This window comes from Nematostella vectensis, chromosome 2 (assembly GCF_932526225.1).
Source record: "Nematostella vectensis chromosome 2, jaNemVect1.1, whole genome shotgun sequence".
In the NCBI taxonomy this organism is placed as follows: Eukaryota; Metazoa; Cnidaria; class Anthozoa; order Actiniaria; family Edwardsiidae; genus Nematostella; species Nematostella vectensis.
In genome coordinates, this window is record NC_064035.1 from 11,425,312 (window position 1) to 11,530,761 (window position 105,450).

Consider the following 105,450-nt stretch of genomic DNA (forward strand, 5'->3'; position numbering starts at 1 on the left):
GTTAATCACACCAGTTCAACCTTGTGTTGATTTTTACATCCTAATATAGTATTGGACGTTTTCCAATGTTATACATGCACGCCCTTTCCAACCTTAACAAATACTGGCTAAGCGCCTGGCGCAAGATTACTTATATCATAAGTAACATGTTCACTGTGAGAAGGGACTGTTTCTTATTGTGCTTCATCTTAGGAGCCATGGAAGCGGTGCCAGGTTCTGTAAAATCTGTAAGTCGTCAATCCGTTGATAGTATCCCCATCAGTTGGGCTCCGGTTCCCTCGACTCCCCAGGGACCGATCCTCGGATATAATGTGCGATATCAACTGATATCCCTCGGTGAAGAACCGGTCAAGGACCAGCCGATTCACGAGATCAACGTCACTGGCACCTTTCTGAACCTCACAAACCTCGAGGCATTTGGGAGTTATCGAATAAGTGTGGCTGCTATGAACAAGAAAGGGATTGGTCCAGAGATATACTTCAATGCTGGTCAGTAGGAAACGATAAAGCGCCTTTATCTTCCTTCATATACTGAATATTTCATCCTTTATAATCTGTGCCTTCATACAATCACTTTCCCTACAACATCCTTTCTTGTTTTCTTCCTTGTTTCCGTCTTTCCTTTTCTCTTCTTTCATGATTATCTTCCTCTCCAACTCCCCTCTTTTCTTCCTTATATTATTTCAATTCTATCAAATTAAAAAGAACTAATTATGTTGAATGTATTTATTTATACTATTCATTTTTTACTCACAACTTTTGATAAGGATAATTTTTACAGCCTAGTTTCTCATTCCTTATTCCATCTGCTATGAGTAAAAGAAAATTATGAATTGAACAACGATATGGAAGAAAAGCATATTTTATGGTTTACCTAAGTCATGAGCGCTAACCTCAATTCTTTAGATCAACAATACTCTCTCGGGTTAAGACCATCACTTCCAAAATTCACAATGATAAATTTTTAAATCATCTGCATAACAGCATTGAAATAGCTTGCAAAACGCCTGTTTCCTCGCACCGCCGCTAAAATCTACACCAATCCGCGTACAGGACTTTCGATCAGTTTGACAGCAAAGCTTGAAATATTTCAAATCACTTCTCAAACATTACAGAGACTCATCAGCCGTGTATTTTCAATAGGACAATACGAGGATTCGAGAAGGATCACATATAAGACAGTAAAACGAGTTGTCCAAACCAGACACACACACATAAAGATGAATACAAGACAAGGTTTTCACATGATGTGAAAATGTAATTTCTGTACTTTTATGATCCTCACAAAGTGACGGGTCTTTTCTTGTTGTTATTCAAGTTGCCCCTATACTCTTTTTAGAGACCTGCCGCTGCAGAAAACGTCTGACCACTAACTGGCGCGCGTACGTCCCATACACCGACAAATCCGGGCTGAACGGCGAACCCGAAGGTATCATTGCCTCCGTCATCCGCGAGATGTCTGTCTCTTGCTGTGAAACCTGCAACACGCACGGTCCGTCCTATGTCGACTTCAACTCCTCTTGGGACTACACGGGTCCTGCCGAGGTCGACAACGAGACAGCCCTCATAGATCGAATCAGCGAGCACGTTGATCTCACCTTCCCGGTCTACGGGACACGTGACAAGACTGTCTACAAGCCTGGCTTTGGTTTTCGCGCACTTGTGGAGTCACCGGGGATTGCGTATGTCGTTCGTGTTGACCATAATATTCCTCCGTACAAGTTAATCGTGGATTCCCTGATTAACACATTGCCGTTCCTGGCCATGACCCTGCTGATGGCATACATCGCTGGATTTGTTATTTGGATAATGGTAAGACCATCTGGGTGCATGACGCGTTTGAACTTTCAAGCGCTTTCAAGATTTCAATGATGATAGTGGTGATGTTATGATTGATTGCTCTTATTTAGGACCGTCGCCAAAACATGGACGAGTTTCCGCTGTCTTTTATCAAGGGCACATATGAGGGGTGCTGGTGGGCGTTCATCACCATGACGACGCTTGGGTTAGTTGTCTGTATTTTAATTTGATCGCGTCACGAGCCGAATCGAAGCATTTCCTTCCATTTTGGCATTAAAGGGATACAAACAAACCTAATTTATTTAGATTGATCTCTCAGTCCAGTAAAACTTTTAGACCCAAATTAAGCCAAGTGTGTAGATGATAAACGCTTGAAAAAGTGAAATGTAGATGGTGACCGAGTATAACGCAGAAGATATTATGTGGAGGCGTGGTCATCTCTTTCGTACAGTTCACGCATTTGATGATGCGATTCAATCTTTTTGTTTCTTTTTTCTAGATTTTTATTATCACCAACGCTTTATTTCTCGAGAGATTTTCTTATTTGTTGATGTACTTGCAGATACGGTGACCGCGTTCCCAGGTCTCGCCTCGCCAAGGCGTGCACTATCGTTTGGATGTTAATGGGTATTGTTGTGTTCGGTATCCTTTCCGGTTGTCTGCAATCAGCAGTCGCATCGATCACTATGAAGATCAACTCACAACTATATGGTATAAAGGTCAGTAAGCCCCGTACCAAACCGATATCAGCCAGCGTTGCTGGCACAGCTACGCTAGGTTAACAACAATGGAAATCGTGTCATACTTCAAGGCTAGTTCATGATCGCATACGATCACAGCTAATTTGACCTTGCCATCGCAACCGATCGCTAATGTGGTTCCATATGATAGCACTACGATCACAGGGTGGGTTTACTTATAATCGTACACGATCGTGTGCAATGCAAGTACGATCATATTGAAACCAGCCCTTATAGCACCATCCCAAAATGGTGTGCAGCAGTGCTGGCGCAAATGGCTGATGCTTTAGGCAACATCGCAATTCCGCGCGCTCAATTATTTGAGTGGCCAAAATTGAATCGAGGAACGTGACATCCTACTCAGAAACTTCATGTTCCAGAGTCTTAACCACGCTATATTTTTTTATTTCTTGGTTCTTCGGTCCTCAAATGCTGCATCGTCTTTATCATACACACCCTGCATGCTTACAGTGGATTATTCTCCGCTAGGTGCTGGCCATTCATAACTCACCTGAATACCGACTCGGGATTCGACTGAATTCACAAGTTAATACAGGTATGCAACACTTTAATGCCATCGTCTTCTCGCTACTAGAGAACCCCTTATTCTTTTCTTTCTTGACGTAGAAGTTTTAACCAAGTTTAAACCAAGCTCCCTTTTGCTCTCTTTGAGACCGGCGTTGACCACGTATCATTAGAAGAAAAGAATGTTTAACGCGTTGACCACGTATCATAAGAAGAAAAGAATGTTTAACGCATTCCTAACAATGATTGCTTTAAAAGAATCGCGCCACTAAGCCACCTGTCATTTTCATTTTAAATCCAGCGAAGAATACATAGTCCTACAAAGCATACGTTTTTATCGGCTCACTAAAGTGAGAGGTTATTTTTACAAATTTTGTTAATAAATTATCACACTTCCATTGAATGGTTTGTTTTCTTGCAAACAGATCGTTGTATTTTTAGATACAATAACTTTTGAATGGTTGATTGATACCACACTCCAAAGGGATCTTTTGATATAGCAAATGTGGAAAGGAGTTTGAAGGAATTTAAGAGGTTGGATAATTTTTTTTCTCTTCTCCACTGTCACCTTCACCGATGTAGTTTTGTTTTATATATAAATGCTGTTTATAATTTTTGACAGCGGCCTAAAAAGGAGCGGCAGGCTTCGGGTTTAATATTTGTGCGTATTTTTATCTTTCCTCTCCAACTTTTGAAAAAATTAAAATCGACTGATTCGTGCTAGTTCATAGCCCCTCACCCAATCCCCCTTCGTAAGGTTACAGGAGGGCTGCCATGCCTCCCCCGTGAGCAAAAAGGTAGTGGTTTACCCCTTAATCCGTAGCTTGGCCAAGTTTTGACCTCGTCCCTTATTGTTCTTCCCAGACGTCCAACCAAAGAACTTCGAAGAATTATTCAACGCACTCATGGCTCAGAAAGACAACGGCGCGCTAATTGACGCATATGCTATTGGCAGCCAAAAGAAATTGTTCCAAAACCCAGAGTTGACAATTGTTAGGATTCTGGACTTGAAGATAGCCTATGGCATTGTTTTGGGCGGGACGTCTGTAAGAATGAAAAAGTGCTTTTACGAATACATCCACAAGCACAACGAGCGGATCTTTGCACGCATTCGGAAATATGTGAAAATTGTGGAAGAGGTAAGTGATACGCACATCGTCATCATTATTCATCTCGTAACCATAATACCAACAACAGGATAGCTAACTTGATCCCCCAAAAATCCCCCTAAATCCCCCATGATATCATACAACTAGCCCCATCATCATCACTGTCATAATAATTTTCATCAACATCATAATCATGTTATAAATGGGGCATTGTCGTTGTTGTCGTCATTCCAACACCATCACAAACATATTTGTCATCATACAAAAATAAGAGAAAAATGTTTTTCTTCTTTTATGTCATTATGTCCATGTCGTTATGTCTGGCTTAACATACGAACATAAGAGTTCGCGCGCCTATGCGTTATGTCTCTTAGTGTGCACCAGGCATTAGGTGCAAATAAACTACTTATTGTCATAAACAGGAAAAAAAACCCATCCCTCTCCCCTCCCCCTGCGAGACTAAAACAAAAATTCTCCGGGGGCTTATACGGTAGTACACTCGAGTAGTGCCGTTGAATATGCTCTGTGGCCCTCCCCGCCCGTACACCCCAGAGAACGAGAACCCTTGGGTAACCAGCCAATTAGTAAGGGTTAAACCTCTGTTTCCTCTTGGCGGCCAATTAGTAAGGGTTAAACCTCTGCTTCCTCTTTGCGGCTAATTAGTAAGGGTTACACCTCTGTTTCCTCTAGGCGGCCAATTAGTAAGGGTTAAACCTCTGTTTCCTCTTGGCGGCCAATTAGTAAGGGTTAAACCTCTGCTTTCTCTAGGCGGCCAATTAGTAAGGGTTAAACCTCTGTTTCCTCTTGGCGGCCAATTAGTAAGGGTTAAACCTCTGCTTTCTCTAGGCGGCCAATTAGTAAGGGTTAAACCTCTGTTTCCTCTAGGCGGCCAATTAGTATAAGGGTAAAACCTCTGTTTCCTCTTGGCGGCCAATTAGTAAGGGTTAAACCTCTGCTTCCTCTAGGCGGCCAATTAGTAAGGGTTAAACCTCTGTTTCCTCTAGGCGGCCAATTAGTATAAGGGTAAAACCTCTGTTTCCTCTTGGCGGCCAATTAGTAAGGGTTAAACCTCTGCTTCCTCTAGGCGGCCAATTAGTAAGGGTTAAACCTCTGTTTCCTCTAGGCGGCCAATTAGTAAGGGTTAAACCTCTGCTCCCTCTAGGCGGCCAATTAGTAAGGGTTAAACCTCTGTTTCCTCTAGGCGGCCAATTAGTATAAGGGTAAAACCTGTGTTTCCTCTAGGTGGCCAATTAGTAAGGGTTAAACCTCTGCTTCCTCTAGGCGGACAATTAGTAAGGGTTAAACCTCTGCTTCCTCTAGGCGGCCAATTAGTAAGGGTTAAACCTCTGTTTCCTCTAGGCGGCCAATTAGTAAGGGTTAAACTTCTGTTTCCTCTAGGCGGCCAATTAGTAAGGGTTAAACCTCTGCTTCCTCTAGGCGGCCAATTCGTAAGGGTTAAACCTCTGTTTCCTCTAGGCGGCCAAGTAGTACGGGTTAACCTTTCCTCTAGGCGGCCAATTAGTAAGGGTTAACCTCTGTTTCCTCTAGGCGGCCAATTAGTAAGGGTTAAACCTCTGCTTCCTCTAGGCGGCCAAGTAGTAAGGGTTAACCTCTGTTTCCTCTTGGCGGCCAATTAGTAAGGGTTAAACCTCTGCTTCCTCTAGGCGGCCAATTCGTAAGGGTTAAACCTCTGTTTCCTCTTGGCGGCCAATTTGTAACGGTTAAACCTCTGTTTCCTCTAGGTGGCCAATTAGTAAGGGTTAAACCTCTGTTTCCTCTTGGCGGGCAATTTGTAAGGGTTAAACCTCTGTTTCCTCTAGGCGGCCAATTAGTAAGGGTTAAACCTCTGCTTCCTCTAGGCGGCCAATTAGTAAGGGTTAAACCTCTGTTTCTTCTGGGCGGCCAACTAGTAAGGGTTAAACTTCTGCTTTTTCTAGGCGGCCAATTAGTAAGGGTTAAACCTCTGTTTCCTCTAGGCGGCCAATTAGTAAGGGTTAAACCTCTGTTTCCTCTAGGCGGCCAACTAGTAAGGGTTAAACCTCTGTTTACTCTTGGCGGCCAATTAGTAAGGGTTACACCTCTGTTTCCTCTAGGCGGCCAATTAGTATAAGGGTTAAACCTCTGTTTCTTCTAGGCGGCCAATTAGTTGGGTTAAACCTCTGCTTCCTCTTGGCGGCCAATTAGTAAGGGTTAAACCTCTGCTCCCTCTAGGCGGCCAATTAGTAAGGGTTAAACCTCTGTTTCCTCTAGGCGGCCAATTAGTATAAGGGTTAAACCTCTGTTTCCTCTAGGCGGCCAATTAGTAAGGGTTAACCCTCTGTTTCCTCTAGGCGGCCAATTAGTAAGGGTTAAACCTCTGCTCCCTCTAGGCGGCCAATTAGTAAGGGTTTAACCTCTGTTTCCTCTAGGCGGCCAATTAGTAAGGGTTAAACTTCTGTTTCCTCTAGGCGGCCAATTAGTATAAGGGTTAAACCTCTGTTTCCTCTTGGCGGCCAATTAGTAAGGGTTAAACCTCTGCTTCCTCTAGGCGGTCAATTAGTAAGGGTTAAACCTCTGTTTCCTCTAGGTGGCCAATAAGTAAAGTTTAAACCTCTGTTTCCTCTAGGTGGCCAATTAGTAAGGGTTAAACCTCTGTTTCCTCTAGGCGGCCAATTAGTAAGGGTTAAACCTCTGCTTCCTCTAGGCGGCCAATTAGTAAGGGTTAAACCTCTGCTCCCTCTAGGTGGCCAATTAGTAAGGGTTAAACCTCTGTTTCCTCTAGGCGGCCAATTAGTAAGGGTTAAACCTCTGCTTCCTCTAGGCGGCCAAGTAGTAAGGGTTAACCTCTGTTTCCTCTTGGCGGCCAATTCGTAAGGGTTAAACCTCTGTTTCCTCTTGGCGGCCAATTTGTAAGGGTTAAACCTCTGTTTCCTCTAGGTGGCCAATTAGTAAGGGTTAAACCTCTGTTTCCTCTTGGCGGGCAATTTGTAAGGGTTAAACCTCTGTTTCCTCTAGGCGGCCAATTAGTAAGGGTTAAACCTCTGCTTCCTCTAGGCGGCCAATCAGTAAGGGTTAAACCTCTGCTCCCTCTAGGCGGCAAATTAACAATGGTTACACCTCTGTTTCCTCTAGGCGGCCAATTAGTATAAGGGTTAAACCTCTGTTTCCTCTAGGCGGCCAATTAGTAAGTATTAAACCTCTGTTTCCTCTAGGCGGCCAATTAGTAAGGGTTAACCTCTGTTTCCTCTTGGCGGCCAATTAGTAAGGGTTAACCTCTCTTTCCTCTTGGCGGCCAATTAGTAAGGGTTAAACCTCTGTTTCCTCTTGGCGGGCAATTTGTAAGGGTTAAACCTCTGTTTCCTCTAGGCGGCCAATTAGTAAGGATTAAACCTCTGTTTCCTCTAGGCGGCCAATTAGTATAAGGGTTAAACCTCTGTTTCCTCCTGGCTGCCAATTAGTAAGGGTTAATCCTCTGCTTCCTCTAGGCGGCCAAGTAGTAAGGGTTAACCTCTGTTTCCTCTTGGCGGCCAATTAGTAAGGGTTAAACCTCTGCTTCCTCTAGGCAGCCAATTCGTAAGGGTTAAACCTCTGTTTCCTCTAGGCGGCCAATTAGTATAAGGGTAAAACCTCTGTTTCCTCTTGGCGGCCAATTAGTAAGGGTTAAACCTCTGCTTCCTCTAGGCGGCCAATTAGTAAGGGTTAAACCTCTGTTTCCTCTAGGCGGCCAATTAGTATAAGGGTTAAACCTCTGTTTCCTCTAGGCGGCCAATTAGTAAGGGTTAAACCTCTGTTTCCTCTAGGCGGCCAATTAGTAAGGGTTAAACCTCTGCTCCCTCTAGGCAGCCAATTAGTAAGGGTTAAACCTCTGTTTCCTCTAGGCGGCCAATTAGTAAGGGTTAAACTTCTGTTTCCTCTAGGCGGCCAATTAGTATAAGGGTTAAACCTCTGTTTCCTCTTGGCAGCCAATTAGTAAGGGTTAAACCTCTGCTTCCTCTAGGCGGTCAATTAGTAGGGGTTAAACCTCTGTTTCCTCTAGGTGGCCAATAAGTAAGGTTTAAACCTCTGTTTCCTCTAGGTGGCCAATTAGTAAGGGTTAAACCTCTGTTTCCTCTAGGCGGCCAATTAGTAAGAGTTAAACCTCTGCTTCCTCTAGGCGGCCAATTAGTAAGGGTTAAACCTCTGCTCCCTCTAGGTGGCCAATTAGTAAGGGTTAAACCTCTGTTTCCTCTAGGCGGCCAATTAGTAAGGGTTAAACCTCTGCTTCCTCTAGGCGGCCAAGTAGTAAGGGTTAACCTCTGTTTCCTCTTGGCGGCCAATTAGTAAGGGTTAAACCTCTGCTTCCTCTAGGCGGCCAATTCGTAAGGGTTAAACCTCTGTTTCCTCTTGGCGGCCAATTTGTAAGGGTTAAACCTCTGTTTCCTCTAGGTGGCCAATTAGTAAGGGTTAAACCTCTGTTTCCTCTTGGCGGGCAATTTGTAAGGGTTAAACCTCTGTTTCCTCTAGGCGGCCAATTAGTAAGGGTTAAACCTCTGCTTCCTCTAGGCGGCCAATTAGTAAGGGTTAAACCTCTGCTCCCTCTAGGCGGCAAATTAACAATGGTTACACCTCTGTTTCCTCTAGGCGGCCAATTAGTAAGGGTTAAACCTCTGTTTCCTCTAGGCGGCCAATTAGTAAGGGTTAAACCTCTGTTTCCTCTAGGCGGCCAAGTAGTAAGGGTTAACCTTTCCTCTAGGCGGCCAATTAGTAAGGGTTAATCTATGTTTCCTCTAGGCGGCCAATTAGTAAGGGTTAAACCTCTGCTTCCTCTAGGCGGCCAAGTAGTAAGGGTTAAACCTCTGTTTCCTCTAGGTGGCCAATTAGTAAGGGTTAAACCTCTGTTTCCTCTAGGCGGCCAATTAGTAAGGGTTAACCTCTGTTTCCTCTTGGCGGCCAATTAGTAAGGGTTAAACCTCTGTTTCCTCTTGGCGGCCAATTAGTAAGGGTTAAACCTCTGTTTCCTCTTGGCGGGCAATTTGTAAGGGTTAAACCTCTGTTTCCTCTAGGCGGCCAATTAGTAAGGATTAAACCTCTGTTTCCTCTAGGCGGCCAATTAGTAAGGGTTAACCTCTGTTTCCTCTTGGCGGCCAATTAGTAAGGGTTAACCTCTCTTTCCTCTTGGCGGCCAATTAGTAAGGGTTAAACCTCTGTTTCCTCTTGGCGGGCAATTTGTAAGGGTTAAACCTCTGTTTCCTCTAGGCGGCCAATTAGTAAGGATTAAACCTCTGTTTCCTCTAGGCGGCCAATTAGTATAAGGGTTAAACCTCTGTTTCCTCCTGGCTGCCAATTAGTAAGGGTTAATCCTCTGCTTCCTCTAGGCGGCCAAGTAGTAAGGGTTAACCTCTGTTTCCTCTTGGCGGCCAATTAGTAAGGGTTAAACCTCTGCTTCCTCTAGGCAGCCAATTCGTAAGGGTTAAACCTCTGTTTCCTCTAGGCGGCCAATTAGTATAAGGGTAAAACCTCTGTTTCCTCTTGGCGGCCAATTAGTAAGGGTTAAACCTCTGCTTCCTCTAGGCGGCCAATTAGTAAGGGTTAAACCTCTGTTTCCTTTAGGCGGCCAATTAGTATAAGGGTAAAACCTCTGTTTCCTCTTGGCGGCCAATTAGTAAGGGTTAAACCTCTGCTTCCTCTAGGTGGCCAATTAGTAAGGGTTAAACCTCTGCTTCCTCTAGGTGGCCAATTAGTAAGGGTTAAACCTCTGTTTCCTCTAGGTGGCCAATTAGTAAGGGTTAAACCTCTGTTTCCTCTAGGCGGCCAATTAGTAAGGGTTAAACCTCTGCTTCCTCTAGGTGGCCAATTAGTTAGGTTAAACCTCTGTTTCCTTTTGGCGGCCAAGTAGTAAGAGTTAAACCTCTGCTCCCTCTAGGTGGCCAATTAGTAAGGGTTAAACCTCTGCTTCCTCTAGGCGGCCAATTAGTAAGGGTTAAACCTCTGCTTCCTCTAGGTGGCCAATTAGTTAGGTTAAACCTCTGTTTCCTCTAGGTGGCAAATTAGTAAGGGTTAAACCTCTGTTTCCTTTAGGTGGCCAATTAGTAAGGGTTAAACCTCTGCTTCCTCTAGGCGACCAATTTGTAAGGGTTAAACCTCTGTTTCCTCTAGGTGGCCAATTAGTAAATGTTAAACCTCTGTTTCCTCTATGCGGCCAATTAGTAAGGGTTAACCTCTGTTTCCTCTAGGCGGCCAATTAGTAAGGGTTAAACCTCTGCTTCCTCTAGGCGGCCAAGTAGTAAGGGTTAAACCTCTGTTTCCTCTAGGTGGCCAATTAGTAAGGGTTAAACCTCTGTTTCCTCTAGGCGGCCAATTAGTAAGGGTTAAACCTCTGTTTCCTCTAGGTGGCCAATTAGTAAATGTTAAACCTCTGTTTCCTCTATGCGGCCAATTAGTAAGGGTTAACCTCTGTTTCCTCTAGGCGGCCAATTAGTAAGGGTTAAACCTCTGCTTCCTCTAGGCGGCCAATTAGTAAGGGTTAAACCTCTGTTTCCTCTAGATGGCCAATTAGTAAGGGTTAAACCTCTGTTTCCTCTAGGCGGCCAATTAGTAAGGGTGAAACCTCTGCTTCCTCAAGGCGGCCAATTAGTAAGGGTTAACCTCTGCTTCCTCTTGGCGGTCAATTAGTAATGGTTACACCTCTGTTTCCTCTAGGCGGCCAATTAGTACAGGGTTAAACCTCTGCTCCCTCTAGGCGGCCAATTAGTAAGGGTTAAACCTCTGTTTCCTCTAGGCGGCCAATTAGTAAGGGTTAAACCTCTGTTCCCTCTTGGCGGCCAATTAGTAATGGTTACACCTCTGTTTCCTCTAGGCGGCCAATTAGTATAGAGTTAAACCTCTGCTCCCTCTAGGCAGCCAATTAGTAAGGGTTAAACCTCTGTTTCCTCTAGGCGGCCAATTAGTAAGGGTTAAACCTCTGCTCCCTCTAGGCGGCCAATTAACAATGGTTACACCTCTGTTTCCTCTAGGCGGCCAATTAGTAAGGGTTAAACCTCTGTTTCCTCTAGGCGGCCAATTAGTAAGGGTTAAACCTCTGTTTCCTCTAGGCGGCCAAGTAGTAAGGGTTAACCTTTCCTCTAGGCGGCCAATTAGTAAGGGTTAACCTATGTTTCCTCTAGGCGGCCAATTAGTAAGGGTTAAACCTCTGTTTCCTCTAGGTGGCCAATTAGTAAAGGTTAAACCTCTGTTTCCTCTTGGCGGCCAAGTAGTAAGAGTTAAACCTCTGCTCCCTCTAGGCGGCCAATTAGTAATGGTTACACCTCTGTTTCCTCTAGGCGGCCAATTAGTAAGGGTTAAACCTCTGTTTCCTCTAGGCGGCCAATTAGTAAGGGTTAAACCTCTGTTTCCTCTAGGCGGCCAAGTAGTAAGGGTTAACCTTTCCTCTAGGCGGCCAATTAGTAAGGGTTAACCTCTGTTTCCTCTAGGCGGCCAATTAGTAAGGGTTAAACCTCTGCTTCCTCTAGGCGGCCAAGTAGTAAGGGTTAAACCTCTGTTTCCTCTAGGTGGCCAATTAGTAAGGGTTAAACCTCTGTTTCCTCTAGGCGGCCAATTAGTAAGGGTTAAACCTCTGCTTCCTCTAGGCGGCCAATTAGTAAGGGTTAAACCTCTGTTTCTTCTAGGTGGCCAATTAGTAAGGGTTAAACCTCTGTTTCCTCTAGGCGGCCAATTAGTAAGGGTTAAACCTCTGCTTCCTCTAGGCGGCCAATTAGTAAGGGTTAACCTCTGCTTCCTCTTGGCGGCCAATTAGTAATGGTTACACCTCTGTTTCCTCTAGGCGGCCAATTAGTACAGAGTTAAACCTCTGCTCCCTCTAGGCGGCCAATTAGTAAGGGTTAAACCTCTGTTTCCTCTTGGCGGCCAATTAGTAATGGTTACACCTCTGTTTCCTCTAGGCGGCCAATTAGTATAGAGTTAAACCTCTGCTCCCTCTAGGCGGCCAATTAGTAAGGGTTAAACCTCTGTTTCCTCTAGGCGGCCAATTAGTAAGGGTTAAACCTCTGCTCCCTCTAGGCGGCCAATTAACAATGGTTACACCTCTGTTTCCTCTAGGCGGCCAATTAGTAAGGGTTAAACCTCTGTTTCCTCTAGGCGGCCAAGTAGTAAGGGTTAACCTTTCCTCTAGGCGGCCAATTAGTAAGGGTTAACCTATGTTTCCTCTAGGCGGCCAATTAGTAAAGGGTTAAACCTCTGCTTCCTCTAGGCGGCCAAGTAGTAAGGGTTAAACCTCTGTTTCCTCTAGGTGGCCAATTAGTAAGGGTTAAACCTCTGTTTCCTCTAGGCGGCCAATTAGTAAGGGTTAACCTCTGTTTCCTCTTGGCGGCCAATTAGTAAGGGTTAAACCTCTGTTTCCTCTTGGCGGCCAATTAGTAAGGGTTAAACCTCTGTTTCCTCTTGGCGGGCAATTTGTAAGGGTTAAACCTCTGTTTCCTCTAGGCGGCCAATTAGTAAGGATTAAACCTCTGTTTCCTCTAGGCGGCCAATTAGTAAGGGTTAACCTCTGTTTCCTCTTGGCGGCCAATTAGTAAGGGTTAACCTCTCTTTCCTCTTGGCGGCCAATTAGTAAGGGTTAAACCTCTGTTTCCTCTTGGCGGGCAATTTGTAAGGGTTAAACCTCTGTTTCCTCTAGGCGGCCAATTAGTAAGGATTAAACCTCTGTTTCCTCTAGGCGGCCAATTAGTATAAGGGTTAAACCTCTGTTTCCTCCTGGCTGCCAATTAGTAAAGGTTAATCCTCTGCTTACTCTAGGCGGCCAAGTAGTAAGGGTTAACCTCTGTTTCCTCTTGGCGGCCAATTAGTAAGGGTTAAACCTCTGCTTCCTCTAGGCAGCCAATTCGTAAGGGTTAAACCTCTGTTTCCTCTAGGCGGCCAATTAGTATAAGGGTAAAACCTCTGTTTCCTCTTGGCGGCCAATTAGTAAGGGTTAAACCTCTGCTTCCTCTAGGCGGCCAATTAGTAAGGGTTAAACCTCTGTTTCCTCTAGGCGGCCAATTAGTATAAGGGTAAAACCTCTGTTTCCTCTTGGCGGCCAATTAGTAAGGGTTAAACCTCTGCTTCCTCTAGGCGGCCAATTAGTAAGGGTTAAACCTCTGTTTCCTCTAGGCGGCCAATTAGTAAGGGTTAAACCTCTGCTCCCTCTAGGCGGCCAATTAGTAAGGGTTAAACCTCTGTTTCCTCTAGGCGGCCAATTAGTAAGGGTTAAACCTCTGTTTCCTCTAGGCGGCCAATTAGTAAGGGTTAAACTTCTGTTTCCTCTAGGCGGCCAATTAGTAAGGGTTAAACCTCTGCTTCCTCTAGGCGGCCAATTCGTAAGGGTTAAACCTCTGTTTCCTCTAGGCGGCCAAGTAGTAAGGGTTAACCTTTCCTCTAGGCGGCCAATTAGTAAGGGTTAACCTCTGTTTCCTCTAGGCGGCCAATTAGTAAGGGTTAAACCTCTGCTTCCTCTAGGCGGCCAAGTAGTAAGGGTTAACCTCTGTTTCCTCTTGGCGGCCAATTAGTAAGGGTTAAACCTCTGCTTCCTCTAGGCGGCCAATTCGTAAGGGTTAAACCTCTGTTTCCTCTTGGCGGCCAATTTGTAACGGTTAAACCTCTGTTTCCTCTAGGTGGCCAATTAGTAAGGGTTAAACCTCTGTTTCCTCTTGGCGGGCAATTTGTAAGGGTTAAACCTCTGTTTCCTCTAGGCGGCCAATTAGTAAGGGTTAAACCTCTGCTTCCTCTAGGCGGCCAATTAGTAAGGGTTAAACCTCTGTTTCTTCTGGGCGGCCAACTAGTAAGGGTTAAACTTCTGCTTTTTCTAGGCGGCCAATTAGTAAGGGTTAAACCTCTGTTTCCTCTAGGCGGCCAATTAGTAAGGGTTAAACCTCTGTTTCCTCTAGGCGGCCAACTAGTAAGGGTTAAACCTCTGTTTACTCTTGGCGGCCAATTAGTAAGGGTTACACCTCTGTTTCCTCTAGGCGGCCAATTAGTATAAGGGTTAAACCTCTGTTTCTTCTAGGCGGCCAATTAGTTGGGTTAAACCTCTGCTTCCTCTTGGCGGCCAATTAGTAAGGGTTAAACCTCTGCTCCCTCTAGGCGGCCAATTAGTAAGGGTTAAACCTCTGTTTCCTCTAGGCGGCCAATTAGTATAAGGGTTAAACCTCTGTTTCCTCTAGGCGGCCAATTAGTAAGGGTTAAACCTCTGTTTCCTCTAGGCGGCCAATTAGTAAGGGTTAAACCTCTGCTCCCTCTAGGCGGCCAATTAGTAAGGGTTTAACCTCTGTTTCCTCTAGGCGGCCAATTAGTAAGGGTTAAACTTCTGTTTCCTCTAGGCGGCCAATTAGTATAAGGGTTAAACCTCTGTTTCCTCTTGGCGGCCAATTAGTAAGGGTTAAACCTCTGCTTCCTCTAGGCGGTCAATTAGTAAGGGTTAAACCTCTGTTTCCTCTAGGTGGCCAATAAGTAAAGTTTAAACCTCTGTTTCCTCTAGGTGGCCAATTAGTAAGGGTTAAACCTCTGTTTCCTCTAGGCGGCCAATTAGTAAGGGTTAAACCTCTGCTTCCTCTAGGCGGCCAATTAGTAAGGGTTAAACCTCTGCTCCCTCTAGGTGGCCAATTAGTAAGGGTTAAACCTCTGTTTCCTCTAGGCGGCCAATTAGTAAGGGTTAAACCTCTGCTTCCTCTAGGCGGCCAAGTAGTAAGGGTTAACCTCTGTTTCCTCTTGGCGGCCAATTCGTAAGGGTTAAACCTCTGTTTCCTCTTGGCGGCCAATTTGTAAGGGTTAAACCTCTGTTTCCTCTAGGTGGCCAATTAGTAAGGGTTAAACCTCTGTTTCCTCTTGGCGGGCAATTTGTAAGGGTTAAACCTCTGTTTCCTCTAGGCGGCCAATTAGTAAGGGTTAAACCTCTGCTTCCTCTAGGCGGCCAATCAGTAAGGGTTAAACCTCTGCTCCCTCTAGGCGGCAAATTAACAATGGTTACACCTCTGTTTCCTCTAGGCGGCCAATTAGTATAAGGGTTAAACCTCTGTTTCCTCTAGGCGGCCAATTAGTAAGTATTAAACCTCTGTTTCCTCTAGGCGGCCAATTAGTAAGGGTTAACCTCTGTTTCCTCTTGGCGGCCAATTAGTAAGGGTTAACCTCTCTTTCCTCTTGGCGGCCAATTAGTAAGGGTTAAACCTCTGTTTCCTCTTGGCGGGCAATTTGTAAGGGTTAAACCTCTGTTTCCTCTAGGCGGCCAATTAGTAAGGATTAAACCTCTGTTTCCTCTAGGCGGCCAATTAGTATAAGGGTTAAACCTCTGTTTCCTCCTGGCTGCCAATTAGTAAGGGTTAATCCTCTGCTTCCTCTAGGCGGCCAAGTAGTAAGGGTTAACCTCTGTTTCCTCTTGGCGGCCAATTAGTAAGGGTTAAACCTCTGCTTCCTCTAGGCAGCCAATTCGTAAGGGTTAAACCTCTGTTTCCTCTAGGCGGCCAATTAGTATAAGGGTAAAACCTCTGTTTCCTCTTGGCGGCCAATTAGTAAGGGTTAAACCTCTGCTTCCTCTAGGCGGCCAATTAGTAAGGGTTAAACCTCTGTTTCCTCTAGGCGGCCAATTAGTATAAGGGTTAAACCTCTGTTTCCTCTAGGCGGCCAATTAGTAAGGGTTAAACCTCTGTTTCCTCTAGGCGGCCAATTAGTAAGGGTTAAACCTCTGCTCCCTCTAGGCGGCCAATTAGTAAGGGTTAAACCTCTGTTTCCTCTAGGCGGCCAATTAGTAAGGGTTAAACTTCTGTTTCCTCTAGGCGGCCAATTAGTATAAGGGTTAAACCTCTGTTTCCTCTTGGCGGCCAATTAGTAAGGGTTAAACCTCTGCTTCCTCTAGGCGGTCAATTAGTAAGGGTTAAACCTCTGTTTCCTCTAGGTGGCCAATAAGTAAAGTTTAAACCTCTGTTTCCTCTAGGTGGCCAATTAGTAAGGGTTAAACCTCTGTTTCCTCTAGGCGGCCAATTAGTAAGAGTTAAACCTCTGCTTCCTCTAGGCGGCCAATTAGTAAGGGTTAAACCTCTGCTCCCTCTAGGTGGCCAATTAGTAAGGGTTAAACCTCTGTTTCCTCTAGGCGGCCAATTAGTAAGGGTTAAACCTCTGCTTCCTCTAGGCGGCCAAGTAGTAAGGGTTAACCTCTGTTTCCTCTTGGCGGCCAATTAGTAAGGGTTAAACCTCTGCTTCCTCTAGGCGGCCAATTCGTAAGGGTTAAACCTCTGTTTCCTCTTGGCGGCCAATTTGTAAGGGTTAAACCTCTGTTTCCTCTAGGTGGCCAATTAGTAAGGGTTAAACCTCTGATTCCTCTTGGCGGGCAATTTGTAAGGGTTAAACCTCTGTTTCCTCTAGGCGGCCAATTAGTAAGGGTTAAACCTCTGCTTCCTCTAGGCGGCCAATTAGTAAGGGTTAAACCTCTGCTCCCTCTAGGCGGCAAATTAACAATGGTTACACCTCTGTTTCCTCTAGGCGGCCAATTAGTAAGGGTTAAACCTCTGTTTGCTCTAGGCGGCCAATTAGTAAGGGTTAAACCTCTGTTTCCTCTAGGCGGCCAAGTAGTAAGGGTTAACCTTTCCTCTAGGCGGCCAATTAGTAAGGGTTAATCTATGTTTCCTCTAGGCGGCCAATTAGTAAGGGTTAAACCTCTGCTTCCTCTAGGCGGCCAAGTAGTAAGGGTTAAACCTCTATTTCCTCTAGGTGGCCAATTAGTAAGGGTTAAACCTCTGTTTCCTCTAGGCGGCCAATTAGTAAGGGTTAACCTCTGTTTCCTCTTGGCGGCCAATTAGTAAGGGTTAAACCTCTGTTTCCTCTTGGCGGCCAATTAGTAAGGGTTAAACCTCTGTTTCCTCTTGGCGGGCAATTTGTAAGGGTTAAACCTCTGTTTCCTCTAGGCGGCCAATTAGTAAGGATTAAACCTCTGTTTCCTCTAGGCGGCCAATTAGTAAGGGTTAACCTCTGTTTCCTCTTGGCGGCCAATTAGTAAGGGTTAACCTCTCTTTCCTCTTGGCGGCCAATTAGTAAGGGTTAAACCTCTGTTTCCTCTTGGCGGGCAATTTGTAAGGGTTAAACCTCTGTTTCCTCTAGGCGGCCAATTAGTAAGGATTAAACCTCTGTTTCCTCTAGGCGGCCAATTAGTATAAGGGTTAAACCTCTGTTTCCTCCTGGCTGCCAATTAGTAAGGGTTAATCCTCTGCTTCCTCTAGGCGGCCAAGTAGTAAGGGTTAACCTCTGTTTCCTCTTGGCGGCCAATTAGTAAGGGTTAAACCTCTGTTTCTTCTAGGCAGCCAATTCGTAAGGGTTAAACCTCTGTTTCCTCTAGGCGGCCAATTAGTATAAGGGTAAAACCTCTGTTTCCTCTTGGCGGCCAATTAGTAAGGGTTAAACCTCTGCTTCCTCTAGGCGGCCAATTAGTAAGGGTTAAACCTCTGTTTCCTTTAGGCGGCCAATTAGTATAAGGGTAAAACCTCTGTTTCCTCTTGGCGGCCAATTAGTAAGGGTTAAACCTCTGCTTCCTCTAGGCGGCCAATTAGTAAGGGTTAAACCTCTGTTTCCTCTAGGCGGCCAATTAGTAAGGGTTAAACCTCTGCTCCCTCTAGGCGGCCAATTAGTAAGGGTTAAACCTCTGTTTCCTCTAGGCGGCCAATTAGTATAAGGGTAAAACCTGTGTTTCCTCTAGGTGGCCAATTAGTAAGGGTTAAACCTCTGCTTCCTCTAGGCGGACAATTAGTAAGGGTTAAACCTCTGCTTCCTCTAGGCGGCCAATTAGTAAGGGTTAAACCTCTGTTTCCTCTAGGCGGCCAATTAGTAAGGGTTAAACCTCTGTTTCCTCTAGGCGGCCAATTAGTAAGGGTTAAACCTCTGCTTCCTCTAGGCGGCCAATTCGTAAGGGTTAAACCTCTGTTTCCTCTAGGCGGCCAAGTAGTCAGGGTTAACCTTTCCTCTAGGCGGCCAATTAGTAAGGGTTAACCTCTGTTTCCTCTAGGCGGCCAATTAGTAAGGGTTAAACCTCTGCTTCCTCTAGGCGGCCAAGTAGTAAGGGTTAACCTCTGTTTCCTCTTGGCGGCCAATTAGTAAGGGTTAAACCTCTGCTTCCTCTAGGCGGCCAATTCGTAAGGGTTAAACCTCTGTTTCCTCTTGGCGGCCAATTTGTAAGGGTTAAACCTCTGTTTCCTCTAGGTGGCAAATTAGTAAGGGTTAAACCTCTGTTTCCTCTTGGCGGGCAATTTGTAAGGGTTAAACCTCTGTTTCCTCTAGGCGGCCAATTAGTAAGGGTTAAACCTCTGCTTCCTCTAGGCGGCCAATTAGTAAGGGTTTAACCTCTGTTTCTTCTGGGCGGCCAACTAGTAAGGGTTAAACTTCTGCTTTTTCTAGGCGGCCAATTAGTAAGGGTTAAACCTCTGTTTCCTCTAGGCGGCCAATTAGTAAGGGTTAAACCTCTGTTTCCTCTAGGCAGCCAACTAGTAAGGGTTAAACCTCTGTTTACTCTTGGCGGCCAATTAGTAAGGGTTACACCTCTGTTTCCTCTAGGCGGCCAATTAGTATAAGGGTTAAACCTCTGTTTCTTCTAGGCGGCCAATTAGTTGGGTTAAACCTCTGCTTCCTCTTGGCGGCCAATTAGTAAGGGTTAAACCTCTGCTCCCTCTAGGCGGCCAATTAGTAAGGGTTAAACCTCTGTTTCCTCTAGGCGGCTAATTAGTATAAGGGTTAAACCTCTGTTTCCTCTAGGCGGCCAATTAGTAAGGGTTAAACCTCTGTTTCCTCTAGGCGGCCAATTAGTAAGGGTTAAACCTCTGCTCCCTCTAGGCGGCCAATTAGTAAGGGTTAAACCTCTGTTTCCTCTAGGCGGCCAATTAGTAAGGGTTAAACTTCTGTTTCCTCTAGGCGGCCAATTAGTATAAGGGTTAAACCTCTGTTTCCTCTTGGCGGCCAATTAGTAAGGGTTAAACCTCTGCTTCCTCTAGGCGGTCAATTAGTAAGGGTTAAACCTCTGCTTCCTCTAGGCGGCCAATTAGTAAGGGTTAAACCTCTGCTCCCTCTAGGTGGCCAATTAGTAAGGGTTAAACCTCTGTTTCCTCTAGGCGGCCAATTAGTAAGGGTTAAACCTCTGCTTCCTCTAGGCGGCCAAGTAGTAAGGGTTAACCTCTGTTTCCTCTTGGCGGCCAATTAGTAAGGGTTAAACCTCTGCTTCCTCTAGGCGGCCAATTCGTAAGGGTTAAACCTCTGTTTCCTCTAGGCGGCCAATTAGTAAGGGTTAAACCTCTGCTCCCTCTAGGCGGCCAATTAGTAAGGGTTAAACCTCTGTTTCCTCTTGGCGGGCAATTTGTAAGGGTTAAACCTCTGTTTCCTCTAGGCGGCCAATTAGTATAAGGGTTAAACCTCTGTTTCCTCTTGGCGGCCAATTAGTAAGGGTTAAACCTCTGTTTCTTCTAGGCGGCCAACTAGTAAGGGTTAAACTTCTGCTTTTTCTAGGCGGCCAATTAGTAAGGGTTAAACCTCTGTTTCCTCTAGGCGGCCAATTAGTAAGGGTTAAACCTCTGTTTCCTCTAGGCGGCCAACTAGTAAGGGTTAAACCTCTGTTTCCTCTTGGCGGCCAATTAGTAAGGGTTACACCTCTGTTTCCTCTAGGCGGCCAATTAGTATAAGGGTTAAACCTCTGTTTCTTCTAGGCGGCCAATTAGTTGGGTTCAACCTCTGCTTCCTCTTGGCGGCCAATTAGTAAGGGTTAAACCTCTGCTTCCTCTAGGCGGCCAATTAGTAAGGGTTAAACCTCTGTTTCCTCTAGGCGGCCAATTAGTATAAGGGTTAAACCTCTGTTTCCTCTAGGCGGCCAATTAGTAAGGGTTAAACCTCTGTTTCCTCTAGGCGGCCAATTAGTAAGGGTTAAACCTCTGCTCCCTCTAGGCGGCCAATTAGTAAGGGTTAAACCTCTGTTTCCTCTAGGCGGCCAATTAGTAAGGGTTAAACTTCTGTTTCCTCTAGGCGGCCAATTAGTATAAGGGTTAAACCTCTGTTTCCTCTTGGCGGCCAATTAGTAAGGGTTAAACCTCTGCTTCCTCTAGGCGGCCAATTAGTATAAGGGTTAAACCTCTGCTCCCTCTAGGTGGCCAATTAGTAAGGGTTAAACCTCTGTTTCCTCTAGGTGGCCAATTAGTAAGGGTTAAACCTCTGTTTCCTCTAGGTGGCCAATTAGTAAATGTTAAACCTTTGTTTCCTCTAGGTGGCCAATTAGTAAGAGTTAAACCTCTGTTTCCTCTAGGCGGCCAATTAGTAAGGGTTAAACCTCTGCTTCCTCTCTAGGCGGCCAATTAGTATAAGGGTTAAACCTCTGCTCCCTCTAGGTGGCCAATTAGTAAGGGTTAAACCTCTGTTTCCTCTAGGTGGCCAATTAGTAAGGGTTAAACCTCTGTTTCCTCTAGGTGGCCAATTAGTAAGGGTTAAACCCCTGTTTCCTCTAGGTGGCCAATTAGTAAGGGTTAAACCTCTGCTCCCTCTAGGCGGCCAATTAGTAAGGGTTAAACCTCTGCTTCCTCTAGGCGGCCAAGTAGTAAGTGTTAAACCTCTGCTTCCCCTAGGTGGCCAATTAGTTAGGTTAAACCTCTGTTTCCTCTTGGCGGCCAAGTAGTAAGAGTTAAACCTCTGCTCCCTCTAGGCGGCCAATTAGTAATGGTTACACCTCTGTTTCTTCTAGGCGGCCAATTAGTAAGGGTTAAACCTCTGTTTCCTCTAGGCGGCCAATTAGTAAGGGTTAAACCTCTGTTTCCTCTAGGCGGCCAAGTAGTAAGGGTTAACCTTTCCTCTAGGCGGCCAATTAGTAAGGGTTAACCTCTGTTTCCTCTAGGCGGCCAATTAGTAAGGGTTAAACCTCTGCTTCCTCTAGGCGGCCAAGTAGTAAGGGTTAACCTCTGTTTCCTCTTGGCGGCCAATTAGTAAGGGTTAAACCTCTGCTTCCTCTAGGCGGCCAATTCGTAAGGGTTAAACCTCTGTTTCCTCTTGGCGGCCAATTTGTAAGGGTTAAACCTCTGTTTCCTTTAGGTGGCCAATTAGTAAGGGTTAAACCTCTGTTTCCTCTTGGCGGGCAATTTGTAAGGGTTAAACCTCTGTTTCCTCTAGGCGGCCAATTAGTAAGGGTTAAACCTGTGCTTCCTCTAGGCGGCCAATTAGTAAGTGTTAAACCTCTGTTTCTTCTAGGCGGCCAACTAGTAAGGGTTAAACTTCTGCTTTTTCTAGGCGGCCAATTAGTAAGGGTTAAACCTCTGTTTCCTCTAGGCGGCCAATTAGTAAGGGTTAAACCTCTGTTTCCTCTAGGCGGCCAACTAGTAAGGGTTAAACCTCTGTTTCCTCTTGGCGGCCAATTAGTAAGGGTTACACCTCTGTTTCCTCTAGGCGGCCAATTAGTATAAGGGTTAAACCTCTGTTTCTTCTAGGCGGCCAATTAGTTGGGTTAAACCTCTGCTTCCTCTTGGCGGCCAATTAGTAAGGGTTAAACCTCTGCTCCCTCTAGGCGGCCAATTAGTAAGGGTTAAACCTCTGTTTCCTCTAGGCGGCCAATTAGTATAAGGGTTAAACCTCTGTTTCCTCTAGGCGGCCAATTAGTAAGGGTTAAACCTCTGTTTCCTCTAGGCGGCCAATTAGTAAGGGTTAAACCTCTGCTCCCTCTAGGCGGCCAATTAGTAAGGGTTAAACCTCTGTTTCCTCTAGGCGGCCAATTAGTAAGGGTTAAACTTCTGTTTCCTCTAGGCGGCCAATTAGTATAAGGGTTAAACCTCTGTTTCCTCTTGGCGGCCAATTAGTAAGGGTTAAACCTCTGCTTCATCTAGGCGGTCAATTAGTAAGGGTTAAACCTCTGTTTCCTCTAGGTGGCCAATTAGTAAAGGTTAAACCTCTGTTTCCTCTAGGTGGCCAATTAGTAAGAGTTAAACCTCTGTTTCCTCTAGGCGGCCAATTAGTAAGGGTTAAACCTCTGCTTCCTCTAGGCGGCCAATTAGTAAGGGTTTAACCTCTGCTCCCTCTAGGTGGCCAATTAGTAAGGGTTAAACCTCTGTTTCCTCTAGGCGGCCAATTAGTAAGGGTTAAACCTCTGCTTCCTCTAGGCGGCCAAGTAGTAAGGGTTAACCTCTGTTTCCTCTTGGCGGCCAATTAGTAAGGGTTAAACCTCTGCTTCCTCTAGGCGGCCAATTCGTAAGGGTTAAACCTCTGTTTCCTCTTGGCGGCCAATTTGTAAGGGTTAAACCTCTGTTTCCTCTAGGTGGCCAATTAGTTAGGGTTAAACCTCTGTTTCCTCTTGGCGGGCAATTTGTAAGGGTTAAACCTCTGTTTCCTCTAGGCGGCCAATTAGTAAGGGTTAAACCTCTGCTTCCTCTAGGCGGCCAATTAGTAAGGGTTAAACCTCTGTTTCTTCTAGGCGGCCAACTAGTAAGGGTTAAACCTCTGTTTCCTCTTGGCGGCCAATTAGTAAGGGTTACACCTCTGTTTCCTCTAGGCGGCCAATTAGTATAAGGGTTAAACCTCTGTTTCTTTTAGGCGGCCAATTAGTTGGGTTAAACCTCTGCTTCCTCTTGGCGGCCAATTAGTAAGGGTTAAACCTCTGCTCACTCTAGGCGGCCAATTAGTAAGGGTTAAACCTCTGTTTCGTCTAGGCGGCCAATTAGTATAAGGGTTCAACCTCTGTTTCCTCTAAGCGGCCAATTAGTAAGGGTTAAACCTCTGTTTCCTCTAGGCGGCCAATTAGTAAGGGTTAAACCTCTGCTTTTTCTAGGCGGCCAATTAGTAAGGGTTAAACCTCTGTTTCCTCTAGGCGGCCAATTAGTAAGGGTTAAACTTCTGTTTCCTCTAGGCGGCCAATTAGTAAGGGTTAAACCTCTGTTTCCTCTAGGTGGCCAATTAGTAAGGGTTAAACCTCTGTTTCCTCTAGGTGGCCAATTAGTAAGGGTTAAACCTCTGTTTCCTCTAGGTGGCCAATTAGTAAGGGTTAAACCTCTGCTCCCTCTAGGCGGCCAATTAGTAAGGGTTAAACCTCTGCTTCCTCTAGGCGGCCAAGTAGTAAGTGTTAAACCTCTGCTTCCTCTAGGTGGCCAATTAGTTAGGTTAAACCTCTGTTTCCTTTTGGCGGCCAAGTAGTAAGAGTTAAACCTCTGCTCCCTCTAGGTGGCCAATTAGTAAGGGTTAAACCTCTGCTTCCTCTAGGCGGCCAATTAGTAAGGGTTAAACCTCTGCTTCCTCTAGGTGGCCAATTAGTTAGGTTAAACCTCTGTTTCCTCTAGGTGGCCAATTAGTAAGGGTTAAACCTCTGTTTCCTCTAGGTGGCCAATTAGTAAGGGTTAAACCTCTGTTTCCTCTAGGCGGCCAATTAGTAATGGTTACACCTCTGTTTCCTCTAGGCGGCCAATTAGTAAGGGTTAAACCTCTGTTTCCTCTTGGCGGCCAATTAGTAAGGGTTAAACCTCTGTTTCCTCTAGGCGGCCAAGTAGTAAGGGTTAACCTTTCCTCTAGGCGGCCAATTAGTAAGGGTTAACCTCTGTTTCCTCTAGGCGGCCAATTAGTAAGGGTTAAACCTCTGCTTCCTCTAGGCGGCCAAGTAGTAAGGGTTAAACCTCTGTTTCCTCTAGGTGGCCAATTAGTAAGGGTTAAACCTCTGTTTCCTCTAGGCGGCCAATTAGTAAGGGTTAAACCTCTGCTTCCTCTAGGCGGCCAATTAGTAAGGGTTAAACCTCTGTTTCCTCTAGGTGGCCAATTAGTAAGGGTTAAACCTCTGTTTCCTCTAGGCGGCCAATTAGTAAGGGTTAAACCTCTGCTTCCTCTAGGCGGCCAATTAGTAAGGGTTAACCTCTGCTTCCTCTTGGCGGTCAATTAGTAATGGTTACACCTCTGTTTCCTCTAGGCGGCCAATTAGTACAGAGTTAAACCTCTGCTCCCTCTAGGCGGCCAATTAGTAAGGGTTAAACCTCTGTTTCCTCTAGGCGGCCAATTAGTAAGGGTTAAACCTCTGTTCCCTCTTGGCGGCCAATTAGTAATGGTTACACCTCTGTTTCCTCTAGGCGGCCAATTAGTATAGAGTTAAACCTCTGCTCCCTCTAGGCAGCCAATTAGTAAGGGTTAAACCTCTGTTTCCTCTAGGCGGCCAATTAGTAAGGGTTAAACCTCTGCTCCCTTTAGGCGGCTAATTAACAATGGTTACACCTCTGTTTCCTCTAGGCGGCCAATTAGTAAGGGTTAAACCTCTGTTTCCTCTAGGCGGCCAATTAGTAAGGGTTTAACCTCTGTTTCCTCTAGGCGGCCAAGTAGTAAGGGTTAACCTTTCCTCTAGGCGGCCAATTAGTAAGGGTTAACCTATGTTTCCTCTAGGCGGCCAATTAGTAAGGGTTAAACCTCTGTTTCCTCTAGGTGGCCAATTAGTAAGGGTTAAACCTCTGCTCCCTCTAGGCGGCCAATTAGTAAGGGTTAAACCCTTGCTTCCTCTAGGCGGCCAAGTAGTAAGTGTTAAACCTCTGCTTCCTCTAGGTGGCCAATTAGTTAGGTTAAACCTCTGTTTCCTCTTGGCGGCCAAGTAGTAAGAGTTAAACCTCTGCTCCCTCTAGGCGGCCAATTAGTAATGGTTACACCTCTGTTTCCTCTAGGCGGCCAATTAGTAAGGGTTAAACCTCTGTTTCCTCTAGGCGGCCAATTAGTAAGGGTTAAACCTCTGTTTCCTCTAGGCGGCCAAGTAGTAAGGGTTAACCTTTCCTCTAGGCGGCCAATTAGTAAGGGTTAACCTCTGTTTCCTCTAGGCGGCCAATTAGTAAGGGTTAAACCTCTGCTTCCTCTAAGCGGCCAAGTAGTAAGGGTTAAACCTCTGTTTCCTCTAGGTGGCCAATTAGTAAGGGTTAAACCTCTGTTTCCTCTAGGCGGCCAATTAGTAAGGGTTAAACCTCTGCTTCCTCTAGGCGGCCAATTAGTAAGGGTTAAACCTCTGTTTCCTCTAGGTGGCCAATTAGTAAGGGTTAAACCTCTGTTTCCTCTAGGCGGCCAATTAGTAAGGGTTAAACCTCTGCTTCCTCTAGGCGGCCAATTAGTAAGGGTTAACCTCTGCTTCCTCTTGGCGGCCAATTAGTAATGGTTACACCTCTGTTTCCTCTAGGCGGCCAATTAGTACAGAGTTAAACCTCTGCTCCCTCTAGGCGGCCAATTAGTAAGGGTTAAACCTCTGTTTCCTCTAGGCGGCCAATTAGTAAGGGTTAAACCTCTGTTTCCTCTTGGCGGCCAATTAGTAATGGTTACACCTCTGTTTCCTCTAGGCGGCCAATTAGTATAGAGTTAAACCTCTGCTCCCTCTAGGCGGCCAATTAGTAAGGGTTAAACCTCTGTTTCCTCTAGGCGGCCAATTAGTAAGGGTTAAACCTCTGCTCCCTCTAGGCGGCCAATTAACAATGGTTACACCTCTGTTTCCTCTAGGCGGCCAATTAGTAAGGGTTAAACCTCTGTTTCCTCTAGGCGGCCAATTAGTAAGGGTTAAACCTCTGTTTCCTCTAGGCGGCCAAGTAGTAAGGGTTAACCTTTCCTCTAGGCGGCCAATTAGTAAGGGTTAACCTATGTTTCCTCTAGGCGGCCAATTAGTAAGGGTTAAACCTCTGCTTCCTCTAGGCGGCCAATTAGTAAGGGTTAAACCTCTGTTTCCTCTAGGTGGCCAATTAGTAAGGGTTAAACCTCTGTTTCCTCTAGGCGGCCAATTAGTAAGGGTTAACCTCTGTTTCCTCTTGGCGGCCAATTAGTAAGGGTTAACCTCTGTTTCCTCTTGGCGGCCAATTAGTAAGGGTTAAACCTCTGTTTCCTCTTGGCGGGCAATTTGTAAGTGTTAAACCTCTGTTTCCTCTAGGCGGCCAATTAGTAAGGATTAAACCTCTGTTTCCTCTAGGCGGCCAATTAGTAAGGGTTAACCTCTGTTTCCTCTTGGCGGCCAATTAGTAAGGGTTAACCTCTCTTTCCTCTTGGCGGCCAATTAGTAAGGGTTAAACCTCTGTTTCCTCTTGGCGGGCAATTTGTAAGGGTTAAACCTCTGTTTCCTCTAGGCGGCCAATTAGTAAGGATTAAACCTCTGTTTCCTCTAGGCGGCCAATTAGTATAAGGGTTAAACCTCTGTTTCCTCCTGGCTGCCAATTAGTAAGGGTTAATCCTCTGCTTCCTCTAGGCGGCCAAGTAGTAAGGGTTAACCTCTGTTTCCTCTTGGCGGCCAATTAGTAAGGGTTAAACCTCTGCTTCCTCTAGGCAGCCAATTCGTAAGGGTTAAACCTCTGTTTCCTCTTGGCGGCCAATTTGTAAGGGTTAAACCTCTGTTTCCTCTAGGTGGCCAATTAGTAAGGGTTAAACCTCTGTTTCCTCTTGGCGGGCAATTTGTAAGGGTTAAACCTCTGTTTCCTGTAGGCGGCCAATTAGTAAGGGTTAATCCTCTGCTTCCTCTAGGCGGCCAATTAGTAAGGGTTAAACCTCTGTTTCCTCTAGGCGGCATATTAGTAAGGGTTAAACCTCTGTTTCCTCTTGGCGGGCAACTTGTAAGGGTTAAACCTCTGTTTTCTCTAGGCGGCCAATTAGTAAGGGTTAATCCTCTGCTTCCTCTAGGCGGCCAATTAGTAAGGGTTAAACCTCTGTTTCCTCTAGGTGGCCAATTAGTAAGGGTTAAACCTCTGTTTCCTCTTGGCGGGCAATTTGTAAGGGTTAAACCTCTGCTTCCTCTAGGCGGCCAATTAGTAAGGGTTAAACCTCTGTTCCCTCTAGGCGGCCAATTAGTAAGGGTTTAACCTCTGTTTCCACTAGGCGGCCAATTTGTAAGGGTTAAACCTCTGTTTCCTCTTGGCGTCCAATTAGTAATGGTTAAACCTCTGTTTCCTCTTGGCGGCCAATTAGTAAGGGTTAAACCTCTGCTTCCTCTAGGCGGCCAATTAGTAAGGGTTAAACCTCTGTTTCCTCTAGGCGGCCAATGAGTAAGGGTTTAACCTCTGTTTCCTCTAGGCGGCCAATGAGTAAGGGTTAAACCTCTGTTTCCCGTAGGCGGGTAACCTCCCTGACTCTGTGGAGTACTCGACGGGGATGTTCGATGCCGGGACGGAAATGTTCCGCTGGACGCTGTACACGCTCCTGGGTGTTCTCTTCGTCCTGCTTCTTATCGGGATCACTTGGGAACGAGTTTGGCACATTCCCCGACGAAAAGCCATTAAGGGTTAGAGTGAATAATATATCACAAGCACACATTAAACTACAATCTTTTTTTAAAGCTGCTTGATTTGTTATTTAATGAGACACTGATATGCGGTCAAATTCAATCAAACACTTTGACAACTAGACAGAAATTATCCCGCATTTGGCACTAATGGAACACTATGCACTAAATTACTATACGCAAGATATTTTTTACACAGTAGTGAACGAAGTTTGGTCGATTAACAGGCGGAGGCTTTATTGATGGCCTAGACAATGAGACCGTGTTTTCCTTGCTGTGCGAATCTCTTTTTATAGTTATACCGCCTATGATCGTTGTTTAGTTATACCCATGATCGTTGTTTAGTAATACCCATGATCACGCGCGCCACAGAATTTCCAATATTCAAAAACCAAAACATTTCAGAATAACCCGAATGAGAGCCGGCTTGTAGGCTAGTAACGACACAAAGATTCTCCCTGCGTGCACTCTAATTTGAAATGCGTGGTGTAAACAGAACACAAAAAGGTCCAAGGCACATGAAGGGGTAGCGATGGGTAAATACGAGACTTGCCGAGGCGCCGAGACCCATGCTTAGGCCCAAGCTTTTATTTCGAGCTTGTTTTCGGATAACTTGCTCGAGGTACAAAAGTTGACAAAAGAATATGTAGAGTTAAAATACATTCTTGCTACACAACGAAAAACCCGTAGTAGGATAACAACATAAAACAGATCGCGTTTAAAAATCAGAGACTCCGAGACCGTGTTAAAAAAGCGTGGCTCTGAGACCCCTAAAACTTTTCAAAAACAAGACTTCGAGATTTGTGTAAAAAACGCCGAGATTCCGAGACTTTGTGAAATTTTGCGAGACTTTCGACATTTCGAGGTACCCATTGCTACCCCTAGATGGCGTCGATGCCTTCCCTTGTCTTCTTCTACAGCAGCGTCAGGAATAACAAGCATTCACAACTAAACATTAACTAAATTTAATAAGGGAGTTCTAAAAACGCAATACCGTATTATATAGAAATTACACAGGCATTTCTTATGATAGCGGATATACGCTACACATTTTTTCATTGCAGAGTCCGTTGAAGCCCAAGAATGCACGCGCGCAGCTTCCGAAGCCTTGAAGAAGGAAATAGAGTTGCTGCTTGAGCGAATGAGGGCAGTGAGAACGCGACTTTGCAAGAAGCATGCTAACCAGACGGTGGCTTTTCTGAAGAAGCATAAAAACAAGTTGTTATCTTTGAGAATGCCGGAGAGGCAAGCACGTATTGAAAACAAGTTTTCAGCATTAGATAAGGCCCACATGAAACCGAAAATCGGAGACTTTGTGTTCTAAGCACGGCCAAGTTAACACATTGAGCACATAATGTAAATTATGGGTCTTGTATGACTATTCACAATGCACTGCGTTTTTATCTTTGTACTAGGATGTATCGTTCAGATTCTTTGACATTACTCGGAGTCTTAGTAAAACAAGATCTTGCGAGCAAGATTAAGGCGGGCTGTTGTCCGAACATAGACTAGTGAAGACAGCAAATGTCTGACTTATTACTCTAATCACCAACTGTCGTGACGTGTAATTAAAAACAAGACGATTGGAAGGCGTTTAGCGGGGTGAAGTCTGTAAAAGATGGAGTGTTTAGAACCTTATAAATAATTTCCAAGATAAACAAATGCATCTAGGGTTTGTGAATTCCAGTAACAACAGAAAAGCAAATGGAACAAAAAGAAATAGCACAGCAGCATCTTACAATACAAAAAATGTTTTCTAACCTCTAGATTTGAGCCCTTGTTATCATTTGATTGATGATTGGAAACTCCATGTCCATGCATTGATTGGTTAATATAATTAGTATAATTGGCAGATGCTTCAATTTGGATTACACCCTTTAGCTAAAAATGTAGTTTGAATTATTATAGAGAGCTCTGACATAGTTTATAAAATCATTTAATGATGATATCTCTAACAATACACAAGATCCTAGAGAACTGGCCATACGGAACAAATCTCTGGAATGAGAATCAAATGTTTTAAATCTTCCATCGGCAGTGCAATAAATAGCCACAGTATTTGAACCAACAGTCAAAATGAAAGACCTGTATTTTTCTCTAATAATTTTTGTAAAACATTATGCACTAGTCAATTGAAACCCCTACCCCATGGTCCTGGGGAAGGGTGGGGGGTTAGACTTTGACCCTGTACAAAACCGAGAAAAGCCCCCACCCCCTCGGGACAAAACAGCAGTTAAATGCCCCTACTCCTTGGATGCAAACTATAGGCAACTACCCGACAACAAGTCATCTGAAATAAGCTTTTTTTATCTTTCAAAGCCAGCACACTTCAGCGAGTACATTTGTACCAATTACTATGAAGATAACAGTTACATAAAAAGATGGAAAAATAAATCAACTTCATCTGGCTTTTTTTTAAATATTCGTTTTTGCACATGTCGCCGTGCAGCATGCCACATGCTGATACATGGAATTGCTTGCTACAGAAGAAAAAGAGTCTCAAGCCAGAAATTAACATGATATTTGTGACACTATTCACGTGTCCCAAACCCCCACGGTGGGGATAAGTCTTAGAGTAGAAAACTGTCAATTCCCCCACCCCCTCGGGACAGATTCTCGTTCAGAAGTGCTCTAAACCCCCACCTTAACCCCACACTTGTTATAACATCCACATGGGCTTCATCGACTTCCATTTTACTTTATTATTCTTACTCTGCCTCTGTTTATATGAAAGTACCTTACTTTGAAATATGCTGACCAGACGTCGTGTCTCACAAATCTTTTGTGATAGAATGAATATTTCTTCGTAATGAAATCGAGATGACTTTGGTAAATTTTCCACGATACTTTTTCGAACAAGTCTTCTTATGTATCTGCTAAAGCACGTGCAGGCTGTTTCTTTGGAATCCTACTTGGTTCTCTGCTTCGTCTGCGAGAGCGATGGTTACCAAACAAAACAAAATTTGCGTACCGAGATCTAGTTCCATGATCGTGAATTAAAGACAACTGTGCAGCTTTTGCTAATATATCACAGTCATTTGATGCATCCAAGAAAGCTGGAAAGTAGCGATAAAACAAAAACACCCAAACTGAAATACACGCTCGATAGATAATGGCGGATCTAGAAAGTTGGAAGCGTATGACGCACGTGGCTTCGGGCTCTGCCATATAAGGATATTGTTGCGCAATTTTTCAATTTTGTGGCGGAGGAAAAAACGGAGAAAACGTAAATCTCAAGTCGGCCTACCACAGGTAGCCCGACTAATTAGGATAAATTGTGGCAGAAGTTAAATTTGAGCGACAAATCTTAAACAATATTAAAATAATCCTAAAATGGTTTTTTTGGTAATATTGAAAATTCTCGGAAAAACGCGTTTTTCGTCTTCAACAAGGGACGAGACATCGTATTTTTAATAGACAAGGCACACCAAATAAACATTTAAAACTGTAGGAAAGATCTTATTTTTTTTTTATTTCAGTGCCTTATATTTGTCCCCTGTTACAGAAACATCCTTGATTAAGACATCAAGTAACCGAAAGCAAAGCCCTTAGTGAGACAACTAATCAACACCTCATTTGAAGCAAACGTTCGAATCGTAAGATGAAACTGCACGAAAGGTCTAATTACATTATTATAGATTAAGTGCCTTATTTTGGTGCCTGTAACATGGACATCTTAAATAAAAAGACATCAAAGTAACTGAAAGCAAAGCCCTTAGTGCGACAACTAATCAACACCTCATTTGAAGCAAACGTTAATCAAACCGTAAGATAAAACTGCACGAAAGGTCTTGTTGTATTATTTTAGATTTAGTGCCTTATTTTCGTGCCTGTTACATGGACAGACATCTTAAATGAAAAAAACAACAAAGTAACCGAGAGCAAAGCCCTTAGTGCGACAACTAATCAACACCTCATTTGAAGCAAACGTTAATCAAACCGAAGGATGAAATTGCACGAAAGGTCTAATTGTATTTTTTTTAGATTAGCGCCTTGTTTTAGTAAATGTTACATCAACATCTTTAATGGAAAGAAATCAAAGTACCGAAAGCAAAGCCGATGGTGCGACAAAACCCTATTTGGAGTATAACAAGTTGATAAACCGTTAGATAGAAAGGTTCGTTTCTTTTGGCATCGGGATGGTAGTATGGGACTTTAGTGATCAAGAAACCTCAGCACCGTTGACAAAGCCTTCTATCCAACTTCGACTTCAGTAGTGTGAACTGGGATAAAATTACAGGCGCGTACACAGGGGAGGGGGGTTGTTGTATGTTATGGAGATCATTTCTCATTGAAAGATCGTCGAATACTATCTTCTTCCTATATCAATCCTCGGCTGCCCACTCCCCCTACAGCATCTCCTGTGCACGCGCATGCGTACATAACACATCATGAAACCATGCTTTCCTATGACCGTGCATCCCCTTACAACAAAACCTGTGCACGCGCATGCGTACTTTCATGAAACCATGCTTTCCTACGACTGTGCATCCTTCTACAACAAAACCTGTGCACGCGCATGCGTACTCATCATGAAACCATGCTTTCCTACGACTGTGCATCCCCTTACAACAAAACCTGTGCACGCGCATGCGTACTCATCATGAAACCATGCTTTCCTACGACTGTGCATCCCCTTACAACAAAACCTGTGCACGCGCATGCGTACTCATGAAACCATTCCTTCCTACGACTGTGCATCCCTCTACAACAAAACCTGTGCACGCGCATGCGTACTCATCATGAAACCATGCTTTCCTACGACTGTGCATCCCCTTACAACAAAACCTGTGCACGCGCATGCGTACTCATGAAACCATGCTTTCCTACGACTGTGCATCCCTCTACAACAAAACCTGTGCACGCGCATGCGTACTCATCATGAAACCATGCTTTCTTACGACTGTGCATCCCTCTACAACAAAACCTGTGCACGCGCATGCGTACTCATGAAACCATGCTTTCCTACGACTGTGCATCCCCTTACAACAAAACCTGTGCACGCGCATGCGTACTCATCATGAAACCATGCTTTCTTACGACTGTGCATCCCTCTACAACAAAACCTGTGCACGCGCATGCGTACTCATCATGAAACCATGCTTTCTTACGACTGTGCATCCCTCTACAACAAAACCTGTGCACGCGCATGCGTACTCATGAAACCATGCTTTCCTACGACTGTGCATCCCCTTACAACAAAACCTGTGCACGCGCATGCGTACTCATCATGAAAGTAGCTTGAGCCCTCTGAAACCCTGAGTTTGGTTACATTGCATATTCTATTAACCAAAATGTAGACCATGCACCTATTTCACAAATGTGGACTTTAAAAGCACACTAGCATACACACATTGGCACCTGTCGGGCCAAGACGGGACGCTAGCACAGTCTATTACCCGTGCAGTTCGGCAACCATGGACAGCTGTTTCGTCCTTGTTAGGACTCATCAGCATCGCATAGCCGGTTTGCCTCAGTTAAACTTCATCGGCAAAAAAACTGCAGGGCGACTTCGACTCGAACGAAGTCGCCCTGCATATTTCACAAAGTAGTGATCGTAAACCAGAAAAATAAATACAATTCTTCAGGGCCCTGAATAAGTCTTATTGAAGACGAACATTTTGGGAATTCAAATACAAGTTTTTGGTGCATTGATGGCTTTTAATGTATTACTAGCGGAGCCAGCGCGGCCGCAGGCCGCACGCGGAGCTCCATAGGTATAGAAATTGGTCATAAACTAGGCGACTCAAAATTTGTGGTCAATGACGTCATGCCACACGCTGTCAGCTTACTTAAGTGGTCACTTACGTGACCAGCTCATGCAACCAGGCCAGCTAATTGATTGATCACTCTTGGAAAGCCGGGGGGGGGGGGACTAAGCCTATTCTGACTTTCAACATCAAACGATCAACGGAACACAAGCTGACAGGGAAGAATTGACGAAAAAAGTGTTTAATAGAGAAAATGCAACTAATTATCCAGTCAAATGGACGTATGAAAATAAGAATTTGAAGGATACATCTGTCTACTGCTTTGTTCTTACAAGCTTTGAATATCGGCTCGACTTCTTCACCTGGTGCGGTGGTTGAAAACTTTATAGTTTAAGGAAAAGGCTACAAAACCAGCAGCATTTATCAGGGAATTGTCGAGGCTCTGCACTACTATTCTCATTATGATGTCACAGAACAAAAATCAAAATAGAAAAGCTTTATTTATGATAGCTAAAATACGGAATTGTTCTCCTAAACGAACGAACACCACAAAGCATCCGGACGAAAATTTCAATTCAAAATAGTGTGAATAGAATATATGAATCAAAACGTAACTCCTGTCATATTCCTTTTAAGTATAATTATTCTTGTTTGCAAATATTTCTGATAATAATCCTCAAACAAAACGATTTTCGTCGTTTTACAACTTCTCTGATTTTCCCGGTGTCAATATTCAATCATCTTGCTTCCACTGTGTTTTTAATTGGCTGAGAGATCAATTTCTTGAACGCTTATTGGATGCTAATTAGGCGCGCACTAAAACGGCTTCCCAGTTCTTAATTAATTGAGAATTTGTTTGCTATTTATTGAAAAAACAAAAAGCATTTCGCTATCATCCTTGCAAAGTCTTTCTCTTTTCTTTATCTCCTGTCTATGCTGTTTTTGTCCCAAATTTTATGAAATACACAAAAACATCAAAATGTCTCTCTTTCTTTCTCATACAAAGCCAATATTGATCTGTTGTCTGTTTCTGTTTGGTAAGGATACTAATCTAATCATTTGTTTTCCTCTATGTTTGTTCTCATGTTTTAAGAAAATTAGAAAATTGAAATAATAACGAACGATTTTTTTCTGATTCAGGTGAACTGTTAATACCCAAAAGCCATGATGTGAGACTGTATGAAGACATGGATAATGAGAAGCATATTTAACGAAATATTTAGCTTTCCTTTCTTCCCTTTAAAATATGTTTTTCCTTTTCAATCAATCTGCATTCTTCCCCTGGGAAAAATATGTTTGGTTGATATTGCCCTACATTTCTGAACCTACATTTTTGCGTCCTCGCCATATCTGTTATTGGGTAAAATTGCTGTTTACCATTCCAATTTACCCATAGAGACTCCCATAAAAACAGAAACAATGTATTTCGCTAAGCATTTTGAACACTCCCTAAGGAAAAGCAGTTAGCATAATTTCTTACCCTTAAAATAGGACAAACAACCCCATCTGACTATTTTAGGAGGAGCCCCCCCCCCCCCCCCCCCTCCTTAATGGATGCTGTCAAATGTGATTTTTCTTTTCTTATCTATGCTAACTTTGTCTGGGGTTTTAACTGGGAGGTTAACATTTAAGAATGATATAACTGTGCTGTTAGACTGAAGTAGGAAAAGGATAGTGAATTGAAATATTTGTATTCACAAAGATTAATAGTTGCATCTTTCAGCAATTTGGAACCTGTACCTGTACTGTGTTTTAAAAATGGCTGAAAATTTGACATAGATATTTTTGGGTGCAAAATGTTGGGCTCTCTTGCCGCAAACATCTGGTGAAGTCTCTTGATCTTCTAAGCTGTACTCAACAAAAGAACTGAGTAATGCTGTACATGACAAGGCATATATACAAGGCATTACGGTGGGAGAAATAGCTGAGATAAAATAAAATCCAGCTTGGACCGTGCATTTTAAACAAGTTACATGTATTTAAAAAGTGGGGGGAGGAGGGGGATTAAGCATACAGCACTTTAGTCTTTTTAAAGCATATAGACTGAGGTGAATGTTATTATTATGGATCTCTTTTTTATTCTCAAAAGAAATCCTAGTCTAGAAGCTCTATTCTTCAGGGGGTCATACCCCTAAGATTCCCAATATGAAAATAGGGTAATAAAGCTGGCTCCGCTTTTAGGCAGTGCCTAAATCTATATATTATGATTGATCGATATTGTCTATTGTATGATTGATCCGTAGACTCCTGCATTCGAGACAAGTACAATTAGGCCCTGAGTACCTCTCTTTGCGCTGATACCGTTAACTGAGAAACGCGTTTGTCAGGGATTTTTAAATTGACCAGGTCACGATTGAGTCGTCGCGACCAGTACACCAGTTCCCTATTCGTGTCTCTGCACTAATCTATTTGTTTTGTCAGAGCCTTATCTAGTAGCCAAGGTGTTAATTGACAACAAGCACTATCTGTCAAATTGTGGCCTTTGTTAGCAAGGTCGAATTCCTTCTACATGCGTACGTAGTCAAGTAAAGCGTGAATATATTGCTCTAAATAATTTTATGCGTTTGGAAGCAAAGCCCAATATACAAATACATTTATTAAATGAGAGGTAGATTTCCTCTCTTTTCCTAGATTAATTTGTGAAAGCGATTGCACGCATTGCGTAATTTGACCTTTTGTAGCAGATAGAGTCTCATGTTCACAGCTCCGCTTAGCAGCAGAGCACGTTAAAGCATCCAAACGACGAAAATGCTGTTGGACTTGTTCTGAATAAACTGTAATGCCTAAATACTGTTTCAACTCGAATTAAAAGGTAACATGTAAGTACCCCCCCCCCCCCGATTTGAATAAGGAACTGAGCGAATAAGGAAACAGGCGAATAAGGAACCAGAATCACACTGCTTCCCTTTATGCATATGATACTTTTTCACAAAAAGATATCTTGAATATCCCAGCTCAACGTTTTCATACAACATCTTAAAACTCCCATCTCTTCAATTTTCATAGAAAACTAAAGACAGCTTTTTGTGGGAGCCTAGTTCAATAAGTACCTAAAGGTTTTTCTCTACAGCTTTTCCTAAGAAAAAGGTCAAAAGGCAATTCAACCTCTGGCTCATTAGCCCCTAAAAAAAGACTTCACATATTATTTTTTTTGTTCAACTTTCTATTTTAAAGGTTACTTGGAATTATTTTTAATTTTAGGTTTATCAATAAGGTTTTGTGCAGCATAACATTCATATCTTTAGTATTCTTCCGTAGCGTTTTGTCACTGTTCTCCAATTTTTTTCAGGCGAATCCCAACTCAAGCAAGCTACCAGCTTTAAAGGCATGATGCTAGGGCAGGATGTATTCATTAATACAGCTAAGCAACAAAAAGATAGATAATAGTTACAAATGAAAACTTGTTATAAAAAAATGAACCAGGCTAATAAAATAAACTAAAAGTAGTCAGAAACTTTGAAAACAAGTTAGGGTGGTTTGTTTCATTCACCCTTTGACAAAGTGGCTGGTACAAAACACTGACCAGCATTGGCCCTTATTGCAAATGGACTAAATGGGTTTTCTAGTTAAAAAAAATATCGTTTCAATTTGAACTAATTAACTGCACAGGGTTTTGTGAGCAATCTACTTTTCAAATAGCTAATGTGAATACAGCTCAATACTTAGGAATCTGAGATGATATTTGCAAAAATCAACAGCAATGTACCATTTGACCTTTCGTGCAATTATTTCAAAGATAATTTAGCACTGTACATGGAAATGATGTGAAATGAAAATTTAGCTACCTTTTTTTAACAAACTGCATCTTTTTGTTATGCCACACCAAGCCCTATTTTATGTTTTAACACAAAAATACCAGGTGTACATACCCTTGAAACCATGATGCTTCAATATGGGGGTCTAGTGTCAGTGTTTTGTACGATCCACCCAAGACAAAGTGTCAATTCAAAGAGTATTAGCAAAAAAAACCAGTAAAGAAGGTTGATAAAACTGTTTATCCAATTTTTGCAATTTCTACCAAATAACTTTTATTACCCTTCAACTGAGAGAAAATTATAAAAATCAAGAAAATCTAGTAGTAGTGCAATGTGAAAGGAAGGGAATTTGGACAGTGTAGGCAAGTATGGAGCACATTTACTGGCAAAAATGATATGCTAATGTATAGAAACGCGTTGTGTGTTGATATGGTTTTAAATGTTAAAGAGAATTAAAAAAGCACCAATTTTACTGTAAAAAAACTAAAATTCATTTTCAATTCTTCAATGTTCCCTATTGGATGATACCTCCATATACATAAGGTTTTCCGGGTTAAACAACAATAAAAATATACATACTCACATATTCCACTCTACACCTATGCATCAAGCACTTTTCTATGAACGGCTTCACTCACACCTAACATATATACATACATATATAGGTATTATAATATGGCTTAAATTGATTGCATGCTGGCTCCGCTTTTAGGCAGTGCCTTAATATATATATTTAGCCCGTTCGTTTCTTTGAGCCCGCAACCCGTTTTCCAAGAGGCCTGACCTGACCGTTGTAGTATGTTAGCTCCCTTTGTATGGCTGTGTATGGCGTGGATTGCTGTGGATGGCTGTGTATGGTGTGTATGGCTTTGTATGGTGTGGATAGCTGTGTATGGTGTAGATAGCTGTGTATGGTGTGGATAGCTGTGTATTGCGTAGATAGCTGTGTATGGTTTGGATAGCTGTGTATGGTGTAGATAGCTGTGTATGGTGTGGATAGCTGTGTATGTATATGTGGGATATCTTATATGATACACTTCAGGATGCGTACTTAAAGTACTTACCCGTAGTAGTAGTAGTAGTATCAACCGCTGAAAAACCGCAGGCTCGAACAGTACGCCCGGGGAAAAGTGCATACATTTTGAGATGGCTGGTGAAAGAAAGCAGTTATAATCCAATTATGTCCATACTGAACACTCCAGTTTTCGCCCGAGGTGTTTCCGCGTATGGGCATGCCATAGCAGCATGTATGACAGTACGATATACACACAAACAAAGTCAAGGTTATCTGAAAAAGGAAGAAGTTGAGCAGTTCAAGGAAGATGGCGTCGTATGTTTACGCGGTGTGTTCACAGAATGGGTAAAGATCATTTCAAAGGGGATCGACAAGAACGTGTGGAACCCCAGCAAATTTAGCGAGAGACTGTACAACAACGACAAAAATTCACCATCATACTTCAATGATTTTTATAACTGGAAGACAATAACGGAATTTAATGAGTTCGTTTGGAAGTCACCAGCCGCTAGATTAGCGAAGACTCTCATGGATTCTAAGGTATACTCACAGTATACTTACAGGAATTTTTTATGTTTCATGTTTCAGGTTCTGTGTAACTATCATCCCCAGTCGTAGGCCTATATATAAAACAGCCAAAATTTCGTTCAGGGCGGCGGGGTAGTAGGAGGGGTGGTGGTGGTGTGTGTGTGTGTGTGTGTGGGGGGGGGGGGGGGGTTCACATTGCAAACAGTCAACCCCCCCCCCCCCCCCGTCCTTAGCCAGTCCTGGGCACGCACACCTGAATGATGCCGCATACATATCTATGTATGTTTCACTAAAGAAAGTAAAAAGGATAGGAAGCCTGAGAGAACATAAAAAGTGAGCTAAAGTGAGAGAATTTACAAAAAAAAAAAAGAAAAGGGTTGCTGCCTCCTCGCTATATCTACAATCAAAGGAGACACAAAAATTGATAGTGTCTCTTTCCAATGAAAATACAGTAGTAACTCCTAAAACCTGTATTTATTAGCAAAACAGTGACAGAGTAGCAAGTGGAGAGTACAAAAGATGCTTATTCTAGTCTAAAAGCTCTCTATTCTTCAGGGGTTCATACCCCTAAGATTCCCAATATGAAAATAGGGTAAGGACACCATAGCAGCCAAGCTTATTACTGTCAGTGATATGACGGAAAAACATGACTTAACGCTTCAAATAAGCTCATTTCGGATCTAATAAGGCAGAAAATTTCTCTAAGTACTTAGTGAATAATAGCAAACAAAATATCAAATGCGACTTTTTTTTAATTGATGCGACTTTGTGTCATTGAAATTTGAGCTTTCCATCCCTGAGCTCATACATAGCACAAAGATGATAAAGGAAAAAATATCTTAAAAAGCAAAAATCTGGGTATGTGCATTTCGGCCTCACGTTATTTGTATTTCGAAAATCAGTGTGGAACACAAGGAACCGATGGCCATTGTAAGAAATTGTGTCTTCTTTCTCTATCTCGAATTGCGAATTTTCCAGGTTTTTCCGTCATGTCACTGTCAGTTAGACCACAGTTATTTAAAATATTTATATATTTTTGCTGTTGTAGAGAGTGGCATTTTACCATGAGCATGTGTTTACAAAAGATCCAGGGAGTTACCGCCCAACACCATGGCACCATGACCAGGCATACTACCCGCTCAATGGACAACAGGTACACTATACCAATGTCCCATGAGCAGGCATTCTACCCACTAAATGGACAACAGGTACACTATAACAATCATCCATGACCAGGCAATTTTCCCACTATGGACAACAGGTACACTATACCAATGTCCCATAAGCAGGCATTCTACCCACTAAATGGACAACAGGTACACTATAACAATCATCCATGACCAGGCATTCTACCCACTAAATGGACAACAGGTACACTATAACAATCATCCATGACCAGGCAATTTTCCCACTATGGACAACAGGTACACTTTAACAATGTACCATCACCAGGCATTCTAACTGCTAAATGGACAACAGGTACACTATACCAATGTCCCATGAGCAGGCATTCTACCCACTAAATGGAAAACAGGTACACTATAACAATCATCCATGACCAGGCATTCTACCCACTTAATGGACAACAGGTACAATATAACAATCATCCATGAACAGGCATTCTACCCTCTAAATAAACAACAGGTACACTACACAAATGTACCATGAGCAGGCATACTACCCACTTAATGTACAATAGGTATACTATAACAATGTACCATGACCAGGCATACTACCTACTAAATGAACAACAGGTACACTACACAAATGTCCCATGACCAGGCATTCTACCCACTAAATGGACAGGTGCACTCTAACAATCTACCATGACCAAGCATTCTAGCCATTACATGGACAACAGGTACACTATAACAATCATCCATGACCAGGCATTCTACCAAGTAATTACGCAGCTGCTTTGTCTCCTATTATCTTTGTTCTACAAAGGAGTTCTTTTGTCTCTATTCTTTTCGTTCTTTGTGTCGAGGTGCGGATATTGTTCATTTGCCCAATCAAATTGCAGCTTGTAAGAGCTGCGTACTGACCCATTCTACCCACTAAATGCACAACAGGTCACTACACAAATGTACCATGACCAGGCATTCTACCCACTAAATGGACAACAGGTACATTATACCAATAATCAATGACCTGGCATTTCACCCACTAAATAAACAACAGGTACACTACAAAAATGCCCCATGATGAGCAGGCATACTACCCATTTAATGGACAACAGGTACACCATAACAACCATCCATGACCTAGGCATTTTACCCACTAAATAAACAACTGGTACACTACACAAATGTACCATGACCTGGCATTCTAACCGCTATATGGACAACATGTACACTTAACAACATACCATGACCAGGTATTCTACCCACTTAATGGACAACAGGTACACTACACAAATGTTCCATGACCAGGTATTTTACCCACTAAATGGACAACCGTTACACTATACCAATCATCCATGACCAGGCATTCCTCCCACTAAATGGACAACTGTCCCTGTTCACCCAAACACTGTGTTTATTACCTCTGATGCCAACAGAACATCTCTTTCTGGATACCCATAACCCCTGTCTACAAGCAAGCCTGCCTGCGTTATGTAAAGGCCTCACACAAATGGAACAAGTGGTTTATTCCAAGAAAATTTGAGACAAATAAAAACTATGATGGCAATCTTAATGACAGCAGTGAATACGAAGATATGGTGGATATTGATGCTAACCCCGAAAAATATGAATTACTATCATGGGATTTGGAGGTAAAACTGGAAAAATATGACAAGGAGCAGACACTAAATGACAGTAAGACTGTCAACATTATTTCATTAAATGGATTATGTTATCACTCATATAAAACATAGTAAAAAAAACACAAAGCTTCAAACCATAGTTTACTAAACTGTGTTTAAACAGACTATGGTTGCTCTAAATCTTGAAACACTCTACTCAGGTCGGTAAGTAGGAGAGTGTACAGGGTGTCTTCCCACCCAAAATGTCTACTTTAGAGGGTGTATGCTTTGGTCACTGTTGGTGATTGGCACCCTCCCGAACTTACATATTTATAGATACAATTAATTTTAGCAGAGGTAGCACTTACACTAGTACTCAAGAGATAGAATTGACACCGAGAATTTTCATAAGGTTTAGCCTGTTTTCAATTGATTTCAGCATTGGTTCTTCTAATGTATTAGTTCTTTTAATGTATTATAGATGGTTGTTGCTTTTTGTACAGTATATGAGTCCAGTACTGTATATATGTAATTGATATTTACATCAACCTGTTTTACAGCCTGGGGATTGTATCGCCTTCAACATGAGAACAGTTCATGGAGCAAGTGAATCAGTAGATGATCAAGGACGTCGAGTGCTAGCCACTCGGTGGCTGGGGGATGACATGATACTTGCGTCAAGACCCTGGGCTGTATCCCCACCTATCCTTCCAGGGAATCCCAAGGGGTGTAATGGCATGTCTGTATTTGACTTGCCAGAGGTTTTTCCTGTAATTCTATGAAATTGAATGGTGAATCTGTGCAATTAACCCATTGATCCCCCACCAGCCAAAAAATCCACCTTTGTTTGCAAACATCTGTTAGCACAGCAGTAAATTGTTATACCCTAGGGCACACTCCCAATATGATAAAAGCTGTTATTATTTTAATGATTTAGCACAGCGACAAGGAATAACAGACATTTTCAAAGCACTGTTAGAAAGTTTTGATACCGCTAACTAGACAGCAGTGTTTCACTTTGATGGGTTGTGAAAAGTCAAAACATAGGGGGGTATTTAGTAATGTGAGATTTACTATGCACTTATTTCACTTACACTTTTTTCATACACATGAAACTTGGCATAATGATTAAAACAATAGAAAGCTCTTGAGTATTTCGGTCTGCCAATAAGTTATTGAAGTTATTAAAACTTGTTGAAATAATAATAATATTATTATTATTTTCGTGTTTTCTATAACTCTAGGATTTTTGTCAAGTACAATTATTTCTCTGTTTTTTTTTGAATGACCTAAAAAACAGGGGTTGATATTATACATTAAGTGCGTATTAAACATAAATAAATGTGGTAAATTAAACTTAAAAAAAACAGGGATCAATGGGGTACAGTAGAAACAGTAACACAGCCTTTATCCTATAATTAATATATACAAAGTAGAGAGTGCTACTGCATGTGATTAGATCATTGCGTTGACAGACATCATTTTTGAAATGTTGTACGGTACATTTAGCTGGTTCTGACAGATTCTTTTTATGACTCCTTTTTTTATTTGGGTACATCTTGAAACTCACACAAAAAAAGTTTGTTAAAAAGTTTTCTATTCCTTTCAGGTGATAGATTTTTTTATTTTATTGTAGATTTTTATTTTGAAGATTATTTAGATATCCTTGTTAATGCACATTTTCATGCACCCCATGGTGTGCTCATTTTACATACCTTCTTGGAGCATTCCTGGTAATATAGGTAATATTAGCATAGGGTTCATTTCTGGGTAATTTTACATACCTTCTTGGAGCATTCCTGGTAATATAGGTAATATTAGCATAGGGGTTCATTTCTGGGTAATTTTACATACCTTCTTGGAGCATTCCTGGTAATATAGGTAATATTAGCATAGGGGTTCATTTCTGGGTAATTTTACATACCTTCTTGGAGCATTCCTGGTAATATAGGTAATATTAGCATAGGGGTTCATTTTTGGGTAATTTTACATACCTTCTTGGAGCATTCCTGGTAATATAGGTAATATTAGCCTGCATAACTGAGACAGCTCTGTAATTGATGTCAGTTCCCATATAATAGGGTTGAGTAAATAGTGCATATATGTACAAGTGCAAAGCAGTATGTAGTAAGTAGTATGTTTTTTCCCTCCCTACCACCTGGTGGCAGAGAGAAGCTTTATTTTGTCTAATTTAAGTTATTCCTGTGATATTTTTGTTCAGGCAAATAAACTTCTCTCTTAGCCAAACTTGCAAGCAGTGTCTGTTTGTTATTGTTGTTTTTGTCTTACTAATTATCCACTGCCTTACTAGTCCTACAACCTCATACTCTAATTAAACTCAAGTGGCCTCGATAGTTTCAGACAATGCCATGCATAAGTTTGTTGTGTATTGGACATCCCTTGTTGTTGAAGAATTTAACTTTTTTCCAATTATATTATACCCTAGTTTAAAAAAAAACCTTATTATTGGTGTAGGACACTTCAAACCACTATACACCTCCTATAGTTATGCACTGACTGATTGTTTGTGTATCACAACAAGCTACAGTACACTAACACATTTTCCCATCCTTTGCTGCAGTTCGGGTATAAAGGTGCTAATTGCCTAACCATGACAGCTCTCTGTAAATACAGTTGTAGTTCATAGATGTTATATTCTAAAGCATGAGGTTAAGTGAGTTCAGTTCGCCTTAGTATTCATTGTATAAGCACTTCTATTTTCATTAGTATTTTAGACTGTCTTTTCCTCTCACCCACCCAGTGACAGAGAAGCTTTGTTAGTCAAATTTTAGTTATTTATGTATCATTTTTGTTGAGGCAAATATAACTTCTCTCTTAGCCAAACATGCAAGCAGTGTCTCTTCGATTTTGTTATTGTTGTCACGGTTGGGGAATTCAATTTTTAACACAATTTTTATTTGATTAACATGCAATTGAGACAGTCTATAATAAATCTATAATATCATATAAATCATAATTTACTGTCATCTGCTGATGAATAATTGAAATAATCAAATGTGCTGAATGATGGCATACTTAAGTTCCTCATGGCTAATCATGCTTCATTGATAAAGTAGTTATAAGCAAATGAAATTTAATTCACAAAAATCTAAACTGTTTCAAAAATAACTGATGAAAAAAAAAATTTCATAACAATTTCCAGAAAAAAAAACTACAGAAAAAGCTGGTACGAAAGTGAGGTAACAGTATGTAAAACTAATTAATTAAACAAAAAATATCATTATCACAAAGTCGATGAAATAAAAATAAAATAACATCATATTTTGTTATATTCACTTGACGAACAGCATTTCTTGGAACTCTGAATGGTGAAAATGATACCATCCTAAAAAAGAAAATTAATTTCAAGTTGGCTTATATAAACAGTAATCACATGAGTTTACAGTATTCACAAGTCCAATCCATCATAGAGATGCTAAACCAAGGTACTCCAAACTTGATAAATGAATATATAACAATTTTTAAAAGGCCACAAACAAAAGGATATATTTTTTTGCACTTTAATTTACAAATGGAGAATTAATTTATAGATACCTTTACAAGTATAGGGAAATCAACCCAAAATGCAAGATTCGGTAGGACCTCCTTGCCTTCTGCTCCCTTCTTAAACTTGTTGAATACTATTCCAGTTATGAGGTATACTACCACAAGGGTAAAAAATCTGCAAGATAACAGGTCCTTTATTTTTATTATACAATTTTGAATAGTTTTTGGAGTTCAAATAATTCATTCAACCAGAAATTTATAACATTTAAAATGTTATTCAGTTTTGCAGTATTTTAATTGCTACTCACATTATCAGCAATATTGAACCAACACTCAACCCACTCATGCACACATATTTAGAATGGAGTGTGCTTCTCTGGAATATATATAAAAAATAATGCATTGGAAAACAGAACACTAGTTTACATAATAACCGAGAAAGAAATGAGGCAAAATAGTCAACTATAATTATATGGAGATGTTATCTAACTTACAAACACCCTTGTGTCCATATCTGATCTAAAAGGGTCTAAAATGCCATCGACACCTTCTCTGCACTTCAATTGAATATGGGTAGTTGTTATTCTGCAAGAGAAAGATTACTATACTCATAAAGTAATAACCTATTATTCTGTAGAATAATCTGACTATTATATTTTACACCATTGTATTTTAAGACCTTTTGTTTCCACCCCCTCCCTTTTTTAACCAAATTTCAGTTGTAGCTCAAAAGATTGTGTTTTTATATTTTTGCCTCAAAGTGACCTGGAAAATTTGTTATTTATTAATTGAATTTTCAACAGTGCAGAAGGCACAAGGGAGCTAGGCTTCAAATCAAGTGCCCCCTTGAGTCTATTGTTACATAGTAAGCATTGCAAGCACTGTCACTATGGGTGGTCACTGCCAGAGGGTTTACTGCGCCCCCAGTGGTTCTTTTACGTCCCTCCGGTTCAGGATAGTACAATACAGCTTAAGGGACAGGACCTCTGCTTTAGTGTCTTTATCCGAGTAGATTGGAAACACGGAGAATAACTGACCTCAACTCATTTGTGACACATTCAAAATAAAAGCAGGAACCCGGAAAAAACCTTAGTCTGAACCCGAATTCAAACATTGGGCCAAAGCAGTGGGAGGCTGGTGTGTAAACACACTAAGCCACCTGTGCTTCTGAATTGGAAAGCTTCTTGTACATGATTGCAAATTTTTGTAAATGCAGTACTCACTCTCCGACAGCCTCTCCAGTAAAAACTAAGCTGCAGCTTCCTGATGTTCTATCCAGAACACACTGAGCCGAGTCTTGAGTACCAATATTAAGAAGTGATGTGGTTGCTATTGTTAAACATGCCTGGAAATCAAAATGTTTGGAAATCAATCATGTTTTTAATAAATCTTGATACCCATGGAAACAGAAAGTGTCAGCTAAACACAACTGCACACTTTAAAATGGACTTGCCTGTCACACAATACACTTTGCAACTTCTCTTGCAAAAAAAAAATAATTACAAGTCGCACATGCCACCTCATACATTATTTTTTTATTGTTGTGGAAAGTAAAAGCAAATTCCGACCTTGAGAAAAAGAAAACCAGTTGCAAAGGGGGTGCCACACATTATAATGCCAAATTCACAAGAGACAGGGCCTTTAGGTAACAGACTAAGTGAAGAGCATGTAAAGAAGAAAAGCCAGAAAGGTATGATAGCATTGTTGTCAACCCAACTTGGACAGACATTCTCTCAAAAATAAGGCTGTAATATATGTTATAGAGTTCAAAATTGGTCTATTAATTAGCCTTTTTGCATACCTCCCTCTTCTAACAAAATGAAAACTTTACCCCCCTTTGGGCACCTAGCTTAAAGGGATTAATTGCTCAAGCCAGCATATTGTATTTCAGTTATCTCTAGTCTTGATTGCTAGCACACGTTCACAGCTTCACTCTATAATTCTTTGTTCTTTTCAACGTTTATATATCAAGCTCATATTTTTCCCGCCCTCCCACCCTGGGCTTTGTGTGAAGGGTGGCAGAGAGGTTTATTATTATTATTTTAGTTTTTCATTTATCAGTTTGTAGTGATTTTATAATAAACTTCTCTTATGCCAAACACAAAACAGTGTCAGTGGTTTATGTTGGGTTGAGGAATTAAGGTAGGATTAGAGTAGGTGTTGAAGTGATGAATTAGTAAATTTTCTGTTTGTGTGCACCTGAATAATGAAGCCATTTCAAGTGAATGCGCTTGCTCTGTTTTTAAAATTAGTTTTTCCATTCAAATGAGCATGCACTGCTTGATATTATTATTTGTCCATGCGGTTAGACAATTATGACTTCAAACAATTTCCCAAATATGCCTTACGGTTCTTTAACATCTTAAAAAACTTAAAAAAAACATTCTTGTGGGTTGAGTTATCAGTGTTATAGCACATGTTCATGTTTAACCCTTTCACTACTGAAGCCCAATGTGTGTCACATCCTGCTGTTCCTGGAGCCTAATTAGCATTCCCCACTAATTTACACACCAAAACAAAACATGCATGCTCAGTAGGTTTTGGAGGCAGATTGTAAAGAATAAAGCACAGAAACAAGTAGTGCAGATAATGAAGTTTTTAATGAACCAAAATATTGGCGTTTTTGCCACTATTGCTTAGAGCTATAATGATTTGAATTTACAATTTCATACAAAAATTCAAATTTCGCGCCATCTTCTCTACCAATGATCTCAAATTTTGCATCATTTACAAGATTATTGTTTATCTTAGACACAAAATATAAATAGAACATATAATAACCACATCATAGCCGAGTCCATGGACACGCTGTCTGTTTTCTTGCCCAAGGTAAACTTTGTAGTTGCACACATAGCCGTTGTTCGCGTCGGCCGCCATCCACACTTTTATGCCGTATTTCATCGGCTTTGCAGGCATATATTGGCGAAAGCAAAGTCTTCCCTTGAAGGCAATCATTCCCTCATCGACTGATTTGTCCTTTGAGGGCTCGTAAGCTTGCTGGATATTTTTTAAGACATCGCTCAGTACCGTGCGAACTTTAAAGAGACTGTCGTAATCGGCGTCCCTATGTTGTAGCTCGTTGTTCGGATTGCTGAAGTGCAGGAATTGGGCGATCTCTTCAAACCTTGTCTTGGGAATCACGTCCTGAATCCCAAGGTTTCCAAATAGGGCGTTTTGAGACCAATAAAGGGCTTGCTGTGGCAAGGAATTAATTCCCATCACTAGCGCTACCCCAAGGAACATGTGGAGTTCGTCGGGAGTGACGTCCTTCCACTTCGCCAGCCGTGCCTCTCTATCGGCCTTCTGCCCGATAATAGATTGTTCATATCGGTTAGTTTCGTCAGAAATTAAACCAATAAGTTCATCCGAAAACATCAGCTTTTGCATCTTCTGATACCGTTTTCTTCAACCGTTGTTGCCCGGTGAAGTCCTCAAGGTCGAAATGCGTGAGTTGCTCCGACCAATTTTCAACACTATCTTCGTCGCTCTCGTCTTCGCTTTCTTCCTCAGAAGAACTGCTTTCTTCCTCAGAAGAAAGTTCAAAACCCTGAAACTCATTTTTAGAATTGTTTACATCATCATTCTCGTCAGGATTAACACCAAAAATCGCTCTAAATTCGCTCGCATCGATCGCTAAAGATTCCGCCATGTTTGCAGTACAGGGGTGACTGATATGTTTTTGGTCGGCGCTCACGCACTTCATACAATGATAAATTATGCGCAGTTGGTGGGATTTGATTGGCTAATGTCGTAAGAACAATAGTCCACGTGTTTCCTGCAGCATGAATTCCCTAGGGAGGAGAGGAACGATTGTTTTGAGTTGTATGCAAATTGGCCGCTTTTGGCCGCTCCAGGAAAAACGTCACACTTCCGTTTGGCCGCTTTTGGCCGTTTTGATAGTGAAAGGGTTAATAAAACTGTGGTACAACAAGTATAGCTGTCTAAGAAATGCCCCATTTATGGAAAATGTGTCTTTTACTATCATTACACTATTGTGTTCTTTTTGGTAAGCAAACTTTAGCAAAACATTTATATTCCAATATGATGCAAAATTTCTTTGATGAGAGCAATGACATAATAAAGTATGGTTACATTATTAGGGTTATTGTCCGCTTTCATTTAGTTACATGTTTGACTGGATGGCAAAACAGGGATTAAAAAGCCATCATGAGCTACTGTACCTGCTTAAATTAGATAAAAGTTGATTTTAATAGTAGGATATTAGTACGAATAACAGAGGATCAGACATATTTATTCATTTATTGTTGTTTGGACTTATTATTGAGGGTGTAAAATGTTGTGGTTCTTTTTGAGTGATAGACATTATTTTTGTAAACAAAAAAAGAAGAATAGTATACCAGGAATTGATTTCTAGTACTTCAATAAAATGCAATCATCTTTACCCGTTTTTGGAAAGTAGAATTGTGTTTATCAAGTTGTTAATTTCTATTCTGAGTATTTTGTGGTATATGAAACTTTTGGGTGTCTCAGACCTATTTATACCCTATCCCCCTATAACTAAAGACCCCAGTTCATACATACATACAGCGACATTATCACAGGAATAAGTAAGAGGGACTGCAGGCTTCGGTTTTGTCCAAGGGTTGCAAGGGTTAAAATCATACAAAAATGATTTCTGGTCTGCTTTAGCATCTGAAATGTCTGAAAACCTAGATGGAAAATATAATAATCAGATAAAATGTTCAATAAGTAGTAGGGAAATAAATAATTTTATGTGCTTACACTTTTTTACTGGTGCACACACTAGTGACATTAAATGACATGACAACATAGGTGCGCGTACTCTTATGTTCAAGTGTGAATGGTTTGACATTAAGACATAAGCCTGACATATAGACACAAAAACATGTTTTTTTTATGTCATTATGTACATGTCGCACGCCTATGTTGTTATGATGTTATGTCACTAGTGTGCACAAGGCCTTTAATTTTTACCAAGCAGATCTAGGGGTGGGCTTAGTGGGTCCTGCCCCCTATTCTCAGACATTTGGAATAAAAATAACAAAATAAAGGACATCTAGGAAAGAACATTAAATCCGCTCCCCTTTCTTGAGACCCTTGCTTCGGCCCCCCCTTTTGGGAATTTCTGGATCCGTCCCTGCTTACTGGTTGTAAAGCCTGTGGTACAAAAAGTGTCCAAGCACTCATTCTTACATTATTGGCATACCGTGTAAAGACGTAAACTTCTCTGTATACATTGTTGGAATGTTGACGTCTCTATCATTACTTTATCTTTGGTATTAAAGTAAAAGTATTATTTCACTGTGTATCAGTGTTTCATAAAGTGGATGAGCAGTTGATTGTGATTTGACTGCTCACCTTGGCTTTCCGTCTTTGCCTGCTAAGTTTCTTAGGTCGATTTCTCCTTCATCTGTCTGACACCTACACGCATCTACCTTTTTGCACTCCTTAAAACTTCTGGCAAATGGCAAGGCCATCAGGAAAAGCCAGATTGCTGGCATATTACGTGATATAGCAGCAGCTTATGCGATATGTTCCCACACGGGATTCAATGAAGGGGACACACGACACAGGCAGCCCAAGTATTGAGTGCACAAGGGCTACTATTTCGGACCAATTATTTACTGAATTATATTCCAATTATATTACCAATTATATTCTGAAACTAATCTCGCAATTAATCTTAGTGCTTTGAAAATGTGTACTCGAGTCCTGCGTATGATTTTGTTTCGTTTCCCAGGTTTTTTACCACTACCTTTTTTTTTTTCAACCCTACTGTAGACTCGATTTCCAGCTCGTTTCTGTGAGCCCGCAGTACGTGCAACATCCGTTGGCACCAGGAGAGCATGGACACTTTGGTATTACCCGCCTTCGTTTATTTTGTCCTACTCCCCCGCGGGTTGCGTGTTGTTGTTTTGCCAACTTGATAGGAATGAAAAGAGATCATGTAAAATAACTCGGAAGAAGAAAACAGGTCTAACTTACGTTACCAAGATTGGCAAATATACTCACAGAAAGCTAAATCCCTGAATAGTTTGACTGTTTTGTTTGTCTGAGCGGCGAAGTCAAATGAGAAAGAAAAAACCTACGAGCGATAAAATGGCTGTGATACTGCGTTTGATTCAAATCCCGACACCAGCTTGTATAATAACAACATAATAATATAACATAATAATAACAACATCAAAGAAATACAGTAATATCTCCCTCTTTATTTCCTCACTTTTACAAAAGCTCAGACACTTCAGCTTGCTGGCTTAGATCATCACAAAAATGCATTCCGTCGTTACAAAGTAGTTTTATGAAATGTATTTTTCTTGGATTCCTTCTCAATTCACCGGAATATTCACAAAAATCAATATTATATCTAACTTACAGATTTCGTTTGACCATTAGGAAGATAATGAATGTTGAGAAACCACGAAGAAGCAGCAAATTAGAGCAAAAACGGTGATTGAAGCACGAGGTTTTCCGCTCTTGATTTGGAAGTCTTGTTTTGGAAATCTTGCAATCTTCGAAGTACTACATCCCCTTAACCCATTGACTCCTGGCTATTTTTGAGCTGAATTTACAAAAAAAGACTGAAAACAGATACCTCCCCCCCCCCTATTCTGGGTTTTATACAGCCCGTCAAAGTCAAACACAGCTGCACCTAGTCAGCGGTATCCAAGCTTTCCAACAGTGCGGTCCCCACTTTTAATCCCTCGTCGTTGTGCTGAAGCCAGCACAAGTTGATGGTTGCTTGTATTTTTGATCAAAAATATAGCTATGAGCATATTAGGAGAGTGTCCTAGGACATCATGAAGTCTATTAGGGCATAATTTGCTGTGCTTATGGATATTTGCAAGCAAAGGTAGATTCGTGGTGATTTTTCTTGTTTGACTTTGCCCGGATGAGAAAATAAATATTCTAAAAGGAATTACCTTACTGAATGATGTCTTTTCTGAAACCAAAATGATTTCAAAATTGTTTATACTGCTATTCTTGGGCTGTATGACCTTGACTTGTTTGGCTTCGGGGTGAAAAGACTTATAAAAAAACATCTGACTTTGGGGAGAGGAGTGTTGACTGGCCCTCCCCTCGTGAATTTTTCCCTGGATCTCTCAGAATGCTTAGCAATCCGTATTGGCATCCAAGTGGTTTTATAAGCCTTCAAGGAGTGGACACCTTGTTGGATGCATATCTTCAAGACCATTTATCCCTTAGACGGATGCCCGAGTATCTTCATCTTGTTGTGTTTATTTTTCATTTATGATTTTTTTGGGTTGTGGCTACTTCTCAAGGCCGGTACAGGCCGGTTGAGGGGTCAAGGTGTATGGTCGAGAATTCTCGCTCCCTGATTGGCTACTCGTTTTAACGTATTTCGTCTTTTATTTATCAACCAATCATAGAGCAAGAAACATGGTGAATTCTCGGTTTGAATCGGAAACAACTCGAAAAATTTGTCAAGCTTCATGGTTGAACGAAAATGGTTGTATCTTTTTATTAGCTGAGTACTCTGTTCTCTTGACTATCGACACTTTCACATAACATTCGTTTGTATTTTATGGAGTTGGGGACTCCCTAGGCTCACGGTGAGTGTAAAATATTGAATACTCAGATTCTCGTTTATTACTAAGCAATCACGTGACCTTGGGAATAATACAAATATATCGCCAGCGATTTGCTGCTCATCAACCAAACTTGGGTCAAGTAATGTATAACGTACAAATTGATATGATGGTATGAGCAAGTTCGGGGGGGGGGGGGGGGGGGGGCACCGGTATGTTAAACGTGTACTTTAGTGGATTTACGTTCTCATACATTTCTTATACTTTCGAGGGGTATTTGCTTTTTTATCGATAGATGCTGTAGATTTTCAACGAACAATTACAAATAAGGGGTCATTACGTAAATAACGAAAAAAGGGCGAAAATTATTAAAACAAGAGAAATTGGTTAAATTATATTTTTATTCATAGCTCAAATTATAATCAGATTACAAGTTCTAACTTTTTTCTACTTGAAAGGATTCTTGCCGTTTTGGGGACATGTCTAAGGGAGAAAAAAAGTATGATGACACAATTATTTCTTGTCGCAATCGCAAGTCTCAGCTAAAATAACCGATAATTAATATGTTTCAACCTGGTGTACCTATTTAGTTAAGTACTGTTTTGACTGAAAACGAAAGCAAACATATATCACTGCGGCAACAAACACATCCTTAAATACGATTTCAGCTATATTTGTATTATAGTATTTGTTAAATGCTGATGAACAATCATACGAAGCGAAACGTGGCAAATTAAATAAAGTAAAAAACAATAAACTTTTACTTATTTCAATTTTACAACATTTCCTACGGCTAATTTATCTAATTTATTGTTACACAAGGTAAGACGGGCACAGAAAAAATAAAATAATTTCGATTTTTCTTAAAAGAACTCTAATGTTTAGCCAATAAAATTTTTAATATCAAAATCTTAAGCAGAAAAGTAATATGAAATAGGTGGCCTACAACAAGCGGCAACAGGAATCCTTATAATTCAAACGAGTCAAATTTCCGAAAAACGGAAAAAATATTTTAAACTCAAAGAAGACGCGATGTTTAGCGAATAAGTTTGAAAATCTTTAGGAGTGGCCATAAGTGTTTTTCTCAGTGATGACTTACCGATAGCTTGCTTATTCAATCCTGTATACCATGTTAGTGCTAGGACCCCCTACACCGGCCCAGCACTTTCCCCTTTCCGCCTTGCCATCTCGTTCATAGTCTATCTCAGCAGTAGGACCACTGTAGCATTCACCGTAGAATTGAACTCCGAAAATCTCGTACCTGAAAAAGGTATCATTGTAATTATGTAAGGAACTAGTAATGAGAAGAATTAGAATCAATCACCTCAAAATTTGGGTGGGGTTTGCCGATACACGTGATAAAATTGCAAAAACGTCCACTGCTTATTTCCTCGGTGGACGCCGCATAAGAAATATAACTTTAAAATACTTAAGGCTTTTTTACATTTAATTAGTACGTGATCAGGGCCGGTGAACATTAGTGGAAAGATCTTGAGAGAACAATAAACTGTGTGTAAATGGGGGGTCTGCATGTCGGTAGTTATAATTTTCATAATTTGTCGGTAGTCGGTAAGAATTATCGGTCTTTGTCGGTAGTCGGTGAATCTAACCTACAATTCGCTTTTGTACCAGATTTCATGTATAAACAATATTAAACAGTATTTAGGAATGATAAGTATTCAATAACTTATCGATTATAAATTAATTATGGATTAATAATTGACTGAAAAGTCAAATCGTATCGTACCAGTCATATGAAAACCAGCCTTTGTGAAATTATTTGTACATTACCCTTTTTCTTTGGCGTGTTTAGCACATTCGTTAACAGTCTTGCTCATGTCATGCCAGTCGATTTGTGGTCTAAAATTTGCAATCATTTCAGGGATAGTTCGTCTCGGCTTGTTTTTGTCGTTGCCGTTGTCCTTGTAGCATCCAAGCTCCTTGTACTTGGCTGAAGAAAAAGAGCAAATCTTATAAGCTCGAACTTTGGATTATATCAGCCTGCATATTTTTTAATGATTTTTAACTTATTGAAATTGATGCTGAAGAAATATGTTATACTAACGTGCTCCCGGTTCTTGAGGTTCTGGAGAAAAAAAATTAAACATTTCGTTTTATTAACCTAAATTGGTGCAATATTACCAAACAAGACGTTCGTTTTAGAACAAGCGCTTACCAAATGATTGACAAATTACGACGGTCGTGGATATATCGTCTTACCCGTTTCACAATGTTTCCCGGTGTACTCATCGATGCAGTTGCACTTGTAGCTTCCCGGAGTGTTGATACACTTGCCATTATTCAAGCATGGATTCACCTTACACTCATTTTTATCTAAAAAGTAATTCACAATTAGACGAAGTTTTTATCGTTGTTTGGTTCATCGCTTGCAGTAGCAGAGAGGGCCGAAGGGGCTACTCCTCTCCAGGCCCCTCCCGACCTTCATGGCTGCAAATAAACATGAAAGCATATCTCATTTTGATGATAATCAATTCTACCTAATAAACAAAGTGCACCAAAGAATGTATGGGGTTATTTTACTTTAAAAATTTGCAATCGGAAATCACAAAAGGTTCTTTTTAAAAGAGGGTTTACTAGTGTCTGCGAAAACTATGCAAGAACTCGAACTCGGATAACTCATCGCTGGCTCGAACTTTTTAACGTTTCCCTAAAGAGATCAAGTTAACGAGGTATCATTGTAAGTTGGAATGCTCCCATCTCTTGTATATTGTTGACATTAAACGCTTTTTATGAATAAATCTAGCTGCCCAGGCCAGTAGCCATGGGAGGAGAAGCTACCTAGAGAAAATGATCCGCTTTAAGGGTAAACGGAATTGCGGTGGTTTCGCCCCTTAAGTGGTTGTATCGCCCAAGTCTATAAGAGTAGTTTCGCCCACGCATCAAGGTGTTTCGCCCACGGATGAAAATACGAGTTACTTTTGGCCTCTCTCATAAGGAAACATATATATAATATAACGTATATCGCGCTGCTTTAGACAAATCGAAACTAATGGAATACTCTATCGATGGCAACGATCTTTTATGGCATAAAAAAACTTAGATATGCGGGATTCTTTTTCGCCATAAAATAGCTTTCATAAGTGGAATTATAAAAACATTTTCATAATTAATATTCGCAGACTACAAAATCTGGTGTTTTGAAAATGCCCAGTAAATTAGTGTAGTGAATGATGTGCAATCATTAACCTTGTTCGCAGTTCTTTCCGGTGTACCCGGACGCGCATTTACAACTGTATCCTCCATGGCTGTTAGAGCAGACTCCGCCATGATGACACGGGTTGACGCCGGCACATTCGTCAACATCTGTATTGATGCAAAGGCATACAAATGCGGCATTCAATTTGGCATTAATCGTGCTATCGAATCATCTTTCTAAAATTCAGTAAAAAACTTTTAGGTTACAGGAAACTTCTCGAAGTAAAGTACTACACTTGTGCATGTACTCTTACAACAACAAAACACGTTTTGGCAAGTGCCTACGCACCCTGTTCGCAGTTTTTTCCCGTAAAACCTGCCTTACAAACGCAAGAGTATCCGCCATGTTCGTTTTTGCATACTCCGCCATTTTGGCACGGATTTGTGCTGCATTCATTCACATCTGAAAGAAAGATCATACGGTTTAAACTGAAATTTCACAGAACTCTGTTGTCCACACAATTCCACTAGTCATTTCTATATTATTCTAATTTTGCGCACCTTGTTCGCAGTTCTTGCCCGTAAATCCCGCCTTGCAAGTGCAAGAGTATCCGCCATGTTCGTTTTTGCATACTCCGCCATTTTTGCACGGGTTTTTGCTGCATTCATTTACATCTAAAGGAAAGATCATACAGTTTCAACTAACATTTCATATATGTCTCATGTCACCATTTTCACAAGTCATTTGTGTCTATTATTCTAACTTTACGAACTTGTTCACAGTTTTTGCCCGTAAATCCTGCTTTGCAGGTGCAAGAGTGTCCACCATGTTCGTTTTTGCATACTCCGCCATTTTTGCACGGGTTTTTGCTGCATTCATTCACATCTAAAGGAAAGATCCTACATGTTCAACTAACATTTCACATACCTCTAATGTCAACACAATTTCACAAGTCATTTGTGTGTATATTATTCTTACTTTACGCACCTTGTTCACAGATTTTGCCCGTAAATCCTGCTTTGCAAGTGCAAGAGTATCCGCCATGTTCGTTTTTGCATACTCCGCCATTTTTGCACGGGTTTTTGCTGCATTCATTCACATCTAAAGGAAAGATCAAAACGTTTCAACTAACATTTAACATATCTCGGATGTCAACACATTTTCACAAGTCATTTGTGTGTCTTTTATTCTAGCTTTACGCACCTTGTTCGCAGTTTTTGCCCGTGAATTCTGCTTTGCAAGCGCAAGAGTATCCGCCATGTTCGTTTTTGCATACTCCGCCATTTTTGCACGGGTTTTTGCTGCATTCATTCACATCTAAAGGAAAGATCAAAACGTTTCAACTAACATTTCACATACCTCTAATGTCAACACATTTTCACAAGTCATTTGTGTGTATATTATTCTAACTTTACGCACCTTGTTCGCAGGTTTTGCCCGTGAATCCTGCTTTGCAAGTGCAAGAGTATCCCCCATGTTCGTTTTTGCATACTCCGCCATTTTTGCACGGGTTTTTGCTGCATTCATTCACATCTAAAGGAAAGATCAAAACGTTTCAACTAACATTTAACATATCTCGGATGTCAACACATTTTCACAAGTCATTTGTGTGTCTTTTATTCTAGCTTTACGCACCTTGTTCGCAGTTTTTGCCAGTGAATTCTGCTTTGCAAGCGCAAGAGTATCCGCCATGTTCGTTTTTGCATACCCCGCCATTTTGGCACGGATATTTGCTGCATTCATTTACATCTGAAAGAAAGATCATACGATTTAAACTGAAATTTCACAGATCTCTGATGTCCACACATTTCCACTAGTCATTTCCTTCTTTATTATTCTAACTTTACGCACCTTGTTCGCAGTTTTTGCCCGTGAATCCTGCTTTGCAAGCGCAAGAGTATCCACCATGTTTGTTTTTGCATACTCCGCCATTTTGGCACGGATTTTTGCTGCATTCATTCATATCTAAATTAAAGATCATACAGTTTCAAGTAACATTTCACATATCTCTGATGTCAACACATTTTCACAAGTCATTTGTTTGTCTTTTATTCTAACTTTACGCACCTTGTTCGCAGTTTTTGCCCGTGAATCCTGCTTTGCAAGCGCAAGAGTATCCGCCATGTTCGTTTTTGCATACTCCGTCATTTTTGCACGGGTTTTTGCTACATTCATTCACATCTAAAGGAAAAATCATACAGTTTAAACTGAGATTTCACATATCACTGATGTCAACACATTTTCAAAAGTCATGTGTGTGTCTATTATTCTAATTTTACGCACCTTGTTTGCAGTTTTTAAACTGAGATTTCACATTTCTCTGTTGTCAACACATTTTCACAAGAGGTTTGTGTGTCTATTATTCTAACTTCACGCACCTTGTTCACAGTTTTTGCCCGTGAATCCTGCTTTGCAAGCGCAAGAGTATCCGCCATGTTCGTTTTTGCATACTCCGCCATTTTGGCACGGATTTTTGCTGCATTCATTCACATCTGAAAGAAAGATCATACGGTTTAAACTGAAATTTCACAGATCTCTGATGTCCACACATTTACACTAGTCATTTCGTTCTCTACTATTCTAATTTTGCGCACCTTGTTCGCAGTTTTTGCCCATAAATCCTGCTTTGCAAGCGCAAGAGTATCCGCCATGTTCGTTTTTGCATACTCCGCCATTTTTGCACGGGTTTTCGCTGCATTCATTCACATCTAAAGGAAAGATCATACAGTTTCAATTAACATTTCACATACCTCTAATGTCACCGTCACCGTTTTCACAAGTCATTTGTGTCTATTATTCTAACTTTACGCACCTTGTTCACAGTTTTTGCCCGTGAATCCTGCTTTGCAAGCACAAGAGTATCCACCATGTTCGTTTTTGCACACTCCGCCATTTTTGCACGGGTTTTCGCTGCATTCGTTCACATCTAAAGGAAAGATCATACAGTTTCAACTAACATTTCACATATCTCTGATGTCAACACATTTTCAAAAGTCATTTGTGTCTATTATTCTAACTTTACGCACCTTGTTCGCAGATTTTGCCCGTGAATCCTGCTTTGCAAGCACAAGAGTATCCACCATGTTCGTTTTTGCATACTCCGCCATTTTTGCACGGGTTTTTGCTACATTCATTCACATCTAAAGAAAAAATCATACAGTTTAAACTGAGATTTCACATATCCCTGATGTCAACACATTTTCAAAAGTCATGTGTGTGTCTATTATTCTAACTTTACGCACCTTGTTCGCAGTTTTTGCCCGTGAATCCTGCTTTGCAAGTGCAAGAGTATCCCCCATGTTCGTTTTTGCATACTCCGCCATTTTGGCACGGATTTTTGTTGCATTCATTCACATCTAAAAGGAAATTCATACAGTTTAAACTGAGATTTCACATTTCTCTGTTGTCAACACATTTTCACAAGAGGTTTGTGTGTCTATTATGCTAACTTTACGCACCTTGTTCGCAGATTTTGCCCGTGAATCCTGCTTTGCAAGCGCAAGAGTATCCGCCATGTTCGTTTTTGCATACTCCGCCATTTTGGCACGGATTTTTGCTGCATTCATTCACATCTGAAAGAAAGATCATACGGTTTAAACTGAAATTTCACAGATCTCTGATGTCCACACATTTACACTAGTCATTTCGTTCTCTACTATTCTAATTTTGCGCACCTTGTTCGCAGTTTTTGCCCGTAAATCCTGCTTTGCAAGCGCAAGAGTATCCGCCATGTTCGTTTTTGCATACTCCGCCATTTTTGCACGGGTTTTCGCTGCATTCATTTACATCTAAAGGAAAGATCATACAGTTTCAATTAACATTTCACATATGTCTGATGTCACCGTCACCGTTTTCACAAGTCATTTGTGTCTATTATTCTAACTTTACGCACCTTGTTCACAGTTTTTGCCCGTGAATCCTGCTTTGCAAGCACAAGAGTATCCACCATGTTCGTTTTTGCACACTCCGCCATTTTTGCACGGGTTTTCGCTGCATTCGTTCACATCTAAAGGAAAGATCATACAGTTTCAACTAACATTTCACATATCTCTGATGTCAACACATTTTCAAAAGTCATTTGTGTCTATTATTCTAACTTTACGCACCTTGTTCACAGATTTTGCCCGTAAATCCTACTTTGCAAGCACAAGAGTATCCACCATGTTCGTTTTTGCACACTCCGCCATTTTTGCACGGGTTTTTGCTGCATTCATTCACATCTGAGAGAAAGTTTACCAGAATATGTGATTAATATCAAAGATCCATACGGACACCCTTTACGTTTGACGCAGCTTCTCTTGATATCTATTAAACTCTGTAGTCCCATACCTGCCTTAGACTAACAACTTAACTTAATCTACTTAAATTATAGCTATTTTTCCATTGTACCTTGTTCGCAGTTTTTCCCAGTAAATCCACTCTTGCACGTGCAACTATATGCTCCATTGACCTCACGACAAGTTCCTCCATTCTTACACGGTTTAGAACTGCATGTTTCTAAAAAAAAGTAGACACAAGTCGGATCGATTCTCAGTGAGTTTTATCCAAAGTAATTGATCGTAAAACTTACCAAATTCCGCGTTGCCACAGTAACGAAGATGACAGACAGGCGGTCTGTTGAGCTCGTACACGTAAAACCCCCCACAGTTTCTGACGCGAATAGCGTTGTTCCAATGGCAGGTTTTACCACTCCAGTGATAACAGACTTTACGGGTGACAATACCCTCTGCAACTGTTGGGTGTGATCCCTCCATCCAGCCCGGGGCGTGGGTACCACATCTGTTGATAGGGACGAGCGATGTAGGCATGGCAGACCCGGCGGCGCCTTCAAATCGGTACCAGGCCTTGGTTAGGATCTCTTTCTGATCACATTTGAGGACGTTACCCCTCGGTCTCCCAGCTGCACGGTCTGCTGTGTCGAGCTTTTTGTAGCTTCGGCATTCTAGAAAAAGTATCATTGTTGAAAAGTATTGCTACGACAACAAAAATAATAAAGAGATTTGTAAGAGATGAAGCCTAACAATATGGAATTAACCTTAGATTTTCAATACCATTTTGATCTCTAATCAAGCTTTTATTTAAAATAAATTGCACCCATTTTGTATTATTGCTCAAGGTTTAGGTGTACTTTGAATTGGTTATTTATTATTATTTGTTTAGTACGTTCTGAATGACTCTCGTGCCAATAGCCAATAGGTTAGACTCAGATACTTTTGGCTTTATTTACTAGTGACTTTAGAGAAATCACACTAGTCAATTTGAATACCCCAAGCGTTGGCTGTTCTGGCCGTTTGTCAATTTTTGGCTGTCTAATACCGGCACTTTTGTTGTTACTGATAGGCTATAACTTAAAACTTGATAGTGGTCAACCAATCAGAATTTACCATTGTAATGGATCACATCTCATTTTCACAAAATACAATTTAAAAAAAGTGAGAGACTTACCTAGTGGTTTCGACGGGGCTGCAAAAAAAAAAAGATAATGAAAAAAAGGGAACAGATGTAAGACAATGCGTTTGAATGATCTTTACTGGATTAACTTTCGTGGCCACAATGGAGTTACTACCGCTTTCTGATTGGTCGAGCGATTCAGCAGCAGGAACGCCGTCTGTAATAGTAACATTTAGCTTACAAATACAGGGAAATTTACAAAAATGAGTATGTGAATTCAGTGCCAATTCAAATATCAACTTTGTTTAGATTTTTGGTATTTTATTGACTGTAGGTGTATTATTGTCTTCAATCCATCTTAAGGAAAGATCATGCAGTTTCAACTAACATTTCACATATCTCTGATGTCACCACATTTTCACAAGTCATTTGTGTCTATTATTCTAACTTTACGCACCTTGTTCACAGTTTTTGCCCGTGAATCCTGCTTTGCAAGCACAAGAGTATCCACCATGTTCGTTTTTGCATACTCCGCCATTTTTGCACGGGTTTACGCTGCATTCATTCACATCTAAAGGAAAGATCATACAGTTTCAACTAACATTTCACATATCTCTGATGTCAACACATTTTCACAAGTCATTTGTGTCTATTATTCTAACTTTACGCACCTTGTTCACAGTTTTTGCCCGTGAATCCTGCTTTGCAAGCACAAGAGTATCCACCATGTTCGTTTTTGCATACACCGCCATTTTTGCACGGGTTTATGCTGCATTCATTCACATCTGAGAGAAAGTTTACCAGAATATGTGATTAATATCAAAGATCCATACTGACACCCTTTACGTTTGACGCAGCTTCTCTTGATATCTATTAAACTCTGTAGTCTCATACCTGCCTTAGACTAACAACTTAACTTAATCTACTTAAATTATAGCTATTTTTCCATTGTACATTTTTCACAGTTTTTCCCAGTAAATCCACTCTTGCACGTGCAACTATATGCTCCATTGACCTCACGACAAGTTCCTCCATTCTTACACGGTTTAGAACTGCATGTTTCTTAAAAAAGTAGACACAAGTCGGATCATTTCTCAGTGAGTCTTATCCAAAGTAATTGATCGTAAAACTTACCAAATTCCGCGTTGCCACAGTAACGAAGATGACAGACAGGCGGTCTGTTGAGCTCGTACACGTAAAACCCCCCACAGTTTCTGACGCGAATAGCGTTGTTCCAATGGCAGGTTTTACCACTCCAGTGATAACAGACTTTACGGACGACAATACCCTCTGCAACTGTTGGGTGTGATCCCTCCATCCAGCCCGGAGCGTGGGTACCACATCTGTTGATAGGGACGAGCGATGTAGGCATGGCAGACCCGGCGGCGCCTTCAAATCGGTACCAGGCCTTGGTTAGGATCTCTTTCTGATCACATTTGAGGACGTTACCCCTCGGTCTCCCAGCGGCACGGTCTGCTGTGTCGAGCTTTTTGTAGCTTCGGCATTCTAGAAAACATATCATTGTTGAAAAGTATTGCTACGACAACAAAGATAATAACAAGATTTATAAGAGGTGAAGCCTAACAATATGGAATTTACTTTAGATTTTCAATACCATTTTGTTCTCTAATTAAGCTTATATTAAAAATAAATTACACCCATTTTGTATTATTGCTCAAGGTTTAGGTGTACTTCGAATTGGTTATTTATTATTATTTGTTTAGTATGTTTTGAATTGCTCTCGTGCCAATTGCCAATAGGTTAGACTCAGATACTTTTGGTTTTATTTACTAGTGACTTTAGAGAAATCACACTAGTCAATTTGAATACCCCAAGCGTTGGCTGTTCTGGCCGTTTGTCAATTTTTGGCTGTCTAATACCGGCACTTTTGTTGTTACTGATAGGCTATAACTTAAAACTTGATAGTGGTCAACAAATCAGAATTTACCATAGTAATGGATCACATCTCATTTTCACAAAATACAATTTAAAAAAGGTGAGAGACTTACCTCGTGGTTTCGACGGGGCTGCAAAAAAAAAAAGATAATGAAAAAAGGGAACAGATGTAAGACAATGCGTTTGAATGACCTTTACTGGATTAACTTTCGTGGCCACAATGGAGTTACTACCGCTTTCTGATTGGTCGAGCGGATTCAGCAGCAGGAACGCCGTCTGTAATAGTAACATTTAGCTTACAAATACAGGGAAATTTACAAAAATGAGTATGTGAATTCAGTGCCAATTCAAATATCAACTTTGTTTAGATTTTTGGTATTTTATTGACTGTAGGTGTATTATTGTCTTCAATCCATCTTAAGGAAAGATCATGCAGTTTCAACTAACATTTCACATATCTCTGATGTCACCACATTTTCACAAGTCATTTGTGTCTATTATTCTAACTTCACGCACCTTGTTCACAGTTTTTGCCCGTGAATCCTGCTTTGCAAGCACAAGAGTATCCACCATGTTCGTTTTTGCATACTCCGCCATTTTTGCACGGGTTTACGCTGCATTCATTCACATCTAAAGGAAAGATCATACAGTTTCAACTAACATTTCACATATCTCTGATGTCAACACATTTTCACAAGTCATTTGTGTCTATTATTCTAACTTTACGCACCTTGTTCACAGTTTTTGCCCGTGAATCCTGCTTTGCAAGCACAAGAGTATCCACCATGTTCGTTTTTGCATACACCGCCATTTTTGCACGGGTTTATGCTGCATTCATTCACATCTGAGAGAAAGTTTACCAGAATATGTGATTAATATCAAAGATCCATACTGACACCCTTTACGTTTGACGCAGCTTCTCTTGATATCTATTAAACTCTGTAGTCTCATACCTGCCTTAGACTAACAACTTAACTTAATCTACTTAAATTATAGCTATTTTTCCATTGTACATTTTTCACAGTTTTTCCCAGTAAATCCACTCTTGCACGTGCAACTATATGCTCCATTGACCTCACGACAAGTTCCTCCATTCTTACACGGTTTAGAACTGCATGTTTCTTAAAAAAGTAGACACAAGTCGGATCATTTCTCAGTGAGTCTTATCCAAAGTAATTGATCGTAAAACTTACCAAATTCCGCGTTGCCACAGTAACGAAGATGACAGACAGGCGGTCTGTTGAGCTCGTACACGTAAAACCCCCCACAGTTTCTGACGCGAATAGCGTTGTTCCAATGGCAGGTTTTACCACTCCAGTGATAACAGACTTTACGGACGACAATACCCTCTGCAACTGTTGGGTGTGATCCCTCCATCCAGCCCGGAGCGTGGGTACCACATCTGTTGATAGGGACGAGCGATGTAGGCATGGCAGACCCGGCGGCGCCTTCAAATCGGTACCAGGCCTTGGTTAGGATCTCTTTCTGATCACATTTGAGGACGTTACCCCTCGGTCTCCCAGCGGCACGGTCTGCTGTGTCGAGCTTTTTGTAGCTTCGGCATTCTAGAAAACATATCATTGTTGAAAAGTATTGCTACGACAACAAAGATAATAACAAGATTTATAAGAGGTGAAGCCTAACAATATGGAATTTACTTTAGATTTTCAATACCATTTTGTTCTCTAATTAAGCTTATATTAAAAATAAATTACACCCATTTTGTATTATTGCTCAAGGTTTAGGTGTACTTCGAATTGGTTATTTATTATTATTTGTTTAGTATGTTTTGAATTGCTCTCGTGCCAATTGCCAATAGGTTAGACTCAGATACTTTTGGTTTTATTTACTAGTGACTTTAGAGAAATCACACTAGTCAATTTGAATACCCCAAGCGTTGGCTGTTCTGGCCGTTTGTCAATTTTTGGCTGTCTAATACCGGCACTTTTGTTGTTACTGATAGGCTATAACTTAAAACTTGATAGTGGTCAACAAATCAGAATTTACCATAGTAATGGATCACATCTCATTTTCACAAAATACAATTTAAAAAAGTGAGAGACTTACCTCGTGGTTTCGACGGGGCTGCAAAAAAAAAAAGATAATGAAAAAAGGGAACAGATGTAAGACAATGCGTTTGAATGACCTTTACTGGATTAACTTTCGTGGCCACAATGGAGTTACTACCGCTTTCTGATTGGTCGAGCGGATTCAGCAGCAGGAACGCCGTCTGTAATAGTAACATTTAGCTTACAAATACAGGGAAATTTACAAAAATGAGTATGTGAATTCAGCGCCAATTCAAATATCAACTTTGTTTAGATTTTTGGTATTTTATTGACTGTAGGTGTATTATTGTCTTCAATCCATCTTAAGGAAAGATCATGCAGTTTCAACTAACATTTCACATATCTCTGATGTCACCACATTTTCACAAGTCATTTGTGTCTATTATTCTAACTTCACGCACCTTGTTCACAGTTTTTGCCCGTGAATCCTGCTTTGCAAGCACAAGAGTATCCACCATGTTCGTTTTTGCATACTCCGCCATTTTTGCACGGGTTTACGCTGCATTCATTCACATCTAAAGGAAAGATCATACAGTTTCAACTAACATTTCACATATCTCTGATGTCAACACATTTTCACAAGTCATTTGTGTCTATTATTCTAACTTCACGCACCTTGTTCACAGTTTTTGCCCGTGAATCCTGCTTTGCAAGCACAAGAGTATCCACCATGTTCGTTTTTGCATACTCCGCCATTTTTGCACGGGTTTACGCTGCATTCATTCACATCTAAAGGAAAGATCATACAGTTTCAACTAACATTTCACATATCTCTGATGTCAACACATTTTCACAAGTCATTTGTGTCTATTATTCTAACTTTACGCACCTTGTTCACAGTTTTTGCCCGTGAATCCTACTTTGCAAGCACAAGAGTATCCACCATGTTCGTTTTTGCATACTCCGCCATTTTTGCACGGATTTTTGCTGCATTCATTCACATCTGAGAGAAAGTTTACCAGAATATGTGATTAATATCAAAGATCCATACTGACACCCTTTACGTTTGACGCAGCTTCTCTTGATATCTATTAAACTCTGTAGTCTCATAACTGCCTTAGACTAACAACTTAACTTAATCTACTTAAATTATAGCTATTTTTCCATTGTACATTTTTCACAGTTTTTCCCAGTAAATCCACTCTTGCACGTGCAACTATATGCTCCATTGACCTCACGACAAGTTCCTCCATTCTTACACGGTTTAGAACTGCATGTTTCTTAAAAAAATGTAGACACAAGTCGGATCATTTCTCAGTGAGTCTTATCCAAAGTAATTGATCGTAAAACTTACCAAATTCCGCGTTGCCACAGTAACGAAGATGACAGACAGGCGGTCTGTTGAGCTCGTACACGTAAAAACCCCCACAGTTTCTGACGCGAATAGCGTTGTTCCAATGGCAGGTTTTACCACTCCAGTGATAACAGACTTTACGGACGACAATACCCTCTGCAACTGTTGGGTGTGATCCCTCCATCCAGCCCGGAGCGTGGGTACCACATCTGTTGATAGGGACGAGCGATGTAGGCATGGCAGACCCGGCGGCGCCTTCAAATCGGTACCAGGCCTTGGTTAGGATCTCTTTCTGATCACATTTGAGGACGTTACCCCTCGGTCTCCCAGCGGCACGGTCTGCTGTGTCGAGCTTTTTGTAGCTTCGGCATTCTAGAAAACATATCATTGTTGAACAGTATTGCTACGACAACAAAGATAATAACAAGATTTATAAGAGGTGAAGCCTAACAATATGGAATTTACTTTAGATTTTCAATACCATTTTGTTCTCTAATTAAGCTTCTATTTAAAATAAATTACACCCATTTTGTATTATTGCTCAAGGTTTAGGTGTACTTTGAATTGGTTATTTATTATTATTTGTTTAGTACGTTCTGAATAACTCTCGTGCCAATAGCCAATAGGTTAGACTCAGATACTTTTGGCTTTATTTACTAGTGACTTTAGAGAAATCACACTAGTCAATTTGAATACCCCAAGCGTTGGCTGTTCTGGCCGTTTGTCAATTTTTGGCTGTCTAATACCGGCACTTTTGTTGTTACTGATAGGCTATAACTTAAAACTTGATAGTGGTCAACAAATCAGAATTTACCATAGTAATGGATCACATCTCATTTTCACAAAATACAATTTAAAAAAAGTGAGAGACTTACCTAGTGGTTTCGACGGGGCTGCAAAAAAAAAAAAGATAATGAAAAAAGAGAACAGATGTAAGACAATGCGTTTGAATGACCTTTACTGGATTAACTTTCGTGGCCACAATGGAGTTACTACCGCTTTCTGATTGGTCGAGCGGATTCAGCAGCAGGAACGCCGTCTGTAATAGTAACATTTAGCTTACAAATACAGGGAAATTTAAAAAAATGAGTATGTGAATTCAGCGCCAATTCAAATATCAACTTTGTTTAGATTTTTGGTATTTTATTGACTGTAGGTGTATTATTGTCTTCAATCCATCTTAAGGAAAGATCATGCAGTTTCAACTAACATTTCACATATCTCTGATGTCAACACATTTTCACAAGTCATTTGTGTCTATTATTCTAACTTCACGCACCTTGTTCACAGTTTTTGCCCGTGAATCCTGCTTTGCAAGCACAAGAGTATCCACCATGTTCGTTTTTGCATACTCCGCCATTTTTGCACGGGTTTACGCTGCATTCATTCACATCTAAAGGAAAGATCATACAGTTTCAACTAACATTTCACATATCTCTGATGTCAACACATTTTCACAAGTCATTTGTGTCTATTATTCTAACTTTACGCACCTTGTTCACAGTTTTTGCCCGTGAATCCTGCTTTGCAAGCACAAGAGTATCCACCATGTTCGTTTTTGCATACTCCGCCATTTTTGCACGGATTTTTGCTGCATTCATTCACATCTGAGAGAAAGTTTACCAGAATATGTGATTAATATCAAAGATCCATACTGACACCCTTTACGTTTGACGCAGCTTCTCTTGATATCTATTAAACTCTGTAGTCTCATAACTGCCTTAGACTAACAACTTAACTTAATCTACTTAAATTATAGCTATTTTTCCATTGTACATTTTTCACAGTTTTTCCCAGTAAATCCACTCTTGCACGTGCAACTATATGCTCCATTGACCTCACGACAAGTTCCTCCATTCTTACACGGTTTAGAACTGCATGTTTCTTAAAAAAAAGTAGACACAAGTCGGATCATTTCTCAGTGAGTCTTATCCAAAGTAATTGATCGTAAAACTTACCAAATTCCGCGTTGCCACAGTAACGAAGATGACAGACAGGCGGTCTGTTGAGCTCGTACACGTAAAAACCCCCACAGTTTCTGACGCGAATAGCGTTGTTCCAATGGCAGGTTTTACCACTCCAGTGATAACAGACTTTACGGGTGACAATACCCTCTGCAACTGTTGGGTGTGATCCCTCCATCCAGCCCGGAGCGTGGGTACCACATCTGTTGATAGGGACGAGCGATGTAGGCATGGCAGACCCGGCGGCGCCTTCAAATCGGTACCAGGCCTTGGTTAGGATCTCTTTCTGATCACATTTGAGGACGTTACCCCTCGGTCTCCCAGCTGCACGGTCTGCTGTGTCGAGCTTTTTGTAGCTTCGGCATTCTAGAAAAAATATCATTGTTGAAAAGTATTGCTACGACAACAAAGATAATAACAAGATTCATAAGAGGTGAAGCCTAACAATATGGAATTTACTTTAGATTTTCAATACCATTTTGTTCTCTAATTAAGCTTATATTAAAAATAAATTGCACCCATTTTGTATTATTGCTCAAGGTTTAGGTGTACTTTGAATTGGTTATTTATTATTTTTTGTTTAGTACGTTTTGAATGGCTCTCGTTCCAATAGCCAATAGGTTAGACTCAGATACTTTTAGCTTTATTTACTAGTGACTTTAGAGAAATCACACTAGTCAAATTGAATACCCCAAGCGTTGGCTGTTCTGGCCGTTTGTCATTTTTTGGCTGTCTAATACCGGCACTTTTGTTGTCACTGATAGGCTATAACTTAAAACTTGATAGTGGTCAACCAATCAGAATTTACCATTGCAATGGATCACATCTCATTTTAACAAAAAACAATTTAAAAAAAGTGAGAGACTTACCTAGTGGTTTCGACGGGGCTGCAAAAAAAAAAAACAGATAATGAAAAAAAGGGAACAGATGTAAGACAATGCGTTTACATGACCTTTACTGGATTAACCTTCGTGGCCACAATGGAGTTATTACCGCTTTCTGATTGGTCGAGTGAATTCAGCAGCAGAAACGCCGTCCGTATTAGTAATATTTAGCTTATGAATACAGGGAAATTAAAAAAAAGATGAGTATGCAAATTCAGCGCCAAGTCAAAGATCAACTTTGTTTAGATTTTTGGTATTTTATCGCCTGTACGTTTATTATTGTCTTAAATCCATCTTAATCTATTTTGACTAAGGCCTGAGTTTTATTTAGCCCCTTTCCTGTAATTATGGAAATTCACAACTATTCAAAAATCTTGCATATAAGATATCACAATAAATCATAAGAATAATTGGCGTGGTTAGACTTCCGACTTAACAAATACTTTGTAATATATCACCCTGTCCCGATAAGTATTTATAATCCCTCTCTTATCAGCCCCTTGAATGCCGCGTGGCGTAAAGCTTGCGATATTAAAACTATGAGGGATCCAGGGGGACTCTGGGTAATTGATGCAGAAAGCATGGGTTATATCAATATCAAGAAACTGCTAAAATCACAAGCTGCAAAGTATCGGGATCTTTACTAACATATGGCTTAGAAACTAGTGTATCATGTCCCTTTGTATTAAACATAACTAGAATTTCTTGCAAGCATTACCTGATACTCCGTTGCCACAGTAACGAAGATGACAAACAGGCGGTCTGTTGAGCTCGTACACGTAAAACCCCCCACAGCTTCTGACGCGAATAGCGTTGTTCCAATGGCAGGGTTTACCACTCCAGTGATAACAGACTTTACGGGTGACAATACCCTCTGCGACTGTTGGGTGTGATCCCTCCATCCAGCCCGGAGCGTGGGTACCACACCTGTTGATAGGGACGGGCGATGTAGGCATGGCAGACCCGGCGGCGCCTTCAAATCGGTACCAGGCCTTGGTTAGGATCTCTTTCTGATCACATTTGAGGACGTTACCTTGGGACCTTGTTGACGCACGGTCGGCGGTGTTTAATACTTTATAATGCTGACACTCTTTAAAATCCAGAAAAGAAAATATGAATTAAAAACCCTATTTTTTTCTGATCCAACTCTTCTGATATAAAATTTAATTCATCAATTGATTTGAACACTCCTATCGATGAAAGCACCCAGCCTCGATGCAAAATAATGATGCTTTGTAACTAAAAAATAGAAATAAATAAAATATCTGTTATAATAGTAACGCAGTATTTTCAAGACCTTGAGCGGGAGTATGGTGGCTAGTGATGCGAAACTTCTTTAGTGTGAAAATAATGCTCGAATTTATAGTCTGTGCATACAGCGGAAAGCGTCGGAATAAAAGAAATAACAATCGCTTCTTGTTTCATAACAAACTAAAATTATGTTTATTTGCTAATATGTTTTTTTCTTGGGTTTTTAAAGAGAAGAAAAATTTACCGCCCATTTAGTATTTTCTTAACCTTGAGCGGGAGTTTGAGGACACGCGATGCGAAACTTGCTCTCTTGACTGTACACAGAACGGAAAACGTCGGAAAAATACAACCAAATAAAAAAAAATCCTTTCTTGTTTCTAAACAAAAGAATTGTGCTTATCTACTTTTATTTATAAGGTGTTATTTGCTTGGATGTTTTAAAGAATAACTTACTACGGGTCATTTTCAAGACCTTGAGGGTGAGAGCGGGCCTCAATATTAAAATTTGTGTCACCGGCTTACTCGGATATGCATAACATTTCTTAAGTGCCACCGAAAGTAGCGTTGTCGTATTATTTATAGGCAGGGAAATTTTATTATTTCAAATACATCAATATATCGATAAATATTTCCTCTATCTAAATACTGATAGATGGTCATTTGTCCGTCAACGTTACCTTTTCTCGCGATATTAAAAAAAATTAAAAGCTAGGGCTCATTTAGCTCACGCAAGATCTCGAGCGGCTACCCCTTTTAGCCAATGCGCAATAGTAAAGTAGTACAAATAATAACCAAAATAATAATGATAAATAATGTTTTATCAAAAATAAAAATAAAAAATCCGAAAAAACAACTGTATACACATCAAACTTTTAAGATATTTAAGAAATAAACATAAAATATTGTCCAGAGGGAAGGGGTCCGGACCCCACCCTCATGTAGCGGGATGAGCTTGACTCCGGTCGATCCCTTCCTTAATAGTCAAGAAGTTAGTGTTATTAGTGTATTTGTTTGGAAAACGTTTCTAGACAGGTCTAGTGACCTTCTATTACCAGAGCTAAGGATTCCATAGTAATTGATCCATACTCTGGATCCCACCCAGAGTTTTTCTCTAGTCACGCACCTAATAGTGTATAGATGTATGTGTATCGCAAAAACAAAACAAAAAATGATGTATAATAATAAATAATAATACCTCTATGTGCAACAACCGTGTAACCCAAGGCCCTGTAACAACAATCATAATTGAAATTCGTCATTATAACGTGTGTTACAAGGGGGCGATATGATGTCACAAAAGCTGAAAACAAAGGTAGATAGGCGAAAGCATGGCTACATTACTGCGTGAAATAGAAGTTGATATGATGATCGTGCCGTTGGTTCCTCTGAGGAGAGAAGAAGATTGGGACAAGGGATGAAATTTAGGGGGAGGTACGCCCCTTTATCTATATAAGAGCAAATGGTAAAACCAGATAACCAAACACATGAGTTGTAAAGTTCTATTCGCGCGTTGTCCTATCCTAAAAGTACTAGGAAAAGCTAGTTTAACTATAGAGTTAGGATCCTCTTGAGTTTTGGGAGGAATTGCAAAAAAAATCGGTCGATAAAATCATAATTATGAAAGGTAGAACCTGTTAGAATATGTCGAAGAATTACAACTATTATATCGTACAAGTATAATTAACATTAATAGGGGATGGTAAAGAGAGGTTTGTCATACTTACAGCAGTGCAACTGCTAGCGATAGGAAAGGAGTCGCCATTTAATGTCCCTGTAAAATACTATAGCAAAATACAAGATACATTAATTTCGGGAGGGGATAATTGAGGATAATTGGGGATGCTACACTCCTTTAAAGATCACATAAAAGGATCATTGATTATCAATCCCGAGTATACTTTTTATTTTTTTTTTTCTAGATAAACGAGTGTCTCTCTCGAGGTTCAAAGCCCACTTACCTTGAGCGCTAGGCTTGCGAAAAGAGCAGCTAGCTTTGAATGGCATGTGCTATAAACCCCTTAAACAGTACCCCTTAATACTACAATAGATCAATTAACGTGTTATTGGCAATTACGACGAGACCTAAAAATGTTATTAACTGTCACGCCATGATTAGTCATGTTCAAACATTTACACAAGTAGCTTTGGTTAATAAATACTATTTGAACAGGTTTCCTGTTTATAATAAATTGGTATTAAAGAGAAAACAACGATTCCGCTAAAGGACCACATGTGTGGTGAAGTGAAATGAGCGGTGTTTAGGCTACTCAGGTAGCAAGATATTGTTTCAGAAAAGAATCAATCAATTACAACGTGGATAGTTCAACAAATTGCAAAAATGTTTAAACAATTCAAATTGGGCGAAAATGATATTAGACTTGGCAACTAAACACATCTGGTTTCAAAATGTTTAAAGAGCCGCGGTGGGCCCTCATTGCCCAAAGGTTTTGTTCGTTTACAGAGCGGTTTGTTGTTGAAGTGAGTGCGTTATTAGAATTATTCATAATATAAATTCTCCTTTGAGAACAAAAAGAAGAGGCCAGTACTTATGACGATCTTATGAAAACACTAAAAAACCTTGACCAAAGCAAACATAAGTAAGTACATAGTATTTATTGATATCCTTTTTTAATTCAAAGCACGTGTCACATAGAGAACAACAAGAAAAATAAAAAACAGCAACATCGAAATGTACTCATTCATAAAAAAAAAAGAATAAAATATTATTTTGAGTTAAGTTGGTAGATAGACTCTCTAGCTGTACAGGAGCGCACTAAGGATAATTAAAAAAAGGGTTTGCCATTTTGTCAAAGAAATGATGACCGCTTATTTTCCCTGACCTAATTGTCATTTATTGTTGAATGCTTTTAGGCCAAGTAAAAATAAACAAAAAAAATTCGAGCTGGCAGGCGGCTATTTATTTTATTTCTTTATATCGATGAAGAGGTGTATTTACACTCTTCCCAAGGATGGTAGGAGTTTTGCGTGATCCTGAGGTGATATATTAAATGTTTATAAATAAACACAACTCGAAAGTCATATACCGAAACTAATTTTTTTAGTATTTCTGCGATGTTTTCCAAATCAGTAGCATAAGATATTTCTTGTTTTATAGACGTTTGTTTAAAAAAAAAACAAATAATAAAAATTTTGAAGCGGCCTAAAAAAAAAGACGTGGGAAACATTTGTTTATTTTTACTTGGCCTTACTATTTGGCATCATTTAATGGTTTTCTATTTCCACTATACGACCGTTAGACAAGCTTAACCTGTTCTATGTTTATCAAGATCAAACAAGTATAACCTATAAAAATGTTATCATACTCATATTTGCCTCGTTCCGATAAAATTACGCAATGTGGCGATATTTCACGCATTTCTTAAAATCAATTCTGGAAATAACGATTTGACAACGGACAAGGCACGGCATCATTTATGTTTGCGGGCCGAAATTAAGTTAAATTAAATTAATAAAATGCAATAATTCATGTTTTCTATCTCATGTTTCTGTTTCATATCTGCTCGTGCTTTCTTTTTATTTTCAAGTTACTGCGAATTTTACGAGTGTTGAAAAGCAGTATCTCTAATAAGTTGATTCGATATTACCGTCTTTTTTTTCGCAAAAAGTTCATAACAAATACAAATACATGGAATCTTCAACGTGACACTGTTTCTATATTAGTAAATATATGTCCACAATGTTATTATATATATATATTTTTTTCTTCTGAATCCTCGCATCGATCTTGCCGTCGACATTTTAATAGTAATGCTAAGATAAACATAGCTAATCAGCCAGGGTTTTATGCTATAGGCAAAACATTGTACGTTGTAGCTATCGTTAGACCGGCCCTAATGAATGTTGTATGAAATTCAATTATCTGGTTCATAATCACTATTAAGTTCCCAGATATTATCGCAAATAACTGATCGGCGTTTATGTTGATAATGTGCAACTGAGTAAATATCTAAACGGATCTTAATTATCAGATTATCAGCAACCAGAATTATTTTTTAACAAAACAAGCTACTTTATGGCTGATAACTCGTACCTCTGAGGTAAATCGAGAATATTTCGAGTTGTTGAAAGATCACGAATGCATGATACAATATTATGGAACAATCTTTTCACATAAAAGAGTCTAATCTTCCACGGGAAGATGTTGCGAGTATAATTTTTAAAAAAGAGAAAAAGATTGTACGATAAGTTGAAAAACTAAAACAAAGACAACTGTTTTAATTTCATTGGATGTTCTTGAGATTTTTTTATCCTTTTCTAAGAAAATTCAAGCTATAATCGGAGTTATAGCAAATAGAAACCTTATGGTGACAATAAGAGAGTGGGGGGGGGGATGGTGTTAGATAGTGTATGTTTTTTTCTGGTTTTCATGATAGGAGAGTATTCAGTTGGTCTCTTTATTTCATTTATATGTAATGCACTTTATAATTTTCTTTGATAAATCGAACAGGGTCGGGTTTTCTGTTTGCATAACCGCCTGTTTTTTTGGTTCACGTGGTTTCAGGAGCGGGCCGTCAGCCCATTGGAGCTCAAAAATTGTATTTTCCATTCCGAATGGTTTTCTGTCTCAAGCGGAGAACCTTGTGAAATTTGTCTTAAGGTTGCTTATTATCACATTAACGCTATTATAATGCTTGAACAGAGCGCTTTGTTTGGCAAAATTTTGCGTCCAATACTAGCGAACACCTTTCCCATCTCTCGAAGTGTCCGCTAAAGACAGATGAACCTAGAGCAGAAACGAAAACTTTTGCTAAAACAGTAGCAAGCCTGAATATAAAATGCGATTCATTTTTTTTTTTTATTTCTGTCAAAAGAAAATTTCTCGCAGTATTTGGCCCCAACTGAACAGCGAATTGGAAGTGTGGTTTTCAACGCTGAATGGGAAACTGAATAACGATGACTCATAACGTATGTTGCGGAAAGATAGGTTTGAATCTAGCATGGAGAAGAGTGATTGAGGTAAATACAAATGTATTACTGGGGTGGATATATGGGGGTCACATTTTTGGGCTGTTATTAAAGGGGGGTCGTTTTTTTTGGGCATCGAATTTAACTCATGTTTTAATATAATACTGAGCAAGGGAGTCATTGTTGAAATGAAAATGTTATTCAGTTCACAATGTTTCCTACTATTGTATATCTAGTTCCATACTGTTCAGGTACCAATCTTGTCTTAATATAAATACATTTTGAGAAACCCTCTCATGGTTGACAGACAAAGCTGCCCGTTCAAATCAGTTGAACAAAACGAATACTTTAAAATGTTGCAAAACCTAGACTCATTGCCTTTGTTAAAATTGTCGACGAGGTAGTCGTTTTCTAGCGACACCAGTATTTGTTGTTTATCTCTTTGCCACTCTTAAACAACAGGCGAACCAGGATTAGAATCAGTCCCTCGTGACCCTTCGGGAAAATAAAATATAATTTGAAGTTGTGTCTTGAGTGTTTTCTCAATAAAGCTAGTTACATTACTATATTAGCCTCGTGTGTTGTAATTAAGGGGAATTCCAAAAAAATTTTTGGGCGTCCGGTCTAGGGGGGGGTCACGATTTTACCGCTCCCTTATCGGCAGAAAGCTTTCGTTCGTTCTGTTCGCTGTAGGGATTGTCCAAATAATTCGTACAACTGAATTTGCCTGTTCAGTCCCTATTTTATTTGTTGAAAAACAAAGAGAAAAATCGTGATTTTGACTTGCCACAGAAAGAAGAAGAGAAAACATCCTATAGAGCATGAATCACCATAAGAATACGAGTGAGAACTTTAAAGTGTTAATTATAAAGTCTGTACGATTTTTATTACTCCAGTTAAAATTCTCGTTCTATCTTCAATTTCTTCGTAATTTTTCACACTTTTAAGAAAAAGGAACAGCCTTGTTCTGCTTTTTCTAAGGCAATCAATAAATTTAAGATTATGTCATCGATATGTAAAATACTGTATATCACATGGTTCCATTGCAACTAAATTGGAATAGGGGACTTGCGCTAAGAGATCACGTGACCTTTCTGGGTGGCAATTCATCAAAAATAATCAAATAAAAAAAATCAGAAATGACTGCACCCGTAACACCAGAGAAGGACGAAAAAAATAAAATCTTTAAATGTAACTAAACCCTTTCTAAAAAAATTCTGTTTTTTTTTTATAAGCGCGAATAAGTTGCCTTTTGGTGCTGTTATTTTGCCGCTAAAAGCTTAAGCGCGCGCTTAGATTGCCGCCAAAACAGTCACGTGATCTCTTAGCGCAAGTCCCTATTGAGCGCCAAGCGCGAAAGCATTTTTATAGCTACTGCGCATGTGCGAGTCATCATTTAGAAAAATTGTGTAAGAGTGACCACAATCAGTACCCGCTTTTGCGAGGTTTGCTCGATATACCTCGGGCTTATGAAGCGCTAGTTTAAAATATCTAGGCTAATTAATATTTGATTCATGTTTGGTTGTGGCAGCGCGGACCATTCGAGAAAGACAAGTGCTGTATTTTTGTTTTGTGACAGAAAAATGTTGCTAAAATTCGACAGGACTTTCCCAAGTGCAAGAATTGTTCAATACAAAGCAGTGATAAAACAATTTTTGTGAACTTTAAAAGCACACTAGCATACACACATTGGCACCAGTCGGGCCAAGACGGGACGCTAGCGCAGTCTATTACCCGTGCAGTTCGGCAACCATGGACAGCTGTTTCGTCCTTATTAGGACTCGTCAGCATGGCATAGCCGGTTTGCCTCAGTTAAACTTCATTGGCAATAAACTGTTTATCCACAGTTTTTATAGTGCGTTAATACTAAAAAAAATAACCTTTTGGGGGTTGATCTAGGCCGAGCGCCCTTCCACCCTATTTTCAGATAATTGTCCTAAAAAAAATAACAAGATATAACGAAATCTACGGAAGAACAATGAGTCCGGTCCCTCTTTCTTGAAACTCTTGCTTCGCACCCCTTCCCCCACCCCTCCCTTTGTGGAAATTCTGGATCAGCCCCTGGCCGCAAAATGCCTTGTGCAAAAATGTTTGAATCCGAACTGTTTTTTATAAGGCACTGCGAGAGAGACTGGGTAAACTACCGGTGAAATAGGTACCACCACTGGGTACTTGTGCGGGCTCATGCTTGCGGCGGGCTCATAGAAACGAGCTGGAAATCGAGCCTAAATAAAACAACAATTATCACCTAAAATACGAAAACTACAAATTTTATGCGAGCCACAACTTTTGAATTCAACCTAATAAACGCTAGCAAACCTTATCTTTTACACATAGCAACATTTATGAATCTTTAATTAGATCAAAATTCTAAGCATTACAAATATGGCCGCTATTATATACAAATGTGAGCAGGTTTTTTATTACAAATATGGCCTCAACAGACATGCGTATATAAAGGGTTCAAATAGGTTACACGGACTTGACGAGGCTAAGGAAATGTTACAGCACAAGAGGAAACATAATGTATGAAATCTGTGAAAGTACTTAGAAAAAAGGTCTGATGGAAATAAACATAGGTCTCCTGGAGGTATGCAAAGACCAATCAGACCAGTCTCTTTTTCTTTTATAAGAACATTTTTATAAGAACGTCCATTCGGAGATCTCACCAATTATGAAGAAAATGCTAAGAACATTACCGATGCTCAGGTATCAGAATTTTTTTTTTTTAAGTCGTGATGCGTTAAAAATGCAGAATCGAATTGTGCTCATAATAACACTAGATCATTTGTGTAATTCTCTTCCTGAGTATTCTATTTTCATATACACTAAAACTTAATAACATCGTTGAGAACATATTCAGTCTTGAAATGTTCCAAAAATAAGAACGTCCCAGCCTCAACTGAAAATTAGACGTTCTTATATAAAAAAGGTGTATATCTTATAGTTTCGTAGTTGATTGCGTAACCCGGATGTATAACTCAAATTCTTGAACATCGTGAAATTTCGTGGCCCTGTCTCCAATGATAATAGTCGAAGGTCATCTCTTTTTAAAGTTTTAGAGTTTTAAAAAACTCGGCCTTAATTTCTACTTATCTTAGAGGTTCTGTTGAAAGTTTGCTAACCGTATTTCCATTCAAAGAGAGTTTACTAAACAATTGAGCAATTCACAGGAAATCAAAACTGTCTGTATACAGGATTGTAAAGGGGGATATGAATCACGTTTCACGGACCGGGCAAAATGACTTTTCATGTTTTACGGATCGAAAAATGGCCTTTTAAAGCGTGAAATCACGTTTCACGGACGTCGAAATGGACGATTTCACGTTTCTCGTAGGGTGGAAAATGGCCAAATCTCGTTTCACGAAAATACCCTGTGTATAAGCCTCAATTACTATAGAAATATCAAGCAAGGGGAACACATACCTTTTAGATTCAATCCAGTTTTTATCTCAATGCACAACAGGACGAATCTCTGCACAGAAATTCGCCCGCGACATAACTACGTTCCCAACCAACATGATTACATTTTATTGCGATATCGTTCTCCCTTAAACAAATGATGTTGCTTTGATTTTGGATTTGTTTACTTTGAATTAGTCAACCTAAAATGATGCTCTCGAAAAATAACCAATAATAAGTTACCATTTCGATCACCAGTATCCTGTCTTTTTGATCGTCTTGTTTGATGTTTGATGACGAATAGTCAACGATAAGCCACGTGCAAACAGCAAATCAACACAAGGTTAAAATGGAATGCCTTTGTGAAAACAAGTAGTTTTGCATGCTAACGTTTGGATCATTAGTCCTCTGTCGGGGCAAAACCAAGGAGCGGCGGACCGGGAGGGGCGTGCGTTGGCGCTTGCCCCCCCCCCCCTCCCCCAAAGTGAGGGTGCACTTTTCAGAGTGGGAGCTTCTTTTCTTTCACAGGAACGCGCGCGGTTCATGATTAAAGACGATATTCTACAACCGTATATGGCCTACAGTCTATTACAGTCTACTGAGTTTACCTGTGAGCATGTGAGTTCGGCCTTTAAAGGATCTGATGAAACTATTAGAATTTCCTTTTTCTTGGTCAAAAACAATCTAACAAATAAAAAAGAGCCATATGAACATCGTATTCAGGTATCATACCGGCAAGAGTCAGTTAGAAATCCAGCCAATCACAGCGCGCGTTCAGTCATAATAATGAATGCCGCATACAATACATTTTACTAAGAAACCATTATGTTGTATCTCGCGTTGAATTATGGATACGTGTTAAATGCTAAAATCACGAATGTCAATTGTCGTTGAATTGTCTTTTCTACTTTATTTATTCATTTATTTGATACACACAAGGCTTGAGGCTAACAGAAACATGAATTTGTGTGCAAGTATAAAAGGTTGTTTTGTAAATATTCCACACAGGCGCTCCATGATTAGGGCTAAAACTAGGTTAACAATAGAGAAAAATTTTATCTTGCATGAGATATAACAACCATTGATTGGTTAGAAACAAGTCAAGTGACTTTTTAAGTGACAAATTAAAGCCTAAATAATCACAAAAATGGCTGAGCGCGACACGCCAGAGAGCTGACGAAATATAAAATATTTTCATAGGAATTAGTCCTTCCTGTAAAGAAACCCTCTTGCTGACTGCGCTAAATACGATTCGTATTGTTGATGATAATTTACCGCCAACAACCGGAGCACTCGCGAGTTTGACACTCGTGCACAAGTCACATTATTTCCTCTATTTTCAGATAACAGCAGGTGTTGCACTGTGCATGGCTCTCCCTTTGTATCATCATTATCCCACATAAAGCTCCTCTTCGGCATTAGGGAAATCTGTAGAAAGAAATGTAATTTAGGCAGGGTAAGCCTTTAATTACAAGACAGCATGGTTCAGAAATCACAAGGATTCAATCTATATCAATTTAGAAATAACGGGGTAATTGGGAGGTGCATAAGTTAGGATGGGCATTCGGGTGCGCTTGTGCAGGATGTTGTATAATTGAACAGGTGGGATTAACTGTACAGCGTGTTCTAGTTGCACAGGGTAAACTAGTTGTACAGGGTGTACTAATTGTGCACCGTGAGCTTGTTGTACAGGGTAGGGTGTACGGTAGTTGTTGTGGATGTTCTATAGTTGTACAGGGTATTTTATAGTTTTAGAGGGTGTACAGTAGTTGTGCAGGGTGTACTATAGTTGTACAGGGTGTACTATAGTTGTACTATTCTATAGTTTAAGAGGGTGTAAGGTAGTTGTGCAGGTGCAGGGTGTATTATAGTTCTATAGGGTATTCTATAGGTTTAGAGGGTGTACAGTAGTTGTGCAGAGTGTACAGTAGTTGTGCAGGGTGTACTATAGTTGTGCAGGGTATTCTATAGTTTTAGAGGGTGTACAGTAGTTGTGCAGAGTGTACAGTAGTTGTGCTGGGTGTATTATAGTTGTATAGGGTATTCTATAGTTTTAGAGGGTGTACGGTTGTTGTGCAGGGTGTACAGTAGTTGTGCAGAGTGTACAGTAGTTGTGCTGGGTGTATTATAGTTGTATAGGGTATTCTATAGTTTTAGAGGGTGTACGGTTGTTGTGCAGGGTGTACGGTAGTTGTGCAAAGTGTACAGTAGTTGTGCAGGGTGTACTATAGTTGTATAGGGTATTCTATAGTTTTAGAGGGTGTACAGTAGTTGTGCAGAGTGTACAGTAGTTGTGCTAGGTGTATTATAGTTGTATAGGGTATTCTTTAGGTTTAGAGGGTGTACAGTAGTTGTGCAGAGTGTACAGTAGTTGTGCTGGGTGTATTATAGCTGTATAGTGTATTCTATAGTTTTAGAGGGTTTACAGTAGTTGTGCAGGGTGTACTATAGTTGTGCAGGGTGTACTATAGTTGTGCAGGGTGTACTATAGTTGTGCAGGGTGTACGGTAGTTGTGCAGGGTGTACTATGGTTGTGCAGGGTGTACTATAGTTGTGCAGGGTGCAAGCAGGTGAGGTAGTGGCTTTGGCTTACTACGGTTTACAATATTCTACAAACTCTTCTCGACGACTCCACCTCTCAGCGAGGCGCTAACAATTCAAAAACACCAGGATGTAAGTCCGTTAGTTAGAATTACGATAGCCAGAAAGCGGTTTAAAAGGTTTTAGCAGTGTTGGAAATTGTTGATAAAACAGTTAAAGTTAAATCTTTAGAAGCAAAATGAAAGTGGCATTCCTGTCCAGACATCTACTGTTTTGTTGTCATTTTCAAGAATATAATATTTTATTGTCAAGGTCAAATTCAAACAGCATTTTCCTAATAATCGCTTATAGTATCTAAAAGTTATGATTAATGATACTCTCGTTTAACTGAGGTTCTCAAAAGGGGTACCTGAATTACAGTTAACGGTTTTAAAATAGGCGTTTTAACGTTTACGGTTGAAGATAATAGCCGTTTTTACGCTTAATGTGTTTTTGGCATTTTACGGTTAAGGGTTTACCCCACTGAGACCCTCTGATCTTGTGGTCATATCGAATTATCTTTGAACAATTTTCTTTCTTCGTCTCGCCAGTTCTTCTTTTATAATATGTTATATATATTTATAATATATACAAAAACAAAAAGCATTTATGGATAGCTTATATTCTAAACTGTAATTGGTCATAGCAATCTTAGACTTAAAACTATGTCAGATTTTGCGCCATAATTTCTATGTAGATAAATCTTGGAATAAAAAAACGTTCATTTTTTTTCTTTTACAGAAAATAGTTGTTACAAATTGCAATATGGACTTTCCCGATGGACGTTTTAACAAAGCAAACACACACAAAATTAGCGCTATGTAAGGCAATTCACTTATTCATAAAGAAAATGTACAGGAAGATCAGCCCAGAGAGACAATGGCGATGTTTAAAGCGTGGGGAAGTTACAACCATACCAACATCCTTTCGGTAAAATCATGCATATTGTATTATAGATTTGGCGTAGGGTCATTACCTCGGTCATACGGACCAACCACTGCGTCCAATTTTCTTCATATCCGGCATTCTTCATATTCACCAAGACTATGAATAATGCACAGCACAGACATTTGAGCCCAGATATAGCTGCCTAGGTTTGGAGAAGCGTAGAGTATCCTGTCTTGAATTTCGTCTTACATCGTCGTAAGGTGGGCTGAAAAAGCGTTATGTAAATGGCTTGTCATTTTTTAACAAAGGGACCAAGCGTAATAACGAGCGTTTCGTCCCTGGCAGGTAGACGGGGATAACCATATTACAAACATAAAAACCTATTGTCTTAAGCGTTAGGCTTTGTATCTTTGGTGCCACTTGAAGCCGTTTTCATTTTCTTTCCCTTAGGGCATTGATTCTATATTCTGTTTTTTTCCGTCTTTTCTTATTGTTATTTTAATTTGTTTAATATTTTGTAACAAAATAACTTGTGCTTGGTGTTTCTTATTCGCATAAATGGATGGATACTTGAATCACTTCGAATATTTGAATGCTAATGTAAAGCAATTATTCTTTATTTTATTATTATTTTTTTCGTGTCTTGAAATAACGGCATAGCGTTTTGGCGTATTACTTAAGTTGAGCCAGTCTGGGATGAACACAAATTTTGTCTTTAATAACGGCAGATTTTTGACATAATTCCCTTAATCTGTTGTCCTATTTTATATATTGTTTTTTTCTTGATTGTTTTGTTTTTCTTAATTAGCAATTTATCGTAGCTTTTAGCTTTAATTTGATTGCAGTCTTTAGAAGAAGAACATGCTAAATCTATGCAACGTTTTAGATATAAGCTCTCATCTTCCTGAATGCGGTTGTGTTGTACTTTAATTCTAAAAAAGATATGATTTCGCATAATTGAGATTTCCTGCTCTCCTAGGGAAAGGCGTAAAATTAGCAGAAAATCACCCCCACATTCCAAACAAACTACAGCAGAATCCATGGTGATGAAAAGTCTTTTTCCGAGACCAACATAATACCATGTCAAACGCAATGGTTTAAAACCAATAGCATCTTCAAACATGAAGCGGCAAAATCAGCTAATTTTCTCTATAAATTAGAATATTACATATATGCATCTCTTTCCTACCATATTTTGAACTTCCCATGAATAAAGATATGTACCGGGTAATGAAACCACTGCGCACCGACTTTGCGCATGGAGTTTTCTGTGTTAGAATACTGTAATGCAGGAACCGAACATATAACACATTCTGTGTATGAGTGTCGAAACTCATTTCACCTGCAATGTGGCACTATCAGCATATCAGGCCACCATCAAGGTAACTATCAAGCGATGGCGATGCGATGGCAGTTTTCGTCTCTGGTAAACCCAACATGCTAGGCCGGCCTGGCATTTTGCCATTTAACTAAAATTACATGTAGAAGCCCGCGTGAATAATAGAGAGTATGGGTGATTCGTTTTGATTACCAATTCATGTGTAAACCACTGCATAAGGGTTTCGATCGGTTCGGTCGGTGGTTTTTTATTTCGCATAAAACAAAAAAAAACTAATATTTCTATCAGAAAGAAAAAGCATGCCGCCCGTTACAAGAAACTCTAACGGTTCTTTTAATACATATTGTTAACGCGGATTTTCACAAAAGAAATAATTTGTGAACATTTGGGCACAGCGTGTCAAATAAAGCAAAATCACACGGCTAAACGCATCGTAATAAATGCAGGCGTGAATTATTAATTATCGATTCTTTCTCGGGTAAGACTAACACTATAAACACTCACAACAAAATATTTTGTCTTATAATTATTACGTTCTTTTGCGGTCATACAAAATAGCCGCGCCTGTCCAGATTTCTCCAGTAAAGTGGCTAACCTGTACGTGAAATCTTGTTATCTTGTATCCCTATTTAGTAGCTATCGTTTCGAATAGCTTATCACGGCATGATGAATATGCGCGCGTTACTCAATAATGTGTAAATTGTCTCGAGCACTCAAACTCAAATTATTTGTATTGGCAAGATCTTATTGGTTAATTCCTGTCTTGAAAGTCATAAGGCGTATATTTTAGGTATCTCTTTCATTTACTATTCAGATTGTTCAATAACAGAAAAAATGTTTCTTTGCTAATTAATAAGCATCGTGTCAAGGTTTGTCTTTTTTGTGTCTATCGCTTTCGTTCTGTCATAAGAACATCCTACAATTCTGTGCTTTTATAGCACTATTCGTTGCGCTTTCATGTTCTCCTTTTTATTCTAATGCTATCGACAGAACTAATAAATTCCGAAATAAAGTATTGATAACGCCTCTTTCACTTGTAATTGGCAGCGAATTTTCACGCTTCGTTCGACAATAACAAGTCATATCGACGCGGACTACCGTGATCACCTTGACAGTTTTGGGAAGTGAGGCAATAAAGAGAAACGTAGTATCTGATTGGCATGATCCATTCACTAGCCATAAATGCTTGAGTACAAATCAGATTACGACGGAGTGCTCCTGAGTTATAAGGCTCGAGTCAAAGACTGTGGCTCTCGCTCTTGTCTTTGTGGTCACGGTAGCTCGCGTCCAACTTAAGGTAGGTGAACGGGTCTGATGGGTAGAAGAAGTTATCTATCCTTATATTAAAAGCAGTAAATGGACAGTTGACTCATCAATGCTAAGCCTTATAACATTCCAATTTTAAAGTCTTTATTGTATCTTTAAAATGCAATTTCAAAGTCTAAAAGATGAGGCTTGTTTCCCGACCACCCCCGACGTACTTTAATGTTAATGCCCCCCCCCCTCCCCCCATTTCCAGCGTAAGTCAGAGAGAGAGTTGAACTGATTCAGTTTATCCCATTGCTCACGGCCACAAAAGATATGCCTCCCGTATTTGCGAAACGACTAAATATGCTCCTCAATATGTATTTGGTGTATCTAAAAAATTAACCGCCTAAATAAAAAAAAAAGGATATGGGAAGAAAATGTTCAATTATTGTTGTTGTCTTCAGTGAATTGCCCGTCCACCAAAAAGGCTATCTTTCATTGCTCTCAGAGTGGCTTGTTTGGTATGAAGACAGTTAGACTATTTCTTTCAAATTACCTCATTTTTTTTCCTTTTGTTCACATTCTCATTAAATTCCATTCTCGATTATCGGCTAGAGCTTGGATTCCCTCACGTACGTATTTATTTCAACACCCCGTAACGTACGGGGAAAGGACAAAATCTGTATTTTTCGATCATGATCACATCGGTTTTAAAGAAACAAAGAGTATTGTGCATTTTGTTGAAAAGAATCGCATCTTCAAAACCGCAATCCTTATTTTGTTAACGATCTTAACCAATTGGGTTTATAAATGATTTATAACTCTTTAGTAGCTATTTAGACACCAAGCGATCGGCACGAAAAAGGTATTATGCTCTATACAGTTCACTGAACACGTATCTAAAACTAACTAGGGCACACATCACATTCATTCTTATTTTGTTGATTTTTGTAGCCCAATAGTCTTTTCAGTTCCCAACAGTTTCATATCAAGTTTTGGAAAAAAATATTTTTCTCGTTATTATCTTTAACTGATTTTGAAATATCATTGTTATTTACGTGCATTTTGCTTGAAATGGCTATATTCGATTATTTCTTTCACGACCCTTCCTTATCATGTGAGATTTTTTTTAATCTCGATACATTCATCATGATTATGAGAAATGTAAGAATGTATCGTTGCTTATCAATTTTGTTTCTCGATTTTTTTAATTTTGCCCAACTTGCATTATATTTCTGAAAGATTTTTGGCAAAATTTGATTGAGCCTCTATCATTTTTAAACAGCGACGGCGCCTGGTGGGCGAAAAGGCGATATGCAAAAGTGAAAATGCGTATTTTCACGTTATATTTTAGGGTTCGTGTGAACACTAAGAGCCATTAACTATCTACTTATTGAGGTCTCTGGTTCAACCGGTGTATTCCAAACAATAAGGCAGAGATTTTACTTCTCATCACTATTTCCTGTCTGGATGTCTCTATAAGAAGCCAAACGAAAGTGTTTTGTTTTGGATCCTCAAGGGAAGGCAATAGCCGCTACAGCTAAGTTAAACTCTATATTCTCTTTAAATAATTTGAATTTATGATTTTTGGTATTGAAAATGTTGAATCATTGGTGTGTCAACTTAGATTGCTATGATATTTGGTGTTTAATGGCTTCATATTTATCATTCTGTAAAGCATAGTGGACAAATTTAGTAACTGGTAGTTAGGATAAGTGTGGTTACAGTTTCACCTACCACATTACTTATTGAACACTTGAAGCAGATCTCTCCAAGTCAGCATAGCACATGGACTAGTTTGTCTTTCGAGTTGGAAATGTAGCAAATGTTCCCCTACCGCATCTCCGTGTCTGATTCGCTCTAACCACCGGTAACTCCCCGGGAAGTTTTGATTTTTTTATACCACCTGCTATAAATCTTGAGGTGTTGGAGATTCTTTATTGTTTTCTGTTGACATAACGATCTTTTATGTAACTCTATTGACGATTGGTTCGAGGCACATTTGGAGATATTTTATTCTTAATTTCCCTCCACAGGTCGCATTCAGGATTTGTTCTCCAACGCTGATCTCTGTGCGGGAAGAAACGTAAAGCAATAACGCCAGCATGTTGTTAAGGAGAGGAAAATGAAAACCAACGCTCTGCTTCCGTTCTGCATGGTCTGGATTTTAACAGTGCCTGGTCTTGAATGCAAGGGATGTATATGGAAGCAAAAAAGTATCAGAGTTCTAGCGTTGTTTGACTCCAATGACAAAGTTATTGAAAAAAATTTGTATGAGGCAGTGTCAGAGAGGAACTTTGAAGCCTCTGATGATGAACAGAACTGTCGCCCTGATATTTTGTACACTTTGCTCTATCTCAACGAAACCATGACGGATCTTGAAATCTTCCGAAGTTTGGAAAGGACGTTTGAAAAACATGAGCATTGCTTAATTTTATTCGCTTCAAAAAACAAAAAGGCAAAATACATATTGGATTATGCCGCTAAACAAAGGATTCCCCTTGTTAACACTGTCTCAAAGGTATCACAGGTAAGAAGAACAAGAACCTTTTCATTTCAAGGTCCTCCATCCTTTACCTCACATATCGAATATTTCCCCTTTGGTTCAAACGACATATATTTGGTTCCAATTACAATGCTATAGGGAAGATTATTTTGCATTTCTATTGATATGTTACATAAACAGTAAATGTTTACGTAATACTCGCAGTGTGAAGAAACAGCGTCCTACTGCAGAAATACTACAAATTTTGGCCTAAAATACATTGTTTTCAAAATGTTTTCGAGTTTCAGAGATAATCCAATCGTTTTTGACAAAAATTCTATGGATCATTAGCGTTGGACACTGTATAGACAAAAGGAAATAATATGCGGCAGATATGTAAGAGTTAAACCGAGGACGGAGGCGGCTTCGGGCTGCGCCCTCAGGCTGTTATACTGCGAACTGCCGAGGCCCGAGGTATTTAACTGGCTTATTACATGATCTATTCCTCTGGGGGAAAGAGACAAAACTAAATAATTATTGACTTTTTTGGAAAAAAACAAACAAACAAGGTTCAGGTTATTATTGACCCAGGAGAGTTAGTGGTTGATTGCACAAATTTGAAAAGCTCATTAGATCAATACTGTACACAATCAAAATTAACATTTAGACAGAGCGGGGCTGCTCCATGCATGGACTCTATTCCTAAAGGTAGAGTTAAATTGCAAAATTTTCGTAACTCTGAGTATCAGTATGAGCACGGTGCGAGCGTGGAGCTCACTGACAGCGAATAAGAGCGACTTATTTTTATAACGCCAAATATCTATTTTCAAGAACTGTTATGTCGACGGCAATAAACAAGCGAAACGAGTGAGTCGCCTCAGATAGACACACCACAGCCTAACTTTGTTAGTGGAATAATTTTTCCAAAATTGCACATAAATTGGCTGAACTTATTGTTGAATTTCGAGGGTTACAAATACAAATTTTGCTTTCACGACAATTAAATCGATGCATTGTTAATATTTAATCGTTTTTTTATCAAATCTGTGGCGAAAAAATGGTGTTTTCTACTGAAGGTTTAATATGATGGTCCTTCATTAGTATTCACGGTTAATATCTAGTTTTTAACCAATTCTTCCTTATTAGTATTCTAGTTATTAATCTTATTTATATTTAATGAGTTCATATTAACCCCACATTTTCCCTGCTGATACATCAAGCCCCCCCCCCCCTTAAGATTGTCAATTATTCATAGTGAAATAAAGGACTTACAAGAACAATGGAAAAGGTATCAATCATTTAATAATGCTTTATATATTTATCATATCATAATAATTGGTCTCTCAGTGATTTTAAATTTAAATAATATTTGTTGACTTAAAAATTCAAAATAACCTTTTGATTTTTATATATATTTTTGTTTTTTCTCTAGGTGGATTTTCGTTATAATTCAATTGCGATTTTTTCCCTTAATTTGTAATTGTGAATATTTTCACGTACATTGTCACTTTATTCGCGCTTATACTTTTGGGTTGTTTGCACAAGTTTCAAGTTCCCGGTTATTTTCTCGCTATCCGCTTATAGCAAAATCTTTAATAATTACGATAAAATGCTATGCTCTGTCTGCCTTTCTGTTTTTATTACTGCTGATTGGACCGTATGACAACGACAACTACAGGGACAACAGCGAAGTACTATGTATTGTTGTTTTTGCAGGAAGGAAACCAAACAACACGCTCCTTAGCATCTCAATATGAACACAAGCTACATATGGTACAACTAAACTCGTTCAGTAGTCTCCAAGATAAAATAGCGGCGGTCGCACCTGTATTGGCTTCTCTAGGCTGGAAAAAAATGGCAACGATCTTCGACAATTCCGTGCTAAGCCTACAGATCGCATCGTCTATTGGAGCAACACTATCCACTAACAAACTGGTGATGATCAATAGCACTTATATTACACAAGACATATCCGCCGGAAACATTGCCGAAAAGCTTCATACTCTCAAGCAAGACTGCTCAGCGTTTCTCATAGTTTCGGACAATCCAGGACTTCTCCGGACTATTTTCCTGGCAGCTGATTGGCTAGGGATGTTAGGGCAGGCGAATCAGTGGGTGTTATTCTCTAATATGGCGCGAGATGATCTAGTGGCTGAGGTATTGCCGTATGAGCTGTTCATGGTTCACCCGCATCGCCTCTCGTGGGGCCTTCCTGAGCTCGTCCCTGACGCTATACAGCTTATCAGCCAAGGATTGAAAGGGATTCAGAACTTTCACACAGCGGACCACAAAATGTGTTCATGCCGCTGTGAATGTGCTTCGTTCAGAATCTGGATCTACAGGTAAATACTTCTTTTCGAGGCGTTCCTGGGTCGTTCCAGCCCCAAGCACCTAATCTAATATATGATTATTCGGGTATATTTTTTTAGCTTCTTTTTAAACTCGTTATTCGTGAAAGCCTGAAAAATAACTTCGTCATTCGTGTTGGGCACCCCGTCTTCACCACCCTGTGGTTAATAAATGCTTATTTGTCTCTTTTTTATCCGCTAATGGAATCTGTTGGTGCTTCCAAGAACACTTGTATCAAATAGGTATAATTTCAAAGGGGCCCCGAATCCGCCATTTAAGGTCATTCAAATGTGAATTCTGTTATTCTAAGGTGAATTCTGAAGCCCCTATTATGCCTTAATGAACCTTTTATCCCCTTTCACTATGCTCCCAAACCATTCTCGGGCCTATCATGGCACTTACGCGATTACTGTGCTGGCTGGTTGTAGGAGTATGCTGCAGACAGAGTTTGGAGGTAAAACTGGGCTTGTCAAATTCGATGATACTGGTGCTCGTCGGTTCGGTCAGTATGATATAAGCGTCATTGCTATATCTAACGGGCAGCTTATGAGTCAGACCATAGGTATGTGGAATGGTCAAACCGTCAAAATCTCATCTCCCATCAACCGGCCAAAACTGCGTGTCCTCATCAACGAGTATCCACCGAATATAATGTCAGTTGATAAACCCAAAAATGGACCGTGTCCGTCCGGTGCAAGTGTGTGCCTCAAAAGGATACGAGCGAAAGACGGCAGTGAGACAGACCTTGCTAGGTGCTGCTACGGATTTGCGATTGACGTGCTCGAGTTGATAAAGCAGGCGTTAAATTTTGAGCCAGAGCTTCGATTCTCCGAGGATGGGCAGTTTGGCGTCTACGACGAAGTTAATAAGACCTGGAATGGGATTGTGAAGGAGCTACTCGATGACAAAGGGGATATCACTCTGGATTTGTACATCAGCGCAAGACGCGCAACTGTGTTAGACTTCACTGAGCCATACGCACCGTCTGGAATACGACTTCTCGTAAAAGAACGGAGTGGAAAGGGAGGAAACATTTATTGGTTATCTTATCTCAGGCCATTTACCATGAATGTTTGGCTCACCTTGCTTGGTAGTATGGGTATCATGTCCTTGTTTCTCTGGCTTGTTGAGAAGCTCGCTCCGTGCCGTCAGGAAAGCAATCCAATAAAGAGATCAGTAAATGACTAAGACAAAGAGGAGAATGACCAAGCACTCTTCTTTGAGACTAAAGGATACGTAAGTAACAAATACGACGTGGAAACCATCGAAACAGAGACGCTCACTAACATCGACGAAGGAGACAACTCCGAAGAGACTAACAAGCAACCTGTGGCTTATGGTCCGTTTGGGTTGGATAATGCTATATGCTTTACTCTGGCACTAGCGTTTGGAAGGCCTGCTGACGAGGCGAAGCCGATGCTGCATGGTGCTCGTCTTGCGTCTGTGGCATTTGGAGTGGCAATGCTGATGTTTGTATCAACGTATTCAGCAAATCTCGCGGCCTTCCTGATTGTTGAAGACAAATATACAACCGTGGAAAACATCTATGATCCAAAGGTATGTGTGGCATTAACTGAAGCCTGGACAAGAGCAACATGTAGACAGGAGGCAATTGAATCATATAAACGACACCGCCACTATTCATGGAAGTGTTTGTCTCTGCAACATGGGCTTTAAACCCGTTTGCTTCTTCCCAAAACTTTGAACAAGATGTACCTGACCTTCTGAGTTATTGTGCTTATATAGAGCAATGCTTTTCCAACGTTTGGGTAATCAATGCTTATTATGAATGGGAAAAGTTAAAACCCTTAAATATGGGCTATGAATAATTTGTTTAAAAAGCCATGCTACTTACAAACTGCTTTCAAGCATTTCTAACTTTCATTATTTCCTATTTCAAAATAGCCTCTTTTCCTGATTTTTTTTCTTTGTTTAGATTGCAAACCCCCCTGAAGGGTTCACCTATGGGACAGTAAAAGGCTCTTACATGGCAGATTTCTTTGCCAATGCAGAGAGCACGTACATGAGAGGGATGTGGTACCACATGAGGAAGCACAATGTGGAAACCTCCAAGGAGGGAGTCAGGAAAGTCAAGTCGGGGTAAGAGTGCTCATTCGTGGGTGTTGTACTCTACTGATCCAATCAAAGCTTATCGGGCCATCAGTGGTAAATCCATGGAGGCGGGGAGGGGGAAGGCACATTCCTCAACCCCTTAGGATGACTGATATTTAGAAGGTGGTAGCCCCTCCTAGAAATCCCCCTCCTTGATCCGCCCATTAAACTTCCACCATGCTCATCTGGAACTTCATCGGATATTATTATTATTAGAATTAATGAAGCGCTGTTTCATTTCTTGTCGTAGACACAACTGGAAGCAAAGTTTTTCTAAAAGTACACGATAAACTTTCGAGAAATAAAACTTAAACGCGTCTTACAGTTTGCAGCTTAATAGGTTCTAACAAGAAATTCATTTCCAAGGAATTATTGTTACTTTCTTGCAGAGAGCTCGACGTATTTATTTCAGACCACATCAGCTTAGTATACGAGTCACTCAACGATCTTGACTGTGAGCTCAAAGTCGTCGGCGAACCCTTTGCAATGTCTGGCGCCTCGCTTGCCGTGAAAAAAGGCTCTCCCTGGTTCAACGCATTGAATGACGTTCTACAGCAACTCAAGTCGAAAGACCTAACAGACTTTATCCAAAAGTTTTGGGTGCAAAAATTCAAGTGTAATAACGAGAAGCCCCCGAGTCAGCTCCAGATACAAGACCTCAGTGGGATATTTTTACAGCTTTCCCTAGTGTTTGTGGCATGTTTCATAGGGACGTTTATACGAAATGCTGTGGAACATTTTGCGCATCGATATAACAACAAGAGATCCATGGGAGATAGGCGTAAGGATAGGGAGGAGGAGTTGGTGGTCAGTCAGTCAATGCTTCCGTCTGTAGTCGCTTGTAAGATGACTAGAACAAAAAGTACAGAGGTGTAAAAGTGGGAACCTTAGGGAAAGTCACAAAAGAGATCTCTTGCCATAATCTGAATGGTATACTCCTCCCCTCCCAATAGCCAAGAATGATAGTGTTGTACCCAACACACAAGATGTACTCGCCAGATAGTACGCTGAGCTTGACGGTTTACAGGGTAATTTTTTTTCTAAGTAAAGGAAAACGTTATTATCCTTGATAGAATGTCAGAGTTGTCGTAGTCGCATAGCACTGTAGCTAAAAAAAAATAAGAATCTTAGTAGATACGATATCATACGGTACAAATGTATCACACAGCCTACAACATTTTCTTTAGAATCTACAGAATTGATCATCTCAAATAAAACACTACTATGAGACTACCTATTTACTATCAATATGATATAGATTACAAGTAATGAGTGCTATTTCCAACTGAGCACGCGCTCCTATAGACTAAATCTAGGTCACCTGGTCACCTATGGTTGATTTTAAATGTATGCTACATAAGCAAAAGCGCAATTTTGCATAAATTAAAATCTAGGATGACCGCGCGCTCCTGGGTCTAGTCCCTGCTGCGGCCTGGGCGCCTCCTGTTATTCATGCCTTGGCAACATTGCTGAAAAACGCGCAAAACTAGTTCCAGTACCGCGCGGTTAAACCAGCCTTTTTGTTTTGAAATGGCGGCGTTTTACCGGCAAACTGTCACATTTTGGCGAATGCTAAGAAAACTAGACCAAACTTAAGGCTATGATTTTCTTTATGACTCCCTTATTATCAAACAAATCTGTCATCTTTTGTACAGTATGGTTTTAATGCTGTACAGTTAGTCAAAACAACGACTGAAGTCATCCTTTCGTACCTTTACTCGAACGAGTCAACCTTAGATTTTGTTTGTTTTCGCCAGAACACGCGCATGCGCATACGTTATTCAGCACTGTCTGCCAAGGCCTGAATAACCGGGGTCGCTCAGGCCGCAGCAGGGATTAGACCCAGGAACGCGCGGTCATCCTCGATTTAAACTTATGCTAAAGTGCGCTTATGCTTATGTAGCATACATTAAAAATCTTACAAATACTATCCCCGCAGCAGAGATAGCACCGATAGCACCGAAAGGAAATTCAGGAAAACTGAGAATGTGACAATGTTAAATATTTCTTAAACATTTCTTTGGTTCACTGCACAAAGTGAGCCATATTGTATTAACACTATAATTTAGATTAAATTTATTATTTCATTTATGTAATAGCAAAGTAAACAACAACATATATTTATGCTATCATACTGCTTAAATTTTTTTATTTTGAAGTAAATGAGAGGGCTATAGAATATCCAGACTTGAAATTATAGCATATACATATTCTTAAGGATTGAGATCAACAACACTACAAAGACAACACAATGCTTTAGATTTCATTGAAAATGTTTCATAAAATTGAAATGACATTTAATGAGAGATAAAGTTATTTAACGAAGACAACAACACTTATCTAAAGGGAGGACCAAAATACCAAAAAATAAGCACCAAAGTACCGAAACAATTTAAAATCTACTTGGAAAAAAAATAATGACATTCAATGAGAGAGATCAAAAAAATTTTAAAGCAAGAAAACAAAATGTGTCTTATGGGTAGCCGGACAAGTGTCGCGATGTAAGGTAGTCACTTCTTTGGAATTCATTCATAGCGATTTGTAGGAGACGATTTTCTTCAAAAGTTTCAAACTACTTCCACTTCAAAATAGATTAAGAAATAAAGGTAAATACCTCAAGTCCATTCATGAGTGTCAGAGCACATTCAATTACGTCTTGAAGTAGTCGTCGGCCGTTGTCGCACCGACGACTCCTCGAAGAAAACTTGGTAAAATAACTTTACCCTCATTCTGCTCATTGAATGTCATTTTAATCTTATGGAACATTTTCAATGAAATCTAAAGCATTGTGTCGTTTTTGAAGTGTTGTTGATCACGGCCTTTTTTCCGAAAATTTACCAAAATACCTCAATGATTACAGATTTGAGTTATTCGCGCGAACGCGTGTTTTATAGGGTCCCTCCATACGAACCACACACCATTTGGAAGATGAAAATATAAAGAATTGACAAAGTCTATCAACTCTGAAAGGTTGTATAGACTTTAACGGGCTTTTCAACAAAGGAGAAGGGATAGAGGAGAACGCAGAACACGCAGATTTCGGGTACGCGCAGTATGCTGTTTTTGGAACCTACAACAAAACGATATTTTCTTTTCTCGCATAAAATTCTCGACTTTAAATTATCCTTCGCTTCATTGTGGGAAGCATTACAATAGAAAACAATTCGCCAATATTTTGTGGTATTGCCGCCTCTGAATTTTAACAGATTTAAGGAAAATACGCTGTTTTAGATTTTCCCGCCAAAACTTAGAATTATTCATTCGATTCAATCTCCTTTCGTGCGGCCAGGAAAATTGTCAAAGATCTGTAGAAAATTCAAATTTCAATCAAATTCAATTCCCCTTTTAAAATTTAAAAATTTATCTATGATTTGTTTTGGCTATATTGATATAAGTGAAAGGTTTTTAAACTTTAAAGTAGATAACAAGCCAAAATGCCTTTATTGCCGCCATGTTTCTCATAAATGGCGCGTAAACAAATAAAGTAGCATAACTGTCAACTCTCCCGCATTAGGCGGGAGTCTCAAGATTTTGGACCCCTTTTCCCGCTCTCCCGCGTTGAGCACCAAATCTCCCGCTTTTTAGCGATTTTTATCGCTTCCGACAAAATATTCCATAAAAAAATCGTCATTTTGCCTATTTTCTATTAAAATATTTGAAACAACAATTTCCTTGCGTAGCGCAATTTATCTAACACCCTCGTGAGATCTATAAGTGGATTTGTTCGCCAGAGCTTTCTATACGGCAAACGCCTGCAAGGTTAAACCCACCCCTCTCCCCCCCAAAAATGAATATACCCCACCCATCCCCCCAAAAAAATCTCAAGCCTTCAGATTTTCGGAGGTTGACAGGTATGAAGTAGGAGCGACTGATACGACATATGGAAACCAGTAGTTGTATGAGTTGCATTGAGTTGTGTCTGCGCAGTCGGTGGGCAAGTTCATACGACAGAAACGACAGACGCAACCATATGGAAACCAGGCTTTTAAGTTTGGTTGTCTTGCGAATTGTTCTTTCGAAATCTATCGAAATTCTATATCTATATCCAAATTCATGGTTATTGCACGTTAAGCGTTATCACATTAAGCGTTAAGTCTGTTCTTACATTTGATTTGTTCCTACATTAAGCGTTAGTTACAGCAGAAGTTAGGGTGTGAAGGAATGACGAGCAGATGGTATTTAAAATTTAGTATAGATAATGCGGGATACCTGTGGTAATGAGCCCTTGCTATTGATCCAGCGGTTTTGAACATATTATTTTAGAACATCTCGTAAAATAAAATGTCAAAATGGCTGTGTTTGTGGCGAGGATACAAGGTTGAATCACTTGCAAGGTCATCAATATATCCAACAAGACATTATGCGAGCAGAGAAAGCCATGGTTAGTTTTGGTCTTAATAGGTTATTCTGGAACTTTCCTTGATATATAATTTAGATCTTATTTTTATTATTATTTTTTATTACCAAGCAAGCTCAAGTGGAAAGATGTTGAAATCTGCACCATTAGCTGGTGTAAGGGTATTGGATATGACAAGGTTTGTTATAACAGGCGTAGAATTAGTATTTTTAGCCATTGATTTAAAGGCTTCTTTGTAGCTTTTCTTTGAAGGGTAAATGTAGTCTTGTTAAAGGCCCATAAGCAACCAAGCCTACATCAGATCGAGGCTCTATTTTAGCGCCAGGCTTTATTTTATTGTTTCAACCTTTTAAAAAACCTCTTCTATCGTTGTTAAAATCGCGTTAAAATCGAAATGGGGCTCAAAGTTTTAAATAGTTGGTACTTTATCGTTTTACAACAATACCTGGCAAATAATTCTAAGATTTATCTATATGCTGGTATTTATGCGATGTCATATGAAAGCAGTTTTACCACCTTGAGCCAAAGGCGGAAGGTCACGGGAAATTGAAGTATGTAAAAAGGTTTGTGAAACTTGTATTAATCGTACACTGACATCCAAGAACAATACAGAATTCCTTTTGCATTTTATGAGTATAGACAAAACAATCTTCACTTTTTTTGTGTTCCATGCCAATATCTCGCCTATCACAACGACTACACAGGGATTGTGGGTTTAGTTTTCCTGGAAGTCAAACTTTCTCAGACTCTGAGCCACTCATTCACATATAGAGGGAATGAAAATAGCAGGTTCGATTCATAGGTGAGCCTTGATGCAACCCTGAAAATGCAAGAACAAACAATATGTAGAAGTTTTGCCGTGAGTTGAATTTGCAAATCATAGCAGTGAAATATATTTCTATGTGTTCGGCATTTATTTTCCTTGACTTCTCGCTTCATGGTTATTAACCTAGAGTTTTAATTACAGTAATTTTCAGTGATAATACAAAGAATAGTTTGAGTTCGAGTGATTGCATGGAATAAACCAACATCTTTCCAGATGATTAACACAAGATCCTTATTCTGAAGCACGCATTGCTTGGTCGTTTCTTCGTTACGTTATGTTCTTGTCTTCCTAAATGTCTGACTCACGGATTGGTAGGTAGAAGCAAGGACAAATGCTCATAGCCAGCCAAAATTTGGAAGGAAAGCTTAGGATGAAATATCTTTTTTTCACATGGTAGAGCTAAACTTGAGTAGATTTACTTATTATTTGGCAAACTTTCAAGACAATGTAATAAGGCTTCCTGGCTGCTAGCTAGTCTTTGATATTGTTGCCATGACCAAACCACAGGTAGCCCAGGCAGATTACACAAAAATACATAAGTCTTATAAGGATGGCTAATTTTCACACAAAAAAAAAGAAATGCAATTACAACCTGGCTATTGTTCTTTCTCTCATAGCAAATTTCAAACTGTAAGATGTCTTTTTTTATAATTGAAAATACAGCGGTTTATTCATGAGAAAACTTCAAAATAACAATCTAAGAATGAAGTCTGATACTACAGTATAATGACGATGATTGATTGATAATGTTTTGGTAAAACGCTTGAATTAGCCGATGGAAATGGATGCTTTGTGTGCCTCGGCATTGAGCAGGAGCATAAAATGGCTGTGTGATAACTAAGAACATATCTAATTTATACTCTTTTGTTATGTAAGGGTTCTTGCAGGTCCATTTGCAGCAATGCTTCTGGCAGATTTAGGAGCTGAAGTCATTAAAGTGGAAAAACCAGGTATAAGAAGCAGATAGGGCCTTGCAGCACAACACTTTTTCTGTATTTCAGCCTTCAACCCTTGATACTTCTTCCCACCTTCAGTCCTTACACTATGTTTCAGGTGCATGGCTAGAGAAGTGGGTGCTTCTTTGGGCTAGTACAGTCTTGTTGGAGAATCAATTCCTGTTTTCACAATCTCATCTATTTTATTTTAGGATCTGGTGATGATACAAGGTCGTGGGGGCCACCATTTTGTAAAACTGAAAGCTCATACTTTTTATCAGTTAACAGGAACAAAAAGGTAAAATTATCATAAGATTGCTTTCAAGTCTGTTCTTTTTTTTAATTTACGGTGTCCTTTTTTTAGGTGCCATTTAGAGCACGCAGTAGGTAGAAACTAACATACATTTTGCCTATTATTGGTGCTAAGTTTGTTTGTTTAGTAGTTTGTACATTATTGGGAATTTTCAAAATCTCTGATTCTCAGAAATCTCAATATACACCAAGACACCATTAATAAAAAAAACATAAGTGGAGTGTCAGAAATAACAGGTGAATTGAATTTAGCTGAATCCCTGTTCTTTCTTTTAGAGCATCGCTGTCAATATGAAATCTAAAGAGGGCTCCAGTCTTTTGATTGAGGTACTTTAATGATACAAACTTTTGAGTGATGCTCTATCTTTTCATGAGAATATTTGATTCGTTAGGAAGTGAAGAAGTCCGCTTGTAAGGCCTAACAGGATTGGCAAGCTTATCTCATTGTTGTAATGTATTCATTGTTTTTCGTCTGCACCAATCCAATGTGGTTAAATCTTCTGATAGCTTCTACTTGACCTGATTGGTTGAGTTATTTTTTATTTTATTTGTATGTACCGTATAGCTTTCCAAGAAATGCGATGTTCTTCTTGAAAACTACCTTCCTGGTAAACTTGATAAGTTTGGTCTTGGTTATGATAGCCTTAGCAAGCTTAACCCTTCACTGATTTACTGCTCTATAACTGGTTATGGCCCTGGAGGGCCATATGATCAGAGGCCAGGCTATGATGTGGTGGTGTCTGCTATGGGAGGACTCATGCATATTACAGGACCTGAGGTACAGTATGAGACCAAAAATTATACTTTGTGGTGGATCAAGAGGAAGGTAGGGGAAGGGAAACCGCTGTATAGGTATGAGGCCGTCAATGCTACTGAATTTTGATAAGTGTGAAAAGGAAATACTTAAATGGAACTGCTTAAAATCGTCAGTTTGCTCCAGGTGGCACTCCCTTCAGTCTCCTAAAGCTTGTTCTCCTGACCGTCCCACTCGACAGGATGGGGATCCGTGCAAGGTGGGAGTGGCGATGACTGACCTATGCACAGGACTCTATGCCCATGGTGCAATCATGGCAGCTTTGATTCAAAGAGAAAAAACAAAGATAGGACAGAAGATTGATTGCTCACTCTTATCGTCACAGGTATAGTGTAAAAAAATAACAATAGAACATTGACTTAGTGTTCTTTTGTTATTAAGGACCCTATAGATTAAGATAATTTTTCTTTTATTCATCAGATAGCTGTTTTATCTCACATTGCAACTAGTTATCTAAACACTGGTTTTGTGACAGGCCGTTATGGTACCGCACATCATAGCATTGTGCCATACCAGGTAATTCTAAGTTTATTCTTAGAGTATTTTATTTAAAGCTAAGCTGAAGGGAATCTAGGTTATTTGTCTACTGTTGCTGGCAATGATAACCTCACCCTTCACTTATAAATCACAGCGCCCTTCCCTCCCGAGGTCATTCCTAATAAGGGCATTCATATCATGGTCGGTTCTGGTAATGATGGTCTCACCCTTCACTTCTATTCACAGCCCCTTTCCCTCCCAAGGTCTTTCCTACTAAGGACAGTCATATCATGTCGGTGCTGGAAATGATGGTCTCACTCTTCACTTCTATTCACAGCCTCTTTCCCTTCCCAGGTCTTTCCTACCAAAGATGGTCATATCATGGTTGGTGCTGGAAATGATGGCCTTTTCAAAAAGCTGTGCAAGGTATGATAAATTGTACATTTTTTTGTGGTGCTCAAAGATAACTGGGTGTAAAGTATTCTAGCTGTAGCTATTTATTTCCTGCAGGTTATTGAGATGCCCCGTCTAACGGAAGACCCCAAGTATAAGACAAACAATGCACGTGTACAATACAGACATGAGCTGATTCCAATCCTTGCTGATAAGTATGTCCTTATGCTGGCAAACGTTATGCTTAGGTACAATACAGACATGAGCTGATTCCAATCCTTGCTGATAAGTATGTCCTTATGCTGGCAAACGTTATGCTTAGGTACAATACAGACATGGGCTGATCCCAATCTTTGCTGATAAGTATGTCCTTATGCTGGCAAACGTTATGCTTAGGTACAATACAGACATGAGCTGATCCCAATCCTTGCTGATAGGTTACGCTTAGGTACAATACAGACATGAGCTGATCCTAATCCTTGCTGATAGGTTACGCTTAGGTACAATACAGACATGAGCTGATCCCAATCCTTGCTGATAGGTTACGCTTAGGTACAATACAGACATGAGCTGATCCTAATCCTTGCTGATAGGTTATGCTTTAGGTACAATACAGACATGAGCTGATCCCAATCCTTGCTGATAGGTTACGCTTAGGTACAATACAGACATGAGCTGATCCTAATCCTTGCTGATAGGTTACGCTTAGGTACAATACAGACATGAGCTGATCCCAATCCTTGCTGATAGGTTACGCTTAGGTACAATACAGACATGAGCTGATCCCAATCCTTGCTGATAGGTTATGCTTAGGTACAATACAGACATGAGCTGATCCCAATCCTTGCTGATAGGTTATGCTTAGGTACAATACAGACATGAGCTGATCCCAATCCTTGCTGATAGGTTATGCTTAGGTACAATACAGACATGAGCTGATCTCAATCCTTGCTGATAGGTTATGCTTTAGGTACAATACAGACATGAGCTGATCCCAATCCTTGCTGATAGGTTACGCTTAGGTACAATACAGACATGAGCTGATCCCAATCCTTGCTGATAGGTTACGCTTAGGTACAATACAGACATGAGCTGATCCCAATCCTTGCTGATAGGTTATGCTTTAGGTACAATACAGACATGAGCTGATCCCAATCCTTGCTGATAGGTTACGCTTAGGTACAATACAGACATGAGCTGATCCCAATCCTTGCTGATAGGTTACGCTTAGGTACAATACAGACATGAGCTGATCCCAATCCTTGCTAATAGGTATGTTCTTGTGCTGGCAAACGTTATGCTTAGGAAAAGAGTAACAGTGTTCAACAGTGCTCTTGTATAAGACTTTACCTACAGGAACATCCATGGGAACCCATGGTGTCGAGGTCAACGTGATGTGGCTCGAGAACAACAATGAACAAGGTGGCGATGGGGCAGTGAGGGAGGAAGACTTCTTCTATTTCCTTGCTCTTCTGCCTCCTCCCTCTCCCCCTTCTCCGCCTTGTTTTGCCTCATTCTTGTGCCTTATTGCACAAGTGTAAACGCCCTGGGTGCCCGAGGATGCTACAAAAACTACCAACTTCCCAGAAGCGTTCCTTGGAGAAATATATAGCCTTTCGACTTTGCTTTAAACAAGCTTTACCTAGGGATAACCTTTCATGGTATATGTTAGTCTCCCTCGCAGCCGTACTGGACAGGTATATGTGTACTCTTTACTAAATTATTCTGCGTCGTGCTGGCGCGCAAAGAAAAAAACATACAGGCACAATGTGTTTTGTTTGTTGTGTGCCCGGCTGGAACCGCACGATCAGCTGTAACAGAAATAAGCCCTCTTGGTATATATTTCTATAGGTTAACTGAAAGGGAATCTAATGAGTGGTTGCCACTGTTAGAGGAATATGGCATCCCTTCAGCGCCGATCAACAACATCAAGCAAGTATTTGCTGATCCCCAGGTAAGACCTGACGTAGTGCCTGGATTAGTGCTTAGAAAATACGACAATTTATAGCACAGACGCGAGAGGTTGAATGAATGAAGGGGGAGGGTGTGTGTGTGTGTGAGGAGGCAGGGAGATGCAGATGAAACCCCTATCTCGATCAAGTTTACCCACCCATCTTTCATGAGAAATCGGGTTAACTGGGTTGTATAACTGTATTTTGCATCGTTTCTTTTTTATATTTTTTTAGCCGTTTTCATAGAAACGTTTTTATTGGCAATTTGCTCCTAACTGACTAATTTTAAAAGCTTTAGACTTATTTCATTGCGCTTTGTGTTGTTTTTGAAGGTCCAGTATAAAAACCTGGTGCAAGAAGTGGACCACCCGACTATAGGAAATGTCAAACTGCCGGGTAAATAAAGGGCTTATGTTTGTTGATGACATCGTTTTACTTGCTTATGTATGAAATCGGATTTTCACCCGTTTTCCGTGATAATGTAGTTGGCTTAGCAGCGGCTCTTAGTGTCACGCACGCCCCCCCTCTCCCCCCCCCCCCCCACCTCACTTGTGTGGTAGCGTGCGTGGCACTATGAGAGGCTGCTAAGCAGACTACATTATCACGGAAAACGGCTGAAAGCATCATCAATATTAGAGTATTTGGAAAATCCTCATGCCATGTCTCATGTATTTTCATGTCTCATGCATTTTTCATTTCTTTTATTGTAATCAGCGCCTGCCGTGGAATATGATGGTGTCACGCGACTGGTCACGCCATCGGCTCCCCCACTTCTCGGACAACACACCACAGAGGTGTTGCGTGACATATTGGGATGCGATCAGAGTCTCATCAAGTCCCTTCACCAGTCAGGAACTGTTCAAAGTTATAAAGAATCAAACAGCTGACAGTATACATTACAAGCATACACAATTAATAATAGCTCGGGCTCTCTTTGGACCGTTCAGACAGAGGGGCTGGTAATATTCAGTAGATTTGCCAAAGGTAGCCCAAACACAAGGGATTCCTCTACAGCTTTTTACTTTTTTGTCGTCTCCCATTGTTGCCTTATCTTACCTTACTTGGTAGGATAGGCTTCGGTCTAAAGAATCCGAATAAATAACAATACCCATTAAGAAATGTAGAAAGGACATTTTCTGAGTATGAAAAGACTGATGGGTGCACAATGTGTGAGAGGGTTTTTTACACATCAATTCTATTAAAAAAGGTGTTTTAAAACCCACTTGTATCCTACTCCTGAGATGACCTCTACTCGAGCACATCCGCTCTATTCATCTGCTAGCACCTCTCCTCGCGCACATCCTAGCGCGAGTCAGCGGCTACACGTAGGCTACGCGCGTTCGCACTATTCATCTGCTAGCAATGTGATGACCTCTACTCGTGCACTTCCTAGGCTACGCGCGTTCGCACTATTCATCTGCTAGCAATGTGATGACCTCTACTCGTGCACATCCTAGGCTACGCGCGTTCGCACTATTCATCTGCTAGCACTGTGAAAACGTCTACTCGCGCACATCCACACTACTTCGCTGCTAGCACTGTGAAAACGTCTACTCGCGCTCATTCACACTACTTCGCTCTTAAGTATTGTGAAGACCTCTACTCGCGCTCATCCACCCTACTTCGTTGCTCTGTGAAGACCTACTCGCGCTCATCCACACTACTTCGCTGCTAGCACTGTAAAAACCTCTACTAGCGCTCATTCACACTACTTCGCTATTAGCACTGTAAATACCTCTACTCGCGCTCATCCGCACTTCATCTGCGATATAGGCCTCCGAGGATGGGTTCTGACGGGGCACTAATATATATGTTTTTATTTTTTACATGAAACATGTATATTTCTGAAATGTGGAATTTTCCGGCAAATTCGTGAGGCTCAGTCTACCAAGATTTTATGAAAATGAATGAATAAAAAACTTCATTTGAGTAAAAAGGTAAATTCAAAAGAATTCTTAAACGGGTTTTATATGACCTAAACTGGAAACCAATTAGGGCCGATATAAATGCCGTTAGTTTATTCTGTAAGATAGAAAAATTCGTGAGGCTCATTCGACCAGGATTTTATGAAAATGAATGAATAAAAAAACTTCATTTGAATAAAAAGGTAAAGGCAAATAAATTCTAAAACGGGTTTTTATATGACCTATTACTGGAAATCAATAGGGCCGATAAAATGCCGTTAGTTTATTCAAGATAGAAGAAATTCGTGAGGCTCTGTCGACCAAAATTCTTTTAGAAATAATGAATAAAAAACTTCATTTGAATACAAAGGTAAAGGCAACGGATATCTTAAACGGGTATTTTGCATGAGCTATCACTGGTAATCAAATAGGGCCGATAAAAATGCCGTTAAGTTCATAGTTTGTAAGATAGAAGATATGTCCATCGAGATATGCCGGCCATCGAAAAGGCACAATATCGACACATTTGCATTTGACAGGTGGTAAAAATACACTCTTTTTTCCGAAAGCATACACTAAATAAGCATTACCACAAAACGTCTCCATAAACACCAGCGACAGTTCACCGTTTTTGTTTTTATATTCGTTTCGATAAAAATAGATAAAAAAAAATCAATCGCATTCACCAGTTTTTACTTCGTTCATAAACCTCGTGCCCGCGGATAGAGAAGAAGTACTAAGGGCACACACCCTAATCGGAATTTATTAACGAAAGTGGTGTTTTGAAGACATTTCCAGGTAAAAGTTGTTTGACCCGAGGCCATAGTTTCTTACTTTTATAAAGAAGGGGAGGCACTTGAAAACTTGGAAGCTAGGTATAGTTTTCGTACTTGATGAAAAATAGCATCTTGACCCGCACTAAATTAATCGGATGAAAAACAATTATTTGTATACTATAATCTCCTTATTCCTATAAGGAAGAGGCTAGAATATCAAATCCAGCTTATATGATATTTCTTCAAGAACAGTTAAACAATTTAAATTACAATAGAATATGTCCTTTTCAAGAATATAGAGACAAACATGTCGGCCATGCGCCCGCAATTAGCTTCGCGCCTGGCCTATCCTTTTGCTTGAAAGAGATCAAATTGTTATTAACTAAATATATTATCGCCCTTTTACTTTCCTGAAAGCCACTTCTTGAACATTATATTAAATCAGGTTCCGCGCTCCATTTCCTCGCATTATCGCTAGATTTCGCTCACCTTCCCTGGCGCCAACACTAATTTACCATCCAGTAGCCCAGGAAAACGCCGCAAGCATTTCAGCGAAATTAAAGCTGTTAACTCATTTACTTAAAAACTCTTTTAAGATTCTGGATTATTTAGGGTTAGACATTATACAGCCTTTCATTCTCTCTTGTTTTTATTTATAGTCTGTTTTGACGTGCTGTTTTGCTTTTAAATTCGCCAGGATTCATTTTGCCACAACTCCCATATTTGCTTAGCTGGATACCCTACTTTTAAGGAGGAAAATACCAATAAAAGTTTTATTGAAATTGGTGATAAAAAAGGCCGGGAGCTATTTAACCTGAGAATCCATATTTAGAATTTATTTTCGGTATACCATTACCGTTTCGTGTATTTTATTAGCAGATGTCTTTGGTGTATCCACGTGGTAAACATCTTCGAAAACAGATAAGGAAAAAAAAAGTCATAATAATAATAATTTCTTTGTTTCCGACCGATCTCTCAGGTTTGGGCTTTTGCTGAGGTTACACAACTAAATGCATGTTTCTTAATAGTGTCAATGTAATAGCACACGACCATTTCTAAACAAGGAATTCCACGGTACAATAACAGCGAAACTGAGACAAACCAGGGTCTCCTTGATCTTGGTTGGAAGTGAAATGGCTTTTACGAAAAGAAAAAAAGAATCACTTATCGCAGATAATGCCCGTCAAGCCTGCCCAATTTCTTTGTGGTTTGTCGGCCTGCTATTACTTTTAACTTCAATTGATTAGAAGCCCGATTCGATAAGGAATAGCATTTGAAAACGCTAACGAGAATGTTATATTGAATATGGACATCTTAATTTTTTC

General features: G+C 40.2%; 6 protein-coding genes and 1 long non-coding RNA gene across 56 annotated transcripts in view; 4 read left to right on the plus strand and 3 right to left on the minus strand.

Moving 5' to 3' along the window:
• LOC125561016 overlaps window positions 1–29,724 on the plus strand; it is a 31,014-nt gene extending 1,290 nt beyond the window's left edge. Inside the window, exons 3-10 of the mRNA XM_048723771.1 lie at window positions 193–489; window positions 1,340–1,812; window positions 1,911–2,005; window positions 2,363–2,519; window positions 3,030–3,096; window positions 3,930–4,204; window positions 27,182–27,350; window positions 28,415–29,724. Coding sequence (XP_048579728.1) covers window positions 193–489; window positions 1,340–1,812; window positions 1,911–2,005; window positions 2,363–2,519; window positions 3,030–3,096; window positions 3,930–4,204; window positions 27,182–27,350; window positions 28,415–28,674 — 1,793 coding nt within the window. The 3' untranslated portion in view covers window positions 28,675–29,724. The remainder of the gene's footprint in view (window positions 1–192; window positions 490–1,339; window positions 1,813–1,910; window positions 2,006–2,362; window positions 2,520–3,029; window positions 3,097–3,929; window positions 4,205–27,181; window positions 27,351–28,414) is intronic.
• Window positions 29,725–37,911: 8,187 nt separating this feature from the next.
• Window positions 37,912–43,352, plus strand: LOC5521102. The gene is made up of 4 exons (XM_032366452.2): window positions 37,912–38,371; window positions 39,408–39,512; window positions 40,920–41,135; window positions 41,666–43,352. Exons 1-4 carry the CDS (start codon window positions 37,997–37,999, stop codon window positions 41,885–41,887), a joined length of 918 nt encoding a protein of 305 aa, XP_032222343.1. The 5' UTR covers window positions 37,912–37,996; the 3' UTR covers window positions 41,888–43,352.
• A 647-nt stretch (window positions 43,353–43,999) lies between these two features.
• LOC5521106 lies at window positions 44,000–50,364 on the minus strand. The gene is made up of 7 exons (XM_001640865.3): window positions 49,953–50,364; window positions 49,159–49,282; window positions 45,836–45,957; window positions 45,107–45,197; window positions 44,921–44,988; window positions 44,661–44,787; window positions 44,000–44,451 (listed from the first exon to the last, which is right to left on the minus strand). The coding sequence occupies exons 1-7, from the start codon at window positions 50,093–50,095 to the stop codon at window positions 44,383–44,385; spliced, it is 744 nt and encodes a 247-aa protein (XP_001640915.2). The 5' UTR covers window positions 50,096–50,364; the 3' UTR covers window positions 44,000–44,382.
• Window positions 50,365–52,527: 2,163 nt separating this feature from the next.
• LOC5521105 (neurogenic locus notch homolog protein 1) lies at window positions 52,528–78,516 on the minus strand. Of its 50 annotated transcripts, none has more exons than XM_048723951.1 (48): window positions 78,403–78,516; window positions 71,775–71,831; window positions 71,246–71,277; window positions 69,518–69,889; window positions 68,785–68,802; window positions 67,910–68,281; window positions 67,445–67,558; window positions 67,231–67,344; window positions 66,827–66,844; window positions 65,952–66,323; window positions 65,487–65,600; window positions 65,273–65,386; window positions 65,059–65,172; window positions 64,656–64,673; window positions 63,782–64,153; window positions 63,319–63,432; window positions 63,105–63,218; window positions 62,702–62,719; window positions 61,827–62,198; window positions 61,364–61,477; window positions 61,150–61,263; window positions 60,747–60,764; window positions 59,872–60,243; window positions 59,691–59,798; window positions 59,408–59,521; window positions 59,194–59,307; window positions 58,976–59,089; window positions 58,760–58,873; window positions 58,544–58,657; window positions 58,328–58,441; window positions 58,114–58,227; window positions 57,896–58,009; window positions 57,680–57,793; window positions 57,369–57,482; window positions 57,153–57,266; window positions 56,937–57,050; window positions 56,721–56,834; window positions 56,505–56,618; window positions 56,289–56,402; window positions 56,073–56,186; window positions 55,862–55,975; window positions 55,650–55,763; window positions 55,352–55,468; window positions 54,365–54,478; window positions 54,210–54,230; window positions 53,936–54,095; window positions 53,244–53,405; window positions 52,528–52,627 (listed from the first exon to the last, which is right to left on the minus strand). In XM_048723951.1, the coding sequence occupies exons 2-47, from the start codon at window positions 71,810–71,812 to the stop codon at window positions 53,255–53,257; spliced, it is 6,141 nt and encodes a 2,046-aa protein (XP_048579908.1). In that variant the 5' UTR covers window positions 71,813–71,831; window positions 78,403–78,516; the 3' UTR covers window positions 52,528–52,627; window positions 53,244–53,254. The 50 variants fall into 50 exon arrangements, 49 of the variants coding, with proteins under 49 accessions (XP_048579908.1, XP_048579907.1, XP_048579924.1 ...); XM_048723950.1 differs by lacking the exon at window positions 78,403–78,516 and adding an exon at window positions 72,009–72,078; XM_048723967.1 differs by lacking the exons at window positions 67,231–67,344; window positions 78,403–78,516 and adding an exon at window positions 72,009–72,079.
• A 746-nt stretch (window positions 78,517–79,262) lies between these two features.
• On the minus strand, window positions 79,263–86,418 carry LOC116604308. The gene is made up of 3 exons (XR_004291001.2): window positions 86,171–86,418; window positions 81,935–82,111; window positions 79,263–79,806 (listed from the first exon to the last, which is right to left on the minus strand). It is a non-coding gene; the product is annotated as an uncharacterized LOC116604308 (long non-coding RNA).
• LOC5521117 (glutamate receptor ionotropic, NMDA 1) lies at window positions 84,239–92,612 on the plus strand. The gene is made up of 7 exons (XM_048720420.1): window positions 84,239–84,482; window positions 86,470–86,963; window positions 88,635–89,260; window positions 89,696–90,443; window positions 90,582–90,824; window positions 91,204–91,367; window positions 91,769–92,612. Exons 2-7 carry the CDS (start codon window positions 86,559–86,561, stop codon window positions 92,253–92,255), a joined length of 2,673 nt encoding a protein of 890 aa, XP_048576377.1. The 5' UTR covers window positions 84,239–84,482; window positions 86,470–86,558; the 3' UTR covers window positions 92,256–92,612.
• A 2,987-nt stretch (window positions 92,613–95,599) lies between these two features.
• Window positions 95,600–102,667, plus strand: LOC5521097 (succinate--hydroxymethylglutarate CoA-transferase). The gene is made up of 13 exons (XM_001640998.3): window positions 95,600–95,760; window positions 95,848–95,914; window positions 97,439–97,512; window positions 97,710–97,795; window positions 98,086–98,136; window positions 98,375–98,587; window positions 98,805–98,948; window positions 99,044–99,139; window positions 99,455–99,526; window positions 99,611–99,708; window positions 101,345–101,447; window positions 101,778–101,841; window positions 102,160–102,667. The coding sequence occupies exons 1-13, from the start codon at window positions 95,661–95,663 to the stop codon at window positions 102,330–102,332; spliced, it is 1,341 nt and encodes a 446-aa protein (XP_001641048.2). The 5' UTR covers window positions 95,600–95,660; the 3' UTR covers window positions 102,333–102,667.
• Window positions 102,668–105,450: the final 2,783 nt, after the last annotated feature.

Excerpts from the sequence above, each read along its gene's own strand:
- LOC5521102 (XM_032366452.2), top strand. The coding sequence starts at position 37,997 with ATGTCCATACTGAACACTCCAGTTTTCGCCCGAGGTGTTTCCGCGTAT. Across the intron at positions 38,372-39,407 it reads AGACTCTCATGGATTCTAAG|AGAGTGGCATTTTACCATGA; the intron begins GTATACTCACAG and ends TTGCTGTTGTAG. Across the intron at positions 41,136-41,665 it reads TACTATCATGGGATTTGGAG|CCTGGGGATTGTATCGCCTT; the intron begins GTAAAACTGGAA and ends CCTGTTTTACAG.
- LOC5521097 (XM_001640998.3), top strand. The coding sequence starts at position 95,661 with ATGTCAAAATGGCTGTGTTTGTGGCGAGGATACAAGGTTGAATCACTT. Across the intron at positions 98,137-98,374 it reads GCTCCAGTCTTTTGATTGAG|CTTTCCAAGAAATGCGATGT; the intron begins GTACTTTAATGA and ends TGTACCGTATAG. Across the intron at positions 99,527-99,610 it reads TTTTCAAAAAGCTGTGCAAG|GTTATTGAGATGCCCCGTCT; the intron begins GTATGATAAATT and ends TATTTCCTGCAG.
- LOC5521117 (XM_048720420.1), top strand. The coding sequence starts at position 86,559 with ATGAAAACCAACGCTCTGCTTCCGTTCTGCATGGTCTGGATTTTAACA. Across the intron at positions 86,964-88,634 it reads CTGTCTCAAAGGTATCACAG|GAAGGAAACCAAACAACACG; the intron begins GTAAGAAGAACA and ends TTGTTTTTGCAG. Across the intron at positions 90,444-90,581 it reads GCAATCCAATAAAGAGATCA|ACTAACAAGCAACCTGTGGC; the intron begins GTAAATGACTAA and ends AACTCCGAAGAG.
- LOC5521106 (XM_001640865.3), bottom strand. The coding sequence starts at position 50,095 with ATGCCAGCAATCTGGCTTTTCCTGATGGCCTTGCCATTTGCCAGAAGT. Across the intron at positions 45,958-49,158 it reads ATTCCTGTGATAATGTCGCT|GCATGTTTAACAATAGCAAC; the intron begins GTATGTATGTAT and ends TTTGATTTCCAG. Across the intron at positions 44,788-44,920 it reads GGTTCAATATTGCTGATAAT|ATTTTTTACCCTTGTGGTAG; the intron begins GTGAGTAGCAAT and ends GTTATCTTGCAG.
- LOC5521105 (XM_048723951.1), bottom strand. The coding sequence starts at position 71,812 with ATGGCGACTCCTTTCCTATCGCTAGCAGTTGCACTGCT. Across the intron at positions 63,433-63,781 it reads CTGTGGCAACGCGGAATTTG|ATGTGAATGAATGCAGCATA; the intron begins GTAAGTTTTACG and ends ACTTTCTCTCAG. Across the intron at positions 61,264-61,363 it reads GGGCAAAAACTGTGAACAAG|ATGTGAATGAATGCAGCGTA; the intron begins GTGCGTAAAGTT and ends TCTTTCCTTTAG.